This window comes from Amphiura filiformis, chromosome 20 (genome assembly GCF_039555335.1).
Source record: "Amphiura filiformis chromosome 20, Afil_fr2py, whole genome shotgun sequence".
NCBI classification, from domain to species: Eukaryota; Metazoa; Echinodermata; class Ophiuroidea; order Amphilepidida; family Amphiuridae; genus Amphiura; species Amphiura filiformis.
Window position 1 is genome coordinate 55,176,567 of NC_092647.1, and position 106,970 is coordinate 55,283,536.

Below are 106,970 nucleotides of genomic sequence, written 5' to 3' on the forward strand. Positions count from 1 at the left end.
ACAATAGATAGCGGATGCGAATAAAAACTATCTACTGTAGATATCAGGTGTGAGTATAAAAACAATTTTCAGTAGATACCAGAGTGTTACTACAAAAGTAACTTCAGTAGATATGAAAGTGTGAGTATAGGATTATAGATAGCGGGGTGTGAGTATAAAAGGAGCTATAGTAGATTGCATGGTGTGAGTATAAAAGAATCTACAGTAGATAGCAAAGTGTGAGTATAAAACTATCTACAGTAGATTTCTGACCATGTGATTCGTCGATTTATGTCTGCCGCGAAATTATTGGAGGTTCAAGATGCAATCTTGGACGTACATGGTTAGGCGTAGAATTTTAGGCGTGTTTTGTCGCTATCGGCCACCCATACATTATTGCGAATATTCGCAATAATTATTGCGAATATTCGCAATGTTATTGCGAATATTCGCAATAACTTTGCAAATATTCCAATAGCTTTTCTCAAGATCAAAGTAGGCTCGGGGCCCATACGTGGTATAATGATGACCCATGACCCCTAGAAATTTCCTGGGGTAGTCCTGACCCCAGAGGTTAAAGGTCATGGGCTACAGTGAGCAATATGTGTAAAATTTCAAACAGCTCTAGTTCAAGAACTACAGCGCCCTCAGGGTTCATACTTGATAAAATATTGGCCCATGGCCCTAGATGTATCCTATGGTAGCCGCAACCCCAGAGGTCAAAGTTCACAGGCTTTAAAAGCAAAAAACGTTCGACCTATTTACACAGTGTAGTGCAAAAGATGGCAATTGGGTAGTACCTGTATTTGCAATGATAACGGATTGGAACGTACGCCAATAGTAAACACGTTCAACCTATTAACGCAGTGTAGTGCAAAAGATGGCATTTTGGTAGCTACCCTTATTTGCAATGATAACGGATTTGAACGTACGTCAATAACAAATACGTTGAACCTATTAACGCAGTGTAGTGCAAAAGATGGTATTTTGGTAGCTACCTGTATTTGCAATGATAACGGATTTGAACGTACGTCAATAGCAAATAGTTTGATACTCACACTTTTTGATCTACTGTAGATAGTTTTATAATTACGCCCTGCTTTCAACTGAAGATACTTTTATTCTCGCACTCTGATATCTACTATAGAACTATAGATACTATCATACTCACACCCTGATATCTACTGATGAAGTTTTTATTCAATCTCTGCTTAAGTGAGTATAAAACTATCTACAATAGATAGCAGGATGCTAATAAAAACTATCTACTGTAGATATCAGGTGTGAGTATAAAAACAATTTTCAGTAGATACCAGAGTGTTACTACAAAAGTAACTTCAGTAGATCGGAAAGTGTGAGTATAACATTATAGATAGCGGGGTGTGAGTATAAAGGGAGCTACAGTAGATTGCATTGTGTGAGTATAAAAGAATCTACAGTAGATAGCAAAGTGTGAGTATAAAACTATCTACAGTAGATTTCTGACCCCGTGATTCGTCGATTTATGTCTGCCGCGAAATTCTTGGACGTCCAAGATGCAATCTTGGACGTACATGGTTAGGCGTATAATTTTAGGCGTGTTTTGTTACTATCGGCCACCCATACATTATTGCGAATGCGAATATTCGCAATAATTATTGCGAATATTCGCATGTTATTGCGAATATTCGCAATAATTATTGCGAATATTCGCAATGTTATTGCGAATATTCGCAATAACTTTGCGAATATTCGCAATGATTTTGCAAATATTTCAATAGCTTTTCTCAAGATCTAAAGTAGGCTTGGGGTCCATACGTGGTATAATGATGACCCATGACCCTAGAAATTTCCTGGGGTAGCCCCGACCCCAGAGGTTAAAGGTCATGGGCTACAGGGACCAATATGTGTAAAATTTCAAACAGCTCTAGCTCAAGAACTACAGCGCCCTCAGGGTTCATACTGGGTAAAATGTTGCCCCATGGCCCCAGATGTATCCTATGGTAGCCGCAACCCCAGAGGTCAAAGTTCACAGGCTTTAAAAGGCAAAAACGTTCGACCTATTTACACAGTGTAGTGCAAAAGGTGGCATTTGGCTAGCTACCTGTATGTGCAATGATAACGGATTGGAACGTACGTCATTAGTAAATACGTTCGACCTATGAACGCAGTGTCGGGCGCAGTGTAGTGCAAAAGATGGTATTTTGGTAGCTACCTGTATTTGCAATGATAACGGATTGGAACGTACGTCAATAGCAAATACGTCTGACCTATTAACACAGTGCAGTGCAAAAGATGGCATTTTGGTAGCTACCTTTATTTGCAATGATAACGGATTGGAACGTACGTCAAGAGCAAATACGTTAGACCTATTGACACAGTGTAGTACTGGTAGCTATCTATATTAGCAAAGATAAAGGCTTAGAACGTACGTCTTGATATAAAACTTATATAAAATTCCCTTAAAAGGGAATGTGTACGCATTTTGCTTTTCTTTCTTGGCGTCCAATTGGGCGCTTTTTTATTTGAGGTGCTATGACCTTGAGATAATTATAAGAAATGAAAGCTTATAACAAGGGCTTCCACATCGTGGTAATCAAGTTTTTGTTTGAAGGCAGGGCAAGGGGGGGATAACGGATATTATATTCGTGTTTGCCTAAACACAACAGTGCTTTCTCGTTATCTTTCTTTTTGTCTTTCACATCCTGCTATCTGATGTAGATAAATTTATAGTTATTAGTTTTATACTTCACCCTGATATCTACTGTAGATTATTTTTATTAACATCCTGCTATCTGATTTACTCAGACCACACTATCTATAATTTTATACTCTCACTTTGCTATCTACTGAAGACATTTTTGTAGTTACACCTGGTATCTACTGAAAATGGTTTTCATACTCACACCCTGATATCTGCTGTTGATAGTCTTTATTCACTCTTTACTATCTACTTTGGAAGTTTTACTCTCACAAGCCTGCTATCTACTGGAGATAGTTTATACTCACACTTTGCTATCTACTGTAGATAATTTTATTATCATACACTGATATCTACTGAAGATAGCCTAATTTAATCTCACACTCTGATATCTAGGCCTACTATAGATACTTGAAAATAGTTTTATTCAAACTTCGCTTATACTCACAGCCTGCTATCTACTGAAGATACTTTTATTTTCAAACTCTAATATCTACTATAAATACTCACACCCCGATTTTTACTTGTTGGTAGTTTTTATTCGCCCTTTGAAATCTACTTTAGAACGTTTTGTACTCATACCCTGCTATCTACTCTACATATTTTTATACGCACGCTTTGCTGTCTACTGTAGATATATTTACACTAACACCTTGTCATCTACTTAAGATTCTTTTATATACGCACACCCTGCCATGCATCTACTCATCCCTGATCTACTTAAGCTCGTTTTACACTCATACCCTGCTATCTTCTGAATATACTTTTATACTCACACTTTGCTATCTACTCTAGATAATTTTATAATCGCACCCTCCTATCTACTGAAGATACTTTTATTCCCACACACTGATATCTGCTATATATAGGCCTACTATCATACTCATAACCTGATATCTACTGTTGATAGTTTTATTCACACTTTGCTATCTACTTTAGAAAGGTTTTTACTCACACATATCTACTGTAGATAGTTTTATGTTCACACTTTTGCACCAGCTATCTACTGTCGATAGTTTTATACGCAATTATTGCGAATATTCGCAATAATGCGAATATTCGCAATAACATTGCGAATATTTGCAATAATTATTGCGAATATTCGCAATAACATTGCGAATATTCGCAATAATTATTGCGAATATTCGCAATAACATTGCGAATATTCGCAATAATTATTGCGAATATTCGCAATAATATTGCGAATATTCGCATAATATTGCGAATATTCGCAATAATTATTGCGAATATTCGCAATAATTATTGCGAATATTCGCAATAATCACACCACCAGTTTGATTATGTAGGCCTACTTATTAATGCAATCGGTGTTTCATGCTTCAAGTCACGGTTCTATAACTTTATAGATAGTTTGATACTCACACTTTATTACCTACTGAAGATAGTTTTATACTTGCATGTTGCAATCTACTGAAGATACTTTTATTCTCAAACCCTGATATCTACTCTAGATATGTCATCTACATCAGATTCTTTAATACGCATACCCTGTCATCTATACTTTAGCTCGTTTTACACTCATACCCTGCTATCTACTGAAGATACATTTATACTCAAACTTTGCTATCTACTCTAGATAGTTTTATAATTACGCCTCTAATCTACTGAAGATACTTTTATACTCACAGCCTACTACTGAAGATACTTTTATTCTCAAACTCTAATATCTACTATAAATACTCACACCCCGTGTTACTTGTTGGGAGTTTTATTCACCCTTTGAAATCTACTTTAGAACGTTTTGTACTCACACCCTGCTATCTACTCTACATATTTTTATACTCATGATTTGCTGTCTACTGTAGATATATTTACACGGACACCTTGTCATCTACTTAAGATTCTTTTATACGCACACCCTGCCATCTACTTTAGCTCGTTTTACACTCATACCCTGCTATCTTCTGAATATACTTTTATACTCACACTTTGCTATCTACTCTAGATAGTTTTATAATCACACCTACTATCTACTGAAGATACTTTTATTCCCACACACTGATATCTGCTATATATAGGCCTACCGTCATACTCATAACCTGATATCTACTGTTGATAGTTTTATTCACACTTTGCTATCTACTTTAGAAAGGTTTTTACTCACACAATATCTACTCTAGATAGTCTTATGTTCACACTTTGCACCAGCTATCTACTGTCGATAGTTTTATACTCAATTATTATTGCGAATATTCGCAATTATTATTGCGAATATTCGCAATAATTATTGCGAATATTCTACTAATAACATACTGCGAATATTCGCAATAACATTGCGAATATTCGCAATAATTATTGCGAATATTCGCAATAATATTGCGAATATTCGCAATACATTGCGAATATTCGCAATAATTATTGCGAATATTCGCAATAACATTGCGAATATTCGCATAATATTGCGAATATTCGCAATAATTATTGCGAATATTCGCAATAATTATTGCGAATATTCGCAATAATCACACCACCAGTTTGATTATGTAGGCCTACTTATTAATGCAATCGGTGTTTCATGCTTCGGCGTCACGGTTCTATAACTTTATAGATAGTTTGATACTCACACTTTATTACCTACTGAAGATAGTTTTATACTTGCATGTTGCAATCTACTGAAGATACTTTTATTCCCACACACTGATATCTGCTATATATAGGCCTACCGTCATACTCATAACCTGATATCTACTGTTGATAGTTTTATTCACACTTTGCTATCTACTTTAGAAAGGTTTTTACTCACACACTATCTACTCTAGATAGTCTTATGTTCACACTTTGCACCAGCTATCTACTGTCGATAGTTTTATACTCTATTATTATTGCGAATATTCGCAATAATTATTGCGAATATTCGCAATAACATTGCGAATATTCGCAATAACATTGCGAATATTCGCAATAATTATTGCGAATATTCGCAATAATATTGCGAATATTCGCAATAACATTGCGAATATTCGCAATAATTATTGCGAATATTCGCAATTTATTGCGAATATTCGCAATATTGCGAATATTCGCAATATTATTGCGAATATTCGCAATAATTATTGCGAATATTCGCAATAACATTGCGAATATTCGCAATAACATTGCGAATATTCGCAATAACATTGCGAATATTCGCAATAATTATTGCGAATATTCGCAATAATTATTGCGAATATTCGCAATAATCACACCACCAGTTTGATTATGTAGGCCTACTTATTAATGCAATCGGTGTTTCATGCTTCGGCGTCACGGTTCTATAACTTTATAGATAGTTTGATACTCACACTTTATTACCTACTGAAGATAGTTTTATACTTGCATGTTGCAATCTACTGAAGATACTTTTATTCTCAAACCCTGATATCTACTCTAGATATGTCATCTACATCAGATTCTTTAATACGCATACCCTGTCATCTATACTTTAGCTCGTTTTACACTCATACCCTGCTATCTACTGAAGATACATTTATACTCAAACTTTGCTATCTACTCTAGATAGTTTTATAATTACGCCCTCTAATCTACTGAAGATACTTTTATACTCACAGCCTACTACTGAAGATACTTTTATTCTCAAACTCTAATATCTACTATAAATACTCACACCCCGATTGTTACTTGTTGGGAGTTTTATTCACCCTTTGAAATCTACTTTAGAACGTTTTGTACTCACACCCTGCTATCTACTCTACATATTTTTATACTCATGATTTGCTGTCTACTGTAGATATATTTACACGGACACCTTGTCATCTACTTAAGATTCTTTTATACGCACACCCTGCCATCTACTTTAGCTCGTTTTACACTCATACCCTGCTATCTTCTGAATATACTTTTATACTCACACTTTGCTATCTACTCTAGATAGTTTTATAATCACACCTACTATCTACTGAAGATACTTTTATTCCCACACACTGATATCTGCTATATATAGGCCTACCGTCATACTCATAACCTGATATCTACTGTTGATAGTTTTATTCACACTTTGCTATCTACTTTAGAAAGGTTTTTACTCACACACTCTCTACTCTAGATAGTCTTATGTTCACACTTTGCACCAGCTATCTACTGTCGATAGTTTTATACTCAATTATTATTGCGAATATTCGCAATAACATACGCAATAACAATAACATTGCGAATATTCGCAATAATTATTGCGAATATTCGCAATAATCATTGCGAATATTCGCAATTCATAACATTGCGAATATTCAATAATTGCGTAATATTCGAATATTCGCAATAATTATTGCGAATATTCGCAATATTGCGAATATTCGCAATAACTTATTGCGAATATTCGCAATAATTATTGCGAATATTCGCAATGTTATTGCGAATATTCGCAATAATTATTGCGAATATTCGCAATAACATTGCGAATATTCGCAATAACATTGCGAATATTCGCAATAATTATTGCGAATATTCGCAATAATATTGCGAATATTCGCAATAACATTGCGAATATTCGCAATAATTGCGCGAATATTCGCAATAATATTGCGAATATTCGCATATATTGCGAATATTCGCAATATTATTCGCAATAATATTCGCAATATTGCGAATATTTGCGAATATTCGCAATAATTATTGCGAATATTCGCAATAATCACACCACCAGTTTGATTATGTAGGCCTACTTATTAATGCAATCGGTGTTTCATGCTTCGGCGTCACGGTTCTATAACTTTATAGATAGTTTGATACTCACACTTTATTACCTACTGAAGATAGTTTTATACTTGCATGTTGCAATCTACTGAAGATACTTTTATTCTCAAACCCTGATATCTACTCTAGATATGTCATCTACATCAGATTCTTTAATACGCATACCCTGTCATCTATACTTTAGCTCGTTTTACACTCATACCCTGCTATCTACTGAAGATACATTTATACTCAAACTTTGCTATCTACTCTAGATAGTTTTATAATTACGCCCTCTAATCTACTGAAGATACTTTTATACTCACAGCCTACTACTGAAGATACTTTTATTCTCAAACTCTAATATCTACCATCAATCCTCACGCCCCGCTCTCTACTCGTTGGGAGTTTTATTCACCCTTTGAAATCTACTTTAGAACGTTTTGTACTCACACCCTGCTATCTACTCTACATATTTTTATACTCATGATTTGCTGTCTACTGTAGATATATTTACACGGACACCTTGTCATCTACTTAAGATTCTTTTTATACGCACACCCTGCCATCTACTTTAGCTCGTTTTACACTCATACCCTGCTATCTTCTGAATATACTTTTATACTCACACTTTGCTATCTACTCTAGATAGTTTTATAATCACACCTACTATCTACTGAAGATACTTTTATTCCCACACACTGATATCTGCTATATATAGGCCTACCGTCATACTCATAACCTGATATCTACTGTTGATAGTTTTATTCACACTTTGCTATCTACTTTAGAAAGGTTTTTACTCACACACTATCTACTCTAGATAGTCTTATGTTCACACTTTGCACCAGCTATCTACTGTCGATAGTTTTATACTCAATTATTATTGCGAATATTCGCAATAATTTGCGAATATTCGCGAATATTCGCATTTCGCAATAACATTGCGAATATTCGCAATAACATTGCGAATATTCGCAATAACATTGCGAATAATATTGCGAATATTCGCAATATTCGCATAATATTGCGAATATTCGCAATAATATTGCGAATATTCGCAATAATTATTGCGAATATTCGCAATAACATTGCGAATATTCGCAATAATGCGAATATTCGCAATAATTATTGCGAATATTCGCAATAATTATTGCGAATATTCACATAATCACACCACCAGTTTGATTATGTAGGCCTACTTATTAATGCAATCGGTGTTTCATTCTTCGGCGTCACGGTTCTATAACTTTATAGATAGTTTGATACTCACACTTTATTACCTACTGAAGATAGTTTTATACTTGCATGTTGCAATCTACTGAAGATACTTTTATTCTCAAACCCTGATATCTACTCTAGATATGTCATCTACATCAGATTCTTTAATACGCATACCCTGTCATCTATACTTTAGCTCGTTTTACACTCATACCCTGCTATCTACTGAAGATACATTTATACTCAAACTTTGCTATCTACTCTAGATAGTTTTATAATTACGCCCTCTAATCTACTGAAGATACTTTTATACTCACAGCCTACTACTGAAGATACTTTTATTCTCAAACTCTAATATCTACTATAAATACTCACACCCCGATTGTTACTTGTTGGGAGTTTTATTCACCCTTTGAAATCTACTTTAGAACGTTTTGTACTCACACCCTGCTATCTACTCTACATATTTTTATACTCATGATTTGCTGTCTACTGTAGATATATTTACACGGACACCTTGTCATCTACTTAAGATTCTTTTATACGCACACCCTGCCATCTACTTTAGCTCGTTTTACACTCATACCCTGCTATCTTCTGAATATACTTTTATACTCACACTTTGCTATCTACTCTAGATAGTTTTATAATCACACCTACTATCTACTGAAGATACTTTTATTCCCACACACTGATATCTGCTATATATAGGCCTACCGTCATACTCATAACCTGATATCTACTGTTGATAGTTTTATTCACACTTTGCTATCTACTTTAGAAAGGTTTTTACTCACACACTATCTACTCTAGATAGTCTTATGTTCACACTTTGCACCAGCTATCTACTGTCGATAGTTTTATACTCAATTATTATTGCGAATATTCGCAATAATTATTGCGAATATTCGCAATAATTATTGCGAATATTCGCAATAACATTGCGAATATTCGCAATAACATTGCGAATATTCGCAATAATTATTGCGAATATTCGCAATAATATTGCGAATATTCGCAATAACATTGCGAATATTCGCAATAATTATTGCGAATATTCGCAATAATTATTGCGAATATTCGCAATAATCACACCACCAGTTTGATTATGTAGGCCTACTTATTAATGCAATCGGTGTTTCATTCTTCGGCGTCACGGTTCTATAACTTTATAGATAGTTTGATACTCACACTTTATTACCTACTGAAGATAGTTTTATACTTGCATGTTGCAATCTACTGAAGATACTTTTATTCTCAAACCCTGATATCTACTCTAGATATGTCATCTACATCAGATTCTTTAATACGCATACCCTGTCATCTATACTTTAGCTCGTTTTACACTCATACCCTGCTATCTACTGAAGATACATTTATACTCAAACTTTGCTATCTACTCTAGATAGTTTTATAATTACGCCCTCTAATCTACTGAAGATACTTTTATACTCACAGCCTACTACTGAAGATACTTTTATTCTCAAACTCTAATATCTACTATAAATACTCACACCCCGATTGTTACTTGTTGGGAGTTTTATTCACCCTTTGAAATCTACTTTAGAACGTTTTGTACTCACACCCTGCTATCTACTCTACATATTTTTATACTCATGATTTGCTGTCTACTGTAGATATATTTACACGGACACCTTGTCATCTACTTAAGATTCTTTTATACGCACACCCTGCCATCTACTTTAGCTCGTTTTACACTCATACCCTGCTATCTTCTGAATATACTTTTATACTCACACTTTGCTATCTACTCTAGATAGTTTTATAATCACACCTACTATCTACTGAAGATACTTTTATTCCCACACACTGATATCTGCTATATATAGGCCTACCGTCATACTCATAACCTGATATCTACTGTTGATAGTTTTATTCACACTTTGCTATCTACTTTAGAAAGGTTTTTACTCACACACTATCTACTCTAGATAGTCTTATGTTCACACTTTGCACCAGCTATCTACTGTCGATAGTTTTATACTCAATTATTATTGCGAATATTCGCAATAATTATTGCGAATATTCGCAATAATTATTGCGAATATTCGCAATAACATTGCGAATATTCGCAATAACATTGCGAATATTCGCAATAATTATTGCGAATATTCGCAATAATATTGCGAATATTCGCAATAACATTGCGAATATTCGCAATAATTATTGCGAATATTCGCAATAATTATTGCGAATATTCGCAATAATCACACCACCAGTTTGATTATGTAGGCCTACTTATTAATGCAATCGGTGTTTCATTCTTCGGCGTCACGGTTCTATAACTTTATAGATAGTTTGATACTCACACTTTATTACCTACTGAAGATAGTTTTATACTTGCATGTTGCAATCTACTGAAGATACTTTTATTCTCAAACCCTGATATCTACTCTAGATATGTCATCTACATCAGATTCTTTAATACGCATACCCTGTCATCTATACTTTAGCTCGTTTTACACTCATACCCTGCTATCTACTGAAGATACATTTATACTCAAACTTTGCTATCTACTCTAGATAGTTTTATAATTACGCCCTCTAATCTACTGAAGATACTTTTATACTCACAGCCTACTACTGAAGATACTTTTATTCTCAAACTCTAATATCTACTATAAATACTCACACCCCGATTTTTACTTGTTGGGAGTTTTATTCACCCTTTGAAATCTACTTTAGAACGTTTTGTACTCACACCCTGCTATCTACTCTACATATTTTTATACTCATGATTTGCTGTCTACTGTAGATATATTTACACGGACACCTTGTCATCTACTTAAGATTCTTTTATACGCACACCCTGCCATCTACTTTAGCTCGTTTTACACTCATACCCTGCTATCTTCTGAATATACTTTTATACTCACACTTTGCTATCTACTCTAGATAGTTTTATAATCACACCTACTATCTACTGAAGATACTTTTATTCCCACACACTGATATCTGCTATATATAGGCCTACCGTCATACTCATAACCTGATATCTACTGTTGATAGTTTTATTCACACTTTGCTATCTACTTTAGAAAGGTTTTTACTCACACACTATCTACTCTAGATAGTCTTATGTTCACACTTTGCACCAGCTATCTACTGTCGATAGTTTTATACTCAATTATTATTGCGAATATTCGCAATAATTATTGCGAATATTCGCAATAATTATTGCGAATATTCGCAATAACATTGCGAATATTCGCAATAACATTGCGAATATTCGCAATAATCACACCACCAGTTTGATTATGTAGGCCTACTTATTAATGCAATCGGTGTTTCATTCTTCGGCGTCACGGTTCTATAACTTTATAGATAGTTTGATACTCACACTTTATTACCTACTGAAGATAGTTTTATACTTGCATGTTGCAATCTACTGAAGATACTTTTATTCTCAAACCCTGATATCTACTCTAGATATGTCATCTACATCAGATTCTTTAATACGCATACCCTGTCATCTATACTTTAGCTCGTTTTACACTCATACCCTGCTATCTACTGAAGATACATTTATACTCAAACTTTGCTATCTACTCTAGATAGTTTTATAATTACGCCCTCTAATCTACTGAAGATACTTTTATACTCACAGCCTACTACTGAAGATACTTTTATTCTCAAACTCTAATATCTACTATAAATACTCACACCCCGATTGTTACTTGTTGGGAGTTTTATTCACCCTTTGAAATCTACTTTAGAACGTTTTGTACTCACACCCTGCTATCTACTCTACATATTTTTATACTCATGATTTGCTGTCTACTGTAGATATATTTACACGGACACCTTGTCATCTACTTAAGATTCTTTTATACGCACACCCTGCCATCTACTTTAGCTCGTTTTACACTCATACCCTGCTATCTTCTGAATATACTTTTATACTCACACTTTGCTATCTACTCTAGATAGTTTTATAATCACACCTACTATCTACTGAAGATACTTTTATTCCCACACACTGATATCTGCTATATATAGGCCTACCGTCATACTCATAACCTGATATCTACTGTTGATAGTTTTATTCACACTTTGCTATCTACTTTAGAAAGGTTTTTACTCACACACTATCTACTCTAGATAGTCTTATGTTCACACTTTGCACCAGCTATCTACTGTCGATAGTTTTATACTCAATTATTATTGCGAATATTCGCAATAATTATTGCGAATATTCGCAATAATTATTGCGAATATTCGCAATAACATTGCGAATATTCGCAATAACATTGCGAATATTCGCAATAATTATTGCGAATATTCGCAATAATATTGCGAATATTCGCAATAACATTGCGAATATTCGCAATAATTATTGCGAATATTCGCAATAATTATTGCGAATATTCGCAATAATCACACCACCAGTTTGATTATGTAGGCCTACTTATTAATGCAATCGGTGTTTCATTCTTCGGCGTCACGGTTCTATAACTTTATAGATAGTTTGATACTCACACTTTATTACCTACTGAAGATAGTTTTATACTTGCATGTTGCAATCTACTGAAGATACTTTTATTCTCAAACCCTGATATCTACTCTAGATATGTCATCTACATCAGATTCTTTAATACGCATACCCTGTCATCTATACTTTAGCTCGTTTTACACTCATACCCTGCTATCTACTGAAGATACATTTATACTCAAACTTTGCTATCTACTCTAGATAGTTTTATAATTACGCCCTCTAATCTACTGAAGATACTTTTATACTCACAGCCTACTACTGAAGATACTTTTATTCTCAAACTCTAATATCTACTATAAATACTCACACCCCGATTTTTACTTGTTGGGAGTTTTATTCACCCTTTGAAATCTACTTTAGAACGTTTTGTACTCACACCCTGCTATCTACTCTACATATTTTTATACTCATGATTTGCTGTCTACTGTAGATATATTTACACGGACACCTTGTCATCTACTTAAGATTCTTTTATACGCACACCCTGCCATCTACTTTAGCTCGTTTTACACTCATACCCTGCTATCTTCTGAATATACTTTTATACTCACACTTTGCTATCTACTCTAGATAGTTTTATAATCACACCTACTATCTACTGAAGATACTTTTATTCCCACACACTGATATCTGCTATATATAGGCCTACCGTCATACTCATAACCTGATATCTACTGTTGATAGTTTTATTCACACTTTGCTATCTACTTTAGAAAGGTTTTTACTCACACACTATCTACTCTAGATAGTCTTATGTTCACACTTTGCACCAGCTATCTACTGTCGATAGTTTTATACTCAATTATTATTGCGAATATTCGCATAATTATTGCGAATATTCGCAATAATTATTGCGAATATTCGCAATAACATTGCGAATATTCGCAATAACATTGCGAATATTCGCAATAATTATTGCGAATATTCGCAATAATATTGCGAATATTCGCAATGTTATTGCGAATATTCGCAATAACATTGCGAATATTCGCAATAATTATTGCGAATATTCGCAATAATATTTCTAATTTTTTTTTTTTTTGTTTTTTTGGCACTAATATGCTTCCGTAGTGCACAGAAAAAAGTAACCCTCTTCAATAAATAAAACCCGCTATAGAGTGACTTATTTATTTTTGTCTAAACTTAAACGAACCGCTTTATAGATACATGCAGGACAAGTGAAGAAGTAAAAAGAAGGAGGTGGAAATGGATATGTGCTAAGGATGGAAGACAATAACCACTGCATGTCAGAACTTTCCTGGGCTCCAGAAGGCACTGAAAAGGAGAGTTGGTCGCCCTAAGACGACATGGGGGCGGACAGTGCATGGAAAAAGAAAGGAAGAAATTAGGATGGAGGTCATGGAACGAAGCCAAGCCAATAGCTAGAGACAGGGACAGCTGGAGGAGGAGACTTGCAGTCTTATGGGCCACAGGGCCCGAAGAGGATAGGTAGGTAGGTAGGTAGTACACAGTGGGTACTGTGGGTAGATAGGTAGGTACACAACTGAAGTTGTGTTAGTATTGAGATACAAAATATCATAACAAGATTATCCTTGTTTCCACCGTTTTTTGTGAGGCGCAAAAATAAACAGCAATGGTTCCACACTATTTGAGGAATCGTCTCAGCTATTGATTAAATGAAAGGAAATTAATCGATTAATTAACTTATACACTATATCCATTCATTAACTTTTTAAAAACTTTTTGATGGGTCAATATTGAATAAGACGCCTTGATAACATCCGAATCTATTTTTGACCAAAAACGCTTGAAATTGTTGACCTTTCCATTGATCTATTTACGATAAGACCCCTATACTTCCCCTTAAGCAGCTTAAACTCAACCTTAAACCCCGATTTCCCATAGATCTGATGGGGGATGTGTGGAGACTAGTAGCCAATGGCCTCGATGTCCGCAGCCCTACCTCTAGGTTGTTGACCTGGTCAATCAGTAAATTTTGACCATCTTGGACCACAGCCTATCAATGCCAACACCACATTAGAAAAAATATTGTTGAGGTATTCTACAATTAATATAATTTCTAGCATTTTTAATTAATTTTTCGATTCTCTTATCATTGTTTCATCGATGTTAAAGATCACGGCCGCACAAATTTATTTTGAAACCATCATTTTGAATGATGAAAAGGTTTGAATTAAATTTGAAATCGTTATCCCTTTGATAAATTGCTTAATGAAACTTAATTGATTGATTGATTGATTGATTGATTGATTGATTGATTGATTGATTGATTGAGTGAGTGAGTGAGTGAGTGAGTGAGTGAGTGAGTGTGTGTGTGAGTGAGTGGTGAGTGAGTGAGTGAGTGAGTGAGTGAGTGAGTGAGTGAGTGAGTGAGTGAGTGAGTGAGTGAGTGAGTGAGTGAGTGGTGAGTGAGTGAGTGAGTGAGTGAGTGAGTGAGTGAGTGAGTGAGTGAGTGAGTGAGTGAGTGAGTGAGTGAGTGAGTGAGTGAGTGAGTGAGTGAGTGAGTGAGTGAGTGAGTGAGTGAGTGAGTGAGTGAGTGAGTGAGTGAGTGAGTGAGTCAGTGAGTGAGTGAGTGAGTGAGTGAGTGAGTGAGTGAGGCAACGCCCCCAAATCAAGGCGAGCAAAATAAAAATTCCTTTCAAAAAGGAATTACCTGCACCTGCAGTAGTGCTCATGCATGAAGCAATGTCAATATAGGCTATGGTCAAGCCCAAACCCGATTTGACAAGTGACCATGCCATCGGGATGTCCGAATTATCCTCATCATGATGCCCCGTGTCAAATATGTCACTGAATAAAATACGGGATAAAATAGGCAAGTTCAAATTGACCAGGGCAACGTTTTGTGACTTGCCTCGGAACCCTAATAATTATGCATGTCAATCAATCTCTCATGCACAAATAGTCAATTTGTTGCAGTTTTTAATTTGCCCGAGGTCCACATCATCATGTTCCGGTTGAAGCTAAAAGAGCAAGGTATAATGGTTGGCAAAAAGTGATTGGCAAACACATTGATAATAGGGCTGTGGTGAAGATCAAAGTTTTAAAGCCAATTTATTCTCTTTTGTAGTCGACAAAGGTATTCCATGGAGATAAAATATTGTCATTAGAGCATTAGCGATAGGCCTATCAACAAACACTGCACTGCTATGCCATTATTTGTTTATTTGTTTTAAATGCTTATAGCGAGGAGGAGTTTAAATTACCTTTCGTACTGGCCCTATATGCATTGCATTACACGTTCAGAGGCAGGCCTACTCATCCCCTCCCACCCAAAGCGCAGATGGACAGCACCCATGATCAGCCTATGGCTCCATATTCCCCCTTGCCCATATGGCATTGAGCAGCACCAATATGAAGGGTCTGTTTTTCCTGCAGTTTTCTTCTTCTGGTAATCAAAAAATGACTTTATTTTCCTTTAAAAAATGTTTGGCCCACTTCAGCTCAGGACTGGCTCAGGAACAAGTATAGCTAAGTATCCCGGCCATTCCGGGACTTCTCACTTCTCCAAAATCCTCCAACGGATGTTCTTGACCGATTTTATGCTTTCGCATTATCTTTTCCGATGGCGCTCTTTCAATAGCAAGTACACGCGTCAGATATTTCCGGACGTCAGAAAATCAGCTTACAGTTTATACCATAATTATTATCTGCAGATTGTTTTAAGACTAAGGCGAAATAATGTGCTAGTAGGCCTATTAGCTGTTGGTCTCTCAAATTTATTTCTGAATTTTGCTCTATTTTGATCAATATTAGGGCCTACTAGTGTTACTCGAACAATAAAACCAGTCTGATCATGTTGACTCGGTTTTTTTTTATCCCGTTGCGCCCTAAAATTTGATCTTTGAACGTTTGCTTACAAGAACGGTACGTCGTATGTAGTTAACTATACCTTTTTTAATACTTTGGACGAGAGAAATACTTGAATGGTTTTAGGCTGACAACTTTGCGATTTAATTTGTTCAATGTTTTACCAAATCCAAAATCCGGCCAAATATACACGCAATACACCTTTTGTAAAATAAGCGCCAACAATATTTGAAATCCTTATTTAATTTTGTTCAAGAAAAACCCAGATACATGATTGGCACATTTTTTGATAAATTGCAGTTCCAAGTCACGCACAAATTATTGTCATTTCCTTCTCTTCTAAATAAAACGTATGGTTAAAGTAACACTCTGCTCTTTTGAATTGACCGATTGAAATATTTTGGTCCCAACGGTTGACGATACCAAGGAATCAAGCTATTTTTTCCAATTGGGAAACATTTGTATCTAACTCCGGTCGGCAAAAGATTGAAAAACAGTAACAAATCCTTTTAACTGATTATTAGATCGGAAAAGATTTGTCCGTATAACTTCAATTGCTAAAAAGATTGAGAAGCACACCTTTTGATTAAAAAGATTGAAAAATCATTCGACTCAATATTCAGTCGAAACGATTTGTAAAGATTGAACTTTTGATTGAATATTTAATCGGAAAATTTAAGACAGTGTGGACAATATATGTAGTCATGAATATTGCAATTTTTGGCAGATCGAAAGGGGGTAAAGAAGGCTCCATCTTAATAAGGGAAATTCCCCAAAGTTGACCATAATGGTCAAAATAGACCCAAGTTACACAAAGTTGCCTAAACATTTTGCAACGTTGCCCAGGCCTGTGTACATGGTGTAGGCCTAAAGCTTTCATAAAGTTTTAAAAAATTGCGCGAAGTTGCTCGACGTTAATGCAAAGTTGCACAAAATTTCAAAAAAATAGGCAAAATCGAATGACAACGTTATACTTTGCGCAGTTTAGCACAATTTAGCACATTTGCGAGATTCTTGTCACTTTTGACTATTTTTATCAACTTTAGACAATTTCCCCTAATAGAGATTATATTACACATAATAATGGGTCACTTTTAAATAAAACGCTTATAAAATAGTAAGGAAATGTTCAAATCATGCAAAATTTCCTGCTCGCTATATTATACGTTCGCATTATTGATCTAGACATTGACTTGAGGTTTGCAAATTGGATTCCAAGGCCGAGGGGAAAGCAAGTGCATAGGCTATACCTTTAACCAAAAAAGGAGAACCATCTTTGAGGGGAAAGACAAAAATAGTGGTGTTGGGCCTCATTTTGCCCTCTCTACTGTCTCTATTTAACACTATGTGTTATAATGATAATTTTTAAAATGGGCGAAGCGGAAAAAGTTTTCAAGACAATGTACACTATTGTAGCCGAAAATTAAGGTGAAATTTTGTGTTAGCCCCGGTGTTAGCCAGGCCAATTTCAAAATTGTCAATTTTACACTTGCCCCTTTTGCGCTTAACGGGCCCGCCATGATTTTCAATTTTACACTAGGGGGGGGGGGGGTCTTTTGGGCCACTGGTTTTAAGGGTTGAACTTTTCTTTTGGGAGTTGAGTTTATAGCAAAGCAACGTCAAGACCACACTGATCACCAAAATTATACATTTGTTGTATACGGTGTACGACATGAAAACTTCAATCAGGTTTTTGCAAACTTCAATCAGGTTTTTGCAAATTAACTTCAATCAGTTTTTGCAAACTTCAATCAGTTTTGCAAACTTCAATCAGTTTTTACAAACTTCAATCAGTTTTTGCAAACTTCAATTTTTGCAAACTTCAATCAGTTTTTTCAAACTTCAATCAGTTTTTGCAAACTTCAATCAGTTTGTGCAAACTTCAATCAGTTTTCGCAAACTTCAATTGTTTTTGTTAAATTCAATCAGTTTTTGCTATAGGCCTAGGCCTAACTTCAATTGTTTTCGCTAACTTCAAACACTTTTAGCTAACTTCAATAATGTTTTGGTACTATGGTAACTTTAATCAGTAACTTCAAGGAAAAATCATTCTTTCTGAAACTTTTTAAGGATTTATTTAATAAGGTCTTATTTTAACAAAATTTATTTTCTCCAGTATTATTCTCAAACGTTTGAGAAGCAAAACTATAACCAGAGTGCCCCAGCTCAGAGTGGATGAAAATTTTCTCTCTGCAATTTTTTTATTCTACAGAAAAAGGACGTTACTAATTAACTTTCCACTCAGCCTGATCAGCTCTGATCAAAATTACATTACCGCCACATATTGGTAACGCCCACCAAACGGGAAAATCACTTTAATGAAAATGATGAGATCAGTTTGAGTAAGGCAGTGGTGTGTCAACTGTCTAAGGGAAAACATATCTGCAGTATATTTCAGTGTACAGTGTAAACCAATGAATGGAATAGCTAACATGTCTGTGCCAAACTTGAACAACCTGAGAAATAACCACGCCTCTCGCCGCCACGCGAGGGCAGTGTTCAAAATGGCGGACAGTAGCATCGGTAGAACATCCGTGAAGTTCCTCCAAAGAGCTACGGAAAAAGTAAGATCGTAATCAAATTAGGCCTATATGTTGTATTGATGGCAAAGCTGTATTTGTCAAGAATGTGTATGCCAAGTTTGAAGGTATATATTGGGATTTAAAGGGTTTAAAACAGGTTTGTTTTGAACGATTAGATGCCCATCCCAAATCGTCCCATTCATTTACTATGCATGAAGAGATGAAGGAGGAAACGTAAGCTTACGTTTTACGAAACCTCTAACCCGGCCTGTACCCGTTTTACAACTTTCACTTCCGCATAATTCGTGTCCATTTCTTTTTTTACATAGGTAAGGTACATGGTTAGTGTTAAAGCAGTAAATAAATTATTACTATGATTTACTTTTCCCCTTTTGCAAAAAGTATAAATAAAAATAAAAAGCTGTGCCTGCTGTGCAACATCATGATCATGGGCATGGATCATGGGATGTGTTAGTTACCGGTATCACATAATTTTATTCAAACTTATGTCATGCATGATGAGAACTCTGGCTCTAAAATAAAAATGCTTTACACTAGAGCCAGACTAGGCATATGACATGATTGACAGCCTTCATGCCTTAAGGGGTACTACACCCCTGGCCAATTTTGTGCCCTTTTTTGCATTTTTCTCACAAATTACAGTGCATTGGTGACAAGTAAGATATGTATATTATAGGGGCTTAAGCCTCCAGCATACTTTCCTGCCGCTTGCACGCTGCGGCAAGCGGTAGGCGTTCAACCAATGACAAGCCTTTATTGTGTCCGTTTGTCTGCAATGCGTGTGCGCCACGCCGCTCAGCGGCAAGCGGCAGGGTAGTATGAAACCAGCATAAGACTGCAACTACTGCACTGAAAATTCAGCATGTCAAGGCAAGTAGTTATTGATTTATTGATCAAATATTGGTTTTCCCTCATTTTTAACTGTAACTCCACAACTGATGTCTGTGCTGAAATAAAATTTCCAGTGCAGTAGTTGTAGTCCTTGGCCCCTATAATATACATATAGTACTTGTCACCAATGCGCTATAATTTTTGAGAAAAATGCAATAATAGGCACAAAATTGGACAGGGGTGTAGTACACCCTTAAAGCCATAATGTACAATCTTATAATATGAAATTGGTTAATTTTTTCAAACCTGATTTTTTGCATATTTATAATGTTTACACATGTCCTAACTTGCACCTAAATGGAATCAGCCAAATTTGTTGTCTTTGTAGGTCAACAGAGCAAAGTTCAACATATTATCATAATTTAAAAATTATGATAATATGTCCTCCCATAGAACTGTGTTTTAAATAGCCAAAATAACCAGTGGGGTTTCTTTCACTTTACCTTGTTATTTCAACCTAAAATGGACAGCAACCCTTACCGTCAGTTATTACTAATTAATATAATTTCAACATTTTGAATAAAGAATAATAAAATCAAAATTTGACGGAAATCGTACATTATGGCTTTAAGTTCAACAGTTAATTCATGAAATATCAAATATTTCATTCATTGATTATGATTTATGACGTCACATGACATTGTTTATGGGTGATGCTGGGACTTCCGCTAGGTCTGAATGAGGAAATGACAATACACTGAATATGTAAAATTTGACCCCAGAACCTGAATCATAATCATGATATATGGGGAAAAAATGCAAAAGTCTGTGTCTAATCCTATCCTAGTCAAGGCTCTCGCACAACTGTGCGAGAGCCTTGCACAACTGTAAAACCTGGTCGGGAAATGCGCGTCCCACAACATTTTTGTGCGTCCGTACATGTTAATACAATACAATTTTACAAAGCCCTGATTGCCGGTATTGCATCAGATTACATCCCAGTTTGATGCAAATATTTGACTATTTCCTTTCAGATTCCGGAAAATGTAAATATTATTGTCAATAACAAATTACGTGAATGCAAACTTGCTGACAATGTACAATAGTTTAGAAAGTTGTAGTTTTGCTCGCGTGTTTGAGCAAAAGCTTATCACGTCTCGCTGCCGTAAGAATTTTCATTCGTTGACTGGTTGACATGTGACCCGGAAGTGTTACAATATATTAATTTATGCACGATGGAGGTTTAGAAATTTTCATGATTTTTATGATGATGAAGTTACGAAATAGAATCATTGCAAACACCAATTTGGTAAGCTTATAAGATTTCACTCATTTTTGGGCTGAATCAACTTGCGTCCGACTGGACGCAACGGGTTGATGAAATTTGTTTTCGCGTCCAGCGGGAGCCTTGATCCTAGTCATACGGTAAGTTACCAGTACCGGTCACCATCTTTCATGAAATACAAGCGCATTTTTGTATATTAAAAAAATGACCCTCCATATTAAAAGGCAAACCTTAGTTACCGTACTACATTAGCGAGTCAGTCAGCCAAATTGACCCAAACACAATACATATTTTACATAGAAAATTAAAAGTAGAAGATAGTGAAAGGGACAACATGGGGAAGAGGCATGATAAAGATGTTGTCTATACTTCACTTGTCCCAAACATAAAATTTATTTTTGTGATGTCCATATTGAAAAGGTAAAAAAAATGATCTGGTTTGATGACAAATTTAAAATTCACCTTTTATACCTACATGTACATGTAGATGTACTGCATGGTGAATAAACCCTGCTTTTGTACATAAAGTTACACATACATTGTACATACACATGTTGGAAGTTATTAACAGTGTTGGGTAAATTGGGTTACCAAATTTCGGACAATTTAGGCCAGCTTATTTTGCTCATAACTTTGCTGAATTATGACCTACAAATTAAACTTGTGGGGGAAGCCTATTACTGGGATACCTATAAAATTAATATAGACACTGTGTAGCGTGTAGGCCTACTTGTACAATGTAAAGGTTGTCTGTGCAGATAAGAAAAGCATGAACAGACTGCAACTGCACTAACACTGGGCCCGAGAAAAAAAGATAGAGAAGCGACACTCTGTACAAACTGCCTATACCATGCTATACAGCAGTTGAAGACATGCAATTCGCAAGCGTCGTCACCGGCCAAGTCTTACTACGATCGTGTAATGAGAAGATACCATAGAGTCCTACATATAGAGATCTGAGGAAGAGACGGTCCGAATTGACCTAGTGACCTATAATTTATTAGAGAATCACATTTTTAGAGTATAAGTCCGCCCACCGCTGTCAATCATTCTAATGAACAAATAAACAAGCTCTGACAATGACGTAATCCTAATTATAAATGAGAGAATCACATTGTACATGTACTGTCTGCTGTACTAGATGTCTTCCAACAAGTGCCGGAGTGTCGCGGTCCTGACTGGGCTTCACCCAAGCACCAGACACTCTGTAGCAAGTATCCGTTCAACCAGATCCAGAATATCATCTCCAGGTGCAGGCCCAGCATGCCCAGGAATCTACCTAGTTTGAATGATGAATCCAGGGCTTCAGGCCTTCTGCTAGCCATCAAAAGCTCTACGTCCGATCAGACACAATCGTAACTGAAAAGCCTAGTTGGAAAATGTGCGTTTCCAAAATGTTTTTGCGTTTGTACGTATGTTGATGTGTTGGGCAACAGGCAATGGATTTTTACAGGGCTCCTGATCGCTGGTATTGCATCCCATATCAGTTTGTCGCAAAATAAAGTCAATAATGCTAACTTGTTACTTGGTCTACAAGTCTACGTTACTAATTAATTTATGCGCTATGGAGATTTAGACATTTTATTTCATTAGCTTAAACTAGCTTTATTGTGATTTGAATTTCGCTTGCTGAACAGTGCGTCCAACAATAAAAAATTGAGTCCTATAGTCACACCTTAGCAGGAGCCTTAGCTATGAATCTGACCTGCATTTTGAAATTTGATCATGTGAATGATGGAAATGCTTAGAAACTAAAAACAACAAGTCATAACATACATGTACCACACACAGTGTCGACACCCAGTGTTATAAATATAAACTTAATACTCCGTTGGTGAGCGACGAGGCGATTGGTATTTAACCAGCGCAAGAAAAGGAGGCCTATCTGATTGGCTAGAAATCGATCGCTAGATCGCTCAGTGGTGTAGTACAAACTCAAAATGGAGACATGTATTCAATTCGATTGAAATCAATATTCTATTATTGACGCAGATAAAGAAAGTGGTATAGTGTGTCGATAATGTACATTGTATTATAGATACAGCACCTGGATCTTACACAAGTTCCTTTATATAATTCATTTCTCAAACAGTTGAATATATCACAATTTTGACTTTTGATTTCAAAATCTTAACTTATAAAATGCAGTAAAATATATCCACAGCAAACAGCAAGGCCCCGCTAATTAGTGTATTGCATTTCGAGTTAGTGTATTGGAAACAAAACCTGCATTTTACCTGACAACAAATCAAATTTTCTATAATGGCAACACCATATGTGGTACTGATCATGCGCAAATCGTAGAATAGAAACTCTGCGGCAGGCTCTATGGTATCTCATATTGCGTAAATGGTATGCTTAGCCTGAGTCGCTCGGCCTATCTCGAACAAAATCGCCATGCGTAGCTTTTTAAAAACAAGAGGATTCGCCGTACTATCACGGCAATTTTTGACACGAAGATATAGGGATGATGACGCTGTGCCACAGTACCAGTACAATGTTGTACTTGGGGTCGGGATTCAATCATGTTTCAACATTGTTCATCGTTTTTTTCAATGATGTGTCTGTGAGGTTAGCTGCCCGGGCAAAGTAAACCATGCAGATGCACCGGACGCGAGTTGTTAAAACAGTGATGAACAGTAGTGAAAGTGAACATGATTGAATCCCTTTCAACAATGAAAGCTAGCTAAAGATCATATAATTCACATGACTCTAACATGAGGAATGTCAGTTATGTTTGCCACTCATTATTCAAGATCAGTGATATCTCTGTTGATATCAATAATAAAACTACAGAATGAAAAGGCAATGTTTAGCCGTGAAAATAATGAATTTAACATGCAAGCTTGTATTCCAGACATGGATCTTACACGCTCACACGTATGCCATGCATGCTTCCTTTAACTTGCGTTCGCGTATTTGCTATTATAAAAGTGGATTCAGCACGGATTACCAATAGTTTCCGTCTGTACAAATGTATGTAGGAAGTTGTTGAAAATAGTCATCATAGACGGGCCTGTTATCGACTGTTGTCTGTGTCGTATTATCGTCGATATGACCCTAAATCTGACATGTCAAAATAAACTTTACGACACGTATAAAAAAGAAAAAAGAATTAAATTTATATGCTATTTTGTCCGAATAAGCTTACTGTACGATCATGTTGTCATCGGAAAGTCAAAAATGACCTCCGAAGTTGACCCGAACCCGAAGTAGAACGAACCAGGAAGTATGTTTACACCGGAAGTCGACAATCATAACTCATATCGGCGTGATTTTAAGCTTATCTATCGACTTTTTTCAGCATTTTAATCTCATTACAAGTTTTGACACATGTCAATTGTCGTATTTTTCCCCCTGATGAAGTGTTGAATTAGACATCATAACAGGCCTAATCATAGACAGTGAAACTTGTTCCTCATTTGGAAATCAGATCAATTTGTACATGTGTTGATGGTTTGCAGCATTATGATTTGGGATAACGGGTAACATTAATGTTCAACAGATAACATTAGGCCAAGCCCCACGTAATAATTGGAGCTGGCATTTTTATGAATTCTTAATTTTTTAATTATGAAATGGCAGCAAGCTGTCATGGCATGGATAGGATATTGATGTGTTCCGGACCAAAAGTATTTTCAAGTGCTGGAACAAAAAAAATGTGATTGATTCCCTCTCTCAACTGACATTGATACCCAACTCAAAACATGTAAAAACTTGCTGCAGGAAAACTGATCAAATATATGAAAACATTATTTAAGAAATAAAGGGTAATGCATGATCCTTTACACAAAAATAATGTGTCCGAGGCAGTAAAAATGTAAATAATGGGTGAGGCGCAGGCCGAACCCATTATTTAAACGTTTTACTGCCGAGGACGATTATTTTGTAAAGGATAATGCTGCACCCTTTATTTCTATTCTATTACCACAAAATAGTGTGATTTAAAGAGAAAATATCAAATTTTTTGCCCAAATATTTCAAGTTGTTTACCTCAAGGTGGAGCGAATACGCGCAGCCAAAGCGTATGCACATTCCAATAACACAACCTAACATTCCATTCTCCCCTATAAGCAGGTATGCATACACAATAACACACCCCTGACATTCCATTCTCCCCTACATAAGCAGGTGTGCTGTGCGCTCTGCTGTGCGCTGTGATGATAGAAGAACATAAAGTTTGTTGCCCTTGACACTTTATCGCTAATTAATGGGCTGTCACGTGACGCGTTTCAACAAATCACAGTGCGCGATTTCGACGAATGGGTCGTGGGGTAATAGAATTGATTTTACAAGCCAGCTGATTATGGGCTTATGGGCCCATTACATGACTTCTGTAGCCCATTGAAAATAAACATCATAATACCAGGCTGTACATTTTACATTGTAGCCCGTTCCGTTACCATGCACATGTACGTATACAGTCAATTAGACCATTTCAATGTCTATAGGTCTAGACATAGTCTATACCATTTTGGCTCAAATACTGATTGTTACTAAAAAAGAGGAGCCCTGTTGATTGTTTTGATTCAAATAGAGCCTGATCAGTTTGTCATGGACGGACATTTTCCAGACTTTGATAGATTGAAAGGCTGTAAAAAATATTTGCATGAATTTACATGACATATTGGTGTTTCATATTGAAGAGTATTGTAGACTTGGCCATTTGTTCATAAAATTGGGTTGCCATCGTTTGTTACTAAAAATAGAATCACCATTATGTCCGCGTCACGGACGGACATAGATAAATTTGCAAGTTTCCACTTTTCTCCACTCTTTTATGATTTCTATCCGTCGCTTTGCAGATTTACAATTCTACTCCTGTACATAATGTGACTATGTAAAGTGGCTTGCATGCCAGATAGAAAAAGTTTTCTTACATTCTTTATTTTTGATTATCGACGTAAATAAAAAATGTCACGGACGGACATTTTTCAACGTCACGGACGGACACCCAAAGCTAACAAGAGAGGCAACTTCAAAATTCATGAACTTTTTTTTTATTAATAGAAGACCACCTAGTACCTTCATCTCACCCTGGGAATGATTTTTGAAAAATCCTTAGAATACTTAGTTTACAGGGCAAAAACTAACTTTGTCACGGACGGACATCTTTTTGTCATGGACGGACAAGTGAGTCTAAATGAACAATTGAGAAAGATTGTTGACCTTCCTACCAATTATTCTTATTCAACATAGGTTTTAACATCTAATAAACTCTTTAATAATGCTTTATATCATACTTACTGTCAATCACTGTGCTACAATGTACCTTTTTAATCAATCTTTGAATGCCAATGCTCATTTAAGAGCCCATTGTAGAAAAGTATGATTTTCTGATTAATGAAATGCAAATATTTCTCAGTTGAAACTTCTCAAAATTCAATTTTGACTCCCTTATAGTTCAATTTGAGGAAACTTTCAAAATATATTGTGCATGTAAAAGTTTTTAAACTTTTACAATACCTTAAAAGGTATTTTGCACACAACAGTTTATAAAACACAACTATAGCTGAAGTCCTACATGCAAGAAAATCCTTCAAAACTATTTACAGAACTCTTTGACGCGTGTGGTCCAGTTCAAGTTTATGTAACATATAATGCAACACTGCTAAATGGACAAACTGAACTGAACAAAGTTTATGTTTGCTTGAATTTCTCAAGTACTGCTTTCATGTTGAAAGTAAATGTTTCTCTGGTTGCTGATCCTTGAACAGCTGTAGGAGGGTCCAGCACAGCTATGATGCTGGGTAATGGTTCCCTTGAGTAGTCATCATCCCGTGCCCATCTGTATACCATGCCATCATTGTTTACAGCTTCCATGTACTTCAGTTGGACACATTCTTCAAAGTCTTCTGGTAGCGGAGTGATGTCTGTAACCTGATGAGAGATCAGCAACACAGAGCTCATCAATTAAAATGTTTACTATGAATTAAGGGTCTAAATTGATTTTGAAAGCAAGATTCTGCTAAATTTTGTCTGAAGTTTTGGCACATGATGAAATCTGTCTCATAAGATTCACTTCTTATTTACAAATAAAACTGCCAGCAGGAAAATAACAATGGATAAATCAGAACAGAGAGTTATAGTATTTACCTGGGCTACATAGAGTTTTTTCTGCTTCTTGCCAACTAGGATGACAGCAACAAAGTCCCCACAAACTGGTCTGCATGTGTTCTCAGTCTGTAAATGAATGAAAAATTGGACAAAATAATATAAAAAGTTCTTATACTGGTTGATTTTTATTTTATTATTGTATTTTAATTCATTTTTATTTCATTTTATTATTTTTATTCGATGATAATGAATGATTGATGAATTGTTAATTGTTAATTGTTAATGGTTGCATTTTTAAGATGTTTTTAAACTTACTTTGTCATCATCATCATCATCATCATTGTCTCTGTCACTATCACTGTTTTCTTCCACTTCACTGGTCTCTGTGTCATCCATGGCTGTGTCACTGTCTTCTCCATTTTCACTGTTTCTCCCTGTATCACTATCACTATCTGAATCGTCATCATCATTGGTCACTGCACTGCCACTGGTTCCTGGTGTCAACTTACGTGCCCTTTTCTCTGCACAAGGGCTTCCCAAAACATATTTCTTTTTTCCAGGACTGAGGTCATACACTAACTTCTTTAACACAACTGCTTTTTTCCGTGGGCTTTTTGGGAGGGCAAGTGAAGCTCTTTTTAAACTTCTGACCAGTGAAGGTTTATGTGCATAGGAACTGGGAGGAGTTGATCCCGATCCAGCCTCTTCAACTGCGGATTATTGGTGGCCTGCTCGTCAGTTTGTGCAGTGTTATCTTTCTGCAGACGCTTAGCCTTGGCTCTAACTTCTCGCTTTCGAGCAGCATCTTTCTTTTTACACTCTTCCCAAAGCTCTGGATTGTTTCTTTTCATATCGATTCGCTTAGATTTTTTCCGGTAACGATCTTTACTCGTCAATCTTGCATGATGCCGTCTATAATACTCCTTCTGTCGAGTTTTCTGATCTTTTGGTTGAATTAATCTGAAGAAAATTTTTAAAAAAAAATCATCATTCATGACTTAGACTTTTAAATATATCGTATTTTATGTTCAATGCTAGTGTAGGCCTAGTACCAATTAGGCCCTTCACACTTAATTTTTAGTTTCTTGTAAAAGGTTTCAAAAAGGGACAAGGTGACTTTAAATTATAATATTAAATTAAATCTATTATTTTTCTTTATTAAGTTTTAATTATTACAACCAATTATCAACTCATTTTCACTAAAGCGGGCATTTATAATTATTTCACAACAATGTAGGGGCCTATTTTATTTTACAAATAAGTTAAGGGTGGAGTTGTGCTCTTTTTTTCTCCATCATTATTGTTGATATAAAGTCAGAAAATGGCAAATAGAAGTAATTGAAAGTCATTTTAAAGGAGAAAGTCCAAAATAAATATAAAAACAATCATTTTGTAATTTGGAAGGGCAATGTTAACAGGAATTTACTAGTTAAGAAACAACTGCAAAGGGCCTTATTGATGATTATTTCTATTCATTATTTTATTAACAATTATTATTATTATTATTTCATTATCATACATATAATTAGGCCTATTATCAAATAATAATCATCATCATTGCCTTCACCTTAATTGTTAATGATGATTTATTACTTTCCAACATTTAGAATGAGTTTCAAGCAGAGATTCCTCACAGCAGGAATTAAATAAATAGGTCTATCTTGCGAAGTAATATAAACAACAAACCTTTTTTTTTGGCTTTTAGAATGTCTCCATATCCACCATGTGCTTCTGGCAATGGCTGCAGGCAGAAAGACTGAACATGCTAGAAGGGTTTGTGCTTCACTGCACACAAGCTCAGCTCAATGTGAAACTTCCTCATTTGCATATGGGTTTGTCCACTATTGAGAGGGGTGGCAGGACCATGGCACGCTTGAAAATGTCCGTCCGTGACAAATTTGTTGTCCGTCCGTGACATACATATATTGTGAGATTATATTAAGATGGATGTATTTTTTTATTTGGTTTCAACCTTGGTCAGTGATGACTAGGTACTGGTGAGATAGTTCAGCAGGTTTGTTTTTCTAAATATTACTAAGTGGGGATTTAAAAACTTTTCGCTTATTTTTCTCGTCACGACGGACAGCACAGCATCAAAATACAAACACGCGTGTAGTATGTTTAATTGAGAGTTAAAATTTTCCAATTTTTGTTGATATTTTAAAGAAATAATATTGAAACTATACATTAACACACTCCAAACATCAAAAAAATTATAACAAGTTTTATATTACCATACCATAAAAAATTAAGCAAATGTCCGTCCGTGACGGTGTGTTCTGGACCCCTACGAACAAAATGGTGTGTTCCAAATCAACGCAACCACTTTCAGATTTTTTTTTTTTTTTTTGTTCCATAAACTGCAGATGTGTGCCAAAAATATAAGATAGGTTTCATCATAAGAAAACAAAATTTATTTTTTCTCAACCATGCTAACCCTTAACTGATCAGGCTCAATACTGGTATCAATCTTTCTAAATTTAAAACTTTTGTAGCAAATGTTGTAAATAAGAGCTAACAAGATTCTGCATATGACCGTATCAATGAATTTGTTAGCACATGATCAGGTTAAAATTTACGAATATATTTCACCACCATTTCACAATCAATAGCCTCCCCAAATACATGTACAGTGTGTAGCACGACATTTTAGAAATATGACAATCTAAATGATTATATGAAAATGTGTATGGTAATAATGAATGAATAAATGATGGTGATTTGGTGATCAAAGATAAATAACATATGGTACTTTTCTGGACTGCGGAATTTTTTTTTTGCCAGATGTCACTTGGCATATTATGTGGCTTTTTATCACTATGTAAATTGTAACTAAGTGGTTAATAATTGTAGGCATGAAGGAAGTTGGTCAGGTATATATTTTGTAATTCTAGACTAATAAATGTCAGGTATATATTTTGTAATTCTAGACTAATATATAAGCATACAATGTCATGTGCCACCAAGAATTGCACACTCTAAAAAAAAAATTTTTTTTTTTAAATTGCCATTGTCTTTTGATTCAGGGTGTCCAAGATAACCAAAAAGCATTACCTTAGACGCCAGTGTTAAAGACCCATTCAGTGATCCCAGTGCAATTGTAAAAAAAATTAAAATTGTTTATGAATTGCTTAAAAGTGAAGGATATGTCATTCAAATTGTCATTTGGTATTTATGAAATGACAAATTTGGCAAAAAACAAGGAAAACAGCAGTACTGACGAAGTTGAATCCCCATTCAAATACATATGTAGCTAATTTAGATACTGTCAATATCTAAATTACAGATTCGTGTAAAATGTCTTATTTTGTCTTAAATACACGGCTTTCGGCTGAACCACTCGCAGGCTATGTTAGCACATCTATGACAATAACAAAGGTACCAAAATATGAATTTTGATAATTTTTACGATCGTCCGGATGAGCAAATTACTGAATGGGCCTTTAAGCATTTTAACAACAATTGAAAGTCAGTAGTCCACTTGCTGAGCTAGCAAACAAGGAATATCAATCAGTATGGTCACTGAAAAGATCTCAAAATCTATCAATTGTGCACAAATTAATACAAATCTGTTTGATGTATTTTTAAATGTAATAGCTAGGGTATGTACAACCGACAAGTGGACAACAGAAGACTAGGGAGGCTGCAGCACTGTCAATGCTTTTGTTTTGATTTAATTGGCCTAGTCACTGTACTGGAAATGTTGTACACATAATTCACAACAGATGCTACCAATATTACTAGTGAACATGGGGAAGTTGATTCCCTTTGGGTCTACCTGTAATCTGTTTGAAATCCACACAGATTCTCATAAAACCAATTTGATTATCAAATTCATAAGTATTTGATATGTTTGCACAACAGTTTATTAGCGGAAATTAATCAAATGATTCTGACAAGGTTTTACTGGGATATAAAAGATTTAACTCTCTTTACAATGACGATGAAAACTGTGTAGGTCTATTTGACACCTCAAATAATATCAAATTTCTGGTGTTGAGGATGATGAGGTGAATGATATGTGGGTGATATGTCAGCACATTTCCTTGTTTAGAACCTAAATCTGTTGAAATTTCATTGGGAACTTTCAAATCATATTTGTCAGTGAGTTATTTCAGAAAAAGAACGGATGGATGTGGTGAAAGCTATTTTGGGATCCTTTGTGGTTGACCTACCATGGCTGGTTTCAATATCAAGGGATCAAGCAAGTCTTATGGGTAGGTCCCGTTGTCTTCAGAATTGATTTCATATATCGCCAGGGCAGGGTGCATGGGCGGATTTAAAAGGGGCCGCATCCGGCACACGCCCCCTATTATTTGCACAGCGGCGCCCGACTTTGTGTATTTTTGCACAGGTGCCAGACTTCGTGTGAGTGCTGCGGCAGTGGCTCGGCGCCCCCTCTATTGAAAATTCCTGGATCCGACCCTGGGGTGTGCAGATTGTCCAATATGTGGACCCTTTTCCACAATAATTTAGCGGGTCAATACATTTTAGACTCTTTCGGGCTATTTTGATGATTTTTAACATGTAAGTGGTCCCTTTGTTTTAAAATCTTTGTATTTGGTCGCATGTCAGAAGTTGGGTATGCTAAAAGGGTGGAGGGATTACACTTTTCTGAAAATTGCGATACAAATTTGATTGGCTTTCCGTAACCCCATATCCTACAGCAGTGGTTGATACCTCATTTTAAGCCTAATTTTATACTCTTTCAGTCTACTGAAGCATATAATTATACATTATTTAGTAAAAAAATCACATCAGTTGAAAGGAAAAATGCCAGGGGTGGAGGAGCAGGCGGATGTGGAGCAGGCGGATGCGGGAGTGTGCAATAGGGCCTATGTGAAAACTCACATGTCAGCATGTCAAAACTACTGGTTACTTTTTTTTTTTTTTTGAGGGTATGATGTATTGACAGCTTTGAATGTTGAATTTGTACAACTAAAACAATTACTGACTACTTAAGGTGGTACTACAACCCCTTTTCCTCAAAAAGTAACTACACACTAGTAAAAAAAGTTATATAGGGGCAAGGAATCCAATTACTTCACTGAAAATTCAGTGATTCAAGACAAGGGGTTCAATATATATGTTAAGAAATGAGGTACATTTTAGTGATACCTCTTTTCTTATCATAAATAATGTATCGCTTGTCTTGAGTCACTGAAATTCCAGTATAGTAACTGGATTCCTTGTACCCCTATAATATACATGACTTTTGTTACCAGTGTGATATTATTTTTTGAGAAAAATGCAAAAATAGTCACAAATTTATCAAGGTGTGTAGTACCACCTTAAAGGGTTATATGTTCCATTTCTTTCATTTTTAAATGAAATCCTAGTTGAATTTCAGTATTTTTAGCAATATGCTATGTACATTTCTCTTCTTGATATTCATTTCCTCAATAATAGAATAACCATCTTGCTAATTACTCGTAAAAAGGTCATTGACCTTCACAATGTAATTAACATATACGTACAATTATTTTAAATAGTTCATTTGAAGCATTGATGTATTGAGATCATATCCTCCAAATCTAATGACATTCTTGCATAAAAAATAAAATTACTGTCATTTTTGTAATTGACGTCCAATTTGAGAAAAACGCATTTGAAAATTGAGATTTATTAATTAGTAATTAAGCATTATCTAAAAAAATAAGCATGTGTTAAGGTTAAAAATGGTGTTAATTATTAGAGATTGTTAATTTATACAACATACATGTATCAAAAAATACATTTTTTGTCATTTTTGACCATGTAATGGAAATTGTACCCAGCTTATGACATGCGACCATTTGGACCTTCTTTTTAAGTACCGTAACCACCCGGGTATAAGCCCACCTTCGGCGATAAGCCCACCCCCTATTTTTCAAAACATTCTGGGAACAAGGGTGCACTCAGGTATAAGCCCAGTACTAAATTTTGGCCAAGTTCTTAAATCAAATCAATGCTTTGCTCTCATATTTAAGAACAAATATAAAAAAATATCAGTTGATGATTAACATTCCACACTTACAATTTTAAGAAATTGACATAGATGAAGGAAATTACTGGTACATTGGGCATATATACAATTGGGGGATGATTGTTCTTATTTTTAAATTCCCCGGTTATAAGCCCACCCCCATTTTTGAAGTGAAATCTGCCATCTAGGGGGTGGGCTTATACCCGAGTGGTTACGGTACAAGCTAATATTTTCCCAGAAGAGGGCATTTTTGTTGATGGGATTCATTAGTGCAAAAAGATGCAAATTAAGACAATGCACCAGATACAGTTTTTGCATGCATTGAAACTGATTTTTTTGTATGTTGTCACTAAAAAATTGGGATAAAAAAGGACATTTTTGTGATTTGTTCAAATACTGAACATATTTGTTTTTAAAACCATAAGATTCCTTGAATCATTTCCTTTCCAAAAATGTATTGTTTTATATACTTTGCACTTAAATAGAAATAATGAAGTTGGAAAAGGACCATGTTCTCTCCCATTACTCTGTCCTTAATGTGAAATACTTGTGATTTGAGTCATACTACTCTAATTCTGTATAGCTGTTTATACTGAAACAAGGATTGGAACTGTTACTCAGCCCATGGTCCCATTGTCCTTGTTTTGCTTGATAGTGTCAACATTTTTGTTGATAATAAATATTTTTTTCCTAAATTTAAATCCCATATTTCTGCTCTTTGCGGTCAATTCACCATTTGAGTTGGCAAAATTGATTTTCAGCAATGTACATACACTGTACATACTACAATGTATGTATCATGTACATCACTGTATAGGCTTACAATTACATATGATTTTTGCCAGAAACTTTTCCCTTCAAGTATAGCAATGTACTTTTGCGATGACATCATCATATCCTCTCACCCTGTGATATTGACCTACTTTACTGTAAAATGTAAAAATTTACGATAAAATTAAAAGGGGGTTTTGTTGAAAGAGTTACTTTAATGGTGCTTGTGTGTCTTTTTTAATTAAAATATTGATAAAATAATGAATGAGATGTGGACATTTATGTAATATGTTATAATTTTTTTAGTCATGTGATAAATAATAAGTATATTAATGTGTAATTTAGACAAAGTGATGACGTTTCATTTTAATTTTCGATAGGGTTATCTGTTTTGGCCTCTTCTGAGCCTGTGGAATGTACCGCATTCATTCCAATATGCGCCCAGGGCGCTTAACAAAGTCATTTTGGGTGGGCGCTTATTTTTTACCTGGTTTACCTAATTTTTCGTAAGGGGTGTTGATTAGAGACAAATTTACGTATGTTATAAAAGGGTCCTGAGAGGTTCTAGTAGCTTTTCTGATGTAGAAAATGTATTGCAAGTTTACACAGGACTTGAAGTCCTCCAGCTATTTCACTGTATCGACGTCTATCTGTCACTTCAACATTGATGGTACCCTTTAGCAAATTGGAAATTTCCTGGGTGGGCGCTTATTGGGGCACGGGCGCTTATTGGAACGAATACGGTAATATGAATTAAAAGGGAAACCCCTGCAAGACAAATATATTGAAAAGAAACACAAACAAAACACAGAACAAAATAGGGCAAGGATTGTGGTTACCCACTCATATATAGCTGCATCCTGGTTCAATCTGACCCATGACTAGTAACCCCCAATTTGCTTGCAGCCCAAAACTTTAAATTGTTAAATGAAGCTGACCTTTACTGTATTCTACTGGTCTTGTCCAGGATGTCTGGGGAAAAATTAGGGCATCCTAATTGTCTTTTTATAGAGCTCTTAATCACCTGGCAGAACTCTAAATTAAAATATAACTATATAGGGCTATTCCAGTTGAAATCCTTACACCCCCTATGGAAGACATGACTTAAATCTCAATAATCTCCCACACAGTGGGTGTATATTTCAAATGGAATCACTCATTCAGGGTAACTCCATTTGAAATTCACACTCCCTGTGTGGAAGATAATAGTCACATCTTTCATAGGGGGCATATGGATTTCAACTGAAATAGCCTAATTTTAATGCATGTCCAAGTAAAGTGCACCTGTACATGTATGTAGCACGTTCAGAGGAAATCTGGATGGGATACGGTACCTGTAGGTAATTAGTATAAAATGAATACTTTACAACGCTAACTGGTTCAAGCGTGTAATGTCAACCTAAATAACGACATGTGTGAATGCCAACCTCAGGTTGAGCCCTGTGTTCACACACATTTGATGATGTTTTTGTCTTGTATAATGAGCCAGAGGGTTGCTGGTTGTCATTAGTTAGAGCTGGCGAAGAGTTTCCTGTCGTTTTGACCAGTTACTTCCTCATGTTCATTGACGCCTTGCCTTCAAAGATTTGTTTTTAAAGGCACTTTCCGTCACTCCCTACATTGTAGCTCTATTTCCAACTCATGTCGTGTTTTGGGCATGTTTAGAATACTTACGAAGGTAATAACAGGGATGAGGATTTTTAAGGAATTCCTTTATATTTTGCCGAAATTTCTGCGTTTTTATTTCTTTTAATCCATTTTGAGGGTTTTTGCCATATATTTTGCACTTTTTTCAGAATTTTCCTTTTTTTTCATTATATATTCTCATGCCTGTAATAACTAACCCTTACAATGAATAAGCTAGAAATGCATTTCATGTCAAAAGAGACAAAACATAGGCTAATTCCTATAAATGCCCAGTTATAAGGAATGTTATATGCAAACCAGATATGGGGCCTGATCTCAAAGATGGGACGTAACCTTTCAGTTTGTTGATATTTCTGAAATAAAAATTGTTAAAAGGTATTCTTATTTATCAACCATTTGAAGTAATTTCAGAAATATTTGCAGATTTTTGTTGGTCTTGGACAGATCTCGGAAAGTCCACTGTAAGATTTGTGCCTAAGTTAAAACTAGGTTAATTGACAATTCTGTATGTATACACATTACACAGCCATGGAAACATAATAGAGTTAGTGTTAGGGTTGCAAAAACGAGCTGTCAAATCTGAAAATGTGATAAAGAGAAAAGAGAAAACAATGGCAAAGCAAATTTCATTTAACTTTCACTTCAGTTGTCAGTTTCACTTGTTTGCCATTTGTGCAGGGTTTTGTGTGTGTGTGTGTTTGAGTTTGGCCTGTAAATAGGAAATAATTATGAAATGGGTAGGCTGATCAAGTTACAAAAAGTTGAACAGAGTGGGAACTTACTGTACTACAGACTACATTGTCTTGTGTTTGAAATATATGCGGAAGATTAAATATGAGAGTAAATGGGCACATATTCTTTTGAGCTTGTTTAAAGAATTGAGTAGTTTCACTGTGAATGTAAATTGTAAATGGAATTTCTGTCTAGGTACAGAAATATAATGTATACACGTACTTACTTACTAAAAATATTATAATTGCAGTACTTCATCAGATATTAATAAGAGCTCTAAAATTTATTTAAAAAAATTATATTTCCAACAGTTTATCATTGTTATTTTAGTGGCCAGGATGTTGGTAATGCAGGCAATTGTGGTTTGCTTCTGTCCGTTCAATATATGTTCTCTCATACAGTATTATGAGTTAATGTGAAACTACTTCCAGTTAAAAAAAATTTCCCACCATCACCACCAGCTATTTTGCCTCTAGACGGATCGTTTGCTAGCAATAGCATACAGTTTACATGTGAGGGGTGGATCTGCATTGGAGCAATTTTGATGCATACCCCCCCCCCTCAGATAAATTTCCAAAAATAAAAAAAAAAAGATGGGGAAAGTTCAACAACAAAACAAAAGGAAAGGGAATGGAAGGATGAAGAGAAAGACGAGGAGCAAAGAGAAGAAACAATTTAAATTTGATCCCCATACGTCAAATCCTGGATCTAACCACCGCTGCATGTAGTGGACATCAAATCATTACCAGTTGAACTTAAAGCAACTCAATCACAAGTCTCTCTGTGCATTTTGTTAATGATTGTTAGTTGTTCGCTGCTATGATTTGTACGATCCAGTGATTGTTTCTTGATTGATGTATCTGCTACAACATGAAAAGGCTATCCTGTACAGAAATTACAGATATAAAAGGCTAAAGCAAATCATAATTTGAAGTTTTGCTTTGTTTTCAGTTCTGTACATGCAAGGTGAAGATTTTTTTAACCAGGAGTAGGTATATAAAATTACAGGGTTTCCTTAAATATGAAATATTTTTTAGTTGGATGCTAATTTAATTCTTTCAGAAAATATGAAAACTTAGTGTTCAATTTCAACATACAGGATGTTGTTAATGCACAGACATTGTGTACTGTTCATGAATACCCATATTGTAGAGTAGTACAGTAATGATGAGGTATTGTGAAACTAGATCGGTTTCCTAAAGTATGAAATATAGATTTCACTAAATATTTGTACTCTGCACATGAATGGCTCTTGAAGTTAAGACTTTAAAAATCTTAAAACTCATGCAGTTTCAAACTTCAGAAAAACTTCCATAGATCTGAATCAAAAATACTCTGCCGAGGTAGAATTTTGAATTCTAAAATCTGATAGGTTTAGAATTGTTTTGGAAGAGAATGAGCTGTATAGCAGGGTTTTTTCCCACCTACCTTAACCTTACCCCTTTAGGTCCCCAGTTGTATATGCTGTGAAAGTTTGACAACTGGGGATAACACATATGTGACTCCTCGCCACAACTGAGCCCGGATGTCGCCAGTGCCACTATTGAGATATGCTCCATCGAACTTAACAATAAACAATAGGAAAGAAAGGATTTATTGACTGTTTTATTGATTTTTCACTACTTAAATGTCAAGTACTATAGACATGATATACATCATTTTAAAGCTAATTTCAAGCAGAATATTTTGGTTGAATATCTCAAAAATGATGATTGGCGACATCCGGGCTCAGTTGTGGCGAGGAGTCACATATTAGCAAAAGTCCTGTTTGGTGTGAAAAAACCCAGAAAATGGGCCATAGAGGTGGGGAAAACAAATCCCCCTCCACACCCCCACACCCTTCTGAATTAACTGTCATTGTCAAATATTCTTGATTACTGTTGTACAAATGTAACCATAAAATGTGAATAATCTTACACAGGATTGCATATTAAATTGTCAATCAAATAACAGATTAATTTGATTAAGTACTTGAAGGACACTACTTTAGTCCACTTAACAATTCAATTAACACTAATAATCATTATTTACTTAGCATGATAAATTGATATTGCCAATTACAGATGCAGTCACCTTGCATTGAAAATCCCCAGCTTGTTCCCAGTGTTTGAATATGACATGCAATCTGTGACAATATGATGACAATTCGTGCAAATTAGAGTAATAATACTGAAAATTTGGAAATTTTCATGCTACAAAATAACGACGCGCGAATATATTCCTTTTGTGTATAGGTCGATGTAAGGAAACCTAGAATCGCAAATTTAAAAATAAGGGAAACAGTTCAAAATTGGTAAAGCGCAAAAAATTAATTGTGTGAAAATTTCCACTTTTACAGTTGTTCATTTACCCCTGAATTCCTTTGGATTGACCCAACAAGGAAATGGAATAAATGATAAAATATTCAGTCATTCGTAATGTGTTTTTTTGATACACTAAAAGTTAGTAGAACAATCAAGTTCACACTTGTAAGGCTAATTTTAGTGTCAAGAGTGTTCAGGGATGGTGCTAAAGGAGGAGGGGGTTGGTGGTGATCACTACAGTCAATCCACTCTGAAGTATAAAGTACTGACGCGAACGCACACATTGTACCGACTTTGAAGGCACACAGACTTGTAGCAGAGATGCAGCACTGCGCACTGTATGTGCGCACGTTGTCACTTTGTACTTCAGAGTAAACAAACTGTAGTCAACATTGCAGTGATTTTGTGGAAAAAGAATTTTGACAGTGTTGTTAATTTATAAAATAAATTTTGTATTTTTAAGTAGTCCTCTGGAGTGGACCCCCTGCATAGGTTTTGGCACTATCATTTTGCTCAATTTATTTATATTATAAAATTTAGAATTATTGTATTATTTGAAGTAAGAAGTACTGTACATAACACATGTATGGTATAATAAAAACATGTTTTAAAGTGAAATCTTGGCTCAATCACTGCTATTTCTGTTAACTGGTGCTTAATTTGCACAATTAATCATGGTGCTTTGTGTTAAAATAAAGGCAATCAATCATCTCTTAATCATGTTAATTAAGAAAGCACATTTTAAAGGATGCGCTATTTCCTTGTTTAGTGATCATTGGCTCAGAATAGACTACAGGTCTTCTATCACTATCACCAATAACTAATAGCTACATTGTGTTTAAATGTTTTAGTAATTACCAACTGATAAGTATGATCATGATCATAATTATTAAATTTTATTGTGTTTACAAATTGTATTTAGTATCAGTATAGTATTGATCAAGTTATTGTTGATTTTAACCATGTTAACTTCAAAAAATATTAGAATTTGAGAAATTTAATTTGATATAAGTATATTGTTTGATATCAACCATAGGACTATAAGAATATTGCTGGAGGATTGATCCTTCACTGTTATTGCTATATGATGCAAAGATGATATATATTCTCAGAATTTACATATGGATTTTTGCCTTTTTAGAGGGTGTCTACAATCCCGAAATATGTCTTGAAACATTAAAGCGTCTTTAGGGGAAAATAAGTCCCCCCACCCCCCCGTGCAATGTTGCCACGTGCAAATGTGTTCAGCGTGTCTCCAAAGTGTCGCAACATTGAATGATTGGGGGGAAGGAAAAGTGTTAATTGATGGCCCAGCTTTCTTCTAATTCCAAATATTGAACATTTTTATCCACATTAAAAATACACTTTTGATTTCATTCAAGATGCCTAAAGCGTTTCAAGGACATATTTCGGGGATTGTAGACTGTCCTAAAGAGTTGTGAACAATTTGGTATAGTGCTTTAGATGTGTACACATACCACAGCTCAGGTACGGTGTTATGATTCCTGTGTCCGGCTATTTGGGTTGTGTCGTTATTCTGAAGGACCGTTATTCTGAAGGTTGTTAATCGCAAGGTTCTTTATTCCAAAGGGTCATTGCTCGTGATGAAGGGGCTCTTATGTCAAATATTTTATTACATGCCTCTGATCAGCTATATGTAATGTATGTGGCACAATTGCAGTCGAAACTGATTTGACATTTTTCAGAACTCAATCCCAAACCTTTAGTAATTTTGTGATAGATAGTGAAGGTTAACTTAAAGTAAAATGTTGCCCTGATTTATTCTACATATATGTACATTTAACCTGATAATATTACAGCTGGTTCAATATCAGTGTATGCGAGGTTAATATGTTACTCATCGTTATAAATCAATTTATTTAAGGCTGTTACGTTTTATAAAGATTGATTTTCATTAAAAACCTGTTCAAACCATGATGTGGCATTTTAATCATGTATATATGTTATTATTTTGTCTTTACATGGCTTTAACTCGATTCTGGGTCCATGTATTAAAATGATTTTAAGGCACTTACCGATCAATTTTGGCACAGTTTTAGAATGAAGTAAAATGAAGGTTGTACAGTAGACAATCTAGTCGCATGTTTTGATTTTGCACCATATTTGTTTCCTTCTAGTTGCCTTAATCGGTTGACAAGTGTACATACATAACTGCAAATCTTGCCACAATCCTCATCTTCAGGGACTGCCTTTTGAGGAGAGGGAGAGCAATTGCTCTAGCTACTGCTCTCCTTAAATCTGATATAGGAGAGTGAAGGCTCCAGAAGAGCTATTAATGCTCTCCTGCAAATTCCAAAAGACAGTCCCTGCATCTTTTGATTGTTTTTTTTGTTAACATTTTTGTAGGGTTTGGTTTTCAATATTATGAATAAATCATTATCTTTAGGGAGTGTTCATAAATACTTTGGTGGGGGGGCTGGAAAATATTTTTTTCATGTCGAAAATTTTTTAACCCCCCTCTTCGCTAACCCAAAACTTTTTGACCCCCCCTCTTAATGGACCTAAAACTTTTTTGACCCCCCCCATATAGGTTCAAAACTATTTGGCCCCCCCCACCATCATAATGTACCATTCTACTAATTCAATTCTACTTACATTCAAATGGCATTAATGGTACTAAAATTTGTATTCAAGTGCATGAAATTGTACGCATGTCATTGATGTGGAATTGTGGAAATGTTTTAGTAGCACACTAAACTTTTGCCATTTGGAAGCTAAACGAATAAAATTTGATGTAAAAGTGGATAACCTCACGCTTGTGAAGCGCCGCACAAATTTGTACTTAGGGGCTAAAATGGCCAAATATGAGCTTAATTTGGTCAGAAACACACATACAAGCGTCAACATTGGGGAGATGGTTGAATGTGCCATCCCCCCGGGATCTACGCCTATGTTTACTATGCCTATGTATTACCAGTTTCCTTGGTCGGGGGGTGAATAAAATTTCGGGGACACAGACGAGAAAATAAATTGCAGTTGCAAATACATATACCGGTTTTGTTTTTTAGAGAGACTGTACATGTATTTGAGCTTCAAAAAAGGCTTTATTGGGACAAAACGCATGTAAAAATTGTGTATTTCGCCCATGATGGGATGAAAATGCCTTTATTGTGACAATGTGGGCACACAGCATGCAAACATTTTGTATTTATGTCAGGCGGATTTATCCGCCTGATATACTGTGAAGCTCTCAAATCTTCTTTCTTTCTTTCTTTCTTTCTTTCTTCTTTAGTAGAAGCAAAAGTTGCTACTAGTGCCAGACGTTTGCACCAATTTTGACCAAACTTGGCCACAAGAAGCACTGACCCAAGCTTAATATAACTTCTACACGGATAGGGGTCAAAGGTCACGTAAGGGTTATTAGGGGTCATTTTGTGAAAATCTTAAAAATGCTACTGCTCCTTTAAATGACATGCTATGACCACCAAACATGGTCAGCAAGAACCGCTGGCCCAAGCTTCAAATAAGTTGTACCACAGATTGGGGTCAAAGTTCATGTAAGGCTTGATAGGGGTCATTTTGTGAAAATATTTGTGTGAAATGTAATGAAGCAGCTATCATTAGAGGCAGCAATTTGGTAGATAACTTAGGCAGGGAGACAGCTTGTCTGCTGTTTTGATAACGAGAGATAAGCATAGTAAATGTATTAAATCTTAACCACAGTCTAGACCAAACTGAACATGTCAGAGATTGTCTGGTGTATGGGCAGTGGTGTGGTTTTGGGAAGATAGCTGACAGTGGATCTCACATAAGATTTTCTTTCTTTTTTTTTGGGGGGGGGGCGCTATTTGCTATATGGACCAAGTAATAGGCACGGGAAACTGTGGTAGGAATGCACTTTTGCTTGGTTATATGGGAAAGTACGGGAGGGCAGCGTGGGTAGGGGAGGAGGGGGGAGTCAGGTCAAATTCAAAGTTAATCCGATGGGGCTGTAACTCTGAGAAAATGATCACTGACAATTCAGGAATATGAAATTGCAAATGTCATCTGAGGTCAAAGGTCAGGTCAAATTTTAAGTTGGTCCGATTGAGCTGCAACTCAGGAAAAATGATCCTCGACACTTCAGGAGTGTAAAACCGCAAAGGTCATCCGAGGTCAAAGGTCAGGTCAAATATTAAGTTGCTCCAAACAGCCTGTGACTCAGGGAAAACAATCCCTGACACTGGAGGAGTATAAAACCGTAAAGGTCATCAAAGGTCAAAGGTGAGGTCAAATTTAAAGTTGCTCCGATTGAGCTGCAACTCAGGACAAATGATCCCCGACATTTCAGGAGTATAAAACCGCAAAGGTCATCCAAGGTTAAAGGTCAGGTCAAATTTAAAGTCACTCCCATCAGCCTGTAACTCCGGGAACACAATCCCTAATACCTCAGGAGTATAAAACCGCAAAGGTCATCCGAGGTCAAAGGTCAGGTCAAATTTAAAGTTGCTCCAATCGAGCTGTAACTTGCAGAAAATGATCCTTGACACTTGGGGAGTATAGCATGAGTTTACCCGAGATCTAAGGTCAAACGATGCTAATCAGAATCAATCACCGCCTGACATTTGTGGCTCGTGAGCCACAGTAGCTCTAGTTTACACTATTTTGGCCCATGATCGGGTTGAATTTATATGCAAAAGGGTCGATCTCCTTGCTCCTTTTCTTTGCCCTCCAGATTTTCTCTTTCATTTTTTGTCAGAGGGGCACTTTTCTCTTTCATTTTTTTGTCCGGAGCCCGTCCGCCCCCTGTCTAGACTACTGCAGAAATGGTGTGTTTTGCTCTTAAATTGATGGGCCAGTTCGCATAGCGCAAAATTGTGCACTTTTACCCTATTTGGGCCCAAAACATGGTGCTTTTCGATGTGCTAAAAAAAGTTGCACATGGCAATTATTGCTTTATTTTTTCTTCTTTAAGGATTTTAGGGATGTCCCCCATGGAAAAAAAAAAAAATTAGAGGGGAAGACGTGTACCCCGTTCTCCAAGCCTCCTCCACCTATAATTGTAATGCAACATGATTTAGTTGTATATATATTAGTGATAATAGATGAATAATCTGTACTACATGAAACATTATTGTAAAAATTACAGGGGAAGACGTGTACCCCTGGTTCTCCAAGCCTCCTCCACCTATAATTGTAATGCAACATGATTTAGTTGTATATATATTAGTGATAATAGATGAATAATCTGTACTACATGAAACATTATTGTAAAAATTGTCAACACTAAAGAAGAGCAAAGATATTGCAGCTTTTAGTGATTTAAAGAGCTGACCAGAAAGAACTGACACAAACCTCAAAATTAAGTTATATACAACAATTTTTAACACTGGATCATATGTACTTTTGTTCTGGTTCAATATGGGAACATTTCCGCGCGCAAACGCGTGAAAAATTTTTACACCCCCCTCTATGTGCCGAAAAAATTTTTAACCCCCCCTGTTCATACACCCAAAACTTTTTTAACCCCCCCCCCTATTCAGAACTCCTAAATTTTTTTGACCCCCCCTACATATTTTCCAGCCCCCCCACCAGAGTATTTATGAACACTCCCTTAGCATTGCCTTTTGGAGAGAATCCTGTCCTATTTTGATTAAAAATGACAATATCATTTACAGGTGCTAAAAATTGTGTGTAGGCCTTTAGATTAGATTTTGGATAGTCGAGTCCATCTGTTTTGGGTGTCTCAGATGAATGGATTTATTTATTTCAAACTATACTTTGAAGGCAATTAAACATGCTATAATGAAATAAAAGAATAGAAGGGTGCCAAGGTACATTGTAGCTATGCTGAAGAACATCAGTGGATAAGTTTCAAGGCAAATTTCTGGACATTTTTGATGCATGCAAACACTGAAAAAGTGCACGTATGAAAAGAATGAAGATATTCTAGTCAACCTGCTTTAAATGCAGTACATCATTTGTCACTTTCACCTTTGATGCACGCAGCCATAGGCTAGGAGGAATAATAATCAAACACTTCCATGCTAGTTAATGGTTAATATGATTGCCCCCAATAAATCAATAGGTCCCACTCCCTATCTAAATGAATCATCCCACCTAGTTCATATTTGATTTACGCTACATATGGTAGCATTTGGTATGCAATAAAGGTATTTTTATGTAAAGTGTAAAAGAGTGAGGACTGAGGAAGAAAATCTTCATTAGATTTACCAATTTACCTTTTTTAAAAAAGCACACCCACTCAATTTTGGAATGCTTCAATAAATTAATGTATTTACTAAAAGCAATTAATAGGGCATTTTGTGATCCACAGCCTCATCCCCCATTTTTCTCAAAAAGTTGAGATTTGTATACCACTAGAAATCTCTAGCTACATAATATTTATGTTCAAAACATTTCTTCCAAATTAATTAATTCAGCAAAACTGTCATGAAATTTGAATTACGTTCTGCTACGCCAGAGCCAAATTACAACACATTGTCTATGGAGCAGTGTAATACACATAATTATGCATAACTTGAAAACGCAAAATCAGAATCAACTGAAATTTTTTTTTTGTGGATATCTACTGAAAAATAAAAGAGGATGCTAGGATCACAAATTACTCCTTTAAGGGGGTACTATACCCCTGCCAAATTTGGGGCATATTTTTGCATCTTTCTAAAAAATTATAGAGCATTGATGACAAGTAAGGTATGTATATTATAGGGGCAAGGACTACAACTACTGCACTGGAAATTTTATTTCAGCACAGACAACAGTTGTGGAGTTACAGTCAAAAATGAGGGAAAACCAATATTTGATCAATAAATCAATAACTACTTGCCTTGAGTTGCTGAATTTTCATTGCAGTAGTTGTAGTCTTTGCCCCTATAATATACATATCTTACTTGTCACCAATGCGCTATATTATTTGAGAAAAATGTAAAAATAGGTTACGGTTCGCTATCTCTAAGGTTCGCTATCTCTAAGGTTCGCTATCTCTAAGGTTCGTTATCACTAATTACGAAAAAGGTCCGCTATACCTAAGGTTCGATATCACTAATTCTGAAAAAGGTTCGGTATTTCTAAGGTTCGATATCACTAATTTTAAATAAGGTTCGCTATCTCTAATTTTAAATAAGGTCCGCTATCACTAATTTATTGAAGGTTCGCTATCTCTAAGGTTAGCTATCACTAATTTCAAATAAGGTTAGCTATCTCTAATTTTAAATAAGGTTCGCTATCTCTAATTTTAAATAAGGTTCGCTATCTCTAATTTCAAATAAGGTTCGATATAGCGGTCCTTATTTAAAATTAGAGATAGCGGACCTTATTTGAAATTAGAGATAGCGGACCTTATTTAAAATTAGAGATAGTGGACCTTATTTAAGATTAGTGATAACTAACCTTAGGTATAGCTTGAACCTGAATCGAAATTAGTGATAACGAACCTTAGAGATAGCTGAACCTTAATTAATTAGGGATAGCTAACCCTAAACAAAATTCGTGATAGCGAACCTTAGTTATAACGGACCTTTATTGGAATTAGTGATAACGAACCTTAGAGATAGCGAACCTTCAATAAATTAGTGATAGCGGACCTTATTCAAAATTAGTGATAGCGAACCTTATTTTAAATTAGTAATAGCGAACCTTATTTTAAATTAGTGATATCGAACCTTAGAACTAGCGAACCTTATTCTAAATTAGTGATATCGAACCTTAGAAGTAGCGGACCTTTTTTTAGGTATAGCGAACCTTTTTCTCTATTAGAGATAGCGGGATTCTGATCTCCATAGACTTTGCACGTTAGTGATAGCGAACCTTAGAGATAGCGAACCTTAGAGATAGCGGACCTTAGAGATAGCGGGATGTCACCGTAAAAATAGGCACAAGATTGGCCAGGGGTGTAGTACCCCCTTAAGTACAGCATCCAACTTCTGATAATTTCTTAGTGATATAACAGTTCAGCATAGGTACATGCAACCCCGCTACAGCTTTTTGAATTATAATATTATTTTGTTTATCTACATGTACATATTAAATGATCTCATTGCCAACTTTAGCAATGGGTTGAATCTTTTCCCATTTATGTATTTTATCTTGCAATACCTTGAAGAGTCCATGATGGTCATGGTCTGATTATACTAGATTAAATGCAAGCATGATCTATTATTTTATAGCTGATAAAACAATGAAGGACAAAATCAACTTGGATAGTTTTGTCACATGTAATGAATGTAAGCATGGTTGACGCTGTGTAACTGTGGTTGCACTTCCCATATGAATTCCTTTCCTGTCAAATCTGGTTCAATGTGGCATGGCATTATAGCTGTGCAGTATTTTGTGCTCAGCAACAGTATAGGGCCTAAGTCATTATTTATTTTATTGTTAAATAGTGCTCATTGATTTTAAAAAAATAGTTCTTGGTATCTGGTTCCATCAACAGGGGTCCTATTAAGCTGTGAGCACCGTGCTTCCAAACGGATGCACCATGCTTCGCAAAATTGATTTATGTTGCTAAAAAATTAATTTATGCATGTTGCTAAAATATTAATTTATGCATGAAAATGACAAGAATTTTTTATATCATACCAAGTATATCAAATAAGTTTAAAGCTATCTTGATTTAATTTGAAATTCTCTTGCATCTATACAGGCACAAGACATTGGTGCAGCTTGTTGGACAGTGTGTCCAACAATAAAAATAGTGTGTCCTGGATGCACAGACTTCACGAGACGTGTCTTAGCAGGAACCTTGTCCATCATAGTCTGTATGAAATGAAATAAAATGGAAAAAGAGGAACAAAAAGTAGGGTGTGATTAATTGCTCTGTGTACAAATGAAATAAAAATAAAATAGCAGCATAATTCAACCACTATTTCATTTTTATCTTGTAAGATAATGCTTTGTAAATTAATAAGCTGTTTTTCTATTTCTTCTCATTTCAGGGCTTACAGAGAGCAGGCAAACACAAGGCAACTAAAGATGACATCTTTGAATTATATCAACAGAACTTTGTAAACCAACAGGAAGCCACTCTCAAATTACAAAAAGAAATCAAAAATTATGTAGCATGTGCAAGAGGTGAGTGTCCTCATGATCAGGGGTAGCGTTAACCCCCGATCAGGGGTGAATGACCCCTAAATTTAAAAAATATTAATTTTTCACCCTCTATATTGGGAATATGTGCAAGCTCGGGGGTGAACTCTGACCCTCTACTTTTTTACCTTACTCCCACCCCTGACTACACTGCAAAATATTTTTCACCCCCGAGATTTAATTTTCTCCCCATGTATTTGGATTTTCTGCAAGCTCTGGAGTGAAAAACACGGGAAAGCAACCCCCGACTTTCGGGCAGATAGACTGCAATGCATGGTGGGATACTCCCTTCAGCTGCTGTGCCCCTGATCATGATTTGTGTCCTACTCAAAAATTGAGATTGCAGAATAAGTATTCCCTCCTTTGTTCCATAAGCATTAAGGTATTGGATATTTTTTGTTTTTGCTATTGCCCCAGAATGGAATGTATTTAATTTGGTTCAGTACTCACCCAGGTAGCATTGTGTGTGAATTTTATGACAAATCTGTATTCTATTATTTTTTATGGACATTTTATTAGTGTCTAACATGGCCCAAAGTGAAGGATTGTCAATAATGACATCCATTTCTGAACCTCACCCCATAGACTTTACATGTAAAATAAAAAGACCCATAAAATTGAACAGAATTTAGTTTGGATGTAAAATGCACACAAAATGCTTTTTGAATGATTACAAAGATTAAATACTTTTCATTCAGGGGCTATGTGGATATATTGCTTGTACAATGAAATATCTAGGTCCTTTCACGATAAAATGTCCATCTGAAACAAATCATTGGTAGAATGCAAGAATGGTATAACAATGAAACACAAAGGCAATGAGTGCATTCTGCCAATGATATAGGCCACATTGGATTGTGAAACATGATCATGAGAACAAAAAAATGATTTGTGCAGTATGTTTATTTCAAAGCCACATTTAAAAGACTTGTGATATATATTTGTACCAACAAGTTCACTTGAACAGGCATGCATAACCCCCTTCAATATTTAACCAACAAATATGGTGGGTTTGTATATATTTTGGACAAGTGCAGTGCTCAAGCCCTTGCGTTAACACATTCTTCAGTTAGTCACAGTTAGTTTTATTTGTGCAGAATTCAAGTATCTGTGGTTGTAGGTTCACATCCCTGCATTGAGTAATATGCGCTGGATGGTAAGCAGTATACTTAATTTATAAACCTGCAAAATATGATTCTAAAAATATTCTGAACTTTCATCTTACTATTTTCAGCAATGTATGCAGCACAGAAAAGTTTATATGAAACATTAGAAAGAATATATGAACCTGAATGGGTCGGCAGAGATCAACTAGGTGGTATTAAAGAGGTAAGCTACAATGGGCTATTCCATTTAAAATCCACACCACCCCTGTGGAAGATTTTGGAAATGTGTTCCATAGGGGGAGTATGTTTTTTAGATGTAATTGGTCAGGGTTAATCATTTTGAAATCCATACTCCCCCTGTATTATGGCTTTACCTTTATCTTACACAACTGGAGTAAGAATTTCAAATGGAAGATACCCAATTGTGTATTCTATTCAAAACTCTTACTCCCTCTGTGGAAGACTTTAGCTAAATCTTCCACAGGGGTAGTGTGGATTTTAAATGGAATAGCCCAATCTATCTATTGTTATGTGCTTCTTGGATTCTTGTAATACCAGACTACCAATAAATGTTCCAATATTTGTATGTGGCACATACAAAGGTATCCTTATAGACGAATCCAACGAGCCAAGTCATGGTCAGGATTTGGTCGGACATCTTTGGGTAGCCGCTGGCACCAACCTGGTGTTTTGAGCGTCCAATTGTGCAAATAAAAGCCGCCTAACACCTAGAGAAGATGCAAGGATGAGGAGGGTTAATAGAATAATATATATAATAGAGATAATTCCGCAGGTAATCCCATCGCATCTATTCATACATAGTCCTTTTGTTCGCAAGTACATCAATGCATAGATACCGCGTGTAGTTAATCCGATTATTATGTATTAAGGTGTAAAACGGGTGATGGAATGCAGTTTAAAATTTCCGCCATGGCCGAATCATTTCACATTTTGAGTGCATTGTAGCCAACGGCTACCCAACTAAAGGCTGCTAGTCAGGTGTAGGAATGCGTGAATTTAGATTCGTCTATACTTTAAAAAAGGAGGTATAATGTAAGGGATCCATGCAGGATTGCCAAAAGGTGGCAGAAAAAATTGCTGTTCTACAGGCGAACATACTTGGAAAGTAGTGTCGTTGGTCAAGAACTTTTTCCCGAAAGAGGCCAAATGATAGTGATGCTAAAAATCACAGAATGCTTGAAAAATCTGGAAAAAAATGAAAATTTTGCTGATTTGTTAAAACCAACCCACTTTAGCCAAAAAAAATGAGATCCATAAATTGAGAAATTGTTTTTTTAGTAAGATACCGTAAAACCCCGTCTACAAGCATATAAAGTGCTTCTGATGAAAGCTACATTAATCCAGGTGCCATTATGGAGTTTGAGCAAATAAATTATGGATTCAAGCATATACAAACAAGTATTATTTTAAGACCAATCTATTGTATTGGTATATTTACGCTTGCTTCGAATTAATTTAGCTTTCATAAAAAACACCATATATGCTTGTAGACGGGGATTTACGGTACAGCCATAATGCTAATATTCAGACTTGGACATCGGGACTCGGAAGAGATAATGATGTGTAGAATGAAGAGCAGAATCAGTGTCAATACTTTCACCTTTGCCTGGGGCATAAACAAGTTGTCATTACCTGTAAAGCTATAAATGAAGACCTAAAATAGAAATCACCATACTGCCGTCCTTTCCGCCTTTTACTCAGGAGAGCAGTATTAACACGGTTTCCACGCCTTATCATGCATGTGTAGGGTGTGACTTGAAACCATCAAGTACTGGGCACACTTCATGTTAAGTTTATGAAAACATAGTTTGATATATCAGTATAAACAGCCCTGTTGATTTTCATAATAGAAATTGGTTGGCAAGTTCCTTAATATGTGGTGAATTGAATGCTGTGTAATTTTCTACACATGTTGAGGCATGGAAACTTTGCTTCAAAATTGTGTGCTGGGATCCTGGATGCACTTAACTTTCACTAGAATTTGCGATGTCCAAAACGATTGTTGCTAGGTGAACTGGTTCATGCTATCTGTGTTTGAAACCATGATCACAAGACAAAGTCAACGGGTTGCTAACAGGTTTCCAAACCAAGCGTGAACCAGTAAGTAAGGCCCATGTATGACGTAGTCACTGTGACAGCTAATAGGTCAAAATAGTCTCATTCCAATGGCATATTTCAATAACCTCCATTTACAAAGCTTAGCTGAAACTTTGACCTTCAGTCATGGGGTATGAGTTTCATAACCTATTGACAGGTCATTCTATGATGTAGATATAAGTTGGGGTTAAAGAATTGCATCCTGACAGAAGAGCATGTTTGAGATACTAGTGTTGGAAATCACAAGGTTAATTTTAATTAGCAACTTTAAAAAAAATGCCTTTGGCCCAATTATTTCTGTCACAAATTAATTCCAATGTCAAACAATCCTGAATCAAGCTAGATCATGGATCTATCACTGAATTTACCAATTTTCTCATAAATTGGAAGAATTGCATTAAAAACTAATCATAATACATTTGCTAGAGTAGAGGTAAATACTTTTTGATGGTTTATCTAAAAAATGGGCATGGTCACTGTGTCTTTGCATTCTAAAGAAGTAAGACCCCCACACTGGTTAAGATTGACCAAGATTGACATGTTTTGAAGGTTTCTGATCCAGTAATACAGGTCTATTTTTAAGAGTGACTGTATTTGACCTAATTAATAATCCCTTTCCTAATTAGGTAATTACACCTGCTTAGGCAGTACATTTATAGCATACGTGGGTAAAAAAAGACTATATCAAATCACAGGATACCATCGGGGCTAGGGTTGAGACATTTAAATTGTATTGCAGCTTTTTCAGTAGTTGACTAGACAGCACCAAATAGTTGCGACTAGTTGACTATTGATGACTATTTGGGGTCAAAATTTGAGCAATAACTTGAGATCACTTCCATTTCATTAGAGCTCCGATCTGAAAAACAGAAAATAATGGCACCAGCGCCATGCTGGTTATACAAACATGGCAAAAAGTAAAGGGCTCACAGACAGTGTGGGGATCTTGATGGACTGAGCATGGAGGTAGTCTACTACCTCCATGGACTGAGGGATTAATCATGCTGGCAATGGAATAGCAGCAAATACCTCAGGTCTACCTATGAAAAAAAATGCAATTTCCACAACATTTGTATGGATGTCAACCAATCACTTTGCCAAATTAAACTTTGTGTATATCATATAGTTATCTTTAAAGCTGTAATCTATGATTTTCATAAAATCTGAATTTTGTTATTCTTTACCCTAAATGTTGAAATAATAGTAGTACCGTAACCACCCGGGTATATAAGCCCACCTTCGGCTATAAGGCCACCTCCTATTTTTCAAAACATTCTGGGAACAAGGGTGCACTCAGGTATAAGCCCAGTACTAAATTTTGGCCAAATTCTTAAATCAAATCAATGCTTTGCTCTCATATTTAAGAACAAATATCAAAAAATATCAGTTAATAATTAACATTGCACACTTATAATTTTAAGAATGACATAGAGATAGAAATTACTGGTACATTGGGCATATACAAATGGGGATGATTGTTCTTATTTTTAAATTCAAGCACTTGCCCTTCCCTGGTTATAATCCCAGCCCCATTTTTGAAGTGAAATCTGTCATCTGGGGGTGGGGTGGGAGAGGGGGGTGGCTTATACCCGAGTGGTTATGGTAATAGCTGTCAGGAAGTGGTCTATTAAAAGCACAAACAAGCAGAAAAACAGGAATCAAATGTGATGGGAGTACGTTTATTGACATAATCTTATTGTATTCCAAACTCACAAAAACTATTTCCAGCTTTGCAAATTAACATTAGGAAGGACATCTTGTCATACTGGATCTCTGTGAGCAGGTGGAATTGGTTTTTAGATACCAGTTTGACATTGTATGAACTTGAACTTGATTGAATTGGTCATCCAAATCAGAAATGACCTGTCTGATTCATAGAAAAACTTATTCATTTGGTGATTATGTGGCTTGGATATAAATAGAAAATCATCATCAGTGGTTTTGTTGTTTCCTTGAACAGTCTATAATATCGAATTGATTAATTTGAATTAAACAATTCAACGAGTGGCCATGGGCAGCATGATTAGACATGTTACAGGACTACCAAGTGACAGGTGATGGACCGTACACACACAAAAGAATAGGCACTCTTTTGATAATTTTCATCAAGGTTACTCAAAACTTAACTAGCTAATTTATTATACAGCAAGGGTCTCTGCCTTTTTAATATGTTATATTTTTATCTAAAAAATATTTACTGACGGAAATAAAAATCCATCGACGGATAGTCTTGTTATGCTCTCACAAACTTTGAAAAAAATCTGAAATATCCAAAATTTTGGTCTAAAAATTGGCCAAGGTTACTGCTGTCCCATTCAAAAGCACAGGAAGACCTCCCACAGCATTGAGGTCAACTTTCTAGACTTCCTGTCTACTGGCAGTAATGGCTAACATCAACAAATTGTTTAAAACAAATGAATAAATTTGGTATTATAGACTGTTGAATAGTGATATCATAAAGTGGAAGCAATTGCAAGATTATCAGGTGGTATTGGATATATTATGAAAAATATGGATTGAATTGATAAAACTCAGGCCTTTTAAAAATTGTTGTATTGGACAAGGGTGTGAGAGACCAGATTTTAATCTGTTTCCAGATATATTTTTTTCAAGTTCCAGATTTTGTTTCTACACTTGTTGTGTACAAAAGTATGTATGGTTTAAATAATTTCAGATTTTTTTAGCTGTTCCAGAACCTCCATTCACCCAAAACAGATATTTTTTCAAAGACACACTCTCAGGCCTGATAATGAATGCATAATGTTTAACTACTTCAGTGTGATTTGAACATTTCTCAATTTATGCAGAAAACTACTGTCGTTGGAAGTTTAAACTATTCTGTAGTACCATTATTAGGTCCTTAGGGCCTGATATGGAGTGGAGCACTTACAATGTATCATAAAGATGGGTATTGAATTTGAAATGTTTTATAGGATATTTCCAGGCAAAACAATGGTCCATCACATTGTAAGGCAACTAAGACTAAGACAAAGGTCAGAATCATAGAAACTTAAATGCCAGACATTTTCCTGTAATTACATTCTTATTTTGACCCAATTGATTGGTACAGTAATGTTCCAATGGTGTTTGATATATTACAATGCAGGTTGAATATAGTACAGTAGTGTACACAGGTTTTGGAAAGTGGAGGGGCCACTGGTCTCAATTCCATTGACTGCTCAAAAAAGACCAGAAATTATTATTTTTATTGCTGATCCCACCAATTTTTATGTTCACAAATCTAAAAGGGTGAGGGTAGTATCATTGTTAATTACTTTTAAACCTGCTGCCCATTGCACCTCCCTCTAGTGAAGTCCAGTCATTTCCCTGACTAGGTGCATGCATTTCCCTTTTTTCCCCAACTTGGTGCATTTCCCTGGCTAGTTGCCTTTTCCCTGACTGAATAACAAAAGTGGGGGCCCTTGGCTCCTGTCCCTCCCCCTTGTGTACACTACTGTTACAGAATTTTGACAAAGTAGCCAAATTTAATACCATATTGTTTTGAATTTATCTGTTTAGCCCTAATATTCATTTTGTATTACAACCTTGTGTGTTGTTATTTTCGTACCTGTATGTATGTCCACTTGCTGAATTTGTGAAAATAAAACCCTCACAAAAATAACAATACCATTTACTGTGCACAAATTTAAAAGAATCCCCTTTGATTACCTCAGACACAAGGAAATTGTAACCATGCCTAAAGCCCGATCCTGACTCCACATTGCATTTCAATTTCATCGCGCGATGCATGATGCTGCGATGTTTTAAAATCATGTGGCATCTCCTTCAAGGCCTCGTATCCATAGGCTGTTCCCTTGTGGCGTGTGCCCTTGTTCCGTGTTTACTTTTTCCCATGTGACCTGCCACACAGACAACCTATGGATACGGCCACTAAGCAAAACAAAGGTTCGTTGTCTGTGTGGCAGGTCACATGGGAAAAAGTAAACACGGAACAAGGGCACACGCCACAAGGGAACAGCCTATGGATACGAGGCCTTATAGTCATCCTGCCGACCTTGATTTTCCAGCAGCCAATCAGAAGCGTGTACGGCTGCGATGTCGCAGCGCGATGCGAAAAAGTTCCATCGCGGACCGAAATTTCCACCGCGATGAGAATTTTCACCGCCGAGCTCATAAAAACCTAGCTCAGATTACAGTTTTTATAGCATCGCAGCATCGCATTGCGCTGCGATGTGGAGTCAGGATCGGGCTTAATGAATATTTTGTTATGCGTTGTTGCAAGTCTTCACCTAGAATTCCTAATGATCTTGACTGAGGTGTTTAATTATATACATGCAAATACAAGGATTCTGAACATGAAAACTAACATAACATAGTCAACAGGAAGCCCAGAGTCACATGAGTGCCTTGTCATATAGTATTTCATTTTCTAACACTTGTTCCTCGTTTTATTCTTTGCTTGTTACAGACTTTGGATCTATTATGGGATGACTATTTACGGAAACTGAACGATCAAGTTGCAAGTCCGCTCGTCACATATCAGGCCAAGTTTCCAGAAACAAAGGTAACTACACTTCCTTGGTATTAGTTACATGATCTTTATAGGGTGGAGCATAAGGAGTTGCCTGGGTGTGGGGTGAGGTCAGTAAGGGTATGAACCCTACGATGATACATTTATGATTAGAGAGAAGACAGCTTATTGGAAATTAGGTGGCCATGCTTCAGAACATATTAACAAACCTATCAGAAGATAATGCAAAGCAATGTGGTTTTTCGCATAATTCTGCAATCTGCATTAAAATAGCATATCCTGAAAAGAGGACCCCTCCATTACCGCATTAAAACACTGAGGAGGCTTTGGCCTCTGGACTCCACAGTGGATTCACTCCTGGATCCATGCCATGAGGTGCTTTACATGCTCTGCTCTGATGGATAGTTGCATACAGTATACTTATTTTGAATTGGCACATCACCAAATCAAATTGAGAATATCTGCTTTAGGCCATTACCTACTTGTCCCTGGTCATTGTCTATACTTACAGAATAGAAAGACCAGCACTTTGCACTGGTCTCAAGCACCTAAGGACTCCAAAATCATCTTGAGTATTCATTACATAGTTACACCTATTCTGAAGATAACACCTGTTGGTGAGCAATGCAAAATTAACATGCCATCTCCTCTTTGTTTATGCACACTATAGCAACAAAAACATGATAATGCTGAAAGCAAGTGCTCACAATATCAAGATTTGCACTAAAATCCCAGTTGATAATTTAGTTTGTCTTTGAAACCTTTATTATTTCTGTGAAAGGAAGATATTTATCATGTTTATAAATACTTGATACACTATTTTCAGATAGTATATGACAGCTATAATCATGATAATCCACAGATCCTGGGTTTAACATACTAATTGAGTTTCAGTTTTTGCCAAGTTTAAAGGTGAATTTTCAGCCTTTTTTGAAAGGTTTTGCATAATTTTGGCACCAACCAATGACTGTTATCTGTGTATAACAGGCTAAAAAAATAATGCAATGCCTCAGCGCTTTTAAATTTTGAATTAAGATTTCATTTGCGAGTGTTCAAAAGTACACAGCATAAAATTGTGGTTCATTTACACAATTGAAGTACCAGAGATGTCACACTTCCGGATTTATCCGGATTTCCGGATTTTTTTATGTGCTCCGGATTAATTTTTTTTTTTTTTTTTTAAATTAAGTGTCCCTGGTCTGGTCCCTGGACCAAGAACTAAATGTTAGGATCATTCATGGTTGACCTACAAAAGTGATAATTTGTGTTCATGTCATAGCATCAATGATTTCAAAATGGATACAAATTCAATACATTTTAAAATCATTAATAGAGTATGGCATGAACACAAATTATCACTATGCATATTAAAAACACAAACATTTTTTTCCCTTTTTGTAGGTCAACATTTTCTGCGGTGCAAAATGTGCAGAAACCCTCTGGCTTGCACATTAAGCCCCCGAATGTTGTTGGCCCCCTCCCACATACCCGAAGAGGGGGTGGGTGTCAAAAATTTGATGAATCATCGTTTTTATATTGCGCATTATATATATATCAATTTCAGCCATGTAATAAGCCATGTTATTAGGCAAAAAAAACTTTGTGAAGAATGTCTCTCATGTACAAAAGTATAGAAAACTGAACATTTAAAACCACTTTTTTAGGATGAAGGAAGCATTTTTTCAAAATAATTTAAAACAGGTTTGAATGTCAAAAATGGTCTCTTTTGGGGTGCTAAATCTGCTAAAATCACATGGGCTTAGGTACCTAATTTGCATATTTTACGGTATAATTTTGAGAAAACAAGCCAAGATAACAGCCTTGAAGAATATTACATGTATCACCAAAATAGCTCTTCCAGAAGACTTCCTGAGGGTTTTTTTCTGTGTAGAAACCCATGAGCTTTGGGGGCCCTGAAGCCGTAGGGCGAGAGCTCCGCTTCGCTCGCTCACTAGGCTTCGCATGAGTTCAGGATTTTTTGGGTCAGCCTGTGACATCTCTGAAGTACAAATATCAATTGTTTTTAAATAATCAATTCAAGTAATTTCTTCAAAATATTTCTCAGAATTTCATGATTTTACAGCAAAAAACTATATAAAAAAAGGAAATAAAAAACACTTTTTTTAACCTCAATTTTTTCATGTACTGGAAAAAGGAAATGCAGAAATCCCAGGCCAGAAATAGTTGAACATTTTGTGACCGTATTAACATTGATCACTACCTCATCTTAACCTGCTAATGAAGTGACTAAATATTAAGTTGTGAATCATCAACTATGTGTACTTTCGTTTGCGGCTCCTTAATATGACCTCAAAAAATTGGAACATGAACATGATATTATATGTTGTTATTCACTGACATCATCTAAAAAGGTCAATGAAAGGGTCTACTTGGTGTGGTGCCAAATTGCTCATGTTTTTAAGTCTTCAGGTTTTTTCAGAATTTTCAAACCTCCGTACAAAATTCTAGAGTATAGGACATCAAAATTCTTCCCTGGACTAGAGCATTAGTCCCCCCTAACTAACCGAACAAGTTAAATAAGGACAGACCGGCCTGCTCGCCGAACTGATCAAGTTGTCTTCTCCAGGATGCTTGTTGCCGATTCGTTATATAATCAAACTCCGAATTACGCGCTATGAAATAAAACGTTGTATCTTCAGTATGGCAACGTTTAGGTCCCTTCATTACATAACAGGATGTTATTTTCTATGAAATGGCAACTTACTGGCATTCAGCTACCGTATTTCGTCAAATAAACGCCCCCGGGTGGCGTTACATTTCCCAAGGGGGGGCGTTTATTAGAGGTCATTTTTAGCACGACAATTCCCGTTAAAATCATTAGGTAAGCTTAAAAGTCACGCTAAAATGACGAACTATGAACTTTTGACACTGACTTTTGGTTCACTTCCGGGTTGCTGATGCAGATTTTCGCCATTTTTTGCTGCTATTATCAACCATGTGAGCAACTTGGTAAGCTTACTACACAAGATAGCATGGAAATATCGAATTTTGGTTGAAAAAAAGTGGTGGGGGGGGCGTTTATTTGATGGGGGTGACTATTTGACGAAATACGGTATTTACATTTATTTATGTCATTGCCCTAACCCTAATGTCACTGTATTAACATAATACTGCAACCTATAGCAACCATAGCAACCCATAGCACACCTCTGACCAAACCTAGAGGGAATGCTAGGGTTAAGAAAAGCAAATACTTGTCCAGCTTTTCTCAGACAATATACTTCTGTATGTACATGTAAGTAGTACATGCTATGAGTGTAAATTGTTTTAAGTAGTCTTCTAGAGGAGCAATTATTGGTGATTCTTAATTTTCAGGAAATTGGGATTTTCAGGTAATTTAATATGATTATGAGACATTGTTTTGCCAGTTACAGTGTCTGCATGTAGTAATCTGCCCTGCATAATAGGTTTGGTATTAAATTACTCAGTTTGCCATAAATTTGAGTAAACGTTGTAAACAAACTTTTCTGTGCAATCATTGTGCTGTAGAATAAATTATGTAACTGTATAAGTGGAAATATTTGTGTGACTAATTTTTCGTACTTTGCCAAATATGAACTGTTTCCCTTTGAAATTTGCGATTCTAAATTTCCTTACTCTGACCTGTCCTATACACAAAAGGAATATATTCGCTCATTGTTATTTTTGCCGGAGCAGCTTGAAATGCGAAAAGCGCAAAAACATATGTAGCGCAAAAATATCTCGCTATTTTTTACCAAATGGCAAAGTTAATCATCTATTAATGAGAGCCAATCATTCCTATTTAAGAAGGTGATGGACAAGAGTGCTGCGCCCACTCTGTGCCTGTTCAATGTGTGCTTTATTTTTCAATGTACAGTATTGACATCTTGGGCATAAACATGAAGGCACAAAACGCAGTCTTGACATCTTTGGTGTAAATGTGAAGGCACAGAACACCATATGTGATATGTTAGACATAGGTCGGCCGGCACTCATGTATATGTTGGTGTGCTAGTCTCTATTCTAAGATTTGAACCATAAATCAGTAAAGCTTTGTTTGCTTTCCTCTTCAGTTTTAATTGGATTGCTTGTCTAATGTTCCAACCCATTCATCTTACAATCGTATCAAGAGATGTACACATGTAGAAAATTAACCTGATTATGATGATGCTATATATACATGCACAGGGGTGAAATTTAGTGGGCGACAAGCGTTATTCCATACCTGTGAGTCCTTTCATGTGGCCCAAAAATCATGGAACCACATGGTGATTTCTGTTGTCCCAAAGTATTGGCCTGTCATGCTGTACAAAAGATAAACAGAAAATACTATTTGATATCTTTGGAAAAGCAACATCTTTACCTAATATTTCACCAAGTTTTCTTGTTATTTGGAGGATGACCCCTCCCTCCTTCCCTCCCTTCTTTCCTCCCTTTTTTCATTTGTATTGGTTTGTTACCTTAGTTTGGCAGTATTTTGCTTTGTGTACTGGTGCACATTTGTTGATCGCACATAAAACTGCTATCTTGAAGCGTGAATTATTGTGATATTGTTTCAAAATAGCATATTTTTCCTCAATATTTGTAATTTTCCTAAAATCATGACAAAAGAGTCCTGTTAAACCCTAATTGAGTCCTGGTTCAAGCTAAATTTAGGTGAACCGGGACTCACTTCTTTCAAAACTGAGACCCAATAGCAAAGCTGTCAATTGCACCCTTGTACATGTTCATGCACAAGCAAAGTGTCTTAACATTTATTTAGTTATTCATTTTTTCTCTCCAATATCCGACAGGAACGTATCAAGAAGCGTAGTAGAAAATTAACAGATTACGATGGTGCTAGGCACAAATTGGATGATATAGAAGCAGCAAAGAAGAAAGATGAAGGCAAACTAAGAAAGGTAAATCGGAACAACACTTTCTATTGTAAAATTGTTTAAATTTGAATGTCAGCCTAACCTGGTACCTGTGTTTATAAACATTGCAATCACTTAATCTATTAAAAAAAATGCTTGTTCTTAGCGATTCAGGTGTTGCTTCTTCCAATTACACACATCACACTTTTATGATCCATTAATATGTATCATCTTAGTATTACATAATGGATTTCATATAACTCATCCCATATGATCTTTCTCACATAAAACTGTGTTGAATAATGTTAAATATAAAAAAAATTTCTATGATTTTGATTTCTTTATTTTGAATCTTTATGGAAGTTTGCTAAATTGGCCTTGAACCTTTACACTTTTTACCTGTATCCGACAAGTTAAAGCATAACCCTTTTTACATAGCCCTACTGTTTTGTGACAAGTTAAAGCATAACCCTTTTTACATAGCCCTACTGTTTTGTGTTGATATTGTTACAGGCACAGGAACAGCATGAAGCAGCCAAGAAAGTTTATGAGGAAATCCATAATGAGCTTAAAGATAGCTTACCATCACTGTATGACAGGTAAAGATAACCATAACATGCTCATCTATCAGGGCACAGTTATATAACCCCAATACAGTTGCACATTCATTGAATGACCTTTGACAATTTGGGTACAAAAACTCATACTCTGCAATTTGAGGTCAAATTTTGTACTATGATTGTTTAATTGAGGTTATTGAACTACGCCATTGGGATGAGGCCATTGTGGTCCATAGTAATTGTTTGCATGCAACAAGGATGTATATACATAATAACAACAAAGTACTTATCACATTCTTACAGTAAACTGTCTAAACATACATCTGCAGAAATCAGGGACGTTAGTAATTGACAATGACTTACTGTTATAGCCTGCTATGTTAAAGGTTTGATATGTCAAATATACATAAGGTTCGCTAAGTGACAACAAACCCTATTTCATATTCAACAAAGTGAACCTTATTTCATATACATAGTGGACCTTATTTCATATCTCAACATAGCGAACCTTCTTCATAGTGAACTATTTCATATTCAACGTAGCGAACCTTCTTCATAGTGAACTATTTCATATGCAACATAGTGAACCTTCTTCACAGTGAACTATTTCATATTCAATGTAGTGAACCTTCTTCATAGTGAACTATTTCATATGCAACATAGTGAACCTTCTTCATAGTGAACTATTTCATATTCAACGTAGTGAACCATCTTCATAGTGAACTATTTCATATGCAACATAGTAAACCTTCTTCACAGTGAACTATTTTGTATTCACCATAGTGAACCTTTAAAATAGCCAACCATATTGTTAATTGGAAATATCAAACCTTTTTTTTCAACATCGGGAACATTATTTCATATATGAGATAAGGAACCCTCTGGTATATGAAAATACCAGCTCGATATAGCGAACCTTCTACATGATACAGGGTGTACATCATGATTTACCAATTAAAATGATTGTACCTTGCTGTTAACCTATGTCTAATTTCACTCCTAGCTTAAATTAAACAAGTACCGTAAAGATATTGATGCAATTATTTTTTTTAGGAAACTGAAGCCAATACCAAAGCAATTTAATGAATTTTATTACGCTGCTACTAATATTATTATCAATATTTCAAGTTTAAAAATAATCATATCATCTTGTGGTCATTGGAAAAGGTTATTCTAGAATATGCTGTCATTAGGTTACGCATACCAGATGGGTTAACATGTGGCCTTGTCTGTGAAACCTTGTTGATTTCCTTCATGAGTTTGTTATTTCCCATAAAACACCGTTGTTTTGGGCAGCCATCCTGTGGCACCTGGGGGATTTGATGGGTATGCTAAAGGACAGGGAGGGGGTTGATATAGACTGTATTGAAAAGAATGGGATTTGTTTAGCATTTTTACTGTAATGATGAGTGATCAAATAAGTTGGGAGTGGTGATTTTTGGCCCTTTACGGACTGTGTGATTCTAGTAAAAAAGTAAACTGTGCCCAATATGAAAACCCATTATATTATGGGCTGGTTATGGAGCTAGGGGATAAGGGAATATATAATTTGGTCCACCTCAAGTTTGGTAGTGATGTATGTACGTATTTTGCTCGCCGCAGTTTCGAATCGCAAGCGTAAAGTTAAACAAAAAGTTAAACAATGTACCTGCTTCTTTATCATGGCAGGATCTATAGAAGAGAAAAGGGGGATCATTATTTCCTTTAGTGAGGGCTCTTTATCGTTGCCATGTGTCATCTTTGTCATCATCATCAACGTCGTCATCATCGAAAAAAATATCATATCAGCTCTGAATTGTGAACTAGAAACACCATCAACAATAAAACATCAAATTTGAGTATAGTAGACCTGAGGTTGTTGACCTGTAAACAACCCATAAATACTGCTTATTCCCAACTTCCTATTCCTGCCATCCTATGGGATATGCCCAGTATCCTTAGGGAATTCACCAGAAGTTGAACACTGGGCATATTGTCTAAATGGGCATTGCACAGGACTCCTCCATAAATGTCCTTTTCCGTTGGTCATAATTTGACGGCCTTCTGTACAATGATAATATGGCATCCTGGGATATATTTATATCATTTTTGTAAGATTATTTGTTACAAAATAAGATTATTTGTTGAAGAACAGGCTTGTGTATTTTTCCTGTCATTGTTAGCATGCAACAAAAGTTGTATTGTGATTCAGAAACCTGTATAATATACCATGTGATAGAAAGCATGAGAGAGATACATGGTAAGAAAAGAATAGCTGCCGTTTGAAGTGAAAGTTTGTACAAGGATATGTGTAAATTATGATTCTTGTCCAAATCTTTGTAGATTTATTAATTTTAAAACCCAATTAAGTAAAAACCAAAGATATTAGAGTCAAAGAGAACCAACTCAAGAATTTCCCTATGTGTAATGCTATGGTAAATCCACCATCTTGCAATTGGGGTGTCATGCATGGAGACTAAAATAGTGTACTTCCGCCATTTAATGAAAAAGTACCAGAACCGAATAACAATTTGTGTCTTTATATGAGTGTTTCATAGGTGCTCTTAGCGTGCATTGTGGGAACAACGCATTACTCACACAATGCAACTTAGCACACAAGTTTACTGGGCACATGGAGAAGTAATCCTTTGTTACACTATTTTGTCCTCCATTAGCGACACACAAACATGGCAGAGTCGGTTCTCTTTCTCTAACTTCTCCACCTTTTGATTACTGGGTCTTAATGTTGTTTCTTTGCTTATTTGTTTTACAGTCGCATTCCCTTTTACGCAACCACTTTCCAGCTCTTGTACACAGCAGAAACTACAATGCACGATGAGTTAGCTAAAGTCAAAGCGCAGCTCACAAACATTATGGGTGATTTGTTTGAAAGAGCGTCAGACTATGACATCAAAAAGAGATTCTTCTCAACAAGGTAGGAAGAGGAATTAGTAGAGGGTTGCGTGTCTCTAAGCACAAACAATTTTTGTCGATGGGCAGGAAAAACCTATATGTGACATGATCAAGGGGAATGAGTCACATGTCGTTAATTTTCAATTTGCAGTTTTTTTATATCATTTTCTTGCAGTTTACGAATACTTCATTTTGATGCAAACCCCATCAGAATCGGACATCTCGTTACTGAGTTATGACCAATTTATCAATGGCTGAAAACAATATAAAACAAAAAAAATTGAACACTGTTTTTGCCAATACCTCAAAAACAATATTAGCGACATCCGACTCATTCCCCTTGATCATGTCACATATGTAAATTTTCAATGTTACTCATTTGGCAAAACAGGGAACAGAACAAAATGTCAAATTTGAGTGTGGGTGTTGAATTCTGTATGCTTTATTAAGTCGGCAAAACGTGGCATTTAATGATAATTTTTGTGATTTCTCTTGGATGAGTGATTCAGTGTGAGAAAAAAATACAAATATTTTATGTTTTGACTGTAATTGTAAAATGTTTGATCTATTTCAGCAGTACATCATCACCTGACGTGGTAGGCAACGACCACAGATCGTCGTCGCTCGAGAGCGGCTCACCCAAACAGGACCTTTACTCAGTACCAGTCCCACAGGATGCAAGACGGACCCCCTCAGTAGGCAGCAGGGCCTCGTCAGAAGCCGTCGGGCAAACGGCAGAATCAGAAGTGCGGCAGATGGAAGAGGATGATGATGACGATGACGAAGATGAATCAGTTGAGTACCAGATCCCACGTTCTACGCCTGTACACGTGGGACCTGCACCACACACTACACCATCACAGGTTAGCTGCGGGGCAATTCTATCTTTTTTGCATGCTATTTTGGTGACATATATGCTGTTGGTACAATCAAACCGTTGTAATGATGTAATCATATGAGTCCTTAGTTTATATGCATATCATAATTATCATGAAATGTTTTGCCGTAAAATGTTGAATGCAATGCATGTGTATTGCATGGCCTTTCACTAATCACTAAGATTTTATACAATTTGCCTTGATTTAGTTACTTTCCCACTTGTCCATTAAAATAATCGCCAGATTCAGCACAAGATTATGCCTCATTTTCACTAATAAATGATTCTGTTTTATTTTAAATTGACCCATCATTCATATCTCCACCTCCCTTGTTTTATTTTTAGCAATATAATTCAGCTGCCACGTTCAATTTTACTTTTGTTTCACATCTGCATCAATTTTATGTGGAGAGCAAAATTATGCAACCAAATAAAATATAAATTGTAATATTCCTCCAGATTAAATGAATATTTCAAGAATTAGAAAACAATTGGAATAAGATTTGTATTTCAGACTCTTCTTTCACCATCTGATCAGTTAATTGAATAAAAATCAGCATGTCACACATCCATAGTTAGTGGTTCTTTGATTTCTGACTTGTTTGCCATATATAAATTCCTTAACATTTTCCTATATTTATTCCCTTTCTACCCCCACTCATCCCAATTTCTTTCAAATTTTCTTCCCTTTTCTTGAAGCTGTCTGTGACTGCTTTTACAGGTGCTCACAATATATTTCTTGATTTTTCTACAATTCCTCTTCTCTTTTTCCATAGATCTATTCATCTTTTGTTTTCTTTCTTATTTTCCCTTTCCTGTGCCCCGTAGAACTGCTAGGCATGACCTAATCTCCTACACAGGGAGTGTAAATTATAAATAGGGTTACCTGAATGGGTGATTCCATTTGAAATTCACACTCCCTGTGTGGGAGATTAAGGTCATGTCTTCCATAGGGGTGTAAGGCTTTTCAACAGGATTAGCCTATTCTAAGAACCACTAACTAGGTTGATACTCAATTAGGCATGCAAAAATAGCTTATTAATGGATGCTTTTTCTGCTGTTGCTGCTGCTGCTTATAGCTTAGTGTTTGCACAAAGAGATATTCACTTATTCACTTCCATCAGTCTGCTTCATCTTAAGGTCACAGTTCATAAGTACATGCATGAACTTTGACATCTATCATGCATCTATGGCATGCGGCGTAATACTTTTCCCAGGATATGCAAAGAAACTGCAAACGCAGTGTGTATGTGAACTGTGAGTTTTTTTTACTGAGAATCATGATTTTTTGAATGCAGTTTTCACAGCGCGTTATAAAAACAAATGGAGTGATACTTGAAACTTAAACAATGAGCAAAATGACAATTTTATAACAAAGAAGTGATTTTTGTTTGATGTATTTTTCTTGAGCTTAGGACATGTGTGTTCATTCCATATGCTAAATCTGATTTGATGAATTACATGTTTTTCTATTCAAGCATATCACTTGATACAGTGTGATTGACTCATGTTTTCACACAAGAATTTGCCTATTAATAGATATCATTTCTTCTAGTAAAATTCTGAAATGAAAATTGATCATATTCTTAAATTACCATGCATTGGTTTTACAGAGCTATCATAAGTCCAGTAGAAATTGGAGCAATATTTTAAATGGTGTTCTGATGTTGCATGTCTTCCATATCATGCGCTGTTCATTTTGATGTAGCTAGATATTGGCAATGCACTATATTATATTTATTGCTACTGCATTGCAAGCTTCTTACACATGTAGCATTAGTGCACCCTGTTTAGTATAAATGTCTCGGTGTATGCAGCATTTTATACCAATTGGCACCTCGGTGTTCAACAATAATGGTGTTATGCAGGAAATGAATTGGATGATGCATACATGTATGAGTTAAAGTTAGTGGGAAAGTCGCAGTTATGAATAACATTAAATGAGGGGCAGAGTGAATTAATATGGAATGGTTGACCACTTTGGAAGCTGTTATTTCCTGCCAAGGCAAGGGTGGTGGTACGCCTGATAACCTCTGTGTAGATAACTCTCACTTTAATTTGTTTCTATGTACATGTATTGTATGTTTTATATTTGTTCTGTAAATGTATTGAATGGGCTGATGTGGTTACTAACTCAGCATGGTGTTACTTTATGTGTGTGCGGCAGTTTTACTTTTTTCTCTCATATAATTTCATTTTCATATTATTACATATCTCGTCATATTTAACCTTTTGTCTGCTGAAAAAAAGTGTTATACCACAATTACCGATTTTTTCAACTTAAAATTCAGATATTTTACATCAGAAATTGTATTTCATTTTACACTTGCAATTACATGGCTAAAGATATTAGCATAAGTTTTAGGCTGCTTATTTTGGTTGCGTAAAATGATCATTGAAACCTCCCAAGCCAACTGTTAGGTGTAAACGTTGACTAGACTTTTTTTTAAACCAGGAATTCTAATTATCTTATATATCCAAATTGTTGACACAACTTCTTCAGTATGGCAAATGGTTATCAAATGTTTAGTTAGGGGCTAAAATAATTATGGATTGTATTACTATGATTGGCTAAATAATAAAACAAAACAAAACTTTGCAAAAATTTTCAAGAAAACCCATTTGCTTACCTATAGCTAAAATAATAGTTTCTCGATCATGAGAGAATGAATGTACTGCGTGCAATGCGTAATGTCGCAGCGTAACGATAGCATGTTCATTTGTGCACACACAAGAAATAGCGCGGCACGGTAACCTTTAGAAGCGTGTGTGGTAAGCGTTGTACGCTCGGTGCAATTTCGTGCCAATGGAGCTCTCATGATTGAGAAACTATTATTTTAGCTATAGTAATAGTTTTATTAGTATCAACATTTTGGTTTACGTTTTTCTTCCATTTGAAACCATGTCTTAATAAGTACAAGTATTTTTGAAGCATATCAATGTGAAAAGAAGGAATGTTTTTTTCATTCTTTTTTAAAAACCACAGTTTAGAAAGGGGAAACACAAATATCATGGAATTGGGTAGAAAAGAAAGTGATTATAATTTTGGGGAAAAACAACAGGTCTGGGTAATTTTTAAATTTTTTTAATGCAATGTATTCTTTTAGTCTCTGGCTGATCCATCCAGTAATGTTGCCATTTTCTCATTTCATTTCAGTTTGTATTATTTCCATGTATTATTTTTAATGTTTTACGTCTACTTTTCATCTTATTTCTAAAGTGTGTTTTTCTTGACTATGTACTACTGTGTCTGTATTATGCATGTTATATTTGGATGTGAGTAATCATGTATTGTAATATTGTGAAATGGATATGTGTGTGTAAGCACGGTCCATGTATGCTGGTGTTTACATGTATGCATGTGGATGGGGTAGGGGTGAATATGTGTAGGAATAGGTGTATTTAGGGGTGTGCCAGTGCAGGGGCCTAGCAAGCAGGTGGACAGGGTGAATGAAGTCCATGGGGCCCCTGCCCGAGGGTTCAGGGGCCCTAGCAAAAGTGAAAATGAAATAGGGCTGATAAAGGAGACATAAAAGGGTCCGGAAGGGGCCCAGCACTGCTCCTTGTCCATGGGCCCGAGGCTCTTGCTACGCCAGGGGTGTTTGTTACTTTGCATATTTCATGAAAATTACCATAAATTTCATCAATCAACAGTGTGTGAAACTGTAGTTATAGATTTACTGCTCAATATTATCAATTCTTATCAGTGAAAATAAATTGTAGTGAAGATAAAAGTACATCATATAAATACACCATCAAGTAATGTTCTAATACGGGAGTACAGTCTCATCTGCAAAGAAAAAGTTCTTTAACCCACATGTTCTTATACACTCATAAGATGACCTCTGATTATATTGGGTACAAGATCTCATACTCCACAACTTAAGGTCAACTTGAACTATAATTGTTGAATGTAGATCTTTGAACTAAGACTTTAGGTATGAGTTTTTGAGCATAAGTGACAACCTACTATCACGCCCTTCAACTGCACTGGGTAAATCACTAATTCCCAATTTATAAGCTGGCAATTATCACACGTTGGACCTTTTTCCTGTTTTCCCCTCCCTGTTTTGGAGAATCTCATTGATGGTTTAAATGCTTTTTTGTGTCAATAGTGTGTCATTTTGTCAGCGAAATAGATTTTAATTTTGACTTCCTTGAATGAAAATAAAACCATAGGGCTGTTCACATCAACTGCCCATTCTTGACCTACCCTGTCAAAATTCCAGTAACGGGTTACCCAAATTAAAAAAAAGTAGCAGACTAGCAGTTTCTCTGGTTTCCAACCTTGAATAGCAAGTAATTTTTAAATTACTTAAAATGTCTATATTTTGTGTGTGGGGTGGGTGTGTGTGCTTTTCAGGTACCTGGAATCCCGCCCGAAATTCAATCCGGTACCTTAGTCCATAATTACCCGTTAGGTGAGAGCCTTAGTTCAATTCAAAGGGAAAAGATAATGATATACATAAAAAGAATTGCCTGTGTGTAATAGTAAATACATTATGGAATAAACTTAACATGGGCTGTTTAAACATTAGAGGATTGGTCTATTTACTGAAAAAAAAAAAGAAGAAAACCGATTCAAATCAAATTCAATAGTGGGACTTGTTTTTTTTTGCTGGACCCTAATCTAAATGTGACTTAGTTACTCACTTTGTCACTGATTCACTGAAACCCACTGACTCTCTTGGCAGTATAACTTGATGAGCTCATGGATTATAATAATTCAAAATTGCTCAGTTTCCTACTAGCACAACAAATTTGGCTGATTTCAATTAGGTGTAAGTTGGGACATGTAAACGCTACAAAATGCCAAAAATCAGTTATTGCGAAAAAATTAACCAAACTCATTAAGGGATCTAAAATGAGCGTTTATTGCGATTCGACAGTATTTTATGTGGGACATGAGAGCACCTCAGACCTATCAAATTGCATTCTGAATACGAAGCATGTCTTTCTGATATCAAATAATTTTCATTTTTTGAAAATCACAATATAAAAATTTGATATTTTTCAAATTTTTGATATATAACAGTCCTCGAAGTAAATTATATAAATCTAATGATATATTCTTAAAGTGTATGCAGGAGGGAGAAAAAGCCGACGGTCAATTGAAAATTTTGACCTTTCATATTGAAGATATGGATTTTTTCCCAAAAGACCTAATTTTTTTTGGTGTTTTGGGAAAAAAATCCATATCTTCAATACTGAAAGGTCAAAATTTTCAATTGATCGTCGGGTTTTCATCCCACCTACATACACTTTAAGTATAAATCATCAGATTTATAAAGTTTGCTTCCAGTACTGTTAAATATTAAAAATATCAATTTTAATGATTTGCCATAAAATGTGTATTAAATTGCGAATTTCAAAAATCAAAATTATTTGATATCAGAATGACATTCTTCAGATTCAGAATGCAATTCGATATGTCTCATGTGCTCTAATGTCCCAAAATAAATACTGTCCAAACGTTCATACCCCAGCCCTTAAAAAGACACCTTTAAGCAGTGTCATCCACATGTTCCATTCAATGATAGCCAATTGCATTGAGATTTCATCAGTTACATTGGATTATATCCAGTGGTATATAATTGACATTTCCAGTCCAATTTGCAATGTAATCACATTAATTAGATATTAGCTAAGTAATTACAGGACTCTCAATAATAATGTGCATGCACTAAGTAGCTATGGGAAATCCACCTGTGTCAGGACTGAGGTACAAACACTTATAAAGTCAGTGTTGAAATACCATGTATAAAGAATAAAAGCAATCATTTTTTTCATTTTATCCATGGACAGTTGAAATTGCATTTGACCTACTTGATGCATCAGTTTCCAAATGCATTAGAAATTCTTGTTATATAGACATTCTGATTCAAAATGTGTATGTGAATCAAGGAAAATAACTAACAAATTAGAATAATCCTCAAGTGTCCCATTAGTTTGATATAAAATGTTTGTATTTGCTATGTGTTTGTGTGTGTGTGTGTGTGGGGGGGGGGGCTGGAGTTGTGTGTTTTGGGGTGTGTGGAGTAGGGTGTGTTTAGGGTTTGTATGACTGAGCTTGTCAGTATGTTCAATGTTTGTTTTTGTGATGATTCAACTTGTTCGTCTACATGTGGTTTTGAGAATATGTATTGTATGTGAAAATGTCAGAAGAAAGAAATATGTCTTATTTTATTCTATCCTATATAGTTTTGTCATTGTTGTTATTGTTGATGTTACAGTTGTTGTTGTGTTTGTTACTTTTCCAATCAGACACTTGATTGTTTATAAATTTGATATCAGTTGCAAGTAGTAGTAACAAAAGATGTTAACCAATACCCAAGTTAAATGCAATTTTAAGATAGTTACTGTACAAAGTGTGCACGTAATGCGCCAACATTTCTAAATGGCCCATCTCCTACCTGAGTCACTAAAACTAACTAAAATATGCTTAACTTATTTGTGAGAGTTGGTAGGATTCCAGTGTGATTAATTAAGGTAAAAGTATATCAGACTTTCATGTTTTGAATCCTTGGCCAAAAGTTTCTTCTTGAAATGTTCCTTTTGGGAACAGGTTGTTGTTTAACAGCAGCAGTGTAACAAAGCTGTTGCTTTCCAGTAGTCTTGTTAGTCTTATAGGTCCAATTAAGAGGATGCAGAGAGCCCAAGTAAATTAGGACATGTTTTGCTTTGCCAAATTGCTTTGCACACATTTCTTAAAAACCTTGGAGGTTGATTTATCTCTATATGTGATGCGATCAAGCAAAATCAGTCGGAACTCGGAAATATTGATTTTGAGATATAGCCAAACAAATGAAATATTTCCTGTTGTTTTAGAAACTGTTTAATTGCTCATATCATTGGAACTGGTTTTTCAATTTCAATGGGGTTTTCTGCAAAATCCAGCTATGTAAATGCTTTTTACTATTCCATAAGAAACTGAAAATTTAATATTTCTGAGTTCCAATTGATTTGCTTGATCGCATCACATATAATTTAAATTAAACCATGAATCTATATCTACCATAATGGCCCAGTGTGTAATGGGAAGGATGCAATAAATTCTGCCATGAAAGAAAGCCAAGACTGCAGATCCTGCACAGATATTTTAAGCATTACATATTCATATCATATATATCATAAATTTTAGCATTACAATGTTTCTTTCACTGATCGGTACTAGCACTTTTAAAGGGGAAGCCCTGCCAGATCAGCTCTTCCGGGGTGAACCAAATCTGCCTGATTATCAAATTAATCTGTGACAAGGTTATCTCTGAATTTGACAGGTGCTAATTGATGTTTTAATGTTATTGCATCAATTAGCATGTGTCAAATTCAGAGATAACTTTGTCACTGATTAATTTTATAACCAGGCAGGTTTGGTTCACCCCAGAAGAACTGTTCTGACGGGACTTCCCCTTTGAAGAATTTTTATTCTACTGCTATTGAATCAAAATCATTTTGCTTCAACAAGCATTACCATAAAAAGTCTGCATAAATAATATTTTTTAAAAGCCAAAATTAGCATATTTAACAAGATGGGAAAATGAGGGGATGTCCGTTATGGTATGTAGGGCGGGCCAGTAGGGCGGGCCAGTAGTAGCTGTTTCCTTGGTGACATGTAAAATAAAGTTAACCAAACAAGCAACATAAACAAAGTTTAAAAAAAAAGTTAAATCCTTCCCAAGCCTTTCGGCCCATTGGGCGGCGCCTATCTCCGTTTCATAACCCTAGGCCACATGTCTGCAAGCAGAAAAGCTACAGCAGGGGGTTAGTCCACTGGTAGCCATGTGTTTAACTTTCCCTAATCCATTCTTTCAATGCTGAACTCCTGGCAAGAAGGCACTAGGTACCATTTTTAAAACCTTTGGTATGGCCCGGCCGGGATTCGAACCCGCGACCTCCAGATTGTAAGGCGGACGCTCTAACCACTAGGCCACCACGCCGGTGCAACATAAACAAACAAAGCCATTAAATAGCAGCCACAATCAAACAACAGATGAGGATAAATTGCTGTAACAATATTTCTATTGTGATATCCAGCTAGTTTTGACCACAACAGTTTGTGCTAAAAATGCTTCAATAAAAGCCATGTTGCTATTATTTGAACAATTTCATATGATTGAGTTGCTTCACTGAAAAAACACTAATCACACACAAATTCATAGCAAGCCATAATAACATATTTTGTTCAATTGAGTGCAATAGCTTATCAACCTACCTCCATATAAACCATCGCAACCGGATCTGAATTGGTGTAAACAATATCATAGCTTATCAACCTGAGACCTCCATATAAACCATTGCAACCAAGATCTGAATTGGTGTAAACAATATCATTGTGTAATATGTCTTGATGGTTCTAACTTTCTGACAATGTCTCTTTGTTAAATGTGTGTTATTAACGTATATGTGATGTTTTGTGTTATTTGTTACTTGTTTCTTTTCTCTTGTATGTTTGTTATTTCATTTCTTTACTGAAATTTCTGTAGAGTTCCTCCTCCTCCTCTAACATGGAGCCCGTTACACCTCAACCACCACCCCGACCACCCTCAACATACGTGAAGGGTATTGAAGGGGCACAGGAGTGCAGCACCACCCCAGGGACGCTTCCTTCGCGCGTGATCCACCTGAGCCCCCTTTGGTGCGTGCTCCGTTAGCACAACCTGACGAGGACGAAGACAATGGGGTTAGTGCATGCTTTAGATGCCTGATGAATGAATGCCATGTATATCATGCTTCATATGTATATTTATTTGCACGTATAGATCTTATTTGTGGTAGAAAAGCTGTATATTTTATATCAAGAATTGGATTCATTTAAGAGTGTCATATATCTGGTTTATATTCATGCATGTTAAGTTGTGCAATTTTATATCAAAAATGTTCTCATTATTTTGGAGTGTCATAAATTTAGTATTCATGCATGTGAAATTGCATGATTGTTTTTATGTTGTTGATGAAATAAGATGTTCTGAAGTGTAGGAGTTAACCTTTTACAGGCCCAGAGAAGTCAATATCCGAGATAAGGTTTTGATGCTCTGGTAAGTATCATCTTCAGAAGACACACACTAGGCTTTGAAGATGATACTTGCTAGAATATCAAAACCCCATCCTTCTGTTGTTGACTTCTTGTGGGAAAAACAAATGCTACCTAACTACAAAATTCTTATTGCAGCTGCCTGCCCAGGTACACTCTCGCTAAGGTACATGGCTGGTAAAGGCACACTGCATAAGACCAGTTCAGTTCAGTTCAGTGAGCAATGGTACTGCGCTGGTACTACACTGGTACTCCCCTGGTACTGCACAGGCTCTCCTGGTACAGTACCATGCAAGTACCTTGGCGATGATGTACTTGTGCATGCGGCCACAATAGGCATCTGGTAATGTATGTTTACCAACTGAGAGTACAAAATTATTTCAAATAGGACGATCCTCTCGTTAAGCAAGCAAATTGAATATTATGTTGATTAAAGTTAAGCTGTTAGTTACGGTATTAAAAACATAGGCCTAACTGAATAACTGAATAAAGGTAAGTATATGAATAACAATATTGGAATGAAGTAGGGGCAGCAGTGAATAGAGAAGTTAGTGACATCATTTACAGTGTACTATATCGTCATTGAGCAGGAAAAACATGTTTGTGGACCCTGAACATGTTTAAAACAAAACTGCCAACTGGTTACATAGGAAGTTTTGCTTTAAACATGTTCAGGGGCCAATGACACAGGAGGTTTTTCCCTGCCCAACGACGATATGTAGTCATATCAATCTTAGCACATGCGTGGTTCTTTAATTTAAGGCTTACAATTATGGAACATTTATTACAGCTAAAGATTAATTCATTTGCCATCGCTGAAAATCAATTATGCCAAACGATTAACGGTCATATCTGGTTTATCATCGGACAAGTACGAAACTTGAATGGTGAAACTTATTGGACAGTGCACTTGTTCAAACCATGAATTGACGTCATAATAAAATCCTACTGAATGATATGCCAGACAGATTATCAAAAGATTTTGCACTAATCTGTTGTCTGTGGTGGCAAATCATATTAAGTTTGGAGTCCAACCTGTGTTGTGTATTAATTAGTGGCAATATCAGTGAATACTTGTTGATTATTGAAAACCAAAGAGATTGGACCAAAAGAAACATAGTGGGAAAATCTGCCATATTGGGTTGTCACGGATGGAGTCCAAGTAAATGTAACTCGTACATTGGTAACCTTTGATTGAGCGTGTTTGCTTGTTTACATTCTGCATGTAATGTGTTTTGCCAATAACATGTAACGCTCAAGCTCCAGGATACAAATTATCATTCAATGCTCGAGTTATTGTGCGTATTTGGTGTGCATTTAAGAAATACTTCTTGTTTTTAATCAAATATGCATTAAATGAGTGAATAAAAAATATAAAATGTCCTTGATACTATCAAAATTTAAAGTGATTAAAAAAAATGACCCAAGATTTTTATGGTTGCGGAGTCCAACCAAACAATTTGTTTGGCCTCATAATATATATATTAATTAAGCCACTTAAGGGAACTGGAATGAGCGTTTTGAGCGTTTCAACAGCATTTTTTGTGGGACATGAGAGCACATCAGACCTATCAAATTGCATTCTGAATACGAAGAATGTATTTCTGATATCAAATAATTTTCATTTTATGAAATTCATGATATAATACAAATTTTATGACAAATTATTAAAATTTGATATTTTTCACATTTTGGAGATATAACAGTCCTCAAGTAAATTTTATAAATTTAATGATATAGTCTTAAAGTGTATGTAGCTGGGAGGAAAAGCCGACGATCAATTGAAAATTTTGACCTTTCATATTGAAGATATGGATTTTTTTTCCCAAAAGACCTCATTTTTTTTTTTGGTGTTTTGGGAAAAAAATCCATATTTTACGAAAGGTCAAAATTTTCAATTGATCGTCGGCTTTTCATCCCACCTACATACACTTTGGGTAGAAATCATCAGATTTATCAAGTTTACTTCAAGTACTGTTAAATATCAAAAATATCAATTTTTAATGATTTGCCATAAAATGTGTATTACATTGCGAATTTCAAAAAATCAAAATTATTTGATATCAGAAGGCCATTCTTCGTATTCAGAATGCAATTCGATATGTCTGATGTGCTCTAATGTCCCACAATAAATACTGTCCAAACGTTCATACCCCTTCCCTTAATTAAGCCAATAAATTATGAATTAAGTGCATAATATACATGTAGCAGGACAGACATGGAAGCACCTGTTAGTTAATGAAGTTGTCCTTGTCTCAATTGTAAGTACATACAGATGTTAATCTACACAATCATTTAGGTCATTTGTCTAGGGCTTTATTATGTAGGCTATGAACGTCCTGAACGTCCCGACAATTATTAAAATCTGTGAAGTATACATATGCCTTGTAGGTTTGGCATAGTCCACCACTTAATAAATCACTTTTTAGACATGCCAACTGTTAACTCCCTGGACACTACTTGGTCGTCTAACAGCATTACTGATTGGTTGATAACTTGAATTGCCAATTATGAGTAAGCTTTAAACTATTTAGAGTCAAACTTGCATTTGCAGACGATCTTATTAATACACTCCTTGATTGGTTCAAATTTGGACACAATATTCATTTTGGCCAATCGGCAGGTAGCTCTGATGGGGGTTAAGGGACCTTACATAAGTAACTTGCATTCCCTTGTACTTTGCAGCACTTAAGGTTTAGGATTAGGTTAAGATTAACATCTATAAATATTCTTGGAGAGCCCAAGGAAGCCTCTAAAGGGTGGTTTATTTTCATGGGATCTGACTAACAACATACAGGCCAGATTGGAACAGTCAGGGGTTTACACCCTACTCGCTGCAAGGTACATTTACTGGTATCACGTTCTTTACACAGAACCCATTGCTTAATGTCCCCTCCAAAAGACACAGTACTCTCATGATTCATTTACCCAAATCTAAATGCACTTTGGGGAGAGCAAAATTCTTAGCCCAAGTCAATATCTTGGCAAGTTGCCACTGCCAGGAATTGAACCTGGGATCTTGTGCACCAAAATGAGTACCCTCTCTTGGGCATGAGATTTAGTATCTGCGCTAAAGTAAGCAACACTTATTGTTGTGATTGCAGTCACACAACACCCAAATATGAGTATCAGTAATTCAAAATTTAGTTTGTGGTGTGGAAAGGTTTGTCCATCACATACTTAGCTGCAGCAGAATGACAATATGATATGCAAATAGAATTTGACAATATTTATAACAAAACTGGCAAAAATAATAGAGGTTGTCCGTGTTCTATAAGCTGCATATCCTTTCAGCGACTGCTATACCTTGTTTAGGATTTTCAAAAGAAGTACCTGCACGTGCAACCATGACTGTTTTAAAAAATAGCCCGCCAAAGTCATGCAAGTAACTCCAAAGTCGTGCATTGAATTGGTTTGAATGAGGAATACTACGGGAACCCGCGCCTTTTGTTAGAAGTTACATATGAGTAACGTGGATAACCTCCATTGAAGAAAAAAAAGAGAAAAATTCCTCTTACATCACATTTGATCTTCAGTCTGTGTGAACTCTATTTTGATCAATTGATCGGACATTTACAATTTATGAAGAGATTCCTGCAATTTCACTGCTGTCAGATTTGACATAAATATCTTCCGTCCTCTCCAGGTAATAGACTTTGGAGTGAAAGATAACACTTGTAAATGTTGATATTGAGCCAAGTCATGCAGGAAACGTTACACAGGTGGGGAGGATGCTATGCCTATTAATGATGCCTCTGTCAGTGTGCTGCTTGATGTATGGACTGTATGAATCCAATAGGGGCCAACAGAAATGGAGAGAGTGTTTAAAAGAATACAAAGTACAAACTTGATGTAAAACACTGTAATTGTTAATCGGCTATAAACATTCAATGTCGGAAGTGTATGAAGTTGGAAATCTGCCAGTTGTAGTCGTACTATGGAAATCGACACCTCACAGTGTCAACACCCTGTATTATAAATATTTTTTTCCATACAGCTCAATACTCCGTTGAAATCAATATTCTATTATTGACATATAAAGAAAGTGTACATATACATTGTGTTATAGGAGGTGCACCTGGAACTTAACTAAATGGGCTAAACGCGTTCCTTTATACCTATACATATAATTGTCCTTCTCAAAATTAAATATATCTCAATTTTTACATTGGATTTAAAATTGTTTACATTAAAAATGCAGTAAAAGATATCCACAGCACGCTGCAAGGCCCCGCTAATTAGTGTACTGCTTTTCAAGTGAGTGTACTGGAAACAAAACCCTGCTTTTACCTGAAAACAAATTTTTTTCTTGTAATAGAAACATATGGGGTACTAGAGCATGCACAAATCGTAATAATGTGTAGAATATAGAAACGCTGTGGTATCTCATATGATAGTCATGGTATGCTTAGCCTGAGTCGCTCGGCCTATCTCGAACAAAATCGCGATGCGTAGCTGTTAAAAAACGAGAGGATTCGCTGTACTAGCACTGCAATTTTTAACACGAAGATATAGGGATGATGACGATGTGCACCTGTCTAGCTGTAACAAGATCGTTTTATTTGCTATGGAGGCAACTTTTGTCCAAACAAGTGTTATTTAGTATTTTTATTAGGATAGGTTCTTGATGCAATCCTAGGCTCAGTATTATAGGTTGATAGACATTCTGCCTTATCTTACTAGTTGCCTGCCAGGGTGTATGTTAACTTATGTTGGCACAAACCCGTCTGGTAAAAGTTGCCAGCCCGTAGCAACTTATGACTATCTGATACTAGAACAGGCTATTGCTACTAGTCAGTTGGGCATGTCATTTTGTAATCATGGTGAATAATAAAGTTTACCTTCAATGGCTGTCAGTCTTGTCTCAATTTTCCTTAAAGGCGCCAAATGTGGCATAGTGATAAGAGTTTAATGAGCTGAACATTTTAGGCTAGGGGACAAAATAATTATAGCAGTACACAGCTACCTTAACACATACATCAAATTTCAGATTGATCTTTAGACTTCGTGTAAAAAATACAAAAATGATCTACTTCACTCTCCATGTTTATATCATATCTATCAGCAGACTTGTAATTCCTGATATTGCTACTTGCCCAACACAACACAACATCTAATGTTCCAAATTTCTAAACGTATATTTGAATTTTTTTTAATCTGAAAATGTTTTCTCTGACACAGCTTCAGACAGAGAATTGTAATTTGAATTTTACTAATTCCATTGTTTCACAATGCAACTTGATTCTTGGATATGGTTGTTTGTATGACTAAATGTCTGTTTGTTTGTTTGTATGACAGAATTCAGCTCCAGACAGACCACCTAAACCTCCACCGCTTGCTTCACCAGACCCAGATCAAGCAGCAAACCAAGCAAATGGCAATCTACCTGATGGTGTTTTATACAGAGTAAGTCAATCAAACACACGCACACATCGCCAAGTAATTGTGATGACGGTGGGGGTGCGTACATGTTTGCGGGCAAACGAGGACACACACAAGATTTTTCACCTTAAACTGCGGACTTACTTCCAACCGAGGACAGTCAGCAATCTCAAACTGCTGCAAAAGACCTCAAGCTCAAATGCATGCTAAATGCTTTATAACGCTATTTGCCTGAAATCGAGGACCACACGTGTAAAAACTACCGTACGCAGGTGATGGCTAAAATTCCGTTTCGTATTATACACACAAAAAATCCGCCATTTTAGTCCACGGTTAGGCGATGAAAACATCATACACTCATCCTCGGTTAGATGGCAAAACACAATGTCCTCGGTTGGCGACAAACACACACAGGAGTGTGGGGGGGTGTGTATGTGATGTGTGATTCTGGGGGCGCCTGAAAATGCTCACTTCCGGGGACATTTTCGTGTGTTTAATCACACAACTGGGGACATCTGCCAACCGGGGCCGTCCCCGGTTGTAGAGACTATACCACCTGCATCCCCTATGGCTAAAAAAGCTTTAAAATGCAATAAAAAAAGCGGGGACACTACACAGGTGTGGGGTCATGACCCCAAATGGTCAATTATTCCATCAAAAAATGTTTTTGAAATCGGCCATTTTGTCCCCGGTGTGTCGATTAAAAACACACAATGTACGTGAGTGTCCCCGCTTAATACACAAGTCGGGAAGGGGGTGTGTCTATTAGTTTGTGTGGTCAAGTGACAGATCATCATAGATGACAGGAAGTTTGTATCTGATGGTTTCCCTGTTGTGTGAAGGATTTGTTTTCCGATTTCTATGGTTGCCCTGCTTTTCCTGTTCTACCTGTAGAAGTGCATCTCCATGGCATTAACATGCACATTGTCCAAATGGATTACTGGTTTGGCAAGTTCACTGATAGTTGTTAGGGGCAGCAGTCTAAGGTGGAATGGTGCCTTGAATTTTGGTCATGCTACCATAATTCTGTGATAGGGTATCACGATTCTGGGATAGGGTATCGAATTCACAATTTTTCACTTCTGAAGCCTGGAAAGGGTATCTAATTTGCTATAAATCTTGAAGAAATCAAATGGTGCCAAAATTATGAGGAACGTCTTGGGAAGGATATTGAAATAAGAATTTGTACTAAAGTATTCAGCAAATTCCTTCAGCGGTGACCGTCTGCTCTTTCTGATTGTGGCATAAAAGAACTAGGTCACACGAAGCAACGCAACTTGACCAGCGAACGAGGTGCCGATGTGATGATGACGTTATTCAATCAGCCAATCAGAACCCCACTTCCGTGTTTACACCATATAAACAGTGCCAAATTGGCAGACCACTGAAGATCCTTGCTTAAAACTATAGTAAGTCATGGAAAAGTAGTACTATTGGTTCTTTTACCATCTCTATGCATGAGGGTCATTTTAAACAATTTTAAGGTCACTTCTTGCACTCTTGGCATGAGTATGGGAAGCCAAATAAGACCCAGTAGTCTAAATACTGCTATGACACCCATAGAATTTCACACACAATGTAATACACAATATGTTTGTATTTTTTGTTGTAGGTTAAAGCAACACATGAATACCAAAGTCGAGACTCGGATGAGTTATCATTTAAGAAGGGTGACATCATCGATGTAGTACCGTTTGAAGACCCAGAGGACCAGGTGAGTCTAGTAGTCTTGTGGCCATGTCATACTAAACCAGAGTCATGTTTGTGATCAAGTTCTACGCAGCTACACACCCAGTCGCTATATCTGGAAAGGGATTATTGTTTTGGAACATGCTAGCATGCCCAGCGTCAAATCGTTCCCAGTTGAACTAGTATTCGCAATTTGCATGGATCCGCCATCCTGCTACCAAAACGAGGTTGTCCCTGCAAACACATGCGCAAAAAGTGCATTTTTGTTTCTCACGGTTTTCTAGCAACGTGCTAGAAGGGTTTTGCATGCACTTTGCAGGTAGAACCTTATCATGAGATGACCGTGCGATCGGCGAGTAGTATCAACTTGATACGCAGGTTTTTCCTTATAACCATTAGCAGGCTATTTTAGCATATTTATGCAAATAAACTGAATTTTAATGATTTTTATGATTTTATGATGCCTGCAATATTGAAAGCATGATAATTTCCTTAACCACAGACAGGAAAAAATGGCCATCAAAACTTGTTTGTTGTACATTCAAGGAAACCAATTTTATTTTATCTCATTTTACAGGATGATGGTTGGCTCTTTGGTAGAGTATCAGGCAGTCGAGTTAGCGGGGTCTTCCCAGAAAATTTCACCACTCCAATATGACGACAAGATCAACATTAGCTCTACTAACTTACTCATCACCTAATTATTCACTCACATGGAATATCATGTTATAATAGTACCCAGCAGCATAAATCAAGGATAGTTACTTCCAGAGTGGCAACAGGGAAGGGTATGATTGAAGCAGGCAACCCAAGACAGCTGAGAGTAGCTTAGAATGGTTATACAATATTTGTATGTTCAATGACTTGGTGATGTTGATAATTTTACAATTTGATATTTTGTTGGATTTATGAATTGAGCTATATGATGTGAGCTTCTTTGCCAAAGTGCTATTGATTGTTGAGATGGTCACACTTTACTCTGTTTCTTAACTGAAGTAGCTCCTTGCAAGTTACGAATACTCTTTTACGAGTCGTAAATTTACAAAAGGATCCCTTTAGTAAATTACGAATGGTACCAATGGTAAATCATTTAGTAAATGGATTTTACAATGCGTCACAGGTAACGATGGATTTTCAGACTTCCAAAGCATCGTAAGTTAGATAATGGACCTCTGGCAATACATCTCAGTTTCTGTCCTGTCCAAATCACATGCAAATAATGAGTACAAGGAAACAACACTTTGGCAATTTGGTTTGTATTGAGCTCTGTATTTAATACAAGTTTGCAGTAAAAGTACTTTGGGATGTTTTTAAAAACTTTTGTTATCAGCATTTTGTTATATTAGTGCTCAAAATTTAAGTCTTCCTTGTTAAGACCATTTTTTTCCTTTTTACCTTGTTTCATTTTCTCTTGGTGTCTAAATTCCATTTATCTGAGAGTAAAAATGGATATTTAAAGCCTTCCTGAAATTTGTTAACAGTGTAATGACATGATTTGTGAAGTGTCACCCTCTGACTAATTATAGCTCCAGTGACACCTCATTCATTTCCATGGACCTTTGGATGTATTGTAATAGGTATTAGAATTTTACTCTAAAATCAGGGCTGTTAGTGGACTGTAGTTCTAGTTTTCACACCCCTCCAGTGACCATAGGCCTAATCTTACCCCAGGACAATATGTATGAGGTCTCACTGGAATTGGAACAGATTGTGCTGGGTTAGTTCCAGGCAGTTTGATATCATGTACACATTTCAATACATGTTTTGGGTGATTTGCATTGAGACTGAAAGGATCATACTGCTGTGTACGCACCAAGCAGATCATACTCCACTGTCTGATCAAAGAGATTAGACTTAAATAATACAGACTCTGTAATGTTTGCGAGTCACTCATTTTGGGTAAAATAGTGTACCATGGGATTATTTCACCTTGGATTTCAAGTATGACTTGTGCTTGTTTGCATGTAATGCATTGTGTCAATGCACATACCTTTGTGATGCTAAAGCTGTAACAGGCTTATTATCATTTGATTTTGGGCTTTCATTGATAAACGCCAGAGGTGAACTATTTGGTCCCAACCATGACAATCCAATATTTTGTTTTATAATATAATGAAAGACAGAGATAAAAAGACTGGTCGCATCTAAAATTCTGACAACTAGACAGAAAATGCCGTATTTCGTAGGTCGGCGACCAACCACGTCGCGTAAATGGCCTGACGTCAGATGTGATTTAGTCTTTTTGTCTCTGTCTTTCTTTATAATGTTATGCTATTCTGAGTCCACACTCGAGTATACCGTCGCTATTGTTAATTCTCGGACAAAAGTGTATGTGCCGTGCATTGTGCATCAAATGTGTGCATACTTACCTGGAGCTCGGATCTTGGTAATCAGCAACATTGTGTAGCGTGATTCAGGCCTTGTCTTTTGAAAATTGCTGGCGAGTGAAAATTCACTCTCCTCAAAACTTGCCAGGTGAGCTGTAGGATAGTGATTTTAATCACTTGTATTATTATTACACCAAATGTAGGCGAGTGATAAAAAGCTCTCCTCAGCTTCATTTTAGGCGAGTGATCACTCTCACTCGCCTCAAAAGACAAGGCCTGGTGATTGGTTTATAATTTTTTTGAGTTGTGTTTTTGAGTTACAATGTCAGGTGCATATAATATGGAATGCTTGTGGATGCATTCTTTGCTTTTAAATTACACATATTGTGTCCGAGAATTAAGTATAGCACAGTAATCTCTTTGATATGTTCTCATGTTCTAAAAGATAGGTATGAGGGATATTGAATGCAGTAACTATGATCTGATCACTGTAACAAGATACATGTATCTGTGCATGAAAAATAATATTGAAATCATATAGATGTAAAGGAATATATATGTATCCCCTTGTACTTTCAAACTTGTACACTACAACAGGTGCATTATGAATGGAATCATATACTCATAAACAACATTACAAATGTGGTAAACTTAAAAACTGAGCATGTGATGAAGGTGACATTGTTATGTATACAATACTTTCTTACAATTCTGAATTATGTTCAATTTCATATTGAAATAAAGCAATATAGCCTTTTAATGTGGTAGATAATGTCAGATTGTGACCCTAATTAGCCCAGCTGATATCACTCCGAATCACCTGTGGTAGTCAACCCCAGTGTTAGTGCTTCACTTACATAATTGTCTTATCCTTTTCCACAACATGGAAGTAAAAATGGGCTATTCCAGTTGAATTCCATACACCCTATGGAAGACATGTAGATTTCAAATGGATTCACCCAATCAGGCAGCCCCATTTGAAATTTACACTCCCTGAAAACATGATCAATTGATCATGTTTGCACCACAGCTGTATGCAATGCTGAAAAATTAAACCGATCATATACTTTTTTTTAAATGTAATCAAAGTGTATAAAGTAACCTTTGACCCCACTATATAGTTTTTGTAGGAGCTACATATGTGCTGCTTAAAGTTGTAATGTTAATGATATAAATTGATTATGTTTTCTTTGAATCTATTTTTAGAGGCTGATACACTAGCCTCGCATACATAGATAGATTCCTTGATGAGTACCACCATTAGGTAATGCATTCTTGTTTACACAAGATGCATGTAGGTACCATAAAGTACCTACAGTAAATTTTTTAATTCTGCTGAGTTGTATGGTGTGCGTCAAGCGTATTCGGACATAAACGCAGAAACAATTATGCTAATTGGTTGATCAACAGTCATGACAACAAGATGGTTGACCCATAAATTGGTCATTGGTACGTAGAAGGGTGGAGACTGGGTACTTTCCCTTCTCTACATGATCAATGATCACCAGTGCGTACCTGGAAATATGAAGAATTAGGAAATTTACTGTATTATGTGTAGGTATACTCATGGTGTATATTGTATGACCAGGCAGCAGAGGTTGTTACCACCCTAAACTCTGGATCATAATAGCTAATTTATTTATTTCTTTTATTGTATTATAATGCTTCAGAGATCAAAACAGTACACATTTAACCTTTTAGGTTGTCTTTTATTCTCTCATATTTGACCTTGAATTAGAATAAACAATAAGGGTATTTTAAGATCATAGCTGCATTGAGGTTGTCTATTTCCTGTCATTCTCTTACTCAGAATGGTGGTCAAGGTGCACCCTCAATGTTATTGTTGGCTCAGCTTGGACTTCCCAATAAAGGAGTCTTAATTCACTTCTTGCATGGTCATCAAGTTTGAAGGTAGATCCTCGATATGGCAGCATGCATGGATGAGAATTAAACCAGTTATATAACATTGTGTAAAGTGATGTAATTCTTTCCATCATGTCTGTTACCAGTTTGAGGCTCTACCCATAATGGCGGAACCATGCAAGGGGTGAATAGTATGTATTACATATATACAGACTTTATATAGCACTGTTTTATAGTGGATTTCAGCTAGCTCACTTGTGAACTAACCCATATCAAAGTATAATAATACTGCTTACTCAGTGTGGGCTACTATACAATGGGTGCTTCTTGTTTAACCTGGAGTATATAGTATTAACTATGGATCTAAATTACTAAAATCATTGCTCAAGCAATTTGTGTCAAGGTATTACACATGTATCAACACTAACTGTAATTTTGCAAGATAAAGTATACCTAAATTCCACATGGAGAATGAGTATCCATAGACTCTCCAACAATTATACTGGCTGTTTTCAAGCATGCAGTATAAATTTCTGTAATCCCACAGTCTTTGATATTTGTAAACGCATTTAAAATGCTTTAGGAGTGGTGTATGTAATACACTTAGATAGCTAGCGTGTGTAGCAATCAGTTGGCATTATTGCCTATGATTGATGCAAATTTGGGGCTAAACATTTTTGTTCTACTGACTTGTTTAAATGTTGCTTTGGCGCATGGCATCAGGATTTTATTTGATATTTAAAAGATTTTTTCAACAAATTCATAGAAATTTGAGGTATTCTATCCATGCAAGGGACTGGTAGGGTAAATATGTTTTAGAATGCAAGGTTGGTATTATACTCCTACTCATAAAGTTTGTTCAGCTTATAATTGGTGAAAACAACAAGACTTGTAACATTGTGTATTGATATTGAATGGCATGTACGCAGTTGCCAGTTGGGCACAGCACTTACGCTAGTTGCGCGTTGTATATTATGTGATTAGTGCATGCTTGTGTGAATTTACACAAGTGTAAGTTGGGACTTGCGCAATAACAAAAACCAAATAATAGTTGCCAATTATAAGCCAAACAAACTTTAGCTCAGGATCCATGATGATATAAATGACATTTCTAAATGTATGTCAGATATGCCACAAAGAATTGAAATGTGAAATTTACCAGGTGGCCCCATGAGCAATTCTGTGGTAAAGCCACCATATCTGATGTTCACCCATAGAGAGTATACCATAAATTCCCCCACCCACCAATTGGAGGCTGAAACACCATGAAAGATGTGCAATTGTGCATAGTGCCAAATACCATTTCTGCAGCAATGCGCAACTTGCAGAACAAGAAAATCATAAAACATTTGCGACTTCTCAGACTGATTGATATGGATCAACTTCAGGTGGACTGTAAACACAAAATTATTGTGGTGAAAAGGTATGAGATACCTGCAGCTATGTAGCATTATTTTCCCGTAATTATCCTTTTTACTTTTTATTTTCCCCCCCCCAAAAAAAAATTAAAACCCACCTTGTTAGGAAATTGTCATTAAAGCTTTCCCTTATATGAACAGAAATAATTATCATACACAGATAGATAAATTATTTTACCATAACAAGTAAAGGAATGGTTGTACTTTTGCACAATATCCATGTGGTGTGTTGACGATCCCAATCAATGTGCGTAGCGCATGTTATCATATGTCATCTTGGTCGTCTCTGTAGAGCTTATGTCGCTGTATTTCACTCAGAACTTATTTGTGTAAAGCCATACAACCATTTTGTTGTTGGTGTTCTGTACTGGTTCTATGAATTGTATATATATATAATGCTATGTATGTATAAAATAATAATTATTATTACGATGCGCTGTATGCACCCTATGCATGCTATTTGCGTGGTTTTTAGTAGTTGCTGAACTTAACCCTTGCAAGTGAGCATGTCAAAGTTCATTCGGTGCGCTATTGCAGTTGAAATCCATAGACCCCTATGGAAGACATGACCTAAATATCCATACAGGGAGTGTAGATTCAAAAGGAGTCATCCATTCAGGTAACTCCGTTTAAAATTCACACTCCCTGTGTGTGAGATTAAGGTCATATCTTCTATAGGGGGTGTATGGATTTCAACTGGAATAGCCCAATCCAGGATTCCCAAATAACTAGTGAAGCAGATGTGGTAGTTTGTTTCATTTTGAACTGAAAAAGCGCAGTCAAATATTACCCCATTTTTTTAATTGCGAGAATTGCAACTTATAAATAAATAAGTAAATAAATAAGATATGGGCATTCGGAACATGAATTTTTGCTAATCAGTTTAGTAATAAACAAAACTATAATCAAACTAGGCTGCTGCCCTCGCAATAACCTCCATCCCGGTCTAGTGCCGTACATATTTGCGATTTATTCCGTATTCATTACGTGATAAAGATTTAGCGAGGGAAGTAGACCTGGATTCAGGTTCTTGCGCGGTTCAACTTCAGCTTTGATGACTGAAAAACGTACGTCTTAAAAATGTGTCGGACTTTGACCAGATTCTGGTTGCATTGAGACTGCAGTTGTGTCCAAAGTGACCTTTTGACCATTTTAAACACATGTTTAGAACTTCAGAGAGTGTATCACAATGGTGCGGTACAACGACACGGTACACAGGCGCCGCTAGTCTGTCGCGCTATGGCGCACAACCAAAGTTGCGCGAGAATATTTTCATGAGTCAGACACAATACGAGCGGTAAGTTATTCAGTCGTCACTTCAAGCATAACACAAATACATGCGCAGTGTAGACGACTGAAGGATTTAGTCTATAATCAAACTGTAGCATAATCTGTAGAGCTGTATGTAGCCAATTTTTGTAATATAGCTATTATGAAGATGTATAAAATAGACTATTTTGATATGATTACAATAATACTATGCGTGTCCCAAAGTTCTTTGGCCAAAATGGGTTTTAACAAAAAGAAGTGTGTTTCAATATAATGTGTATTTCTTCTGGCGTTTGTTATTATGCATATTCATTTTCAATAAAAGTAGAGACATTGAAACATATATATATGGAGGTGGACAACGGTATGGATATTGAGAAAGCTGTAAGAATATCTACATGTTGAAGGAGGTAATGTAACACATATGATATCTGCATATCAAATTGTGATATGAACATTGTAAGCACCACCGCCTATTCGCTGTCATAGTGCATGTTAGAATATGACCGTTGCTAGGTCAACTGGATCACACTTTCTCTGTTACGAACCACTGATCGAAATAATCACAACACAAAGCCTATGGCATATCAAAATTCGGAACAGGTGTATGAGCCCAGGCTTGGAGCAGTAACCAATAGTTACTAACTTGCACTACGACAGCGAATATCGTTCAAAAAGTGAAAAATTACAAAATTCCAATTTTCAACCCATCCATATCATTGTGTTTCATGTTATTAGCGTATTTATTTCCCTTTATATTCCCAAATCATTAAATTTTAGTATTCTGATTTGATATAGTTTTGTAATAGACAGATTTTTGGTACAAATTTTAGAATCATTTCATGTAGAGTTTTTTTAAACTTTTGTTCAAATACTTCGCTGATTTATATGTAAAAAATGTTTTAGTGCCATAGTAGTAGTTGAGGGTAATAGGGTAGGCATGTAGATTTAGAATTGTGAAGACTGGATTGAAATGCAAACTTGCCATTTGTATTTGCATTGACTGATTAACCTATTGATTGAATGACTAATTGATTGATTGATTTGTTGATTGATTGATTGATTGATCGATCGAGATCGATTGATTGATTGATTGGTTGGTTGATTGATTGTTTGACATGATCCATTGGGTCATAGTTCAAATCTTTCAAGAAACTATAAGCAGAAACGCTCAGATTTGAAGGCATGTGGTCTTGATTAGTTGAAAATCACCACCTTAATTATCAATTCAAGAAGTCAATTAAGAAACCCAAATTCCTACTTACTTGAACCCTGGGACATCACCATTTGTGTAACTGCATTTGTCCTGATGACAGCTGTGATTGACCTCTGTCACAGATCATTCAGCATCTATTGGACTATTCCAGTTGAAATCCATACACCCCATATGGAATACATGTCATTATTCTCCCACACAAGGAGTGAAAATTTGAAATGGGGTTACCTGAATGGGTGACTCCCATTCGAGATCTACACCCCCTGTGTCAAGTGGTAGATTAAGGTCATGTCTTCCATTAGGTTTCAACTGGAATAGCCCATTTATAAATGTATGATGCAGAAAACTATGGCTAAGAATGGAAAGAGGTAACATTTGATGGCAAAAACACTGTATTTGTCACAATAATAAGACATGTGGTGTAAACTGTCCCTTATGCTCAGTAGTCCTCTGTGAATCGGAAATCAAATGAAAGGTTGTATTTTATGAAGTCTCACTATTGTAGGAGATACCATACTAAAGCATACTGGGTGGTATCGAGGGTTTCAATTCTTAACTGAGACACCTTTTATGCATATCAAGCCTTGTATAAATATATTTTGGCTCTTCTAGCTTAGCTACTTTTTCACTGCAGCTAGGCTTTGTTTGTATTGTATTTTTTTGTTTTAAGTGAGCCACTGTTTCTGTCTAGCGTACTAGGTAAACTTTGTATTAATTAGCTACATTTTGTGCAATTTATTCCACATTGTATTATTTCCAATCCTGTACCTTTCCTCTTTGCTGAATTTGGCAATCAAAAAGTTGTTGTGTTGCCCTTACCGGGCTGACCCGATCTTTGCAAAAGATTGCTTGGGTGGGCTTTTAAAATTGGGGTAAAATCAATATTGCTTAGCTAAAATGTCAAAATCTGATCAAATATGCATTCTGTAATAGCCAACAGTGTAGAAATATATTGATCTCTCACTGTAGGTAGACTTAATATGGTTGAGTTAGTAAAACACTCAAAAAACAAAACAAATTTAAACAAACGCCCAACACTATCGTAAATTTTCATTTAAGGGCAACACAAGAATTGTTTTTGGCCTTGAGGCTGATATATACAGTTTGACACTTTATGGGCATTTTCCCATCAACACAGACACAGTAGCATATTTGCCAAGGGATTTTCAGCAGTGACAAATGTTGAGAAGAAGAAATGTATAAAGATGATCATGTGAGCGGAAAGTCACAGCCAGGAACCGAAAATCACTAGGGAGAACAAAAATCGCAACATTTGTCGCAATGGAAAATCACCCAGAGAATGTCTAGACTATATCGAGGGGTCAGAGCCAAAAGGCCCTTAGTACAAAAATGCCATGTAATGATACAGGTGTTCTTGTACTTGGGGCCTTGTGGCTCTCACACATTTCATGCAGTGTTGCACTCGGGCTTTACATTTTCTCTGATAACAGTTTCTGTGGTTATAGCTTGATTATGGCTATACAATCATAAGGTGCCCAGTTTTGGTACCAAAATCTCATTGTGGCCAAAAATGCACTTACGGCCTTTTGGCTCTGACCCCTCAATATCTATATATTAGTCTTCACTGTACATGTTAAGTCTGCTGCTTGTATTTATGAAATACATACTCTCAGCTCTGTTTATTGCAATTTGTTACATAATGTTTGACATTTGTCAAGGTTATTCCTTATGTATACATAAGATGTTCATGATATAGTTGATATTAGTTGTTTCCTTTGATTTGGGTTTGGGATATTATTGTTTTAAAAAAAGTAGTCCCATCTATTCGCTGTCAAAGTAAAACATCATACCTACTGGTTCACCCTTGGTTTGCACACACCTGTTAGCAACCTATTGAGTTTGCATTGTGATCATTTTGATCATGGTTCAGAACACAGCATGAACCAGTTGTGACTTGACACTATGACAGCAGTTATTTAAGGACAATTACATTGATTTTAAAAATAGCAAGATCACACATGCTTCACACTCAATCAATAGTGTGACACACTTACAATGTCATTACTTGCAGTGTGGTCATTTGTAGTGATAAAGTTGATTGGGCTATTTGAGTTAACATCCATACACCCCTTATGGAAGATATTACCTTAATCTATCACACAGGGAGTTTGTATTTCAAATGGGGTTACCTGAATGTGTGATTCCATTTGAAACCTGCTGTGTGGGAGATGGTCATGTGTTTCATAGGGGTTGTATGGATTTCTGTTGGAATAACCCATTTTCTCCAATGTGCTAAATCAAATGACCAACGGTTCTGAAAAATTATGATAGGCAAAAAATCTGCATAAATTTATGAGATTAATCACTTCAGTACTGGTACTGACTTCAATTGAATACATTTAGAGTCATTTTATAGGATATATGAATAAATATATACATCTTTATCATGCTCATGTTGACGATGAAAATCCTTTCAGATGATGAAGATGTTTAATGACTTAGAATTGGTCATTGAATTACAAAAGGAGCAGTTCACTTCTTTGGCTATAAAAGCTATGTAAAGCATTGTGGAATGGCTCTTGATGTCAAATTGTTCAATCAGCACTGGTCCTGATTTTTCACTCTTAAATGTATTACTTTGCATTTTCTTTTCCTGAAAAGGCTTTTCAATATAGAAAGTATGGTAGATATATTTGCCTTTGGAATAAGATCCGAGTAAAAGCCAGTCATAGTTGCAGACTTTGGTTCAGTTCCAGCCTATTTATTTTCCCTGTAGAGAGAGAGTTGAAAGAATGAATATGTGTATAAAATCTTGTTTGTTCTTTTATTTGTTCAGAGGCTGAGTGTAGTTGCCAGATCTTATCATGGGAATTTTGAATTTCTGTGATGAACTGGTGGACATGTAGAGTTACTGTAGCTTCAAGTATGTGACACGATCAAGGGAAATGAGTCGGATGTCGCTAATATTGATTTTGAGATATTGGCAAAGAAAGTGTTAAAGTTCTTTTGTTTTATATTGTTTTCAGCGATTGGTAAATTGACGTAACTTCGCAAAGAAAAGCTGTATCAACATAGGGTTTTCAGTTTCTGAAAGCTCTAAATGTCCTCTTTAGAAACAAATGTAAAACTCATTTTCGACCAGGGTCGACATGTCCCCTTGATCGTGTCACATATAAAGTATTCTGTCTTGGTTCATTGTGTAAAGCTGACATCTGTCAATTTCTTAAAATTTAATTTGCGAATTCAGTTGTATGATGCTGGTGTCAAAGGTCAACACATGAGCTCAGATGTCATTTGAGATCCAACTGCAAGGAGTATGTGTGATTCTAGTATCCTCTTTTTATGCTAGTTTTGATAGATACCAACGAAAAAAAGTTTATTCCCAAAGTTTCAGCTGATTCCACATTTGCATTTGCGAGTTATGCATGAGTATGTATATTACATTGCTCCATAGGCTACTGTGCTGTAATTTTGTTCTGTTAACAGAACATAAATACAAATTTGATATTTTTGTTAAGCAAATTAATCTGCAAGAAATATTTTGAACACAAACATTATGTAGCTGGAGGTCTCCGTTGGTCACAAAATGCCCCTTTAAAAAAGGCGTAGAATGTTGCAGGTGTGACTTGTTCAACAGCTACCTTGTTGCACTTGGTCAGTATCTGTGTTCTCCGCATCAATGTTCTCCACATCAGTGTTCTCTCGCATGATTTTGAAAATGCTTTAGTCATGATATCATGTTTCTCATTAATATTATGGCAGTATCCCGGGTAGATTTTTAGTTGGTAAAAAATAAGATGAAAATGATCAATACTATGTATTTTGACTGTAGATACAAAAATAATATTCTGTCAAGTAATACATCGATGTGACACATTTTGGTACACAGGGTAGTATTCACAAATATGGACTAACTTTAGTCTTTGACTAAAACTTGTGCTAGTCTCATGGGTTGAAGCCATGTATTTTACCATTGAGCTGTCAATGTGGGATTTGAACACCCAAGGCTACTCATTTTATTTAGCATTTTTGAAGTTTACCAGCTTGTAAGTTGAGGAGAAATGAAGCCAACAAAATCTGCTGTAACATACATGGACTAAGCTCCATTGGGCTCCATTGCAATCCATACACTGGATTACTATGGAAGACATGATGTTAATCTCCTACACAGGGGGTGTAGATTTCAAATGAAATCGCCCATTCAGGTAATTCCATTGAATTTCACACTCCCTGTGTGGGAGATTATGGTCATGTCTTCCATAGGGGTATACGGATTTCAACTGGAATAACCCATTCTAGGCTAGAAGTCAAGTTCATCTTTTGTGTGTGAATACTGGCCAATTGTGAACTTAACGGTTTATACAGGCATGAGAATTTCCTGTTTTTAACCTGAATTCAGGTTTTTAGTTTTCAGAATTTATATGCACTTATTTTCAACCGTTTTGGAGTGTTTTTGCAAAATTTCACACCCCTTTTTCACCTTTTACAGGTTTTCCCATATTATTCTCATGCCTAAGGTTGAATAACACCTTGCACAAGACATGTTCTTTCTCTTATAGTATTTTTAGTCTCTGCGAGTCGGTGACATCAAATTCCTTGTGCACGTACCATCTATGCAGCATGTTTAAACATGTATGTACTGCAGCCTTTAAACTAAGCAAATACTTTTGATTTGAAGTTGCACCCAATGAACTGTGCACTGACTCGCTGTGAGTAAAAATAGTATAGAAATTAAGCTTTTTTTTATAACTTGTCTTTTGATATTATAATTGACAAATTTGCAAGGTTGAGATGGACTGTGCTGAATTTGATATGCAATGTTTGATAACTAGGCACTTGAAATGTGTTGCCACAGCGCTTTGGTATAGTCCTGGCAACTTGAGTGGAAAGCTTAAATTGGCAGACTTACTGGTGTCTGAAAAAGCTATGTAATTATTAATGCAAAAGCTTGTTTTGAATTTTATTTATTTCTTTTGTTATGCGGTTGTTTTTTTCAGGCCAATATACCTTTGGAAAAAGTGCCAAATGTCAGTTTAACTAAATTTATTGGGATGAATAATCAATTTGTACATTGGATTCTCTTTAGGTAAACAAAAAGGGAGTGTAATTAACCACAACCTTTATTTTAATCAAAAATGGTTGTATATTGAGGATGGTATCAGCATCAGCCGCTAAAATCCTTCATATCATGGAAGATTGCTAAATTCGACTAAAACTGAAGTTCCTTACCCACTTGCCTTGAACACAGTGCTGTGGGGTCAGGGCTTAGAATGAGCATCCTATCCCTACTGGGAATTGAGAGTAGTAAACATGTCGGGAAATTTGTAATCGGGTAGATACTTGCCTGTAATCAGGTTGATACTTGCCTGTAATCAGGTTGATACTTGCCTGTAATCAGGTTGATACTTGCCCGGTGTCTAGTTAAAATTTGAGCATTTTTAATCAAGTCTTGTGCACTTAGAAAAAGTATAATTATAGCTTGGCATGTAACATGCTGGGGTTAGTTGTGTACCTGGTCCACCTGCAAGTTGAGTGTACTGGGTGGTTCCCACGAATCATGGTAAATTGATGAGAGACTTCATTCCAAAGAGTTAAGGAGGCTATATATATGTATGTATATAAATACCCTTTTATAATATGTTATATGTTGACTGTACAGGAATAACCACATTCACCCTTATATGGTTCTTCTCTTACTATTATTATTATAATATTATGTTATTATTATGTGTATGGTATGTTACAATTGGGTCGACTGAACAGAGAATATTTCCCGAAATTTGATAACCAATTGTGACTTCATTATAAATATGTGAACAATGTATGAATTAAAACATTTTTACTAAAAGCATTGATTGTCTTTGGTACCTATGTTTTGTTGTTTCTGATTACTAAATTCTTTGTTGGGTAAATTCTTTGTTAGGGTTATTATCATTACAGTACACTTAAAACTGTAATTTATCAAAACATTTGGATACAATCGGGGCACCAAGGTTTTTCTTGCAGAAAATTAAATGAGGATTTCAGATATATGTTGGTGCTTATTTCACAAGTGATGCCTGGAGTGTTTTGCAGTGGATTTAAAGGGTAATACAGGGTCAAATTTCAAAGTTGGTCAATTTTGGTTTGAAACCACACCTAAGTATAGTTTTACCTACCTGGGATGTACAAGCTATCTTCAGTAGATAGCAAGGTGCCTGTATAAACTATCTTCAGTAGATAGCAAGGTGTCTTTATAACCTTAAATAAAGTGTAGTTTTACCTACCTGTGATGTACCATTATCTTGAGGAGATAGCAAGGTGTCATTAAGGTCATTAATATATAGTAAGAAGTGGAGGGGACCAAGAATTGACCCCTGCAGAACTCCGCAGTGAGAGGAGAATCTGCTTCATTATAAACCACACATTGTTTCATATCACAGATCATTCAAACTAACTTCAGAATATAGCAAGGTGCCTGTGTAAGTTATCTTCAGTAGATAGCAAGGTGCCTATATAAGTTATCTTCAGTAGATAGCAAGGTGCCTGTGTGAGCTATCTTCAGTAGATAGCAAGGTGCATGTAAAAGCTATCTTCAGTAGATAGCAAAGTGCCTGTATGAGCTATCTTCAGTAGATAGCAAGGTGCCTGTATAAGTTATCTTCAGTAGATAGCAAGGTGTCTTTATAACCTTAAATAAAGTGTAGTTTTACCTACCTGTGATGTACCATTATCTTGAGGAGATAGCAAGGTGTCATTAAGGTCATTAATATATAGTAAGAAGTGGAGGGGACCAAGAATTGACCCCTGCAGAACTCCGCAGTGAGAGGAGAATCTGCTTCATTATAAACCACACATTGTTTCATATCACAGATCATTCAAACTATCTTCAGAATATAGCAAGGTGCCTGTGTAAGTTATCTTCAGTAGATAGCAAGGTGCCTATATAAGTTATCTTCAGTAGATAGCAAGGTGCATGTAAAAGCTATCTTCAGTAGATAGCAAAGTGCCTGTATGAGCTATCTTCAGTAGATAGCAAGGTGCCTGTATAAGTTATCTTCAGTAGATAGCAAGGTGCCTGTATGAGCTATCTTCAGAGGATAGCAACGTGCCTGTATAAGCTATCTTCAGTAGATAGCAAGGTGCTTGTATAAGCTATCTTCAGTAGATAGCAAGGTGCCTATATAAGCTATCTTCATTAGATAGCAAGGTGGCTATATTAGCTATCTTCAGTAGATATCAAGGTGCCTGTATAAGCTACCTTCAGAAGATAGCAAGGCGCCCGTATATGATGTCTTCAGTAGATAGGAAGGTGCCAGTTTAAGCTATCTTCAGTAGATAGCAAGGTGCCTGTATACGCTATCTTCAGTAGATAGTAAGGTGCCTGTATAAGTTACAAATAGTATAGTTTTACCTTCCTGTGATGTACCATTATCTTCAGTAGATAGCAAGGTGTCTGTATAAGTTATCTTCAGTAGATATCACGGTGCCTGTATAAGCTACCTTCAGAAAATAGCAAGGCGCCCGTATAAGCTGTCTTCAGTAGATAGCAAGGTGTCAGTTTAAGCTATCTTCAGTAGATAGCAAGGCGTCTGCATAAGCTATTTTCAGTAGATAGCAAGGTACGTGTGTAAGATATCTTCAGAAGATAGCAAGGTGCCTGTATAAGCTATTATTAATAGATAGCAAGGTGACTGTATAAGTTATCTTCAGTAGATATCAAGGTGCCATAGCAAGGTGCATGTATAAGCTAAAAGAAGTATAGTTTTACCTTCTTGTGATGTACCATTATCTTGAGGAGATAGCAAGGTGTCATTAAGCCTAGGTCATTAATATATAATAAGAAGTGGCGGGGGCCAAGAATTGACCCCTGTGGAACTCCGCAGTGAGAGGAAAATATGCTTCATTAAAAACCACACATTGTTTCCTATCACTGAGATAATTTAAACTATCTTCAGAAGATAGCAAGATGCCTGTACAGTATAAGTTACTAGTATAACCTATCTTCAGAAGATAGCAAGGTGACTGTATAAGCTATTTTCAGTAGGTAGCAAAGTGTCTGTATAAACTATCTTTAGAATATAGCAAGGTGCCTGTGTAAGTTATCTTCAGTAGATAGCAAGGTGCCTATATAAGATATCTTCAGAAGATAGCAAGGTGCCTGTATTGTATCTTCAGTAGATATTAAGGTGCCTGTATAAGCTATCAGATGAAGATAGAAAGGTGCCTGTATAAGCTCAGAAGATAGCAAGGTACCCGTATAAGCTGTCTTCAGTAGATAGCAAGGTGCCAGTTTAAGCTATCTTCAGTAGATAGCAAGGTGCCTGTATAAGCTATCTTCAGTAGATAGCAAGGTACCTGTATAAGCTATCTTCAGAAGATAGCAAAGTACCTGTATAAGCTATCTTCAGTAGATAGCAAGGTGCCTGTATAAGCTATCTTCAGTAGATAGCAAGGTGCCTATATAAGCTATCTTTAGAAGATAGCAAGGTGCATGTATACGCTAGCGTCAGTAGATATCAAGATGCCTGTATAAACTATCTTCAGAATATAGCAAGGTGCCTGTGTAAGTTATCTTCAGTAGATAGCAAGGTGCCTATATAAGCTATCTTCAGAAGATAGCAAGGTGCCTGTATTGTATCTTCAGTAGATATTAAGGTGCCTGTATAAGCTATCAGATGAAGATAGAAAGGTGCCTGTATAATTTATTTATTTATTTATAACATTCGGCCGAAGCCAGGCTAATCCCAATAGTGCTCAGAGGCTACTAAATTTAAGGGACACCATCCGGGTATGATGGCAAGGCACCCGTATAAGCTGTCTTCAGTAGATAGCAAGGTGCCAGTTTAAGCTATCTTCAGAAGATAGCAAAGTGCCTGTATAAGCTATCTTCAGTAGATAGCAAGGTGCCTATATAAGCTATCTTCAGAAGATAGCAAGGTGCCTGTATTGTATCTTCAGTAGATATTAAGGTGCCTGTATAAGCTATCAGATGAAGATAGAAAGGTGCCTGTATAAGCTCAGAAGATAGCAAGGCACCCGTATAAGCTGTCTTCAGTAGATAGCAAGGTGCCAGTTTAAGCTATCTTCAGAAGATAGCAAAGTGCCTGTATAAGCTATCTTCAGTAGATAGCAAGGTGCCTGTATAAGCTATCTTCAGTAGATAGCAAGGTGCCTGTATAAGCTATCTTCAGTAGATAGCAAGGTACCTGTATAAGCTATCTTCAGAAGATAGCAAAGTGCCTGTATAAGCTATCTTCAGTAGATAGCAAGGTGCCTGTATAAGCTATCTTCAGTAGATAGCAAGGTGCCTGTATAAGCTATCTTCAGTAGATAGCAAGGTACCTGTATAAGTTATCTTCAGAAGATAGCAAAGTGCCTGTATAAGCTATCTTCAGTAGATAGCAAGGTGCCTGTATAAGCTATCTTCAGTAGATAGCAAGGTGCCTATATAAGCTATCTTCAAAAGATAGCAAGGTGCCTGTATTGTATCTTCAGTAGATATTAAGGTGTCTGTATAAGCTATCAGATGAAGATAGAAAGGTGCATGTATAAGCTCAGAAGATAGCAAGGCACCCGTATCAGCATCTTCAGTAGATATTAAGGTGCCTGTATAAGCTATCAGATGAAGATAGAAAGGTGCATGTATAAGCTCAGAAGATAGCAAGGCACCCGTATAAGCTGTCTTCAGTAGATAGCAAGGTGTCAGTTTAAGCTATCTTCAGTAGATAGCAAGGTGTCTGCATAAGCTATCTTCAGTAGATAGCAAGGTGCATGTATACGCTATCTTTAGTAGATAGCAAGGTGCCCGTATATAAGCTATCTTCAGTAGATAGCAAGGTGCCTGTATAAGCTATCTTCAGTAGATATCAAAGTGCCCGTAAAAATATCTTCAGTAGATAGCAAGGTACCCGTATAAACTATCGTCAGTAGATAGCAAAGGTGCCAGTTTAAGCTATCTTCAGTAGATAGCAAGGCGTCTGCATAAGCTATTTTCAGTAGATAGCAAGGTACCTGTGTAAGATATCTTCAGTAGATAGCAAGGTGCCCGTATATAAGCTATCTTCAGTAGATAGCAAGGTGCCTGTATAAGCTATCTTCAGTAGATATCAAAGTGCCCGTAAAAATATCTTCAGTAGATAGCAAGGTACCCGTATAAACTATCGTCAGTAGATAGCAAAGGTGCCAGTTTAAGATATCTTCAGTAGATAGCAAGGCGTCTGCATAAGCTATTTTCAGTAGATAGCAAGGTGCCTGTATAAGCTATCTTCAGTAGATAGCAAAGTGTCTGTATAAGCTATATTCAGTAGATAGCAAGGTGCCTATATAAGCTATCTTTAGAAGATAGCAAGGTGCATGTATACGCTAGCGTCAGTAGATATCAAGATGCCTGTATAAACTATCTTCAGAATATAGCAAGGTGCCTGTGTAAGTTATCTTCAGTAGATAGCAAGGTGCCTATATAAGCTATCTTCAGAAGATAGCAAGGTGCCTGTATTGTATCGTCAGTAGATATTAAGGTGCCTGTATAAGCTATCAGATGAAGATAGAAAGGTGCCTGTATAAGCTCAGAAGATAGCAAGGCACCCGTATAAGCTGTCTTCAGTAGATAGCAAGGTGCCAGTTTAAGCTATCTTCAGAAGATAGCAAAGTGCCTGTATAAGCTATCTTCAGTAGATAGCAAGGTGCCTGTATAAGCTATCTTCAGTAGATAGCAAGGTGCCTATATAAGCTATCTTCAGAAGATAGCAAGGTGCCTGTATTGTATCTTCAGTAAATATTAAGGTGCCTGTATAAGCTATCAGATGAAGATAGAAAGGTGCCTGTATAAGCTCAGAAGATAGCAAGGCACCCGTATAAGCTGTCTTCAGTAGATAGCAAGGTGCCAGTTTAAGCTATCTTCAGTAGATAGCAAGGTGTCTGCATAAGCTATCTTCAGTAGATAGCAAGGTGCCTGTATACGCTATCTTCAGTAGATAGCAAGGTGCCCGTATATAAGCTATCTTCAGTAGATAGCAAGGTGCCTGTATAAGCTATCTTGAGTAGATAGCAAGGTGCCTGTGTAAGCTATCTTCAGTAGATAGCAAGGTACCCGTATAAACTATCGTCAGTAGATAGCAAAGGTGCCAGTTTAAGATATCTTCAGTAGATAGCAAGGTACCCGTATAAACTATCGTCAGTAGATAGCAAAGGTGCCAGTTTAAGCTATCTTCAGTAGATAGCAAGGTGCCTGTATAAGCTATCTTCAGTAGATAGCAAGGTACTTGTATATGTATAAGCTATCTTCAGAAGATAGCAAAGTGCCTGTATAAGCTATCTTCAGTAGATAGCAAGGTGCCTGTGTAAGCTATCTTCAGTAGATAGCAAGGTGCCTGTAAAAGCTATCTTCATTAGATAGCAAACACAGGCGTAGATCCAGGGGGATAAATCCCCCAATATTTGATAGGGAGGGATGGTCCATACAATGATCCTCCCTCATATTGACGCCCATGTGCATATAATGGGTTTCTGACCAAAGTGACCTCATATTTGGCAATTCTAACCCAAGTTTTACACGCTTCACGCGAATTCTACTTTTGTACCATATTTCACCACTTTAGCTTCAATATGGCAACATTTTTCGCGCGCTTGCATTTGTACCATAAATTTATTTTGTCGCCAAAAGGGTTATTGGGTTCACTAGACTTCAAGAATTTTTCCAACCCCCCCCACACCCCATCTACGCCACTGATAGCAAACTGCCTCACAGCCTGTATAAGCTAGCTTCAGAAGGTGCCTGTATAAACGTCAGTAGATAGCTAGCAAAGTGCATGTATAAGCTATCTTCAGAAGATAGTAAGGTGCCTGTATAATATAAGCTATCTTCTGTAGATAGCAAGGTGCCTGTATTGGCTATCTTCAGGAGATATCAAGGTGCCTGATACCCAGCAAACACAAAAATGTTCTTAAAACGTGTTCAAAACGTTTTAATAACATTTAAATGTCGGATTATATAAAGTTCATGGATCCGTTTTTAAAACGTTATTGTGAAATATTTTGGGCAAACAATTTTGTAAAATATTTTGTTAACAGTTAAATAACATTCTGTTGGAATATTTTGCATCACGTTCAAAAATGTCTTATTAATGTTATTAAAACGTTTTTATACCCTTTATACAACCCGACATTAAAACCTTTCCTGTGAGTTTGCTGGGTAAGCTATCTTCAGAAGATAACAAGGTGCCCGCTGATAAGCTATCTTCAGTATATAGCAAGGTACATGTATATCATTTATATTATCTTCAGTAGATAGCAAGGTGCTTGTAGGCCTAAACTATATCTTCAGTAGATTGCAAGGTGCCTGTATAACCTATCTTCAGTAGATATCAAGATGCCTGCATGTATAAGCTATCTTAGGTAGATATCAAGGTGCCCATATATATAGATATCTTCAGTAGATAGCAAGGTACCTGTATACTCTATCTTCAGTAGATAGCAAACTGCATGTATAAGCTATCTTCAGTAGATAGCAAGCCTGTATAAGCTATCTCCAGTAGATAGCAAGCCAGCATAAGCTATCTTCAGAAGATAGTACGGTCCTGTTATAAACTATCTTCAGTTCGAGGACTGTTAAATATCAAAAATATCGATTTTTAATTATTTGCCATAAAAGTTGCATTAGGCCTACATAGCGAATTTCACAAAATGAAAAATATTTGATTTATCAGAAAGACATTCCTCGTATTCCCACTGTCATGACTGTGAATTTTCTTCCTACGATAATTAATTAATCTTGTCTTGCGCGTAGAATTGTTTGCGACCACGTTTGCGACACGGTATCATAAGCACAAGCGCAGAGGTTTTCACCGCGTAAACGCGCAAGCTTAACGCAGATGGGAACACAGTCAAATAAATAAGAAAAATCGCAATCAAAACAGAGAGAGGCAGGGCTGAATTTGAATAAGGTTTAGATTAATGGTTAAATTGATAAGGTTAGATTATACTGCTAATTTTATATTTTTGGGAATTGTATAAACGATCGAAAGTGTTGCTAAAATTATCATTTCTTTATTCAGCAAAAAGCAATGAGGCTGCTGAACAGTGTCATTATAGGCGTGATTTATATTTTCATCTACCAAGGTAAGTTTAGGATCCCGACTTTTACATGATTGAATGATAGACCACTATAATTTACAATGTATTTTAGGGCCGGGGCCTTTATAATACTGATTAAATTCCCCTCATTTGAGGGAATTGAATTGAATCATAAGGACTTTTACTTTCGCAAAAGCAAGGTCAAGTTTTCCGTCAGGGTTAAACAGTTGCCAAACACTATAGGAATGAGGGTAGCATTTAATAAATGAGGGGAATTATGGGGTAAAAAATAACTTAGGTTAAAAAACTTTTGAAAACAAGTGAAAGTGTCTATTTTTCTTGAAAGTTTTTGTCTCGAAAAATAATTAAAAAGAGGTCTAATCTGAAAAGCAAGAAACGTATACCTTTAAAAAAATCAGCATCACTTCCGTCATCCGTTGAATGGAAAGTTACAAAAATACATTGAGAAACTCTTGTAAGTCGAAAATAGCATAAAAACGCGACTTTTGGAACAAAAGCTAGCTTGTTCGGCGGAATAAAAGGTAGGTCTATGGTGTACAGTTGAAAACATGTTTAACCTTGTTGCGAAAGTCTTAGCCATTTTAACCTTATATAGCTCGGGTGGTCTATAAAAAGTTAAGACATTATATTTTTGAAATCCCGGTTGAATTCTATCATTTAAGGCGCGTCGGAGGGAGGCATTACCTATCGGTGTTTGCATTCAAATATTGAGACAAATAAAACTGACACACAAGAAGTTGGCATGGGTTCTATAAAGAAGATCATAAGGCTTGATAAGGGGTGATTTTTCTTGGGAGGGAGAAAACAGATATTTTAGCACATTGCATGTAGGACGAAAGGGGGACTTCTCCGGTCGAAGAGGGGGAGGGCAAAGATAGGTAGCTCGAAGAGTGGAGAGCGATTTATAGCAAATCATTTTCAGAATTCACCTTCCCCGTAGGCCTAAACATGCATCATTGCATAGACCTTAATGTTGATTGTTTGTTTTCAATCAATGCATAGGAGTTCTAACAAGAGCAGAGGCATCGGATAGTGCACCGAAAGACAAAAGGACACACCTTCCACTACAAATCCTTCGAGAAGTTTTCTCTGGAAAATCTGATGAACAAAATAACGATTCTACTTTGCCAAACGGACAAACCAATACTGTACATATCGGGAGACCCGTCTTGAATTATTTAAAACTCCTCCGTTCCAGAATTCTGCCTCTTATAATCAGGTTTGAAATAAATTCCCCAAACGATGAAGTGGCTGAAGATCAAAATCTAAGATTTGAAGCCAAGAATCATGATTTAAACACGACTGAAACTGAAGCCAAGAAACAGGATTTAAAAACGACTAAAACTGAAGCCAAGAAACAGGATTTAAACATCACTGAAACTGAGATCAAGAAACAGGATTTAAATACGATTGAAACCAGAGCCAAAAAGCAGGATTTAAGCACGTCTAAAACTGAGACCAAGAAACAGGATTTAATCACGCCTAAAACTGAGGCCAAGAAACAGGATAACACGACTGACACTGACGCCAAGAAACAGGATTTAAACACGATTAAAACACCACCAATCGGAACTCTGGAAGAAAGCACATTGAACCAAAGTGATACCAGGACTGATCCCTGGGGGGTTATTCGTGCCAAAGGAGCAACCTTAGACATCCTAGTGGAAGATGACAAACAAGAAGATGAAAAACAAAAAATAGCTCTTAGGATGCGGAGGGCTAACCCGGTAGGTATTATCAGGTTCAGGGTACGAATAATTCTTTCAAGGTACCATTTTAAAAATGAGAATGGCTAATCTGGTAATGGTAGGCCTATAAACCTTTGTAGAGTAGGAAATAAGAAGGCCTAGGACTAACCAGGTATACCGTTTCTAAAATGGGAGGTGCTAGCACGGTAGGTAGGCTCGCCGTTTCTGGAATGCATGCAAACACTGCTAAAACTGTTTTTAGGAACATTATTCTAAACGCATTTTTGTAGTCGATTTGTAAATAAAAACATTTTAAACCTAAAGGTAATATACGTGTGAACTGCTAATTAAGATTCCATGTTTACAATCAACATCAAAAATGTTCAGAAAGTGTTTAATATTCCTTAAAACAGACTTTGCGTGACCGTTTCCGGAATTCAAAAGGCTAACTGGTGGTTACTGGCCTCCTATTTCTGGTATCCTGTCACATTTAAACGACATATGCCACTCAGTTTCACTCAAAAAACTGGTGAGAAAAATCTGAAAAAGCATGTGAATGCAGGCCAAAAAGCCCCAAAACGGGTTGAAAATAAATACATGGGAATTTGGACTTCCAAAAACCCTGAATTCAGGCCAAAACCTGGAAAGTGGCATCTCTAAAACGATGTTTAGACTCCAGAATAAGCCCGTAGTAATTTTTTTTTTGCGCGTGGGGGTGATATGGACTTTTACCTAATTTGCACCCAAAATTACTTTAATACATGCAAAAGGTAATTTTATCTCTCTTATTATGCACTTGTGCGGCTATTTTATAATAAAGTGGCCCATCCGTTCATTCGCCTGTCTAATTTAGACCTTCTTTAGTCCATTTTAATCCTGAAAACCTGCAGGCTCTCCCTCGGGTTTCGACCACGGGCCTGGTTCAGGATATAACTTTGCAGTTGCTTTATGTCACAATCTTTGTTTTTGGTGACCAAATTCAGATTCCACAGGAAGTTGATACGAACGAGGCTGAGGGTGCTGGGGACGACATCGTCAGTCGTGAGGAGGGTACGGACGCCGAGGCAGAACAGAAGTACAAGAGAGCCTATGGGGAAGCCAAGTTGCATACGTGGGGGCACTTTCACTTGGTCACAGCCACCATCGTCATCGTGTGGATGTGTTGGTTCTGCATCGCCCTGGGACTGTGTAGACAATCGGCCAGTATGTCCAAGAAGGCAGCCTTGTTGAACGAGACCTAACTTATATGAAGCCACTTCACAACTTTACCTCAGGGTTAATATTTTGAGCATTGGTTAAGGACTCTGTCACCCACCTTTGCACAGTATTTTTTGTTGGACGTGAGAGCACATCAGACATATCAAATTGCATTCTGAATACGAAGAATGTCTTTCTGATATCAAATAATTTTGATTTTTTGAAATTTGCAATATAATACAAATTTTATGGCAAATTATTGAAAATTGATATGATATTTAACAGTCCTCAAAGTGAATTTTATAAATCTAATGATATTTACAGTTGGGAGGAAAAGCCGAAGATCATTTGGAAGTTTTGACTATTCGTATAAAAGATATACATTTTTTTCAAATGATCGTCGGTTTTTCCTCCCAGCTACATACACTTACGTATCAGTAGATTTATCAATTTTACTTCGAGGACAGGACTGTTAAATATGAAAAATAAAAATATATAAATTTTTAATTATTTGCCATAAATATGTGCTTCATATCACCAATTTCAAAAAATCAAAATTACTTGATATCAGGACATTCCACGTATTCAGAATGCAATTTGATGTCTGATGTGCTCTCATGCCCCACAAAAAATACTGTGCAAACGTTGCTATCCGATCCCTGAAGATGAATTCTCTTACAAAAACAGTAATTTGACTTAACAAAACTATAATAAAGATTATATTAAAAAAGAATTAAAAAAAAATTGTTGTCTGATTGTTGTATGCTCTCCTCTCCAATGAAGACCCAGTAGTTATTACCAAGGCCCTTGGCAAAATTACTGGGCCAAATTTGTAATACATTTCCTGCCTCTTAAACATGTAAGTAGAAGCCATAGTATATGGGCAAATACAATATTATGGCAGTATAACGATTGCAACATTTATGTAGTATTTATAGTCTTGGCTAGTCCGTGACATCGCTGCGTATTTCAAATTGTGAGCGTTTGCTCAAAGCAATTTAAAGGGACTTTGCATAGCCGCTTGCATTTTGCTATGGGATGTTGGCCAAACCCACGGGTACCCAAATTGTGTACTTCTAGTATTTTTTATGGCAAATGCCCAATGTCCTGTCACAAATTAATTGGGCTATTCCAGTTGAAATCCATAAACCCCCTGGAAGACATGACCTTCCACATAGGGGGTGTATATTTCAAATGGAGTTGTCAATCCAAGTAACCCCATTTGAAGTTCTCACTGGATTTCAATTTCAACTGCCCATTATTGTGATTATGAAAGTTTGTGCATGTAGCACTTTGCATGTGAAACAATTTGAGCAGAACAAGTACCTGATACAAATTTGCTGGGAGTATGGTAAAACGGTCTGACATGCTACTTGCTCTCTAAATTCCAAACTCAAAAAGTTCTTCCTTCATGTAATTCTTTACAAAGAACTTGTCTATTGTTAATATTTCATTGACAGATTATATAGCTTTATTCTGCAAGCTGTATAAATCCTTGATAAAGTCTTGACACAAAGCTAAAGGTCCATTCATACTACGCCACAATTGTTTTGCGGTGCGTTACCGATATATTGTTACTTTTTGCCGCAACTAGACACATTTCCACGTTCAAATGTATACAATTTTTTGGCGATACACCACTTTGCAGTACGATGCAGTGCGGCAACGCAAAGCGGTGTAGTATGAATGGACCTTAACTTGATGAAAAGTTACATGAAGGATCCCCAACCAACATGACGGATGACTCTCCCAACCAGGGTTCGAATTCGTTTAAAAATTTTGTGTAGCAGTTTTTGGCTAATTCATCATAATCGGGATACTTTCATATACTAAAGCACTATAAAAAGTGCTACACAAATGCAAAATTGGGTAGCAGTTACTTCAAAATAAGGAGCAAACTGCTATGTGATACA

General features: G+C 36.2%; 2 protein-coding genes and 1 long non-coding RNA gene across 7 annotated transcripts; 2 read left to right on the forward strand and 1 right to left on the reverse strand.

Annotated features, from left to right (window-relative positions):
• The first annotated feature begins 19,240 nt into the window (after window positions 1-19,240).
• Window positions 19,241-82,023, forward strand: LOC140142036 (myc box-dependent-interacting protein 1-like). 5 transcript variants are annotated; one of them, XM_072163942.1, is made up of 11 exons: window positions 19,241-19,441; window positions 47,909-48,044; window positions 49,294-49,388; window positions 55,713-55,808; window positions 60,551-60,658; window positions 61,127-61,212; window positions 63,926-64,087; window positions 64,640-64,928; window positions 79,272-79,379; window positions 80,968-81,069; window positions 81,622-82,023. In XM_072163942.1, the coding sequence occupies exons 1-11, from the start codon at window positions 19,292-19,294 to the stop codon at window positions 81,700-81,702; spliced, it is 1,413 nt and encodes a 470-aa protein (XP_072020043.1). In that variant the 5' UTR covers window positions 19,241-19,291; the 3' UTR covers window positions 81,703-82,023. The 5 variants fall into 5 exon arrangements, with proteins under 5 accessions (XP_072020043.1, XP_072020045.1, XP_072020044.1 ...); XM_072163944.1 differs by having other exon boundaries at window positions 64,640-64,859; XM_072163943.1 differs by having other exon boundaries at window positions 64,643-64,928.
• Window positions 26,075-29,491, reverse strand: LOC140142047 (uncharacterized). The gene is made up of 4 exons (XM_072163971.1): window positions 29,280-29,491; window positions 27,909-28,553; window positions 27,633-27,719; window positions 26,075-27,416 (listed from the first exon to the last, which is right to left on the reverse strand). The coding sequence occupies exons 2-4, from the start codon at window positions 27,987-27,989 to the stop codon at window positions 27,177-27,179; spliced, it is 408 nt and encodes a 135-aa protein (XP_072020072.1). The 5' UTR covers window positions 27,990-28,553; window positions 29,280-29,491; the 3' UTR covers window positions 26,075-27,176.
• An 8,051-nt stretch (window positions 82,024-90,074) lies between the features above and the next one.
• LOC140142049 (uncharacterized) lies at window positions 90,075-94,951 on the forward strand. The gene is made up of 2 exons (XR_011857508.1): window positions 90,075-94,452; window positions 94,497-94,951. It is a non-coding gene; the product is annotated as an uncharacterized lncRNA (long non-coding RNA).
• The last annotated feature ends 12,019 nt before the right edge of the window (window positions 94,952-106,970 follow it).

What these genes read in the sequence shown, in the direction of transcription:
- LOC140142047 (XM_072163971.1), bottom strand. Translation starts at nt 27,989, where the DNA reads ATGGATGACACAGAGACCAGTGAAGTGGAAGAAAACAGTGATAGTGAC. An exon ending in ATGATGATGATGATGACAAA is followed by an intron (nt 27,720 to 27,908) that starts GTAAGTTTAAAA and finishes ATTCATTTACAG; the next exon opens with ACTGAGAACACATGCAGACC. An exon ending in AAAAACTCTATGTAGCCCAG is followed by an intron (nt 27,417 to 27,632) that starts GTAAATACTATA and finishes ATCTCTCATCAG; the next exon opens with GTTACAGACATCACTCCGCT.
- LOC140142036 (XM_072163942.1), top strand. Translation starts at nt 19,292, where the DNA reads ATGAATGGAATAGCTAACATGTCTGTGCCAAACTTGAACAACCTGAGA. An exon ending in AACTAGGTGGTATTAAAGAG is followed by an intron (nt 49,389 to 55,712) that starts GTAAGCTACAAT and finishes TGCTTGTTACAG; the next exon opens with ACTTTGGATCTATTATGGGA. An exon ending in TTACCATCACTGTATGACAG is followed by an intron (nt 61,213 to 63,925) that starts GTAAAGATAACC and finishes TTTGTTTTACAG; the next exon opens with TCGCATTCCCTTTTACGCAA.